The sequence below is a fragment of the Erigeron canadensis genome, chromosome 4 (assembly GCF_010389155.1).
Source record: "Erigeron canadensis isolate Cc75 chromosome 4, C_canadensis_v1, whole genome shotgun sequence".
Taxonomy (NCBI): Eukaryota; Viridiplantae; Streptophyta; class Magnoliopsida; order Asterales; family Asteraceae; genus Erigeron; species Erigeron canadensis.
In genome coordinates, this window is record NC_057764.1 from 33,520,258 (window position 1) to 33,634,693 (window position 114,436).

At 33.4% G+C, this 114,436-nt stretch overlaps 11 protein-coding genes and 2 pseudogenes across 17 annotated transcripts; 3 read left to right on the forward strand and 10 right to left on the reverse strand.

The window, feature by feature from the left end:
- The first annotated feature begins 9,948 nt into the window (after positions 1–9,948).
- LOC122598547 (chaperone protein dnaJ A7A, chloroplastic-like) lies at positions 9,949–17,653 on the forward strand. The gene is made up of 8 exons (XM_043771139.1): positions 9,949–10,193; positions 10,968–11,086; positions 13,880–14,021; positions 14,131–14,188; positions 14,830–14,872; positions 15,809–15,857; positions 15,932–16,012; positions 16,495–17,653. Exons 2-8 carry the CDS (start codon positions 10,980–10,982, stop codon positions 17,359–17,361), a joined length of 1,347 nt encoding a protein of 448 aa, XP_043627074.1. The 5' UTR covers positions 9,949–10,193; positions 10,968–10,979; the 3' UTR covers positions 17,362–17,653.
- Positions 17,654–17,692: 39 nt separating this feature from the next.
- On the reverse strand, positions 17,693–21,543 carry LOC122598548 ((3aS,4S,5R,7aS)-5-hydroxy-7a-methyl-1-oxo-octahydro-1H-indene-4-carboxyl-CoA dehydrogenase). The gene is made up of 6 exons (XM_043771141.1): positions 21,291–21,543; positions 20,241–20,453; positions 19,634–19,729; positions 19,354–19,499; positions 18,678–18,897; positions 17,693–18,106 (listed from the first exon to the last, which is right to left on the reverse strand). The coding sequence occupies exons 1-6, from the start codon at positions 21,423–21,425 to the stop codon at positions 17,921–17,923; spliced, it is 996 nt and encodes a 331-aa protein (XP_043627076.1). The 5' UTR covers positions 21,426–21,543; the 3' UTR covers positions 17,693–17,920.
- A 1,006-nt stretch (positions 21,544–22,549) lies between these two features.
- On the reverse strand, positions 22,550–26,494 carry LOC122596474 (phospho-2-dehydro-3-deoxyheptonate aldolase 2, chloroplastic-like). Its single transcript, XM_043769054.1, has 5 exons — positions 25,973–26,494; positions 24,727–25,004; positions 24,161–24,437; positions 23,586–23,831; positions 22,550–23,154 (listed from the first exon to the last, which is right to left on the reverse strand). The coding sequence occupies exons 1-5, from the start codon at positions 26,423–26,425 to the stop codon at positions 22,882–22,884; spliced, it is 1,527 nt and encodes a 508-aa protein (XP_043624989.1). The 5' UTR covers positions 26,426–26,494; the 3' UTR covers positions 22,550–22,881.
- Positions 26,495–29,507: 3,013 nt separating this feature from the next.
- Positions 29,508–34,903, reverse strand: LOC122596103 (polyadenylate-binding protein 2-like). Its single transcript, XM_043768623.1, has 6 exons — positions 34,779–34,903; positions 34,523–34,634; positions 34,165–34,235; positions 31,984–32,175; positions 29,860–29,987; positions 29,508–29,771 (listed from the first exon to the last, which is right to left on the reverse strand). Exons 1-6 carry the CDS (start codon positions 34,827–34,829, stop codon positions 29,723–29,725), a joined length of 603 nt encoding a protein of 200 aa, XP_043624558.1. The 5' UTR covers positions 34,830–34,903; the 3' UTR covers positions 29,508–29,722.
- Positions 34,904–37,424: 2,521 nt separating this feature from the next.
- On the reverse strand, positions 37,425–38,870 carry LOC122595487 (tropinone reductase homolog At5g06060-like). The gene is made up of 4 exons (XM_043767853.1): positions 38,510–38,870; positions 38,021–38,237; positions 37,832–37,938; positions 37,425–37,719 (listed from the first exon to the last, which is right to left on the reverse strand). Exons 1-4 carry the CDS (start codon positions 38,822–38,824, stop codon positions 37,543–37,545), a joined length of 816 nt encoding a protein of 271 aa, XP_043623788.1. The 5' UTR covers positions 38,825–38,870; the 3' UTR covers positions 37,425–37,542.
- Positions 38,871–39,650: 780 nt separating this feature from the next.
- On the reverse strand, positions 39,651–42,674 carry LOC122598506 (ABC transporter G family member 1-like). Its single transcript, XM_043771100.1, has 8 exons — positions 42,392–42,674; positions 41,928–42,007; positions 41,302–41,766; positions 41,126–41,212; positions 40,891–41,007; positions 40,610–40,807; positions 40,380–40,466; positions 39,651–40,283 (listed from the first exon to the last, which is right to left on the reverse strand). Exons 1-8 carry the CDS (start codon positions 42,672–42,674, stop codon positions 39,651–39,653), a joined length of 1,950 nt encoding a protein of 649 aa, XP_043627035.1.
- Positions 42,675–43,723: 1,049 nt separating this feature from the next.
- LOC122598268 (ABC transporter G family member 1-like) lies at positions 43,724–47,061 on the reverse strand. Its single transcript, XM_043770865.1, has 8 exons — positions 46,716–47,061; positions 46,411–46,490; positions 45,763–46,227; positions 45,574–45,660; positions 45,274–45,381; positions 44,909–45,106; positions 44,506–44,592; positions 43,724–44,413 (listed from the first exon to the last, which is right to left on the reverse strand). Exons 1-8 carry the CDS (start codon positions 47,005–47,007, stop codon positions 43,781–43,783), a joined length of 1,950 nt encoding a protein of 649 aa, XP_043626800.1. The 5' UTR covers positions 47,008–47,061; the 3' UTR covers positions 43,724–43,780.
- A 3,151-nt stretch (positions 47,062–50,212) lies between these two features.
- Positions 50,213–55,300, reverse strand: LOC122598377 (ABC transporter G family member 1-like). The gene is made up of 8 exons (XM_043770970.1): positions 55,015–55,300; positions 53,629–53,708; positions 52,813–53,277; positions 52,627–52,713; positions 52,375–52,482; positions 51,760–51,957; positions 51,170–51,256; positions 50,213–50,895 (listed from the first exon to the last, which is right to left on the reverse strand). The coding sequence occupies exons 1-8, from the start codon at positions 55,298–55,300 to the stop codon at positions 50,272–50,274; spliced, it is 1,935 nt and encodes a 644-aa protein (XP_043626905.1). The 3' UTR covers positions 50,213–50,271.
- A 10,673-nt stretch (positions 55,301–65,973) lies between these two features.
- On the forward strand, positions 65,974–68,147 carry LOC122597445 (annotated as a pseudogene).
- A 4,498-nt stretch (positions 68,148–72,645) lies between these two features.
- On the reverse strand, positions 72,646–81,856 carry LOC122598023 (annotated as a pseudogene).
- An 11,607-nt stretch (positions 81,857–93,463) lies between these two features.
- LOC122597447 lies at positions 93,464–95,377 on the reverse strand. The gene has a single exon (XM_043770039.1). The coding sequence runs from the start codon at positions 95,375–95,377 to the stop codon at positions 93,464–93,466; it is 1,914 nt and encodes a 637-aa protein (XP_043625974.1).
- Positions 95,378–105,430: 10,053 nt separating this feature from the next.
- LOC122597977 (2-carboxy-1,4-naphthoquinone phytyltransferase, chloroplastic) lies at positions 105,431–108,787 on the forward strand. Of its 4 annotated transcripts, XM_043770578.1 has the most exons (10): positions 105,456–105,555; positions 106,239–106,509; positions 106,587–106,690; positions 106,771–106,842; positions 107,287–107,425; positions 107,507–107,716; positions 108,052–108,090; positions 108,207–108,317; positions 108,409–108,474; positions 108,549–108,787. In XM_043770578.1, exons 1-10 carry the CDS (start codon positions 105,485–105,487, stop codon positions 108,681–108,683), a joined length of 1,218 nt encoding a protein of 405 aa, XP_043626513.1. In that variant the 5' UTR covers positions 105,456–105,484; the 3' UTR covers positions 108,684–108,787. The 4 variants fall into 4 exon arrangements, with proteins under 4 accessions (XP_043626514.1, XP_043626513.1, XP_043626512.1 ...); XM_043770577.1 differs by having other exon boundaries at positions 107,287–107,716; XM_043770580.1 differs by lacking the exon at positions 107,507–107,716.
- Positions 107,110–112,454, reverse strand: LOC122597976 (dicarboxylate transporter 2.1, chloroplastic-like). 4 transcript variants are annotated; one of them, XM_043770575.1, is made up of 7 exons: positions 111,607–112,454; positions 110,541–110,854; positions 109,769–110,217; positions 109,204–109,333; positions 107,936–108,506; positions 107,680–107,734; positions 107,110–107,593 (listed from the first exon to the last, which is right to left on the reverse strand). In XM_043770575.1, the coding sequence occupies exons 1-4, from the start codon at positions 112,348–112,350 to the stop codon at positions 109,218–109,220; spliced, it is 1,623 nt and encodes a 540-aa protein (XP_043626510.1). In that variant the 5' UTR covers positions 112,351–112,454; the 3' UTR covers positions 107,110–107,593; positions 107,680–107,734; positions 107,936–108,506; positions 109,204–109,217. The 4 variants fall into 4 exon arrangements, with proteins under 4 accessions (XP_043626510.1, XP_043626509.1, XP_043626508.1 ...); XM_043770574.1 differs by having other exon boundaries at positions 107,936–108,979; XM_043770573.1 differs by having other exon boundaries at positions 107,110–107,396; positions 107,498–107,593; positions 107,936–109,333; positions 111,607–112,453.
- Between the last annotated feature and the right edge of the window lie 1,982 nt (positions 112,455–114,436).

The following is a 114,436-nucleotide window of genomic DNA, read 5'->3' on the forward strand; positions in this document are numbered from 1 at the left end:
CCGACAAAGAAACAAAAAAAAAGAAACTACGAAGAGCAAGATCAAATTGATGGATCCATATTGATTAATTATTAGTTCTTTTTCTTTCCATCATAATAAACTCTCTAGTTCTACAATAATAATAATTTACCGTTAGCAGAATTTTCATACAATAATAATTATCATGTTAGCATTGAAATGCCACCTTATGAAATGTTATACGGTAGGAAGTGTCGTACTCCTATATGTTGGGGAGAAGTGGGACAAAGAGAACTAGGTGGAACTGACATTGTACTTAAGACCACCCAGAAGATTGATATGATTAGAGAAAGACTAAAGGCAGCTCAAGACAGACAAAAATCGTATGCTGACAAACGGAGAATACCTATTGAGTTTAATGTAGGTGATCACGTGTTGCTTAAGGTTTCTCCTTGGAAAGGGGTCATTCGTTTTCGTAAACGTGGAAAACTTGGCCCTCGTTTTATCGGCCCTTTTAAAAGTTTGGCAAAAGTGGGGAAAGTTGCATACCGTCTTGAATTGCCCGAAGAACTCGCAGGAATTCACAATACATTCCACGTCTCACATCTTCGAAAATGTTTGGCTGATAAAACTATGTTAGTACCGTTGGATGAGATTGAAATAGATAATAAACTTAACTATGCTGAAGAACCGGTTGGAATAGTTGATGAGCAGGTTAAGAACTTTCGTAGGAAAACATTAAAATTGTATAAAATCCAATGGAGGTATAAAAAGGGTTCAGAGTTCACCTGGGAACCCGAAGAAGTCGTGCTGAAGTATTTTCCATCGTGGCATATGGCGTGGATCACGAGGTCGTGATCTTGTGTAAGTGGGGAAGAGTTGTAACGCCCCAATTTTTAAACGGTAATATATGATATTATATTTTATAGTTAGTAAGGATAAATGAGTCATTTCCTTATAAAATATTAGTTCCTAAATGAAATATTAGATAAACAACAGGGGGTAAAATATAACTAATAGTACTAAATACCCTTAATTTAGTTAAAATTACAATTACATTGTAAACATCCTGGAACTTCTTATGTGTGTGTGGTCGAGAGTGTTCACCGACAAAGAAACAAAAAAAAAGAAACTACGAAGAGCAAGATCAAATTGATGGATCCATATTGATTAATTACTAGTTCTTTTTCTTTCCATCATAATAAACTCTCTAGTTCTACAATAATAATAATAATAATAATAATAATAATAATAATAATAATAATAATAATAATAATAATATATCCTTGAATGATGTAAGAGAAGCATGAAAGATTTTATTTAGGGTTCATCAAGAAAGAATTGGGGATTTCAAGTGTAGCTAGTATCTATAGTTAATTCAAGTAAAGGTAAAGTTATTAATAATTGTTAATATATATATGTTTAACACATGATGATAATAAAATTATTATCATCATTCTTTTAAGAATTTTTATGAAAACCCATATTATTATAATTGTTATTGTTGTTGTTTGGCTAACTAGAATTGGAATTGAAATTAAGATTTGAGATAACAAAGATATATTGTTAACTGATAATATGGTAAAGTTATATTATGTACTTGAGAATTTTATAAGAAAAGTGTATTATGTATTTAGCCAAACACAACAATATATGTATGTTATGGGTTAGTTGGGAAGTTAAATAAGCTATAATGTATTTTGCCATTGTAATAGGTTTTGAGTTCGAGTCATCTTAAGGATTAATTACAAATTGTCGTTAATAAGGTGAGTACAAAGTATCTTTATGTTAGTAGTTAGACTACAAGAGTTGGCGTTGTCCATTCTTGTAGGTAGTTAGACTACAAGAGTTGACTTTTGGTTTAACTCTTGTAGGTAGAGTTTAAGACTACAAGAATTTGATTAAATTCTTGTAGGTAGAGTTAATAGTAGCTATGGATCCATATGCTTGTTAGTTGGCTAGTACAAGTAGTTCAAGTAATATGATAAAGTGTTATGATTGTGCTAGCCTAAGATAATTGATATGATGATAACTTGCATAATTGTATTTTGTACTCAATAAGCAAAATTGCAAAATTGCTTATCTTTTAGCTGTTTATATTTTATAGGTTCAAGTGGATCAAAGGATAAAGCCAAGTTGGAGTAATTAGCTAGAGATTTTGAGGTGAAGGTAGTGTAATTTTGGTGATAGTTAATCCCTTTTGCGAACCAAGCTTTTGAACAAATGTTTGAAAGTGTTATTTTTTTTGTGTTGTGAAATGATCAAATATAGTTTGTAAAGATGTAGTATGTAATATGTTTTAGTTATGACCATTTGACTAGTTTATATGATTAGTCAAATGATAGTTGGCATGTAAAATTATGTTTTAGTTATGTTTGGTAAGTTGGAGGTAAATTTTAGTTTGAAAAAGCTTGAGTTGGTCTTGTACAAGGATTTTTGGAAAATTTTTACAGGTTGGGTTGTTGAATTTACCATAAGGTCATGGCGAAATTTTTTAAAATATAATAGAGTTTGTCGTTTTGTGTTTGAGTCGTTACAACGGGTCCGTTACACCCTCTATGACCATATGATTTTAGAGTGGAGCTCATTAGGCTTATATTGAGCCTGAAGACTTAGACCAGAATCGGAAACAAGTGGCATGAGAGAGAAGTTGGGTTAAGTGGTGATGTAGACGGTTCCCTAGTTAGAGCACTGGTATAAACTTATGTTCTAGTTCCTCCAATCTACCAATATATGGTTAGAGACTATAGAGTAAAACCCCGTTGGACTTATATGGGGCTTGATGAGTTAGGCCGAAAATAATCCCCACACTTTCATTGATTTTATCATTATTCTTTAATCACGAATCAATCTTCGTAGGCTATTCTTTATCTCATCTTACGTACATAGTTGGTTTGATATTGGTTGGCCACTTGTCACTATGCCCTGCATGATACAAGCGAAGATGGTCTCACCTAAATCAAGAACTATATATGCACATGCTTTTTGATCATATATTAAAATATAGATCCAGTCTTTCATGTAAAACTAAGAAAAACAAGTCAAAGAAGTCCATTTGAAAGATTGATATGAATTATTTAGATGCATCTGTTATGCTGGTATACAGTTCAAACATTTATACCATGTATAACTCCATAAGACCTAATGGCAAGTTGTCAACTAAAACTCAAGAAAATATTTAAAAAAAAGGCTCTGTAACTGTCCAGCAGAAGCAGCTTCCATTGATTACTTTGATCTGAAACTGCGAAAAATTGAAATTGATTAGAGTTACAAAACGCTTATGCAAGACGTATGGAATTGTGCTATAGCAATGATCTTAATAACCAAATTAATATTAAGTTAAAATCTAAAGATGGTAACATAAACTATCTTGAGTAAATGTCAACTTACCAAGACTTAGAAACGAGGTGGCACTGGCAGCAGTAGATGAATAACAGTATAACACATCACTTGTCAACAATATGAGTCAACTTCATCAAATCATTTGTGAACTTCAAATAGGCCTTCTCCTTGCAGTTTGGACATGTGAAATCGTATGAACGCGCAAGAGTTTCTCGATGAGTAGGCTCATGAAAAAAATCACGACACCACTTACATCTCATTTTCAACCTTCTCGTTGCATCGAAGTTGTTCTTCGACTTATTTGATGGCCCGGGTAAGCTTGATGACCCTTCCACCATAACGGGGATATATTTATACTCAGTATGTTTTTTAACCATGTCCTGAAGAGGGTTAAATAGTGCAACATACTATAATTAGTTCAATAACATAACGTACTTACTAAATTGAAGAAACAAAATGCTGGTTCGTGTTGTTACCTTATTTACAGCTGTTTTCTGATGGAGAGGATTCTTAATGATCGGAGGTGAATTATTGGTTTCTAGAAGGAGAAACAGACCATGGGGTACTAGTTCTTTGTGTTTTACCGGCGTCAAGAGTTCCACTTGGTTGTAATTTTCTATCTGCAACATTGCCCCTTCCTTGGGAGGATCAGTCTTTGCCACATATTGTGATTTTAAGAAGTATGCGACATCTTTGCACGAATAAAACAGCATGCCTCCCGGACTGATGGTACCAAGGAAGCATGAGATTGAATCACAATAATGACATATATACGTATGATAATCATGTAAAGTAACTGTATATGTCATACTGAATTAATTATTAAACAGAATCACATAATCGATCAGCTTATGAAAAAAAGAGGGGAATTGAATGTTATGGTCATTACCTCACGAATCTCCGGAAATAGAGAGTTGGCTGGCGAACACGAGGGCGTAAGGAAAGTTGAACTTTCCAGTGAACCGGAAGCACTTTCAAGAAAGTGGAAGCGCTCACAAATTTCCTCCGCTTTCTACTACTGCCCCACTGCCCATGTAACCCATCTAAAAAGCCTAGAAACTCTTCCTCTTCTGACATCCCCTGAGTCATTTTCTTTAATGTAGACTTGAATGTACTATCAGCAGTATGCACTAGAAAATTCAGATCGATCTCCTCGCCATCTACATTGATCACACCTAAACTCTCAACTTCTTCATCACTAGTGTCCGCCTCTCGGGTCCAAGTCACTGGGGAAGGGGTGACAGAGAAGGTGAGAGCCCTGTCATGCCCGGATCCTGTCACACAAAGACTATCCTCCTCCATTGATGACTCTTGTAAGCTTGATCCTTCTCCATTCATATGGATACTTTTATGATCAGTAATAATGTCCTGAAGAATTAGCATTAAGGGAAGTAACCGTTTGCTTTGTTCATACATATTATCAAAAATGAACATTATGAGGCACTTACCGCTTCAAGATCATCCACTTGGCACCCATTCTCTCTTTGTATCATTATGGCCTTTTCTTTCAGAGAATTAGCATCATTTGTCATGAATTGAGATCTCAAGTAGAATGCAACGTCTTTGCATGAGCGAAATTGGACATCTGATGATGGACTGAATTGAATCAGCAAGCATATATCAGCAAATTAGGTAAAATACTAAAACTTTAGACACAATGAAAGAAATACACATTGATAAGATCGAGATATACATAGTATAAAATAAGAACCGAGGCGTATACTGCTATTCTATATGGAGTTCTTTCCTTCAATTCCATTTTATTTCTACTCTATGCAGGTACTCTTGTGTTGCCAAGTTAAGGTAGCAAAATTAATTGGGGAGTGAGCATGCATGTTTGATATGTTAATTTGTATGAGCTAGCTAATATATGTTCATTCGATCCGCATCTTACAAAACTTATGCATCATCATGTATGAATACAAAAGTATGTTTTCACAATAATAATAAATAAGTAACTTATTACATGCATAAAATTGAATATGGCCTCTATCTCGACCGTATGTCACCAATCCATTTTGAGCTTGTCACCACAAGGATACCCATTCTTGTGGGTCCGTCACCGATTTGTGTCATGAAGGGGAAGAAGTGAAGACGAGATAGTAGGGCCTTTTTTTTTTAACGGCAAGTTTGAGCTCAGCGATATGCCTCCTCATATATTCAACTCCAATTTTAGAGGAAACTCATTATGAGAAAACCCCTGTCACTATTCCTGTGAGCATTTTGCTCACACCATGATTTGAACAAAATATTTTTTCGTTTCAGGCTCCACTATATACCAATCATCAATTGATTTTGTTTTTATCTTATGAATTTGTTTATATGTGTTTAATTTTGTTTAAAGTTTGTGGGGCCCTTTTGATTGGAAATACTATATGTAATAGTAAGAAGAAGAAGTAAGGAAAAAATAAAGAAAATTGTTTAGATGATATTAATGTGTTACCATTAACTATCCAACTAAATCTCAATAAGATACATTTAACTTTTTACTATTTTGAGGCTAATAACATTAACATTTGTCGTAAAGATATTATATTTTAAAAAATGTTTAATGCAACGTTTTTCTTATATCTTCCCTATTAAAAGTCGATCTACTTTAATACTAAATATATATAACTATTTAATGTCAAAACCGGCCTTTTGGCTTCCTTTAATAAAACATTTAAAATTAAGGGTTTTGTTAAACAAAGCCCTAAAGGCTTTCGTTAAGGTGTATCAATTAGTTTTATACTTACCATAAAATTCAATGGACCGACATATAATATGAAAATGTAAACCCTTTTATACACGTTAAGTATTACCAAGAAACTCTCAAGCGTTTTGCATCTCATCAACCATGATCAAGTTGAGATAGAACTCAACATCACCTGTTACATAACTTTCTGATTAAAAGCAAGTATCAAATATGTCCGAGTTGATATAACTATATTGTTTCAAATTATTCCTTTTAAATCCGATTTATTAAACTAAATAAATGCAACTACGTACACACGCTCATATATATATACACATCATGAAAAGAAGTAATTAAAGAACCATAATGTTATAAAACAATAAACAATCAATGATAATATATACCCACAAAATCATAATGCATATATAGCTAGCAAATTTCATACCATGAATTAGCCACTTATGCAAAACAGGAATGTGACAATATATATACTACTAGTACGTACGTACCTTACAAATTGTCGACAATAAAGCGATGGCTGACGAGCACGGGGCCTTAAAGATAGCTGAACTTTCCAATTTTCCGGCAACGCTTTTTTAACTAAAAGACCAGCATCCACATACTTCCTCCGCTTGCGTTTACTTCCCCACCGCCCGTCTAAACCCTTCAAAAACCCCAAAAGATCATCTTCCTTCATCATCCCCGTCGTCAACTTGTTTAATTCGTCTTCAAATGCATCATCCGCAACACATGCCAAATATTTCAAATCAATCTCTTCACCATCCACCTTGACCACACCAAGCCCGAATTCTTGAATCTTATTATCGTCGACGTCCACCTTTTGTGTTCTATATATCCTTTTTCTCTTTTGCTTAACTACACGTCGTTCGTCGTATACCACCAAGGCATTTTGTGATGTTTGTTGTCCCCGCTTACCCTCGTCATCAGTAATTAGTCTATTTAGAGAGTTTAATATCATCCGGTTTTCTGTCACGTGTTGGTTATTGTCTTTGTTGTTTTGGGATGAATTAATGGCAATGTGATGAGGACGACGATGAGCGAATGCATAAATTCTTCCGGTATAGCTACACAAAATCTCATTATTTGTAGTAGCATTATTAGCTGATGGTCGAGTAGTATAAGTGCTTATATTCTCCATTTGAAATGTGACACTGTGTGTGAATGTATGTGTGATTGTATGAAAAAGGATCCTTATTTTCTTATTTTCAATTTATAAGCGAATTGAAGAGAGACTAAAGAAACTAAAATATATATATACCAGGTGTTTTACCCGCACGATGTGTGGTTATTAAATTTATTTTTTGAAAATAATTTTGACACGAATAATAAAAAGAATTGGTTTAATGATAAAAAATTTATTTATAAATTACCGAGTATAATTTAATTATATGCGTGAGTAACAAACAAACTTACATGTTAATAATTTTATTGAACCTGGTTAAGTTGACTATACATGTAAAAATCTAAATAATTTTTTTTTTTGTCAAAATCAAACGATGACCATAACAAATTCCATAAACCCAAAATAGTTTATTATTATTTATATTTGATGAGAATTTATTAAAATATCTTTGCCATATATAAAATTTTTAGAATTCATTAAATATATTTAAATAAGATAATTATTATAAAAACGACACAATGGATAAAAGCTTATGTGTCAATTTTTAAAAATAGCTTTAAATTGAAAGAGATTTTAAAATATTAGGATAACTACTCTTTTAATAGATTATATAGATATATATGACGACACATGCATTACGTTTTCAATTCTTGCATGATATTTGAAGATTTATGTAATCGTATCACGAGTATTATTTTTCACTTTTATTTTATATACTTGCTAGCTATTATTATATATATATATATATATTTTAAGGGTTAAATGTTAATGATTCGAACCCCAGCTCATATGACATCCAAGGTATACTGGAAGTTGGACATGCGCACTCCTGCAGAACAGAAGTGATAGCATGTATGCCCACACGCTCAAGAGGTAAATGTTCGAAAACTATGAGGAATCAAGATTCGATCTCATATCTTTAAGACAATATCTCACCTGCCAGTTTCTTCAAAGAGGAGCCAACTGGTCACTTGATCTAAGACGGTAACAAGTTTTATTATTACTATTATTATTATTATTATTATTATTATTATTATTATTATTTGAAACAACCAATTAAGTAGACTTTATAACGCAGTTTTTTTTTTATTTAATAATTCGATGGTTAAAAGCTACATACTTAACCCCTTTATTAAGTAATAAATAGTTAAAATAAAGGTTAAGAATGAGTGATATTTCTAATCTAATTCCTGTTTTTAGCTTATTTACCTTTATGATAATGTAGAGCATTCAAAACCTATTATGGCAAAAACAAAAAAATAATATAAGAATAGAATTATACTAGTTCTAGCATTAAAGTCATTAGTATGTATTATATATATATATTCAGGAGTTATTTCTAACAATATTGTCACAATTTAATTTATTAAAGTACTATTAGCATAACTATATACCATAACTATATAATAAGTAATATGTTGAATAAAAAAAAAGTGATATTATATTATATGGTTTAAGGTAAAATAAAACAAGCATTAAAGTAAAACAAATAAAACAATATGTTTTTTTTACTGAAAATCACCATGCATCATGAAAATCATCGTGCATAATTATAATACTTGTGTTTCGTGAATCTTCGAGCATCAATTTTATCACAATCTAAGGGTCAAGATTTTGTCTTATTTGTTTTACTTTAATACTTGTTTTACAATAACCATTCTCTATATTATATTATATTATATTATAAGGGGAAGGGAATATGAGGCTCTTAGACACCTAAGTTGGGTGAAAAATCCCTCACATACCTTTTTTTAAACCATAAAAATCACGGGAGGCCAAACATTAATTCAAAATATTAAAATATTGGTATATGAGAAGTTTTTCACCTAAGTTGGTGCATAACAACCACATACTTACTTTTCTCTATATTATATTATATTATATCATATTATATCATATCATTTATATTGTTATATATTATTAGTCTTAAATCCATGCATTAAAAAAGTGATAGAGAGTTGATAAATAAGAAAATGATAAATATTCTTTACGATTAGAAAGATGAATGTAAAATTGGGAGAAAAAATTGTGAAAAATGGAAGATGAGATATTAAGACACCTTCCTCCTTAGTTAATAAGAAACATTTTATATATAAAAGTTCATTAACATACAATATTTGTATGTCGAAATACATCTAAATATCTTTTTAAGCTTATTTGGATTAGCTGGTTGTTAACTTGAATATTACTTTTACTTATATGTGTAATAAAATCATATATATGTTGTTACACTTTTATTGGCTATATGTATAATGCGATAAGTGGTGGTTGTTATGGTATGTGATGGTGACGATTGACGTTGATGATGGTGATAACTAATGTTATTGAAGAAGGAAATAGGAAAATGTGACTGTTAAATACCTAAACTTGAGTATTAAACCCCGATATTTTAATTCATAAAAAAATATGAGGCTCAATCATCTATATATTATATAATAAATACTATAAATTTAGTATGTGAGGAAATCTATATTTAAATTTAGGTGTCTCATTGCTATATATTTATTTTTCTCTATTGAAAAAGTATTGTATAATAAAAATAATATAATCATGAATTGAATGGACAATAAATAGATATATCTATTTTATTTGAAAAGATTAAAAACATTTGGGAATGATATATATTTTTGATAAAAACAGCTTAATAATCTTTCTATCAACTTTAAAACATAAATAATCTTACTCATTTTCTTTTTTAACTTCATTCTTTAATCTACCAGGTATCATAACTTTTTTTAGAGGTTAAGTTTGGAAGATTTAACATTTACCTAAACATTTTTTTAACTATTATAATTAGTCAATTAGAATGTGTAGAAGGTTGGAGGAGAGTACATGGGGGATTAGCTGCATCAAAAAACAGAGGAACACAAACACTCTTATCTCACAACACAACCATTTTCCCTCTCTACAAACCTCATCTGTATCTATACACACACATAATTATATATATAATACTATAATATTTTTTTTATTTATATACAACAAACAACTGAAACTACACACATTTATTCCTCTCTCACCCTCACCCTCACCCTCCGCCACCAACCACCGCATCTCCGCCGTAACTATACCTTTGTAAGCTTCTATTCCATGTATCTTTACATTTATTTCTTTATATATACCGTATTTCATAGTATTATTTTTTAATCATATTTTATTTATGTACTTATTAATGAAAGTGTTACTGAATTTCCCCAAAATGTGAAATTGGATGGACAAATTAGGCAGCAAATTATTCAGGACCTGTATAAGTGAGGCTCAGTTGAGAACTTTGAAAATTTATAAATAAAGTGTTATATCACATGTTTTTAAAGTCCATTTCAGATGTAAAAAATGAAGGAGGTTCATGAGTGAATGGTGCAGAATGCGAACGAATTCAATTACACGCGAATAAAGAGCTAATTATATACTTATTTATTGCTTGAACCTTTGTAACTTTTCACATGTGGTATAACGCGTAATTATAAGCAATACTTAATTTAAAATAAGCTAGAAATGAAGAGATGGTGCCACTCACGTGACAATTCGCGGGCATGTGTGCATCACTTTTGTAAAATAATTTGATGCCCGGCCCGGAAATATAGAATACAGCCCTCTTCTGATCCATTCGTTTCTGCAAAAAGAAAAAAAAGGAAAAAACTGCTATGTGTCAGCCTCTCATACATTTCAATTTATATTTACGATAACCAACATTAGTTTTATCATATATGCTTGTTAAGTTGTAAAGACTTAGTTTATTGGTTTATTTTAAGTTAATTGTGTGATTAGTGATAAGCTGTGTGCTTGTTCACAAGGTCATAAGTTCTTTTTTCTTGGATGTTTTGTGAAAGTTTTGATTTTTTTGGGTAGAGAATATATATAATGGCTATCGTGCCCGGAGGGAGTACATGGGTGGCTCGGTGGGGGCATCAACCTCAGATAATGTCTAGAACTTCATCAACAACCAATTTGTTTATGCATTTACCTCGGTGAGTAAACATTGTGTTTTCTAATTAATTAATTCCTTTAGAAATGGATATCTATTATTTTTGTTGCTGCTTTACTGTAAAAGTTGCTCTCATTTTTCGGCCAGAAATACATGATTTTGCGATTTGCAGTTCCTTTTTTTTGTTGCGACTGGGCCGCTGCCTCTTCTAGTTGTGGCAGACATGGTCTCTTTTCATAGGCATAAAAAAGGTCAACATACATACAAGTTTGACCTTCCAGATTGGTTTAAGTTGTAAGCCATTAAGTTTTGAAAATTTGAATAGTGTGTGTGCGTGTGTGGATCTTTGTTTCTCAAGACAGAAAAAAGGCGGTCAAATTAGTATAGATTGTAGACATATTGATCGATTCTTAAGCATGCATATTACACTTTAGCAGGAAGTTTAAGATTGGTGACCTTCGAATGTTGTTTCATACTTTGATTATAGAGATAATTTAAAGTTGAATCCTCCATGCATTTATGCGCTGTTTGATGATAGAGGGATGGTAGCCATGTGTCATTGAAAAGTATTATGGTGGCATTGGGTTGCTTCATTGCAGTTTTCTAATCTAAAAACTGGGTTGTGCACTTGCATATATGTATCTGTAAAATGTAAAATGGACTACCATATATGAAACTTGGTTCTGTTATAGTTCTATGTTTCTATATTGCGAGTGTTCACTTCTCACAAAAATGTAACACATTTGTTGAAACGATGCTAGATAGCTTGCTACATGTAAATGCTAGCCTACCTAGTAAACCACAAAGAAATGATTGTGATTTAATGATTAACAGAGATTACATGGACCTATAATTAATAATTGAATATATTCTCGGAGAACAAGCATCACTATCCTATTAGGAAATTGCTCAAAGGGATTCGTCTTGGTGTCATCATTCTCCCAACGGATAACTGTTGTGGACCCGGAAGGGGGACTTTTCTAGATTCAGGTCTCATGTTTGAAACTGGACCCCTTCTAGTGCAACTACACCAGCTGCTCATTGTCTTTACTTTGGTCCTTGGGGAAGGGATGTGTGGGCTCCAATGAAACTCTGGGTCAAGGGGTTTGTTTTCATTTTCCAGGGTAACCCATTTCACCAAAAAAAGAAAAAAACTTGTATCTTATCAGGAAAGTAAATCAAAAAAGTCTTACATAAATAAAATTATCCTTAAAGATTATCGTCTTACATCACTTGCTGGATGTCAGTCAGAAGTGAATATAAATTATGAAGTTCTTGTTTAGCTGGTAGCATAGCCGTAGATGTATCAAAGTCCAGAAGTTCAAGTGGTTTATGGGTTTATTGCTGAGGGTGGAATTGATGGATAGGTAGAATAACTATAGTTCTTACACCTTAAGAAGATGCTAGAACAACTATACAACAAAAAGGTATCTTAAGAGCCATCTTTATATAAAGATAACAGTTGGTTATAACGTCATAGTGTACTTCGGAGATGGACTGGTATCGTTTGTTACATGCTGTATCTCGGGGAAATGGGGGATGCACAGGTCTGATTACTTATGTGGAGTAATACTCACCTAGTTATGAAATTTATTGCTGAAGATATTTGTAGCGATTAATATTCATTTCAAAATTACAACAACTTAAATAATTGTTACTTTGAAGCTACTTATTTACTCGTATCAACTTCCTTGCTTATCCGTCTGATAGATAACCCTTAACGGGGGTTAGGTTCCAAGAAATATAGAACGAGAAAAACAGAGACTTTGTCAAATCTTCTTCTTCCTTCCATTTGAAAACCAACGTTGAACATATATAATAGAAAATGGTAACTGCTACTAAACTAACATTCTACCACTAGCCAAGAAATAGGAAGCTAAAAGTGCATGTAAAAACTATAGTAAGTTATTTAATTAATTCGATGTGGTAACTAAAAGTGAAAAACATAATAAACTTGCATATGGGCTTCGAGATCGTATCAGCGTCTATATCACTTCTTCAAGATATTACTGTAGGGCATACATACTGTCATACTGATGCCTTCGATTTGTTTGATTTGAACTTGGTTTGACTTGCAATTGCTTAATGAAAGCTTTGTATCTGTAGAGATATCATTTGAATTTCCTTAAGTTTATTTCAAGTGTCACTGCTTGTTTAAAGTTAATGGAAGAATTTTTTTTTTATTGTGGAATATAAGAGTTTAGCGTATATGTGTATCTGGCATCTATCACCTATATATTCAATAGTGGATTGAAAACATTGTTCATACTGGGTTTCGATCATCCATTGTACGGTGCACCTTCTTTGCAAAAATTTTCCGCTTACTTCCTTAGACTTTAAATGGTTTTTATTTTTAGTCCTCCGGATCAACTATTTTCAATCATCTATTGAAAGGTACACCTTTTTTACTTAAAATTTATGGTTAATACCTTGGCTTTAAATGGTTTTTATTTTGTTCCCTCAGGATCAACTAACGACTCTTTGATAGTGGGTTTCAATCCTTTATTGTAAGGTGCACCCTATTGTGATGCACCTTTTTTAATTAAACTTTCATCTATTGCCTTAGACGTTGAATGATTTTTATTTTTGATCCACCGGTTTTAACAAAAAACTCTTTCATAGTGAGCTTCAATCCTGTGTTATAAGCACTTTCTTTTATTAAAACTTTCATTTAGCACTCATACTTTAAATTTTTTTAATTTTTGTTGAATATAAATATCAGACTTTATTGACTAACTTACCTCGTCCAGTCTTTACAATATAGGTCGGCGTTATATATCTGATACAGTTACTTATCTTCTTTGTATCTCAGTCAAATATCTATTCTATTTTTCAGTGTCTCCGTCAATACAAGAGAGTTGGCATCACCATGTTCTGCCTTTTGCTCACAAGGTTCTTTGCATGAACTTTACAATCTAGGGTCATTTGGTAAATCTCATCACCGTAGAGGTGGCCGCCTTATTGTAAAGGCTGAAAGTGTAAGTTTGTTCTAGGCATCTTCTTTATTAAATGTTATTCATTTTTCTTTCTTCCTCTTTTGCTTATTGATTTGTTGATTATTTTAGCCTGTCTACCTTGAACACACAGGATTATTATTCAGTACTTGGTGTGTCAAAGAATTCTAGCAAAGCAGAAATAAAAAGTGGTTAGTAAAATTCTATTTCCTTGGAAGATTGATTCAAGTTTTTTGAAATTATTTTCTGTTTGTAACCTATGAAAGAATACTTGTTTACATTTACATATCATATCATTGACTTTTGATGCATGCTCTTTGTTGATCATGTTCATATTTTACTACAAAGCAAATGGCATTATCCCTGCAGTTTATTTCATCTTTTTTCTATTTTTAAACTTAGGAACTCTTACTGATTGCTTACATCCCAACATTATTTCTTTAAACTATATCTGGAGCTCCACATGAACTACTTCATGTCTTCATTTGTTTCTTGTTAGCAAAACTATCATGATTTCGTAACTCTTAAGTAGGAAAACTTTTCAAGTTTACGGCGTTTTCTTCTATAAGTTGAATAATAGTCATGATTGGCTTTTGTCGGTTGAACCGAACTTTTATTGTGATAAAACTTGGCTTGGTGTAAGCTATCTTTTCAACATGTTTCTTATACACTAATATACCTGTTTGCAACAACTTGCTGTCACTGCTTTTGCATTATATATCTGGAAGGTGATTGAGGAAACTTCTGGGTATGTCATCTGTTGTCATAAGTGCCTGGTATAAGAAAATGGCTTACTGTTGGATAAGTCTAAACTCTGTGAATCCCTTTTCAGCGTATAGGAAGCTTGCACGGAGTTATCATCCTGATGTAAACAAGTGAGTTTGTCTGCTGCTTCCAGTATTAATATGATTTTGTTTAACTGCAATATTTAATTATTTATCACTAGTATCCAATTGATACCAATTAAGCATAGCTTTAGTGGTACTATCGCTAAAGCCCGGGGCCCACATGTGTTTAGGCTGCATGTCTAGGATTTGAATCTGTTCCTGTGCATGTTGGTTATTTGTGGTTAGGTGATTTAAAGGTGTCTTTCCCTTGCGGGTGGGTATCAGAGGTACCAGGGATTAGGGGGTTCCCGCCAATTTACCCTTTTTTAGTGTCCGATTGATAACTGTGATCTGTATTGGTAATGCTTGTCAAGAGTTGATGACAATTCTTTTTCTTGTGACAATCTCTAAGATCTATTTAATTACACAATCATCAGCATACCTTCAATATGGGTCTTGGTGGTGGCCATGGGAGGGTTTGAAAACGACCATTCTATAGCAACGTATATTACCAATGAGGAACATTAAGATATATTTATCGTGTCTATCGCTATGGCATTAGCCCTTCAAAGTTTTGAAGCAACATTTATATGAACCCGTACATTCTATAGCAAAAGGTTCTTCTCCAGAACCGCCTGATCAATATTATGCTATAGAGGACTTACATTTTAAGTTAATGATATAAACAACAATGTACAAATATCTAGGATGATCAATTTCATCTTCTTTATTATAACTTGTTACATGGATCACTTACAATGTTTTAAAGTACCATCACATAGAAGCAGATTTGCCTATCTTGACCAGAGTACTTGTTATTTGCCTATTTGGGATGATTTTAGTGGTTTAATATGGTGCTGCACTGCTGTGATAATCATATTAGAGATATACCCTTTTACATTAAATTGTTTGTATAACTGTATTCAAAATTTACTTTTGTCATTCATATACTTGGATGAACCCAACATTTTTGTCACTTATCAGAGAACCAGGAGCTGAACAAAAATTCAAGGACATAAGCAATGCTTATGAGGTAAGCTTCTTACTGAATCCTTCTATATTTTGCCATGTCAAAGGCTAATACTGTGCCGTGAAATTTTTTTGCAGGTTCTGTCAGACGATGAAAAGCGATCCATATATGACAGGTATGGGGAGGCTGGCCTTAAAGGTGCAGGTGTTGGTTCAGGGGTGAGTTCTTTTTACCTTAAGTATAGTTGATTCTTAAGTTAACCGGCGTGCGTAGAAGTGGCAATCTCAACCTATTTACTTCATTGTGTTACTTTTAAGTTATATCTGAACTTGTACAGGTTACATGTAAAATAAAATAATGAGATAAAAAGGATGGGTTACATGGGTCAAAAGTCTCTGTGAATGTAGTATAAACACATACAACTCCTAAACCGTTTTCGTCAAAACATTAGCTTACTACTGAATTATGTATTTTCTGTAGCATCTTTTACATTAATATTAATTATTAAATGAAAATTTTGAGAACAATTGAGGAAGTAGTCGGTTCAACCCAACCTGACCTGTACCAAAATTAGACCTTTTGACCTGAACCAGTTTGACCACTTTCCTGACCTTTCCATTTTGCCTCCAGTAAAGATATCTACTTACTTTTAGATCTAAAGTCTGTTGCATTTTAGTTTAATGTTTCAATTGCTTCTCAGGATTTCAGCAACCCGTTTGATCTCTTTGAGTCATTGTTCGATGGCTTGGGAGGGATGGGTGGCATGGGAGGTATGGGTGGCATGGGAGGAAGAAATTCACGTAATAGAGCTACCCAAGGAGAAGACCAAGGTTACAATCTTGTCTTAAACTTTAAAGAAGCGATATTTGGTGTAGAAAAAGAGATTGAAGTAACTCGTCTAGAGAGCTGTGGAACTTGCAATGGGTCTGGTGCCAAACCTGGGACCAGTGCATCCAAATGCACAACATGCGGTGGTCAAGGACAAGTAGTCTCTTCAGCCCGAACTCCATTGGGTGTCTTTCAGCAAGTCATGACCTGCTCTTCTTGTAATGGAAGTGGTGAAATCTCAACCCCGTGTAATACATGCAATGGGGATGGACGAGTAAGAAAATCCAAACGTATCAGCCTTAAAGTCCCAGCCGGAGTTGATGCAGGCAGTCGTTTGCGGGTCCGTTCAGAGGGTAATGCTGGAAGAAAAGGTGGGCCGCCAGGAGACCTTTTTGTTATGATCGATGTTCTTCAGGATCCTGTTTTAAAACGGGATGATACAAATATTCTCTACACATGCAAAATTACATATATTGATGCTATTTTGGGGACAACTATGAAAATCCCAACTGTTGATGGGGAGGTGGATTTGAAAATTCCATCTGGGACCCAGCCTGGGACAACCCTCGTAATGGCAAAAAAGGGGGTCCCAATTTTGAACAAGAACAACATGAGGGGCGACCAATTGGTGAGAGTGCAAGTGGAAATACCAAAACGGTTAAGTGGGGAAGAAAGGAAGCTAATTGAAGAACTCTCGAGCCTAAAGAAGGGTAAAGTTCCCAACAGCAGTGGTATATAATAGGCAAAATTCGTAGTGAAAATTTTACTATGTTCACATATTTCATATTGGTTTCTGGAACAGCTTTGATACAACCCACAAAAATAGCGCCATTCTTTAGGGTGTAGATCTTGTAAGATGAATCAACTGTTGGTTATATACTGTTTTTGTAGTAGACATTTAGAGAGGGTTGTTTTAATTTATAGCTAATTGTTTTAATCAAGATTTTTGAATAATGCTCAAGAAATGTAAATCGGTGTAACCACTTTGACAATTTTGTTTGTAAATTTAGTCTCTGCATGTTGTGGGATCATTTTCCAATCTGTCACTGAGCCGTGGCCACCAGCTTGTCTGAAAAAAAAAACATTATTCATTTCTAACTTTCACCATACAAGATAGTTGCATGTTGCCATGTTGGTAAGAAACCAAAGGTTTCAGGGTAATCCAAATGGAACATTTCAGGATCATACAACATTTATTTCATCATTTTTCTAAATTACGTCAGAAACCACTCTGAGGCGACATAATTATATTGTTGTCTCAGCACCATCTGTAATAAAATTTGCTACAGTATACAAACTCAAGTTGAGAGCTGTTGTCGGATCAAAGTCTGAGCACCTTCAACAAGCATCTTAATTACTTGAGCAGCCGGTAAGATATCCTTGATAAGTCCAACGCCTTCACCTGCATACATGGCCATGCTTTCAATATCCCCAGTTGTCGTTTTATTTGGCACTGTACCAGCAAATCGACGAATGTCTTTCTCCTGTATACCCAAGGACATTAGTTAAGTCAATCATGTGACGTCACTTATGGAGTTTGTATTGTTGTGTTCAAACATAAGATTCTAACATAGAACAAAGTTGATACATATGGCAAGATGGCCGACGAGTCAGTATTTAAGATTGACAGATTAGGTTGAAAATGGCCATTTTTGTTAAGGGTTTTTACAATCAATTTCAATCAATCTATCAAAGGTTTTCCCTTGGTTAACGGTTACCCAGGATGGCGAGCCATTTTTGGCTCATTGTAGTGGTCTAACCCGGCTTCGTCAGTAGCCTGTTTCAGCCAATTCCCTGGCTACCCCAGGATCCGCACTTGAGACCTCTTGTGAGGAAACAAGACTCTTTGTTACTAAACCAACTTGGTGATGGTTTTTAGTACGGGTTAAAACATGCCACATAAATGGGCCAGCAAACACTAATTTTTATGAATGAAGTGATTTAAGAGGATGTATACATTGGAATGGGAAACCTTGAAACCACGTAAATGTTTTGTATGGAAATTAAAGTAAAATTGATGAAATGAACGTGATGCATGACGAATGAGTTGCTTACCATTCCATGAATCGTTGAATGGCCAATGACCGGTTGATTAGCCTCATTCTCGTGGCTTGGTAGATTTCTCCATTCCATAAAGAAAGCCGTTTTCAGGACACGTTGAGGTGCATCTGGCCACCTGGCACGTCCAAATACGTCTGTATACTCGGTTTTGCTCATTTCGACTAGCTTACTTTTGTATGTAGGGTGAGCATTACTTTCCTCAGTTGCAAGAAACCTAAATGTAAGCTATTTAACTTTAGTTTTTTATTATTATTATTATTATTTTTGATATAATTCAACTTTAGTTGCAGACCTCCTATATATCAGCAATATCGGGAATCAGATGTGGCAAAATGGAATCTAAGGATGGTAGATACCAAGGTAAAAATCAGTAATCCTTTGTACGGGCAAAATTCAGGTATGGTTGACCCAAAATACTTTTTGATAAAATTTCTTTTTATAGATCATTAGGTGATTACAAAAATAAGATTATTCCAACAATAGTCTAAACATTTGAGTAATAAACAATTTAAGAGGTTCCAAGCTATACACTTTGAGCCAATTCGGCCTTTTGAATTATCTCAATTTGGTCATCCTTTTATTTTACCCGTTCGAAATTACACACATATCGAATGAACCCAATCATAACTAATAGGGTCCATATTGCCACCTCAATTAATAATTAGGATACCTGGTGCCTAAGCAAACACCTTGAGCTCCAAGGGCCAATGCAGCCACATAGCCTCGTTCATCCACTATTCCACCAGCAGCAATTACCGGTATTCCTCTAGAGGCAACAAGATCAACTATACGTGGTACCAACGCAGTCAATGCTTCCTGAAAGAAATCCAAAGTAATTCTTGTTAAGAAAATGAAGATTTTTAATATCAGGCGTTTTATGTAACACATATGTTTGGTCTATATAGTTGACATTAGATCAGACCGTCAATAAAATAATCATATCTAGATACCTGACCAATAACATGTCCTCCTGCTTCGTATCCTTGAACAATTATAGCATCCACACCAGCATCAGCAACATGCTTTGCTTCTTCAAAGGTTCCAATCTGCAAGGAGAATTAAAGTTGCCATATTTTTCAATCACCAAAAGAAGAGCAGGACCTGCACCCTTGAGTCCAGAGAAGGTAAATGGAGAGGTAACTTTTTTTTTTTTAGCTATGAGTCAAAATGGGATGGGTCTTTTAAATGAATGATATAGGAAGTTATACATAAATAAGTACATTTTGATCAAGTTTTGATCTGTTTTACCAATTCGAATCTTTTCATCTATAACTACTTTTCTATTTTACTCTTTTGACTACTTAGAGTTAAAAGATGACCGGAATAACACATTCATAAGAGGTCAAAATGGTAAACTCTACCCATGGACTCTAATTAACAAAATGACAGATGTTCACGATTAATTGTGGATGAGGGCTAACCTGAGGAACAACCCATTTGACCCGTTCCAAAATTACCCATTTTTTTCTTGCTCAATCAGGTCCAAATGGCCACTCTATACCTCAATTTACAAAGGGATAATGACTATATAAGAGTATCTTGTAAGTGAGGGCTAACCTGTGGAACAACTTTGACCCCTGCTTGATGTGCTTCGAAGACTATATCTTTGGTAACTTCTCCCCAGTAAAGCTGCAAGATTGCAACTTTCTCTTGAAGGACACACTTCAGATTCTCTTTGTGAGGGAATGCCATAACAATGCCGACTCCAAAAGGTTTGTCGGTCAAAGACTTTGTCTTCTTGATGAGCTCCCTTAAGTAATCTGGGGATTCCTGTTATAGAATTTTGGTATTACTGAGCTACAGTTTATTGAATTAAAAATAGGTTAGAGATAAAGGGAATGTTTACTTAAATGTGTATTCATAATCTTATTGACACCAACATATGCTAATCATATATCACACATTAATCAGTTTTCAAATTTAAAAGAACAATTGGCAAATAAGTATTTATAATTGACCCAACCCTGTATGAAATCTTTTAACCAATTATCCAACCCGCCCATCTTGCCACCTTGCTTTCACTGCATATTGTGCAACTATTTTGTTCAGCATGTTGATATTGTTCAATCATGAGTAATTGACATTCTAAGAAAGTAAAGATGAAGTAAACTATTAGTGATTATGATATCTAGAATCTCATTTGACTTCATCATCATATTTTCTTTCGTACTTCCTATCTATGGAGCTACAAGAGAGTACACTTACAAGTTACTCACTGTGTACTACTATCTACTTACAAACTGATGTAATTGATTAAAGTGGACAGGAGGTAGAATGAATGGTATAATGGGCATGCCCCACCTCATATGTCACAGCAATTTACAAGTAGCCTTTACTAGTAGTAAATACTCGTTTGTAAAAGAAACTTTCTCATTCAGAGATAGATCCTCACAAAGAATATTATGATCTGCCAATCTGGGGAGGCAAGTTTTTATACTCAAAAATGTAGACTGCCTCACTGGGGTATAATCACATGGCAATATCTGTTTAATAAGCAAGTTTATTAAAACCACAGATATGCACTTAGATAAGCAATATTTAACACCCTCTAACAATTGCATAATACTAAAAGTTAAGTCCTAATGAAATTTATAGTGAGAAACTGACCCAATCAGGAGCACGGAGGATACCGATGCCACCAGCATTAGCTACGGCTGCAACAAGCTCAGGACCAGAAATATCAGGTCCTAAAGGTGCCTGCACTATTCCATACTCAAAACCAAGTATCCCTTTCCATCCCATTTCTTGTATATTATTATTATTATGGTTTCTTGTTTTTGCTTGAAACAGAAGTGAAGCTAGCTATTGATTTTTTGTATCAGTATTAGATAGACAGATGTTGTTTTAAAAGACAAAAACTAGTTTGGTTATGTAAAACTCTTTAAAACCAAAATATTTTTCTTTATAACTAGTCAAAATGAATTTCTCTTTCTGTCTAACATAATACAACCACTTTACTTTTCTAACCTTGTCTTTATAAGAATAATATTCATAATAATGAACAGATGTAAGGAAAATGGTAAGTCCTCCTAATAATAAATAGCACATGTCATAATTTTATGGTGTATATAAGAATTTTTAAGTTAATATTTTATGAAAGAAAAATGATAAAATTTCCTAACCAATTCTCTTAAAAATCCTCTTAGTATATTTACTTGTTAACACATAAAATCCACTAATTTTCTTTTCTAATCTCACCCCTGATCTTTCATATGTCATAATCCTATTAATTAAAAGGATTTTTAGACTAATAATTTAGGAGGATTGATCATTAACCTAAATAAAAATATTTACTTGTATTAATTAATCATTTCAATGGAGGGGAATAAGACTACTTTTGACGTATGCACACATGTAATATCTGTTTGTTTGTTTCTGTATGCCTTTTCTTGTTTTGTGCAGTATTTGTCTTTTACCCCCCTTTCTTAGATTATACTGTATGATGGCATCATAAAGGATTTGTGCCAAAAATAAGTCATCAGTTCGAATCCATTCTCAACTCCACAAAAAAGAATTGGTGGTATTGTCGGGAGTACTCGAAGAAGGGTCAGCTGGGTCCTAACGAACCACGAATTCAGATTTTTCCCCAATCTAAACCTTTACTAAGGTGGACAAATATCTATTTAGGAAAATGCTAACACTAGTTCAATTCACATATGGCATATATAGTTTTCAATCTAGATAAATAAAAACCGACATTATCCATGAAAAAGAAACTATAATAATATAAGAACATAGAACCAACGATAGACAACTTTATAGGAGATATAACTTGATTGCTATAAATTGCCTTCAAGAATATACCAATTAATATGAATAACTTTTATACCAAACAAATATATATATATATATATAACAGATGGAAATTCTAATTGTAATCATACAACTTTCTAAACATACTTTATAGTTTAATCGTCAACAAAATTATAAAAATAAATAAACAATCGGACAAATGTTAATAGATCAACCCAACTCGACTCGTGTTGACATTTAATTGTCCTAGATAGTATATAATAACACACAAAACCTTTCTATAACTCAAAAGATATAGTAATATTAATAACTATACGAGTATAACTCAAGGAAAAACACCAAAACATACTTTCTTCTTGTCGTGCATATCCTTCATTACCTGTTATTCTTATACTTAATTGAAACCAAGGACATCCTTTTATAACTATCCAGGGAGGAACCTCGTCTAACGTATAAAACCAGCAGTAGCTGTGCTAATACCACGTCTGAGCCTTCCTTTCCTGAGACGCTCTGCGATGATGAAGGCAAGTTCCAAGGACTGAGAAGCATTTAGCCGTGGGTCACAATGGGTGTGGTAGCGTGAGCTCAGATCATTGTAAGTGATTGTCCGTGAACCCCCAACACACTCGGTCACATTCTGGCCAGTCATTTCCAGATGAACACCACCTGGGTAGCTTCCTTCTTGATCATGGACGTCAAAAAATGCTGTCACCTCAGCCTAAAATAACAATTGACAATCTTCTATGATATCCCATTTCCATAAATAACCAAAACCCAAATCACAATACATGTCATGATTAAAACCGTAGAGGTGGCAATATTGACCAGCATTATTTATAAATGAGCCTACTTGAGTTCGGATATATCTGTAAGCATCCTAAATTATGCAAAATACATGGAAAGGGAAAAAAAAGGAACTTAAAAGAAAATGGGTCAAAAATCACCCAAAATGTTGTTAAAGCATAATACCTCCTACATCGTTTTATTGAAAAAGAACAAACTGTCCGACAGGAAGTGTTTACATCTACTAAACCTGAATAGTACATAAAGTTGCCCATTTTGACCCGTTACCCAACCCACCTAACCAAACCATTTTGCCAGCTATAATCAAAGGAGTCTGAAAAAGAATATCAAAATAAATGAGCATACCCTGATGGCATCAAAAGAACGAGTTTTAAGCCCAACCGGAGCTTTGATGGTGTTTCCGTGCATTGGGTCACTAACCCAAGTGACAATTTGACCGGCACCACGGACAGCTCTGATCAAATGAGGAAGCTTCACTCTTGTGTTATCAGCTCCCATCCTCGAAATGATGGTGATTCTTCCAGGTTTGTTATGTGGATTTAAGATTTCAATGAGCTTTACGAGTTGGCTTGGATCCATTTTATCACTCACCTGTATCACAAAAAAACCACCAATCTTGACTTCCCTCATTTTTCACACAACCAGCAACTTAATAACCATTTTATAAAAGGAGAAACATTCCTTCTTGATGAGTACCAATCATTTGTAAATTGGAGAAATACAACACTGTCATTCAGTATGCACTAACAACATCATCATACTGACATATTTTTTCACAAAATTATATTAGCTAAGTCAAAATGCGATTCAATCCAACAATATATATATAAAAATCAATATTATATGAGTGACTTATGATCAAAGTAATAACAAAATATGATTAATAGAATGTGAAAAGAAGAAATCTGTAGTATATCTACCTTGATGCCAAGAGGATTTGCAACTCCTCTTAAAAATTCAACATGTGCACCATCAAGTTGGCGTGTACGTTCACCGACCCAAACCATGTGAGCTGAGCAATCATAATAAAGGCCTGATGTAGAGTCTTCCCTAGTAAGTGCTTGTTCATAAGGCAAAAGCAAGCATTCATGAGACGTCCAAAACTGGGTAGTTGTCATGATAGGGTGATCGATTGTGAGTCCAGCAGCAGCCATAAATCCCATCGCCTCATCAACCCGGTGAGCCAATTCCCGGTACCTATCAGTTCAGACATTTACTGTTCAGCTGGTCAAAATCTTTTGAGAAACTTCGACCATAACCCATACGTGGTTCTAACCTAAACTGTACCACTTTTTAGAAGTTAACAAATGATACTCTTGGTGAAAAGAACAAAATGAATAAAGAAGTAACTAACATTTAGGGGGTGTCAGGGTTTTAACCCACAACAATCGAGTTAACTTAGAGCTAATATTATTAATGTTATATAACGTCAGCCGTGATAGAAAAAAGCCAGCAGTGATATGGTGGTGTCAAAAGGAAAAGATACCTGTCTCCCTGTTCACTATGCTCAGTGAAATCAAGATTCCACTGATTAACTCTCTGCATAGCCGCATAGCCTCCAGTGGCAAAAGCCCTTAATATGTTAAGGGTAGAAACTGATTGAGTGTAAGCTTGAATCATTCTATTAGGGTCTGGAATTCTTGATTTTTCGTCAAATGAATCACCATTTATGTTGTCACCTCTGTAACTTGGTAACTTAACTCCATCTTTCTCCTCAAATGAGTCTGATCTAGGTTTCGCAAATTGGCCAGCCATTCTCCCAACCTAGATATGCAACCAATAAGACTGTCAATGATACTTCAACGGTTAAAGGAAAACTCATTCATAAGGAAGCAAGGGACCAAAACAACGAAAAAGGAAAATGAACCAACAAGTAAGTGTCACCTTCATTTCATTTAATGGACAGTTTAAACCTGGAAACTAGGGTATCTAAGCAAGCCTTTATCATCTAAGGAAATCCGACTGGGAAATAGGCCAGATGTCACTTAAATAATATGCATTTGCCTGGCCTAATGAATAGATTGTGACTGTGTATTCGCAATCTTGTATGGCTTGGGGAATTGCTACTGCAACGAAAATTATATCACTATGGACGACTAATTAGTAATTCAAATCACGGTTAATAATGAAGGTTTATTTTGGTCCATTAAGAACAAAATTTCCTGACAACACCTGTAAGCTCAATCTACCATTACTGAACTACTGAGACCAGCCAAACATACCCATAAAACAAACACACTTAACTTTAGAAGGGGGGCATCATATACTATGAACATGCTAGTTTTTGAGATTTCATTTCTTGTATAGAAATCGACCCAATTGCAGCTAAAGTAACGATTATACATAACATCGTGAGGGTTCCATGAATGTAACCTAACGCCCTTCCTGCAAGTGCATTAAGCCGATCATATCACACCAACAGGCCTAACCAAGTAAACTATATGTTGCAGTGGTTTTTTGTTGTAATTATTATGTGACAAGGGAAAAAAGAGATAATCTACAATAGAAAAGTAACTATTAATTTCAACCCTATATGCCTTGGTTACACAAATATCACTTTCAAATAGGAGTAATTTACAGAGTTATGTACATCGTTTTAGTCACAAAATTGGCGCAAATAATTGACAATATTATGCATATTGGCATATAAATCAATCTCCTCTTATGCTTATATATATATAAATAAACCAATAAAGAAAGATATATAAATAAATACATACATATATGTATACCTTAATAACAGGCATCTGACCACCAAACATAAGAACAACACCCATTTGCAACAACAACCTAAAAGTATCTCTCAAATTATCAGTTTTAAACTCTTTGAAACTTTCAGCACAATCTCCACCTTGAAGCAAAAAAGCATCCCCACGTGCAGCCTCTCCTAACCTCTCTTCAAGCTTTCTACACTCCCCTGCAAACACAATTGGCGGGTACGATTCCAATGTTTTCAACACATTTTCAAGCTCATTAGCATCTGGGTATTCTGGGATTTGTAATGCTGGTTTTGTTGTCCAGCTGTCTGGTGACCATTTGTTTTGTGTTGATGATGTTGCATGGATGGCAGAGATTATTTTTATTGGTTTTTGTTTGGAGGGAAATTGGGTTTGGGAATTGTGGTGGTGGTGGTGATGTGGTGGTTTGTGGAGGAGGAAAGTGGTGGCGATGGTGGTTGTTGTCATGGCCGGCGGTTGATGATATATGATTGGAATGTTTTTGTTTTAGATTATGGTGGCAGGGGAAAAGATAGTTTTATGAGGAAAGTGAGGGTCCACAATATGTGTGTTTGTGAGTTTGATTTTTGGACACGTATCAATCAATATAATGGGCCATTTGATTGTTTGATATTTATCATATCTTATAGAAATTTTTTTTTAAATTAATTGGTATTTTGGCGTATGACCCTACTCGTTCAAACAAAACTAGATCTATACCCGGTCGTTGACCGGGATAAAAATAATAAAATATATTGATAAGCATACAAAACATGATCAACTTTATCTTATAAACTTAAACAAAATAATCTTACATTAAAATTGTCATTGGTATAAGATGGTATTGTGAAATCTACAAAGAGATTTAAATTTAATTGTCCTAACCAAATCCTCCTTCGAGAGTTACCCGAATTTAATCAGTTTGATATATATTAAAATTTTCAATGCTTGATCTTACCCCAATTTTGACTTGAAACCGACTTGAAAGATTGGGTTAGGGTGGTGAAATCTTGACCTGGTAACCCGCCAACTTGATTTTTTTGGTTTGGGATCAGGTTGACTTTTGGGGTTGATAAGTCAACCTGCCAACAAACTCATTTTATCCCACAACCAATTTGACTTAGAATCAACCTCTCAAGTGTCAACCCACCAACATACATGACACGGGATTAAACCGCCAACTCATTTAACTTGCCTACCTACCTTTACTAACCCATGTGACCTGAAATCAACCTACCAACCCACCTGAAATCAAACATATTAATTAGATCGCTTCGGTAGAACTGACTCAGGTTCGAGTTGAAGTTACTGTCTTAAAAAATTTATAAGGTTAAGTTGGGGTAATAAAATTTCAATCCGTCAACCGTATGCAGATCCGAAATAGGCTTACTGCAAAGTATATGATTGGTCTTAGTTTTGAATAATAAGTACCGATATACCATATTAAGTCTCTACCTTATAGCTCTAATATTTATATTATTTATATATAATTATTCAACCTAACCTTTTTTTTTTAAACATTCCACCATTAAATTACAATCAAAATTTAAAATAGATGATCGACAAAGCTGGTCACCATTACCCCAGTTACCGCATATAGTACCGAACTAATATGTTTGTTTTGATATAAACATATGACATAAAGTGGGAAAAATATAAATTTATCTTGTATAGAAAGCTTTAAAATGTAAACTCAGATAACTATTATTTCTTATGACTTTGAACTTAGATTCAACAAACTAACATTTTTATAACATTTTTACTTGACATATGAACTCTTAATTAAACGTTTATATTATAGTTTATCACAGTAGGATTCAAACAATCTTATAGATTTACTTGATATGCGATCTCACAATTAAATGGTAATTTATTTTATTTTTTAATTATTTAGAAAATCTGTAAGCCAAACTTCTTATATATTTGTTTAATTCATATTTTAAATATTGTTTAGTCTATAGATGTGTTACTTGGTAATTATAACACAACATTATTATTATTATTTATTATTATTATTATTATTATTATTATTATTATTATTATTGTATAGATACATATATATAATTAAAAGCTAACAAAATAAGGAATAACAACACAATTAAAGAAACAAAATTAAATATTTAATATGATTAAAAGACAAAGGACCGATCAGTATACATATTGTTAAAAGGAAAAAGAAAAATTGATCTCCAACAAAAAATAGTATAATGATATTAAATTGCTATATGATAAAGAATTTAGAAATCTAAAAAATATATATATATAAATTAAATGATGATATATAGGTATACTAATTTTCAAACAGTTGAAGAATAATAAATTATGAGATTGCAAAAGTTTTCAAAAATTAAAGCTAATAATTAAAATGATTATGTACGTCTGGTTTTGAGTAAGCTTTTCCACAACAACCATAAATAGTTTCCACCTCACACCTCATCGGTCCTTTTATATAATCACTATCTCCTTCCATTTTTAATCTTTTCTTATATTATATTACATTGCATCATATTAATAAATTAATAATAGTGTTGATTTTTATCAGTTGTTAAAACATAAAAACTATTATACGGTAAAGTTTTTCTCATGTCGTATCACTGAGTTGTCGCAAAAAAAAACATGCAAGGGGGTTTTGGAGGCTTTTAGGAGTTTAAAAGCCCCAAGCTTTCACCGTTAAAAATGATAGTGCTGTTTGGATATTTTGGATATTCATTTGAGATCAAAAGTCTCAACCCGAAAAAGGGTTTTTAAAATAAAAGTTTTGTGTAAAAAGGTTGAAATAAAAGTTTCAGCTCCTAACTACATCTCGAAGCTCCTAGACACAACCCTAGCTTGAAAGTTTTATACCAAACATACCCTAAAACTTAGTTAAAGTTTTAAAGTTTATGTTTTCTATCTACACTAAAAAACATCATAAATACTAATGGAATCCTGTACAATATCTATCTTAATTAAAATGTTTTGTATTTGTTAAAGCATCTAGATGCTACAACGTTTTTGTCATAAGCTTTTGCTACCTTTACCTATGTATCATTAACTAAGTTAACGTAAAAAAGAATTATTATCAAAAGTTGGTATATATTACTATATATATGTAAATGTCCATAAGCAACTTACACGAAATGCACAGCTTCATCACTTACAATATTTGTTAAACTCTAAAAAACAAGTTTATTAATGTGATGTATAAAAATAGTTACATTAAATATCATAAAAGATTTACCATAGTTAGATAACATAGTTGACTTTCAATTTAAATGATAGAGATTAATTTGTGGGTTTATTTTCAATGGTTTAGATCAAAAGATAACTTATTTTTTTCTCTTTGTAGTGGTAGCCATATATATATACGGTATAATGTTGGTTCTTAATTTGAGTAATTTTCTTTAAAAAAAATTGAGATTTTTTTTTTTTACATATTCAACCTGGAAATCATGATATTCCGTGCAAAGTGATTATTCATTTACTTAAGATGTACTCCGTACTGTATATTTCAATCATCAATGTGAATTTAAAAACACATTGTTTTTATGTAGCAATATACGGAGTAATATATTTTCTGATAATCTTCACATGAATTCATTTGTCTTATCCATCATATTCATAAAGCAACGAGTTTATCAAACATCACCAATGTTTACTAGTCAGATCAACTGAAAGCCCAAACGTTCATAGCAAATATCGCTACACATTACTGATAAACCTAGAGATATCATATGACCTTCATATGCCAATACTTGTGCTTTTCTCGACCAAAATCTGCAACTCTTAATAATATGGGCTATAGCGCATAGACGTTCTGAACCTTGGAACTTTCCTGCATTTCACAAAAATACATAAGAACACGGTTATATTGATTTTAGTGGGATTTAGGAACGAGTGTCATGACATAGAATGAATTATACCCATATCCATAAGCAGAAAAGTAGGGGGCAGCCATGTATGGAACCCTGGAAGGAAAGCTCATATATGGGCTTGATCGCCGACCCCGAAATATCTTCATTCCAGGAACGTTGGTCCTTTTGGCCGATACCTGCACGTTGAGTAACTCGTCAAAATGGTAAGACTTGTAGGAGTTGTCATATTGGGTCAAGTTGATATCATCAACTTTTATTATATAGTTTAAAACTAACATTAATTTAAATACATGATTATAAGCAATTCATTTGGTCGGTGAACTGGTGATAGGGATACTTTCAAACCTGGTTTAACCAGTTTCGCTTCTAGTTATTAATATAAATCTATTCATTTGACCTGCCAGGACTAACAAAACACAAATCAATGCGTTCACACATTAACTGGAAATTGTAACCCATCAAAGTCTCCCTTGATTCTGCATCTTCAATGAATCATCTTTATGATATGAATAGAATCCATAAAACTACAACGGAGAGCAAAAAACAGAAAAAGCCTATATAAGTCTAGTTACCAAGCTGCAATGATACATATCCTAAATAATATCTGATGTATCTCCATACCAAGAAGCAGAGGCGGATATCTACCATGAGGCCCTAAGAATTGTACAAAGCCTATATGGAACTGTCTGGTGCCTTATTAAACTATCTTAATTCTAATCCTCCCAATGTTCCTATCAGATATCATGTCCTCCGACAGAAAAGCTCTTTCAGGTCAAGCTTAACTCTATCCACCCACCTAAGTTTCTGTCTACCCCTTCTCCTCAAAACGTCGTAACTTGACATTAATATGACGTTATAGTTATTTGCAAGTGTTGGGGAAAAACTATACCAAAACTGACTGAAATAGCAGGAAAACAAAGAACAATGAAACCACTGGACTGATCTAAACCAGTTCAGTTTATAACTACTACCAAACTTCACTGTATTCCAATAAAAGAATTGCAAAATACAAATATATAACATGTTGATACGTGGGAGATACTAGATAGGTGAAGATGATATAAGGGTTTAGAAAGATGAAAACAGTAGATATGACTTGGATAAAGTTGACACCACCAAGCCTAACAATCTGATTGAATCTAGGATAAAGTACTTAAACACCACTAAGATTAATCAAATTGGCGAAAGAAGATGTTGTTAGTGATAAAGCAGCAGCACCACACTAGAACAATAACTATCGACTCCTTTATTGAGTATGAACACTCTAGAATAGCCACAAAAGCTGATGTTTATTTCAAAACTGAAGATGATCTTCTAATACAACTTAGGAGCCTATTTATAGGGTGGAATAACTAACCAAAGCAAACATTTAATTCTTGCTTTGGAAAAGACAATAAACTTTGAAAAACAGATTAGTAGCTGAAGCATTAAAAGCTACAGTAAACTAGGTGACTAATAAATAAAAACCAGCTCTCCATGTTGAAAATGCAGATCTCAAAAAGGACTGATGACTGATGTGTTCTTTATGGGATCACGGGCTTGACTCAGGGCTGGGACTAGTGGGCTGCCATGATAGTGCATTCATTCCTCTAAGAGTTTTGACCCTAAGAAATCTTGTGTTCCATAATCTGGCCCGAGGGGAGAATTATACACAAAATGGGTTTGTTTAGTGCAAATCTGATTGACTGGGTTAGTGAGCCTTAGTGCAACCGCATCACATGTACTTTAGGGAATGCCAGACAGGAGCAGACTGAACCATAAATTGGCTATTTATAAACTCTAAAGCTTAACCATATACGTATAGCTGGTACCAGTTTGTCCAGATTCAGTCACAGTTTGGTTCTTCCATTAGTCAGCCCTGACCGATTTTGCACACCCCTACTTGGCAATTTTATGTAACGCGATCATTATATATAAATATAAATAAAAGCCAACAGTTTTGAACATGACATCTTTTGGATCAAATCAGCCTGACCCGATCCAATTCAACCAGAGCACAAAAATTACCCTTTTTCATCCATTACCCAAGCCGCTCATCCCGGCCATTTCATCAACTCTGGGATTAATGCAGACTTGTTTGCATACCAGGTGCAGAGATCTATGCATTCCAGCAGGCTTTTAAACCTAGTAACTTGCTAAAATCCAAAATATGGCAAACAATTGAGATTTCACCTTCAATTGACGGCCATGAAGCTCAGACTCGTTAAGAAGAATGGCCTCCTGAACAGCCTCCGGTTCAACAAACTCCACATAAGCATATCCCTTTGGTTGCCCAAACTTGTTACTACGGATAGTGACCCTATTCACTGTCCCACAAGATTGAAAATGTTGCTGAACTTCCTCAGGAGTACAAGAATAGTCCACCTGTTTAAAAAGAGTCCACATTAGCAGTCCAATTGTAATTGAAAGAAGAGCAATAATAACTTGATAAAACTCTACAGGAAAGGGTAGACAAAAGTTTCCTACCGTAGATGTTGCATATCAAAGATGGATTGCTGATATGGGCCTGAGAATAACAATCTCTGATAGCTCTAATTCAGCAAACCTCGACACAGAAATGCATATTTTTTCATTCGACTTATCAAGCAGTTGATTTTTTTTTCCATTTTGCTTTTTTTTTCACTCTATTTTTTTTTCTTTCTAATTCTAGTAGTGCCTTCTCTTTTTTTTTTTCTTTTTTTTTCTACGATTGAAAATTTCTGTTTTTTCTGTTTTTTCTGCTATTCTTTTTTTCCCCACAAATGGGCACTTCTCATTATACTTTTTTAAACAATCATCTCTCTTTTTCCACTTTTTTTTTTTAAACTATCTTCATTTTTTTGTTTCCTATAAAGGGTCTTTAGAGATATGTCAAAATGACTTCCACAAAGACCCTAGCTAATCAGAGCACTTGAAGCATAACCCTGTTAATAGAAAATGAAGTGAATGTCATTTATAAGTTTGGGAAATGGGAACCAAAATATATCAATTTCAAATAAGATGGTGTTATGCGATCAGTAACCCCTCAACCAGGTTTATAAAAAGAGAGATTTCAAACATTGACGTACTTAAAGAGAAGCCAGCAATCGCATCTTGCATGTCAAACATGCATAAAGATTGACAAACAATTGCTTAGGTACACAAATTGGTTACACTTCTATATTACTGCTTGACAACTAACTCAAAAATGACTGTCAATGAGCCAGGTCTTAAATAAAATCTGATCTGCCTAATATGTGTATTGAACCAACAAATCAAACAATGTGATTTGTCGAACCATCTCTCCATGGTCCGTCTAAACGACTGGTTATCTTCTGCAGATCACTTTGGCAACGACCCTCGTATGTTTTTAATCTATATAATCTCCAATTGTGTTGCACAAGTTTTTAGAGTACAATACTATGCAAGTAGATATTGTTTTAAATTATAGGATACATTTTGAGCTATTAAAATTATGTCACACCATATAAATTTATGTATCGTCATTTAATAACTTCCACCGACATAACAGAAATGTGGCTTTAGTAGTATGAAATATATTTTATATACTAATAACACGGTATACACTAGACTTACATATAATACACACTAAAGACCTATGCAAATGAAGATGTATCTTTAAGACTTTAACTGTATGGTTAAAGTTGTGTGCTAAACTTGTATTCTCTCGTCTGTTAAAAAGAACAAGTAGGTCAGCAATCAGGGTGACAAATCATTAACTTTATAAGATATCTAAATAGAGGGGAAAGTAACCCTGCTTCCTAGTAGGTGTCCATTGGTTCAGTTAGTGGGTTCCCTGAGTTGTGTTCTTCAACAAAAAGACTTTTTCAACCTAGAGCAAAACTAAACCAAATTCAAAGTGATTAAACTAAATTCAAATTCCACCAGCCAGAATTCAATCTCGACCAAATCGAATAAAGCAACCCGAATTTTCTTAATATCAGAAATTATTATGATCAGATATTCATTTTGGTATAAAATAACCCAAACCACGATACAATAAACCATCAAAAAGTCCTAATCAGACAACTGATGTGAAACACATGGGTCGCAATTTGGCTGTTTAAAATAATCCAAACCACAATACAAGCCTTAATTTGGACATCATCCAAGTGTAGTCACAACTTGTATAAACCATCAAAAATTGTTTCTTTTTACCACAAGAGGAAGTTCCGAAGTTTTCGACTTTCCAAAGTGGTTATGAATTCAGAACTTCAAATCATAAGAGTCCTAATCAGACAACTGATGTGAAACACATGGGTCACAATAATTTGATGATAACATGTTTGATCAAGAAGGAGAATCCGGATTTAAGTATCATGCTAATGCAAATCATAATGTATACATAAAACATGTGCATATAAGAAGCCTTACATTGCCAACAAAAACTGACCGAGCATCCACTTCCTCCTTATTTGCCTGGTTTGCATTAGCAGCACCAAGATCTGGCGGCACATCCAAAACATACAAGTTCAAATTTAATTAATTTATATAAGCATAAATCGTATTTCTATATAAGTTGACATTGCTAATGCCTCCTAGTACTACTAATTACTTAAAAAGATTGGCGATGAAGTTCGGAATATACGTTTGGATACAAGTGGTTAAAAAAAGAGCTAGCAAGGGCAAATATTTAATGCTAAACTTCCATACACATACAGTAATACATATATAGATATATACAATACATATAGATATAGATATACATACATCAACAGAAAAAAAAAAAGACCTTGATTGTTAGTAGTAAGGCCCATTTCTTTCTCAACTTTGGCCTGCATCTCACGCAAGGCGGCAGCTTCATCTTCCATCTCTTTTAATCTCTTTTTCATTTCATCTAATTCCTGTTCCCATCATCAACAAAATTAGGGTTTCAACAAAACTTATAAAAATTGAATTTTGTTTTATTAATAATCAAAGAAGAAAATACAAACTAATAACTAATTAAATAATTAGATAATTAATAAATAGAATAAAGAAGATCGTACAGGTACGCCGCTGCTGTCTGCCGCCACCATATCTACGTCGACTTCCACCATATCTTTTTTTTTTTTTTTTTTTACCTCGCAAAAAAATTGGAAGGAACTCTGACTAGGATTTATTTACGATTTAGTTTGGGAAATACTGGTTTAGTTAATGCATGTCATGGCTTAATTGTGTTACTAAAATAGATGGAGGGTCAATAATATAAATTTGAGTAATGAGAAATCAACTTTAAGAAAAAATAAAAATAAATCTAAAACTAAATTTAAATTTAAATTTGTCAATTTCCTATGATTTTATTTTATAAACTAGATTAAACCCGAACGTTGTGCAGGGCTCACTAAAAACGTAATTTAAAGGTAACAGATAAATACATTTTTATTTATGATTTATGATAATATAAATAATTAGTTAGATCACAACTGATGCAAATAATAAAATTATAATTTATGATTATATGATATATATCAAATATGTTAAAACATGACTAATGAAACGTAAATATTTATAAATCATATGCAAAGATGACATCTAAAAATACATAACTTTTTTAGTTATATATAAAGAATTAAATTTAAATAATTACTAAAATTTAATATATCTTTATGACAGATTTAAGAGAACTTATATGATAGGATTAATTTGATTCAAGATGATATAGGTTTGCAACCGACTTATTATACACTAATTTACTGATTCATTATTTGTGCAACTTATTATATACAATTTTGTAGATTTATGATACGATGCAGCCGACTTCACGTGAATAACAAATGACGGAAGAAGTTATTTTTAAGAATTATAATGATGATTGGGATTAATGATTATGAATAATTTAAATGACATGAATAAACATATGACACCTTAAAATTATGAAATTAATGAAAAAATGACAACTCATAAAAAATCCTACATGACATGTTCTTATAAATACCAACTAAGCAAAAACATATCCCTCTTAGTTATATAGAGAGATTTGTTTACTATCTAAAAATACAGGGTACCCGCATCGTAATGGTAGTGGCAAAGGCGACTCTTGATAGGGTTAATAACGACAAATAATGTAGGTAATCACTGTAAATGTTATAATGTTAAGGTGGTAGTATTATAGATTTTAAGGAGTTAAATATATAAATGATTTAAACTTTTAAAGGTAATTAATGTTAAGAGGATAGAGTAAACTTGATAAGAGTATTTGAGCAATATAGACATTTCCGATCTACAAAAAGTATAACTTGGAATTTTTATTATGTAGTATTAATTATTTTTTTTCATACTTTCATCTTTGGATAAAATGTTAATAAACAGTAAACACAAATTAAATATGTTAGTGTGTTAGACAATCCAAAACTGACAATCGGTAAAACAGGTCGTTAGTACAATGAATTTTTATTTTCATGTTTATGTGAACTTTTTGAGTGTAAATATATAAGATTTATGTATATTATATAATGTTTTTAGTTTAATATACCCTTAAATTTTCAAGGCAAAAACTTTTTTGCCCCGATAATGTAAATACCGAATTCGTCTTTGCTCCCAACATGAAGATAGAGGTTTTTCTCATAATAAGTTTTTTCGGAAATTTGAGTTGGATATATGAAAAGGCAAGCTTTCGAATCAAAATTTATAGTTCATAAAAGGTAAGTAATAGTCAAGAGATATATATTGACCCGATAAGTATGATTATATTTTATAGTTATAAATAAACTAGCTAGGCAACCCGGGCTCAACCCGGACATTGTAATCAAAATTTTAAAACCAAAAAAATGTAAAAGAATGTATGTAATTTTTCTTATCAATATATTATAACTTGATATGAAGATAGTGAATCGACTAACACAAAGATATGTAAAATAAGAGTACATGTTGCGTTAACAAAGTATAAAATGACATTTCATAATATTTTATAGAAAAAATTAAGATTTATTTGTTTCAAATAAAAGATTAAGAATTTTAAATAAGCATTAAGTGAGATTAATTTTTTTTTTCAAATATGACATCATAAATGAAAGAAAATACTTTTTAAAAAATGTGTGATCATGACACATCATGATCTTTCTAAAAATATTCGTCATGATTACACATTTTTAAAAGTATTTTTAAAAATGATCAATAGTAAAGTCATAATCATATGTAAAAATATTGGTTTTGATCACACTTGGTTTTGATCCCTGTCATAATCGTAGTTTCAGTACCAACTCAATTGGATTTTCTAGAATCTCAAAGTCATGTCATAAACTAATTGTATCAATAAAATTGGAATAAAATTTTATAATTTTCCTAAATTTTAACCCAAGTATCAAACCCATTTTTCTACTCGACCCACCCGTTTTGCTACTAGCCCAGACTTATCGCAGAAAGAAAGTCTTTGCTTACAAGCTAGATTTAAGATGAAGGGATAATAATCTCCCAGTGAAAAAGAGTCCAAATTCAACAAAGAACGATGTCTATCTCATATGAATGCATGAACTGAGAGGACAATTCCATGTAGATGCATTGTTTGAGGAAAACAACATAATACCTCACAAGGCGAGATGATTGAACCCTTAACTATGTTGCTTTGTAGTATACTAATAGATAGATATTTCTAATAATACGGGGTCACAAAGCGAATAATGATCTAAACATAGAATTAGTTCGAGAAAGCAAAATAAGCTTAATCAACTATATTTCCCATTCAACACCTTTAATCTGGATATAGTAAGAGAGGTGAAAAGTAATTCATAGAATGAAGTTCTTAAGCATTAGGCAAGACAGTATGTTTTGTTTTCAAGGGAAACCGTTGACTGTAAATCCTCCATCGACAGCAATTACTTGACCAGTAATGTAAGAAGCAGCAGGCAGGCAAAGGAATGCCACTAGAGACGAAACTTCATTTGCTTCTGCAAGTCGCTGCAGAGGAGTTCTCGATTCTATTCGATCCATAAACTCCTTATTATCAAGTACCTGCAAATGATACACATTTCCCACCAAGCCCAAATTAGAAAAAAATGGTGAGGGATTTCAATATATATTTCATCACTATGAGTAAGAAAAAGTGTAAACGAAGGTATATTACCTCTTCAATAAGTGAGGTTTTAGTGAACCATGGTGCTACACAATTGGTCCGGATATTGTCTTTTGCCCATTCACAGGCTAAATTCTTTGTAAGTTGATTCATTGCACCTATGGATGTTAAAAGATATCACGAAACCTATAATTCCCGATACGCTATATATTACGAGTATATATTTCAAATAGACCATACCTTTGGTTGCGCCGTAAATAGACCCAACACAAACATGAACCAGACCTGCAACAGAGGAAATGAACACAATATTTCCAACTCCAGAAGCCTTTAAAAGAGGATGTGCAAGTTGACACATATGGTAAGAGGACTCTAAATTTGTAGCCATGAGCATGGAATATTCCTCCGCGGTATACTCAGTAGTAGGTTTACCAAGTCCTGTCCCAACATTATTTATCTACGTACACAGAAGAGTTTGAAAAAAAATTGTAGGATTTCGTAAAAACCTTGTAATAATCAACCAGTCATGGGTTATCATTTTTGCCTTAATTTTGTCATTTGATTTCTGTTGTGCAACATTAGAGCAGAAGTAACCTAGTTAAAAAGTTAGTTCACAAACTTTGTCAAAAGTTGTAAGAATACAGTAACAAACTTATAACTATTGAGCCCATATACTGAAACAACAAAAGAAAAAGTGTAATCTATGGCAACATAACGAAAACAACTTACTAAGATGTTAAGCTTGCCACTGTATAGTAACGAAACTTTTTCGACAAACTGTTGTCGTTGGGGATGAGAAGTTAAGTCGCAAACGGATCCAGTGACACTAAATCCTTTAGCTGACCATTCTTGTAAATGTTTGTTAAGTTCGGCTTCATTGCGAGAACATGTATGCACCGTAGCTCCGAACCCAGCAAGTTCCTCCACTACAGCGTGTCCGATTCCACGTGTACCTCCAGTGACTAGAGCAGTCATTCCAGATAATGACCATCTGGGATTTTTAGACACAACATTAATGTTACTCATTTGTTCAGTGGTCATCATGTTATGTTCTTTTGTTTATATGTACAGTACTTCTATTATGTATAGTTGATCTATCTAACATATGTTTATGTAACATTTGACTAGAGATATCTAAATTGGTCAAAAGTCAACTGAGAGATTTTAATCTTTGTGGTCCATGTTGGACGTGTGAAATGTGATCGAAGATGTCAGCATTCAATGCATTTAGATTTTAAGATAATGATGCATGCAATTATAAATACTTTATCCACTTTCCTTGACTCTTGAAAAATCAAAACACCCTCCCCTGTTTTGTCTTCTCCAATATTAAAATATGTGGATTTTCTATATTTTATGTTCATGTTATAGTTTAGCTCTTCAGGAAATTCTGATAATATATAGTTCAAATATATCGATCAATAGAACTTCAAAATTTAACAATAATCTTTAGAACTTTTAGTTAAAAAGAAAATCTTCAAAACTCAATTATATACCTAAAAACCATAATTCAACCATTTTAAAATTAGAAAAATAAATTTATTTTATCTAATATTCTATTAACAATCGAAAAATGATAAATAGTGACTAATTTGGTAGGCTTAAAAATTTAGTGCTAACACATGGCATGAGTGGAATCCATGTGTTAACACCAAACATATTTATAAGTCTACCGAATTAGTCACACATGTTATTACTCTTAATAATACATTCAAATAAGTTTATAAATTGATGACATCATGCAAGATTCTTAAAATTATGGAAAAACAACACAAAAATAAATTATGTGTTAGTTTGGGGGATCTATGAATCTATTTGATAGAATACAAACACAGAAATGTACTGATTCATTACAAGCAATCTATATATGCTAGCTTCCAAAAGTAGAACTCAACAAGAAAGCTCTAATTACAGGCTTTAGTTTCTCTGTCATCTTTATAGTATAGAAGAGTATTACCCTATATACAAACACCATACCAAACAAGATTCCGAGATCGACCCATTTAGAGTATCCCATCTCGATCTGCAGTACACCCTTCAATATTGTCTCTCCATCAATGGTAGGAGGACCTCCTGAGTACTTGGGGAACTTAAGCCCGGCAAACTCATTTTTATACAATCCCTGTAATGCATACCTGTGAAATGAAATGTAGTACATGGGATATCTCCAAAAAACTTTAGGTAGATCGTTTGGCAACCGGAAAAATCCTGCACTTAAAATCATCAAGCCTTGGACTCCAGCACCAGATATGATGCCCATTAGTAAATTTGGCACGACGGTTGCTACGATCATCATCAAGCATTCAACTAGTAACATTGATGCAAGGAGGACTAGTGCAAAAAAGACAAATCGTGCATATTCTTTCTGAAGTCCTGAAAGTGAGTAAGCTATTACTCCTGGAATTAGTGAGATGACTAGTAGGTAGGGCGTTGACGATATGGCGTGGCTGATAACAAATGATCCAACGCCATAATGGCCATTTAATCTTTCCCATTGAAAGACCTGCATATGTGTAGTAGCCGCAACATTTCAGAAAAGGGATTTGGCTCAATCACATATTATTGCTTCTACTAGACCACATAAAATGCGTCAACAAACCTTCAATTCCTCCACGAACGATGGGAAACCACCGATGGCCAAGATGGTAAGGAATGAAGCCACAAACATGAGCATTGAAATCCTAGCCTGTGTCGGTATGAACCATAAAAAAACGGTTCTCAGTATTCACTTTACCAATATAAATAAAAAGCCTTTTCTTTTTAGAAGCAGTTTCTTCTTTAGTAGATACAGAGTATTGTTTCGTAAAAGAGGATATTTGTAGTGCTTACATTTAAGGACCCGAACCCAGAGCCAATATCATAAAAGACTGTTCCCACTGCAAACCCCAAAGCAATATATATACCAAGCCGTAACCAGTAGTATCCTATATCGCGATACATATTTAAGAATGATCTTTCTGCTAGCACCCGACACTGTGTAATTGAACAAGCTTGCAGGCTTCTGTTTTTCTCAATAGGGCTTCCTTCCTTCCAATGTCACAAATTTTATTATCTTTTACTGTACTTGATGCAGACATAGTGATATAAAAAATAAAAGTAAGATCATGTACCTGTCCACATATAGCAGCTATTTCACTTTGGGCTTCCATATATATTACATGTGACTTGTAGGATTCAGCAAGTACATCAATTAGTTTCTCAACAGCGGTATCTCCATTAATGCTGTCCTAACATTGCAAAAAAGAAAGCGGTCAGCTCAATGAACATTGAACAGGATTTTTTGTGGTGCAAAACTCAGAAATTTTGACAAAATAAGGGGGAATAGGTTGAAAAGTTATCATGTACATCATCAAAATCTGTGTTGATAGTTAAGAGGTAATGATCTGCTGGACTCTGTACATCTGGACAAGGAAAACCGTTCACTTCAAAAAACTGAAAACAAAAATGACAGTATAAGTTACATTCTTCTTTCTATGATTTTAACAGATAGAAGATAATCAGAAACATATGATGGATATTACCTGACTTGCTGCTAAGGTAGGACCAAAATATATTGTTTTTCCCAAAGAGAGAAGACATAGATTGTTAAAGAGCCCAAAAACATAACTACTAGGTTGATGGATGGCTGCTAAGACCGTCATCCCATATTCTTGAGTGAGCATAACAATCTGATTCATTACATAATATGACGCTGCGCTGTCAAGACCACTCGTAGGCTCATCAAGCAAGAGAAGCTTGGGGCGTGTCAAGAGTTCTAGGCAGATGCTTAACCGCCTTCTTTGACCACCACTAAGTCCTTTGATCCCCCACCCTCCAATTCTTGTATTCATTGCTTTTTGCAGCCCCATCTCCCTTATAGTTCTATCAGCTCTGTCCATCTTCATAGATCTACTCATCGACTTTGGCAGTTGCAGCTCAGCAGAGTAGTAGACTGTTTCTTTGACCGTAAGAGTCCATGTTAAAACTTGTTCTTGAGTCATATATGCCTACACTAATATAAAGAGAAGTAAGTATGATCATTTCTCATGTATGTATGAGAAATTAAAATTCACCCTCTAAACATCCTAACAATGGTTTGAAACTTGAAGAAAAACTTGAAAACTATTTTCTCCCTAAAATGAATGGGTGAAAGTGGTTCATTACATACCATTGTGCCATAGGTATGTTTAAGTTTCCTTCCATTCACTAGAACTCGTCCAGTGTGCCTAGCGTTTGATGCCAATCGCCCTGCATTATTAGACAGATCAATCTAAAAACTATTCTTGTATGTAAAGTAGTTCTTACACTTGTCCCTTTGAATTCAGTGTATATATAGACTAATGGGCTACTTCCTCTGTGTAGTGGACTCCTGTTCAGCTTACTAGGGTTGGGCAACGTGTTGGACTAAATATCGGTCCTAACATCTAATGTCCCCCAAGACTAGTATTGAACCTTATACACTTTGCTACTGAGCCACTGTAAAGTGTTTCTCGTTTTGGGCACAGTGTTTTAGATTCACATATTCCTAGTAGCTATACAACTTCAAATTCAAGTATTATTAAGAATGGCAGACAAATAAGTTATAAGGTTAGAAATTGTTCAATTCAAGCGCGAACATAGCAAATTACGTACCTGCCAAAGCGTCAAGGAGAGTAGATTTGCCACAACCAGAAGGACCCATAATGGCAACAATCTCTCCCGGTTTAGCGTAGCCAGTGGCACCAAAAAGTATTGATTTACATCCATCTTTTCTTGCACTGCTTCCATTAGATCTTGAAACATATACTCCCACCTCTTCCCATGTCAAGTAAGCTCCAGTACTCCTTTTCATCACGAGTGACTCGGAATCAACCATTTCCATGTCCTGTTTTTTGTAGTCGCGACTTATTTCATTTTTATGTACCACACTACCCATGCAAGATATATCAGAGATCAAAATATTTACAAAACAAAACACGCGGAATCAGATACTTGTTCTGAAATTGGGAAAAGAGTGAGTTGCTACTTGCTACGTATATAACAAGAGTTTACAATAAGAGTTATTTGTTTGTGGAATAAAATTAGTATTTGTTTATTTTATCTCTTCTTGTTTTACGGTCCCGTGACTCGTCGATGTGTAATAAGTTTATAAAATAAAAATAGCGCCAAAAAAGAATCACGCGACTATTTGAGCATATAATACACTTTCTAACTAATTAAAACAAATTTCGTCGTTATATCTAATTTCTACAGAGTTATTTTTTTTTGATATAATCCCAGTAATGTGGAGAATCTAGTTAGTTTTGATTAAAAATATTTTATGTTGGAACATGGGCATATACCTTTCAATTTGGGCTCTGTCTTAATTCTCTTATTCTTTATTTACGTAAAAGTACAAAAATCCAATATGAGCAATGCTTTTTAAATAACTGTTCACCTCATTGTCAAATTGGACATGTTCTTTTCTCCTAAAAGACATTCTGTCGCCCTCTTCTTCTCACTCATAGATTTGGTGGCGTAGAGTAGCTTTCGTTCTACTACCGCAAAAAGAATCGCTAACAAATCTCCAATCCATTCGTTATCGATCCCCCACTTAACATCAATATCACGTATTATGTACAATCAGCTGGTGTTTTTGGTTTTGAGGATTAAGAATAAAGAATGGTAATCTTCGTCCCAAGTTAAATGTCAAACTTTGACATTTTGGGTCTCTCTTGTTTAACTTAGACCGTCTAGATTTTTGTTTATGTTATAAAATATTTGATGTAAAATATATTAATGAATTCAGTTTTAAATATAATTTATATTGATATAACTTTAATCAAGTACTATAAAACACCAACAAAAATAATTACAGTCAAAGTTGCGAAAGAAAGACCCGGGAAGTCAAACTGTTACAATTAAATTGGGACAGAGAAAGCATTATACACACATAAGACCAGAAGATTAAATTATCTAAAGCTTCAAGGTACGCTTATAGTTTAGGGTTCATGTGGTTACAAGAATCAGAAACAACCCACATATGTCATTCAGTACGCCTTTCTAAACACGGAAAGTTGAACTCGATATTAAAGCTCTAATCGCAGGTCCAACCCTTTCTACGGTCTTAATGGTACACAAAAGTAGTATCCTGTAAACAACCACCATACCAAACAAGATTCCAAGGTCAATCCACTTAGAGTAACCCATTGCGACGTGCAATACATCCTTCAGTATCATCTCGCCATCAACGATAGGAGGACCTCCTAAATACTCTGGGAATTTAAGCCCTTCAATCTCATTTTTGTACAATCCTTGTAATACATATTTGTGAAAGGAAATATAATACAAGGGGTATTTCCATAATACATGAGGTAGATCGTTTGGCAACCGAAAGAACCCTGCACTTAGTATCATCAAGCCTTGGATTCCAGCACCAGATATGATTCCCATGAGTAAATTTGGCACAATGCATGCTACGATCATCATGAGACATTCGACCAACAACATTGACACAAAGAGGACTAGTATGAAATAAGTGTATCGTGAAGTTTCTCTTTGAAATCCCATAAGCAAGTAAGCTATGGTTCCTGGGATGAAGGAGATGACGAGTAGGTATGGCATTGAAGAGATGGCATGACTGGTAACAAACGATCCAACTCCATAGTGCCCGTTTAACCTTTCCCATTGGAACACCTACATATAGATAAACAATATGGTTTTTGAATAAGTAAATTAGTTCAAGTGTCTATTGTTTATCTAAAACCACATAAAATAGATAAACAAACCTTTATTTCTTCTATGAATGAAGGGAACCCACCAATGGCTAAGATGGTTAGGAATGACGCGACAAACATGATCATTGAAGCCCTAGTCTGTGCCATTGAGAAGCAAGTCAGACTATAGCAATAATACTTTACCAACAGTTCGATGTTTAGAAAACACTATGAGAAAATATTAAATTTTAACGCCACCAGCGTAATACATTAACCATCCCATTCTTTAACATGTTTCTGGATTGAGCTTGGTGATCAGACTTTGCTATAACAACCTAAAATTATATCAAAATGTGTACATCCACCTAAGGGGCACCAAACTAACATTTTCCTAAAAATTTGTTCCGAGCATTTGTGCTTTAAGTACATTAGACTCTTCTAATGTACTTAATTCCCATTCTATAGAAGAACTTACATTTATGGAGTCAAATTCGTCACCAATATGGTAGGAGACAGATCCTATTGAAAATGCCAGCATGATATATATACCAAGCCTCAACCAGTAGTATCCTGGATCGCGGTACATGTTAATGAATGATCTTTTCGATAGCACCAAGTACTGTGTAATGAAACTGGCTTGAAGGTTTCCTTTTCTCTTGATCAAATCTCCTTCCTTCAAAAGGCAAAATACTTTTCTCGTTATATGGTTATTATGGGCAGAACCTAGATTAAAAATAGAGGTAGCGCAGACAAAAAGTATTAATATTCTGTTGCATTGCAGGGGCATCCATAATTTAATAACATATATAATACACAGTCACTACTATCATGTACTTGTACCTCTCCATTTATATTTGATATTTCACGTTGGACATCCAAATATGTCTGAGATGACTTGTAGGATGAAGAAAGTGTGTTGATTACTTGCTCAACTGGTACCACAGTGTCCTATTAGTCGAAACAAACAAACAGTCAAATCCACATCTAACAGAAGCGTTACGGTCCATGTAAAGAAGAAAATCCGAAAAATAACAAGGTATGACGTTGAACTCTATTACTACGAACTACTATCTCATTAAGCTAATTAAAAAAAGTGGGTGCATATATAACAATTAACAAATATTGACTAATTATAACCACCTCAGCGAACTCTGTGTTGATAGTTATGAGGTAGTGATCTGCAGGATTTTGTAAAGCTGGACAAGGAAAGCCATTTACTGCAAAAAACTGATATGAAGGCCGGAAAAAGTTAGTTAAGTGTTCATGTTTTCAAGTTATCAAAATGTTAAAGTAAATTCCATGATCAGAAAATGAAAACGAAGATAACACCTGATTTGCAGCAAAATTTGGACCGAAATAGATTGTTTTCCCCAAAGAAAGAAGACAAAGGTTATTAAAAAGTCCAAAAACTTGACTACTTGGTTGATGGATTGCTGCTAAAACTGTCATCTTGTATTGCTGAGTAAGCTTGGCAATCTGGTTCATGACATAGTATGATGCTGCACTGTCGAGACCACTTGTAGGCTCATCAAGTAATAGAAGCTTGGGGTGTGTCAACAGCTCTAGACAGATGGCTAGACGCCTTTTTTGGCCACCGCTTAGTCCTTTGACCCCCCAACCTCCTATTCTTGTGTTCACGGTATCTTGGAGCCCCATCTCTCTTATAGTTGTATCTGCTCTCGCCCTCTTCTCAGATCTTGGCATCCTCTTAGGCAGTTGGAGTTCAGCTGAGTAGTAGACCGTTTCTTTAACTGATAGAGTCCATGTTAAAACTGGTTCTTGAGTCATATACGCCTACATATAGCCGTTTAAAGACTTGGCAGGGTCAACATGTGAATGTGGTTATATCCAAATTAAAAGTCTAATAAAACAATCTTTGTTTAAACATCATCCCCAAAATGCTAAGGTTCCAATATTGAAATAAAAATATATGATTTATTTTGTATGTAATTAAGTAAAGAATATGGTTGACCATACCAAAGTACCATATGTAAGCCTTTGTTTACGTCCATTAACAAGAACTCTTCCAGTGTATCTTGTATTTGAAGGCAACCGCCCTGTAATTGTACCAAAAGATCTAGACTAAGTAATACTTATACAATCAAGCATTGGCCGAACGTGGCAAGTTCAATTAATATGTAAAATGTGATTGTTTGTATCTATACAAACATTCATGTGCTATGGGTTACAGTGACAAAAAGGCTTGCTGCAAGCTTATGAAAAAGAAAAATATGGAGAGTTAATATATAGAGTAATATGTGTATGTATGTATATGTACGTACCAGCCAGATAATCTAGCAGAGTGGACTTGCCACAACCAGAAGGACCCATAATGGCAAGAATCTCTCCTGGCTTTGCATAACCAGTGACACCCTTAAGTAAGGATTTGTCTCCATCTTTTCCTGCAACCCACTTTGAGCTCGGAACAACAACGCCAAGTTCCTCCCACGTCAAATAGGCCCCACTCCCCCTTTTATCCACCACACGAGACTCGGACTTGACAAGTTCGATGCCCCATCCTTCTTCTTCATCTGGTTCTGGACGTATTCCGTTATTATGAGCCAAACCACCCATATATATATGCAAGAGCAAACAACTGAAAAGTAGTACTTGAGAGAGAATAGAGAGGGTGATGAGATTAGAATAGTTTGAAATGGTGGAAGAGTAGCTAGGGCCTCTATATATAAGAGCATTTTCGACCGAAACTCAGTTTTGAAGTCAGTTTTACAGATCATTCTAAAGATTTTACTTTCACACAGAAAACTGAGTTTTAAACTATCATGTCATCATGAATAACTATTGAAAGAACAATACATTTTTTATCAAATAAAAAACATATATTTCATCAATATATATAAAAATATGTTACATTTATTTAAAGAGTACTTAAATTTTTTTTATTTTTAATTTTTTTAAAACCGCATAGAAGAGGATTATATATTTATGTAGTAAATAAATGGTGAATAGCAAAACTGCAAATACATAAATGATAAAATTCATACATAGGGGTCAATAGTCCGATCCAATACATTGTACATAAAATTCCATCCAAGCAAAAAGATAAACTTATATACGTACGATTTACCTATATCTACATTTCGCTCACACTCCAATCCATCAATGGCGCGTATGTATGTATTTCACTGGCCATCCAAACCGTTAATCTCGTCTCTTAATTGGCTCTTTGCCGTAGAATTTCGCCTCATATAATCGAATTCTAATCGCATTAGGCGACTACAAATTATTGGTGTCGCTATATCCTCGATCTCCATTCTTATTTCAAATCAGATTCAGTTTTCTTAAAATTTTTTTTTATAATTTTCAGTTTGAACTTTGATGTTTTTTTCCCCTACGTATAGCCATTACTACGGGAAAAATATAAAGAAAAACCTTTCACCCCGGTCCCGGACAAGTCTCGCTCATTGATAAGTTTAAAGCTAATTTACTCTTAGGGCACCTTAATTATTTAGCATGGTTTGGATCGGTAGTAAATATTTTGACATCCGAAGGCAGAAGTGAAGGGTTCAATCCTCATTCTACCATTTAGGTAAAACCTACAAATGACCTATCTACCTAGGTCGAGGTAAGGTCTGCCTACATTACATCTTAACCTTCGTATTACACCGTCGAGATATTGGGTTCAAAACTCACGGAAGGCAACAATAAGCAGTTTTAACGACCGTAAGTAGTTTCTTTCTTTTTTTTCTACATAATGCAAATTAAGCTTCAAGGTAATCACTTTTTAAGGTGTCATATTAGTCTTTCTTAGCATCTTTTGGGTATACATCATCCTGCAGTAAGATTAAGGGCTAATTGATTGAAAGTGATCTAACTTGTCAAAAAAAATAAAATTGATTACCAACTAAAACAATAAGGGTATGTTTGTCAAAAGTAGTTGTAGCTTTTAGTTGGAGTTGTAAGTTGTAATGGTAGTTGTAGATCCAACTTAAAGACGAATTAATTTTATGTAGATTTTAAAGACTAAAAGCTTCATCGAAAAGCTACCGTTTCATTTTGAAGTTTTTTCTTTAAAAAAAAAAAAAAACTAAAGCTTCCGAAAAGTTATTAAAAAGCTTGTGCGAAACATAATATAGCCTAAGTCGTCTAACGTGATGTATAGTATCTGTTTTTATTAAAACAAATTTCGTATAATAAATTCTATATTTCAGCTTCCACCTCAACCTGCAGCTCCGCAACAGCTTCCGACCAAACTTCATCTCTTCAGGCTTAAACGCCATCTTTTCTAGACTTCCATATTTTCCAATAAACTCAACTTTTCCAATGAAACCTTTACTCCTGCGTTAAAACCCATTTTGGCACAAGAATATTACTCGTACTATATATACTAAACTGGTGTAAAATTCATTTTTCTGCTTTGAAATTCAAAACAAATTAAAGCCCACAAACATAACCAACTACTACGAGCATGGTACCCGTGCAATGCGGCGGCGAGTCGGCGATGACGGTGGTGGCGGCATCTATGGTGTAGGTAAGTATTTGATTTAAAGGGGTTAGTAGAGATATTTTCTAATATAATTGACTAATGGTTTAATTTAATATTAAGGGTTGATGGTGATTTAATTCATTAAGGGTATTTAGGTCAATTCGCATGTCCCATTTATGTAAACTTTTAACATAGGGGTTATAATTTTTATATAGTAGTATAGATAATGATTTAGGTGTCCATACCCTATCAGCATATTCAATGCGTATCTAATTTTCTACCTCCTCAGCCACCTTTGCTCATCTAACCACGAAGTACGTACCCCCATCCTCAACATTAATCAAAAGATATTATTTTATATATCAGGCAATCAAATTCACGTAATCTCTTCAAATGTGCATTCATACCCAGTTAGATGAAGTCCTCATGAGAAGAATATATAATTGTGCTCGATCTCCAATAGATCTGCTGAATAACACCTCAAAGTAGTCGTTAAAAAAATTATATCCTTATTATTACATTGTGCACAAACCATATTGTTTTATATAAATATAATTTTTTTGTAAAAAAAGGCACATAAAAAAAATTATGTCATAACAGCTTTAATTAAAGTCAAAATAAACATTGTTTAAAAGGTTTAAGTTCACATTAGAGTTATCTTTAGTTGGGTATTTAAAAAAAGTTTCTAGGACAAGTTAAATCACTTTGTAATCAGCTATACTTAGGATTAAAGGTGAAAACAACATAAAAGGTATGATAATTTATTCATCAAACATTTTATATATATCACTTGGACATATATATTTTCACTCTTATATTCTATATACGAAAATGCAATATCATTTTTTTAAACAAAATAAAATATCGATTATTGAACTTATGAGCACTTGTCTATCCATTTATTTGTTACTTGTACCCACACCAAAGAAAGTGTTTTTCTTATTTGGTTTTGGTGGTGAAAAAATGACCACGCGATCCCTTTATATCTTTATCTTTGTGGCACCTCTAACTTATTATTGTCATCTTCATAGTTGTTACTTGTCAGACTCTTAGGACTCACGCCTTGACACTTACAAGTCTGAGTTAGACCAAAAAAGTGAAGACTCTTTAGGTGACTGTTATTTACTCCTGACTGTTTTATGTCCATTTTAAGATGATACAGTACATGGCAGTCCATCACCCGATGGTGCTAGTTCTCTCCTTTCTTCCCTTTTGGGGTAAGCGTCTGCTGGAGGCTCATAAATATGTTTGTGGTTCTTTTAGATGATTGAAAATTATATCAATAAAAAGTATATTTAAAACACAATTAATTCATATATTTTATTACAAGCGTTATATAACACAACTTAACGGAATCATAAGCAACCCATATATGTGATTTGGTACAAGCTTATCTAGATATGAAAATTAGAACTCGATCTTAACGTTGGCCCAACCCTTTCTAATGTCTTAATGGTATAAAAAAGTAGTATCCTATATACAACCACCATACCAAACAAGATTCCGAGATCAATCCACTTAGAGTAACCTATTTCGAGCTGCAATGCATCCCTTAGTATCATCTTACCGTCAATGGTAGGAGGACCTCCTAGATACTCAGGAAATTTAAGTCCTTCAAATTCATTTTTGTACAATCCTTGTAAGGCATATCTATTAAAGGAAATATAATACATTGGGTATTTCCAGAAGACATGAGGTAGATCGTTTGGCAACCGAAAAAACCCTGCACCTAGTATCATCAACCCTTGGATTCCAGCACCGGATATGATGCCCATGAGTAAATTTGGAACAATGCATGCGACGATCATCATGAGACATTCAACCAATAACATTGACACAAAGAGGACTAGTGTGAAATAGGTGTATTTTGAAGGTTCCGTTTGAAATCCCATGAGTAAGTAGGCTATGGCTCCTGGGATCATGGAGATGACAAGTAGATATGGCGTTGAAGAGATGGCATGACTTGTAACATACGATCCAACTCCATAGTGCCCGTTTAATCTTTCCCATTGGAAAACCTTCATAGATGTGGTTATAGTAATATATATGGATTTAGAACATTAGTTCAAGTGTATATTGTTGATCTAAAACCACATAAAATAGAATAGGACAGTGATTAATCTTCCTAAACATCCTTCTAATATCATAAAAATTTGACATGCGTAATTAATTTATTATCTGTCTTTCTTGATTTTTCCATGTGGCATAATCTTGTGATTAGTTAAATTTGTTTAGGCTTTTCCCTTTCTAGGATGAATAAATAATCATCTCTCAAAAAAAAAAAAAACGAACCTTTATTTCCTCCACGAATGAAGGAAACCCACCAATGGCTAACATGGTCAGGAATGACGTGACAAACATGATCATTGAAGCTCTAGTCTGTGCCATGCATTGAGAAGCATTTTAGTCAAACTATAGCAATAATACTTTACCAACATATATATATAGATGATGATTAGAAACACTATGAGAAAAGACTTAATTATAATTATTCAGCCACCAATGTAATACATTAACCACCCCAATTTGGTATTCTTTAACAAGCTTCGAAATTAAAGGTGTATGTATAACATTATTATGTTGTTCTCTAATTGACAAATTCTTTATGGTGAGGAATATAAGTTTTCAAGATGTATTGTATGTTATTAAGTATATAATTATGATCAGTACGTAGTGCTTAATGCAGCTACACATAACATTCTGTTTTTCATAATATTTATGTGTTCAATAAATTTCCTTAGCATATTGGTTTTTGTTGTTTTTTTTTTTAAGTTCCTACCACACAACATTCTTCCGGTCATAGGGGTTATTTTGTTCATATTTATGCAAAAAAAGTTTACTCTTTAAAAGTACGTAATTTCTCATTCTAGAGAAAAACTTACATTTACAGAGTCAAATCCGTCACCAATTTGGTAGGAGACCGATCCTAAAGAAAAACCCAAGATGATATATATACCAAGCCTCAACCAATAGTATCCTGGATCCCGATACATGTTCATAAATGATCTTTGCGATAGTGCCAAACACTGTGTAACAAAACTGCCTTGAATGCTTCCTTTTCTCTCAATCAATTCTTCTTCCTTCAAAAGGCAAATTAGTTTTCTCATTATGTGGTACTTATGGGCAGAATTGCATTAAAGGTAGAAGCAGGCGGCCTACTATATATACGAGTCTGCTCAACCTATGTAGTGTAAATTTAATTATATAGGTTATGTTCTTTACTGGTATTACGAGGCAAAAAAGTATGGAGATTCCGGTTAATGTTGCTAACCCTAAACTTTGAAAGGTTTTCCTAACAATGAAATTTATGAAGGCTTATTATGCAAGTGAATGGGCAATAGAAATTGCCAAAAAATAAAAATAAAAATAAAACTTTTGACAACCACTAAAATTAGTCGAAAAAAAAAAATATATATATATATATGTATAGTACAAAGTATGATCCAGAGGCGAACCCCGTCATCAAATAATTAATACTAGGTGAGTATCATGTGTACCTCTCCATTTATATTGGCAATTTCACTTTGGACATCCGAATATATCTGAGATGACTTGTAGGATGAAGAAAGTGTGTTGATTACTTGCTCAACTGGTATCATGGTATCCTAAATTAGTCATGTGAAAAAACGAACAGTTGAATCAACATCTAATAGAATCGTTATGGTCCATAAGAAAGAATTAAATCCAAATAATAACAAAGGTATGATGTTGAACGCATATACAACAAACATTGACTAGTTATAACCAACCTCAGTGAACTCTGTGTTGATAGTTATGAGGTAGTGATCTGCAGGATTTTGTAGAGCGGGACAAGGAAAGCCATTTACGGTAAAAAACTGATATGAAAGGGAAAATTTATTAGGTGTCCATCTTTTCCATATATATATCGAAATGTTTTAGTAAATTCCATGATCAGAAATGAAAACGAAGATAACCTGATTTGCAGCAAAATTTGGACCGAAATAGATTGTTTTGCCCAAAGAAAGAAGACAAAGATTATTAAAAAGTCCAAAAACTTGACTACTTGGTTGATGGATCGCTGCTAAAACTGTCATCCTGTATTGCTGCGTAAGCTTGGCAATCTGGTTCATGACATAGTATGATGCTGCACTGTCAAGACCACTTGTAGGCTCGTCAATTAATAGAAGCTTGGGGTGTGTCAACAGTTCTAGACAGATGGCTAGACGCCTTTTTTGGCCACCGCTTAGTCCTTTGACCCCCCAACCTCCTATTCTTGTGTTCACGGTATCTTGGAGCCCCATCTCTCTTATAGTTGTATCTGCTCTCGCCCTCTTCTCAGATCTTGGCATCCTCTTAGGCAGTTGGAGTTCAGCTGAGTAGTAGACCGTTTCTTTAACTGATAGAGTCCATGTTAAAACTGGTTCTTGAGTCATATACGCCTACATATAGCCGTTTAAAGACTAGGTGTAATTAGAAAGATCAGGAATGTGAATGCGGCTATTAGATCCTAAAGTCTAATAAAACGATCTTTGTCTAAACATCCCCAAAAGGAAAATGATATGTTCTCCTAAAAAATCATTCTAACAATAGCTTGATTAGATGAAAGTTGTAATCCACTAATTATTCTCTTCTAATTTCATTGTTTGTGTTAACCAAGTGTCATGATCAAGTTGTTAAGAAGATTATTAGGCTGATTTTTTAGGATGACATATCATTTTATTTCCTCCCAAAAGCTTCCAATTTTGATATAAAGAATACAATTAAAGAATGAAATGAATGGTTCACCATACCAAAGTACCATATGTAAGCCTTTGTTTACGTCCATTAATTAGAACTCTTCCAGTGTGCCTTGTATTCGAAGGCAATCGCCCTACAATTGTACATAAAACAGATCTAGACTAAGTAATACTTATACGATCATATACATAATTTATATAGAGCACAAAAATTAAACAAACATCCTAAATCTTCACAAATCATGGGAATGGTGAAAAATAGTAAATGTCTGTCGCATATAAAAGTAGGTACAAAAAACATTCCAGATACTAAGCATTAGGAAATAATATGTGACACTCATAAATTGTGGAGATTTAACCAAACACTCATAAATTATGGAGATTTAGTTAATTTATCAATGGTTTTGAGTACTATTGAGTTTTTTAACCATAGTTAATTTTAGTGTGAAAATTTTTGTTGAATATACATGTGTCAAAGATCAATGGTAAAGATAACAAAGAAAAATCCATAGTTCATGGGTCAAATGATTTATGGACCGGTAATCATATTTTTAAATTCATAATGTGTTTAGTTATGTTTATCATAGGAAGGGATGACTACACCACAAAACTTAATTGTTCTATGGTGCATGTTGTAGTTATGACTATAATGTATAATAAATCTATATATCTTCCATTAAACATTAGGCTAACCACATCAAAGATGTTTGTGGGAAAGATGGGATGATATGGAGGTTGTTTGTGAAGAAGGAATTGATGTAGGTAATGACATGGAGGATGTTCATCCTTAGTTGTGTGTGGGGAAGAATAGAGAAGGATTAGGAGGGATAAAGCTAGATTGCAGAAATTGGTTTGATGAGATAATTTATTGGTGATTTGAAAATTATTTAGATGTTTGTAAGAAGGATGAGGAAGGATAAAAGTGTTTCTGAGAATGATGTTTGGAAAGCTGACGTGACATGCTGATTAGGAGGTTTGTTGGAAGAACAACCTCGCGCTAATGTGGATGGTTTAAGACTACGTACAAACGTCAATGGGTCTATGGAAGATTTTTGGTGACTTGGAGAATACGTCAATGGGTCTATGGAAGATTTTTGGTGACTTGGAGAATGTTTGTGGGATAGACATTGTTGGGTGTTTGTGGGGAAGGATAAGGATGATGGTGTTTGTGTGCATGCATATTGAATTGAATGTATGTACGGAGTACATATTAATTATGTGTTTGTGGAAAAGATGTTTGGAAAGCTGATCTGATTAGGCTGCTTATACTTTATAGAAAAGACAATTTGAACTGCTGCAGGGAGTCTTAATTAGTCTCGTGGATATGCTAGAAAATAAGGTGTAGAATTGAGTAATGTGTTGTAGTAACAATAGGCTGGTTACAAGCTTATGAAACATGCAAGCTAGAATAATATGGAGATCGAGTTATATATAGTATACCAGCTAAAGAATCTAGAAGAGTGGACTTGCCACAACCAGAAGGACCCATAATGGCAAGAATCTCTCCTGGCTTAGCATAACCAGTGACATCATTAAGCAAAGATTTGTCTCCATCTTTTCCTGCAACCCACTTTGAGCTTGGAACTACAACGCCAAGTTCCTCCCACGTCAGATAGGCTCCACTCCCCCTTTTATCCACCACTCGAGGCTCAGACTCGACAAGTTCGACGCCCCATCCTTCTTCTGCATCTGGTTCTGGACGTATTCCGTTAGCCAAACCACCCATATAAGATCAAACAACTACTTGAGAGAGAATAGAGAGGGTGAGTTCAGAGTAGTTTGAAATGGTGGAAGAGTGGGGGCTATATATATATATATATAGATATATATAGATATATAATATATAATACGTGATCCATCTGTAAGAGATTCGCTTAGGAAGTGTCGTGATCAAGCAATAACTTAATTTCAATATATATTATGTGGATGCAAATTCTTACTAGCACTACAAACAATATTGCATTTATTCACACTTTTAAGTGAGTGTGAACAAACTAAAAATTTTGTCACGTTTTTTAGTGTGTAGAAATATATATTGAATTAAAAGTGTATGAAAATTTCTAAACACTAAAAAGTGTGTAGAATAAAAGTTCACACTTTTTAGTGTGAACTTTCATAATTATTTTGTTACACCTCATTTATTCACGATAATTTTTTTAGTTAGTATGGATAAATGAGGTGTGAGAAAATAATTACGAAAGTTCACACTAAAAAGTGTGAACTTTTATTTCAAACACTTTTTAGTGTGGAGAAATTTCCACACACTTTTATTTCAATATATTTTTACACACTAAAAAGTATGACAAATTTTTAATTTGTTCACACTCACCTAAAAATGTATACAAATACAATATGATTTGTAGTGTAGCTAATTCAATTCCTCGTTTTTTGGGCACCGTACCTTAAATACTCGTTGAGAAACATAGGTTTAAAGTTAATGTCTATATAGTCAAAACTACATAAAAATCAATCAATACACATATCAAGATTTAAGGTAATCAATACCCTTTGGTAGCCTGAGATAGCCTACAAACACCACCTCTAGCTAGGTGGTTATCTCAATTAATTACCAGGATCCAGCCACTTGTTCCCACCTAAGTAATTAGCCTCACTAGTCACTCCCACCTAAGTAATCTTTCAAATAACATCACTTCAAAGTTTTATAATTCACATTATAACAATATATATCATACGAGTATTTATGCTTAGCAAGGAATAGAAACAAAATCTATAAAAAAGCAAAACAAAAACAAATTAAAAGTAAAGGTGAATGAAAACGAGATATAAAAGATATATAGCTAACTTTGTTAGGCAGCATGATTAGAGATTAATTAAGATAACAAACAATTTAAAAACCATACGGCTCAATTACATACATGTATAGATAATGTATAAATGATCCATAATGATATACACAAATAATTGAAGTGAGAATTGACCCAGAACAGAGGTTTAACCCTAATTAAAAATAAAGATAAAAACGTAACAGTATAAAAGGAAAAATATAATTCATGCATCAAACATTATATTAAAGTCTTCTAGTGGAGCAAGTTTGAGTCCTATAGAGGGCAAAGTTTTATTCCCGATTTCGACCCCCTCTTTCCTTCGGTGAACTACCACCGGCAGCGGTGTTACCGCACGGCGCCGGATTAGTGAACTTGTTTGCCGAGACCTACTCCCTCCCCCTTATTTATTTATACACTTCATTTTATTTAATTACTTGGCATTAAAATGTAAATGGATTCTAAAGATGGGAAAATAAAGGATGTGCTATACCTAGTTATACCACTTGGCCAAATGCCGGATGGTTATTGGTCTCCATTTGAATTTCTGTTTCCCTACTCTTGACGGTATCTTTGGCCATTTCTTTCTTCAAGTTTGCATCGTTATTCATCAACTGCCAATTATCGGCCCACTCTCATTAGCATAGGCTAGTTCCACAATTGAACTCTAGCTTCTATTAACCGTCATGCATGTTGTAATAGATCCTTAACTTCTAGTAAGGAAAAAGAAAAAAGAAAAAAAAAGTTGATAATCACGTACATGGCCTACTTATATAACATCCAAACATTTTTTTTTTTCAACATTTATACTAACATATTAAGAAACATCTTGAATCCCCTACTATAAAATATTAAAGTGTCAATATCCTTAATCAATATATTAAATGGGGACTTGTCATTGGAGATGATAGTCCTAAACCATTTTTAGGTTTTAAATTAGTAGTATGTTTTAACAATACCGACTTCTCACACTTGATTATTTTTATTGCAAATCTCTTAGGTGTTTAAATTTATAGTTTATATAGAGTTAAATGTAAGAATGGTCCTCGTGGTTTGTCACTTTTTGCAATAGCAGTCCCTCTATTGATTTTTTAGCAACTGTGGTCCCTGAGGATATGTTTCAGTTGCAATGGTGGTCCCTCACTAACGGAACCGTTAGTTAGTGTCGTTAAGTTTTTCATGTGAGTAGCACATGAGAGGTATTAATGTCCTTCCTCCTACATAAACAGAGAGATGTTTAAAAGTATCCGTATTTGAACCATGATTTGAAAATTCGATCATATTTTATATGAAAAGCTGGATACAATAAATTTTGAATTCAAATTCGAATAGTGATTTTTGAAAAGTTTCAAATATTTTGGATATCTAAAAATATCTAGAATTTTTTTTTTTTTGGTTAGATTTCAATATCATTTTTTTTAAATTCGAAAATATATGAAAATATCAAAAGATATCGAAAAATCCTAGTTTCAATATCCGAAAGTATCCAAAACGTTAGTCTCAATATCTAATAATACGACAATATCTATGATATTTATTTTTTTCTAAAATTCAGATATTTGAGATATTTTTTTTTACGATACTTATTTTTTTTCCTAAAATTTGGCTATCCGAATTACGGATATTCAAAATTTCGGATAGTGGATTTTTATATCCGAACACATATCCAAAGGTTTTGGATATCCGAAATATCTAAAACTTTCAAGATAAGATAAGCATAATATCTCTTTTGGATATCCGAAATTTGATTTAGAAATTTAGGATATCCAAAAGTCGAATATCCGACTTTTGGATATTCGAATATCCGAAGTTTTCAAAAATCTTTACCTAAATCTAAATCCAAATCCGAATCCGAATCGAAATTTGAATATCCGACGTTTCAAATAATATCGGATTAGATTTTTTTAATAACGTGTTTGGAATTTGGATACAAATACTTTTGAACACCTCTATGTTTGTGAGGTGGAAGGACATTAATACCCTTCATGTGTTACTAACATGGGAAACTTAATGACACTAATTAACGGTTCTGTTAGTGAGGGACCGCCGTTGCAACTGAAACATATCTTCAGCGACCACGATTGCTAAAAAATCAAGAGAGAGACTGCCGTTACAAAAAATGACTAACCACGGGGACCATTCTTATATTTAACTCATTTATATAATCATGTTAGCATATCAATTTTAAACTAAAAACACTTTTTAGAAAATCCAAAGAAACGCATTTTTATTAATAAAAAATGCAAATACATTAGTTAAATAAGTTTTAGTTGTAATACAGATTCACAAATCAAATAAGTTTCTAATCATTAAAAATTAAATAATACCTCATCCGGCTCAACTTAAATGTTGTACTTTGACTTAACAGCAATTAATAATTACCAACAAAATCCTACCTTAATTTATTGAAATGTTTCCATCCATATATCAAAGGTTTGCAACTATGCATTCAATAGTTGACAAACTGCTTCTACTTAATTAAAGTCGAACCTTCAGGTTTGCAACTATGCACTCAATAGTTGACAAAATGCTTCTAGCTACTTAATTAAAGTCGAACCTTTTAGTTTAAAGTTTAAGGTTTTGCTAAATAAGTTAATTAAAGGAAAAAGCAATATTTTTACACAAAATTCTTAATAAATGGAACCTATTTAATTTTCGTCTATTAAAAAGATTCCATTTTTAAAATTTTCATAATAAAAAGAATGTCGTAAAGTTTTAATGTTATTTCTCTATTAAATGTTATGTTACCACTTATACGTCATTAATTATGCTTACGTGTACCTCACAATTCCTTAAATAATTCTTTAAATAATGCTGCAAGCGTGTCACTATTCCAAAATGATCCCACCAATTGATGAAGTGATTCAATAGGTCCAGACTCCAGAATGACAAAGAAAAAGTCAACATTAAAGGTCCTGCTACAAATACGTGAGAAACCAACTTCCAAACTGCAAAACAAATTAACAGAGCATACCACCATATCCCAACGCAGCAATAAACTTTATACTAAAGTACAAAACAGATCCCAGTAGAATCATCCATTATAGGCTATATAGTTATATAGCCTTCCTTCTTGATCCTCTAAAGTGGATTGTTGATTAAAAATGTTTATAACCGTAATTAACTTCTTACATTCATGATATTTCACTTCTCTCATAGTAACCAACAGACTTTCATATCACAATGATTTTACAAAAACCCATCACAATAATGAACAACTACAATACCTAACTTATCTATTATGGAAAATAAAAAATGAAGCAAAATTTAACACTTACATGTGCGAACGGTTCTTTTAAACACCGGTTAAATCATTGTTGTCCAACTTATTCCTTCAATTTTAGGGTTTTATTGATTGATTTGGATAATTGAAAAATTACGGTTCATAGGTTTTTGGGGGAAGAAAAATGAAACTAAATGTATTAAAATGATATGAACTGTTGCCTCAACACCCCCCCCCCCCCCCACCCCCCTTTGAATTTTCCCATGTAATGAAACAAATAATAAACTCCCCCTTGATTGTGAGGGATGCAGTTCGGATTTTGCGAACAGCTGCAATGCATATGATTTCCCCGTATATTTATCAGTGAAAGTTCACCTAAGCAAAATTTAATGACGTAGCAGTGGTGGCATAACACTTAACAGAGGGTTGACGTTAATAACTAACAACATTTCCCTTATTGCGAAACTTTTAGAAACATGATTCTTTTAATAGACCAAAACTAAATAAGTTCTCCTTATCAGAAATTTTGTGTAAGAAGGTTATATCTTTTTATGGATCTTTCCTTTAATTAAAATTTGTAAAATAGTTGTACACTTGTCTATCATATTTTATACACATTAACTAAATCCCTTGTACTCAACATTTTTAAACAAATGTTGTTAGTTAAAATTTGTATATCTAATTTGTTGCATAACGGACTCATTGAACACGGAACCAATTCTTGATAGTTGATTCTTTGTAGTTGGAAGAAGAAAAAATGAGCCTCCAAAAGTCCTGATATGGTTGTAACCAAACAAGGCAATGCTATTTACCACAATAATAGTCTATCCAAAAGTGCACATTGTTCTACTAATCTACCATTTTCATTGATAGACTTGGTGTTAATTCTAATTTTAGACTAGGAAAATGTGAAATACTGTTCTAAAAACTGTATTTAACATGTATAAAGAATTTATACTTTCATATCAAAAGTTTAACTTTTAAATTTTATGATAAATGTATAATGAGATATATTTAACATATGGTAAGAGTACAATGAGTTGTATTTAAAAAAACCTTTTAAACTATGCGGTTGAACGTTACATAAATGTATTGAGGCACAATTGTGACTTACATATTGGTTTAGATTTAGATTTATAGATTCTATGATTCTGGTTTACACGAAATGTGTATCTGTTTATGTTTGCTACCACAAAAATTTAGCTTTATCTTAAAATCAAAGATAGGCCAACAATGCTCATAATCGAAAAGCGACTTGATCGGAATATCGGATCCATAATTTATGCCGCTCACAACCAAGCGTGAAGTCGCAGCCCAACCAAATTTATTAATATGTATTATGATTATCTTAAAAGCCGGCGATATAAACATCTTTATCTAAATAACTTTATTACAAAGTATCAATAAAAGTTATAATAAAAGGTTTCATAACTATGCCATAAGACTCCTTCCGGTGGCATTTCCAACACTGTTGGCACGCAAGTTTTTTACGCATTTTCTAGAGTGTGTCATGTGGAGAAAATCTATATACTACTTATATATATATAAAAAAAACAATTTCATCATTGAAAGTTACATGAGACAAATATCTAAAATGTCATCTTTTATCTACGATCATGGTACCTGCGCAATATGGCAGTAATGACAGTGAAAGTGACGTGGTGACATCGACAGATGGTGACGGCGGAGGTGACCGTTGGTGTCGGCAGATGCGTCAAGTGGTGTAGGTATTTGATATAAAGATATTTGATTTAAATTAGTAGTGTATATCTTTTAGAAGATAATGAAATGATTGTGTAAATTAATTCATTAATAGTAAAATGGTAATTTCGCATGTCCTAAAAATCTTAACTTTTCAACATGAGAGTATAATTTTAACTTAGTAGTATAGATGGGTAAATGATTAATGTGTCTAAAATGTAGGACTAAGATATCTACCTAATAAGAAAGGAAGGGGATTCCCTCAAGTTCCAAGTGACACATCACAAGATCAATGATAAAGGTTTAGAAAGAGAAAAAGTGGAATTTATGTGTCAAAAAATAAATGAATTAGACATACTTTTAGGCATATCTATCATTATCCTTGTTTATACTACAGTATGTAATATTTTTCATCTAGCATTTGTTAAAATATTTTCATAAACACTATCCTCTTAACATTAATAATTAAACTACACTATCAATCATTTACTGCATCTTTTAAAATATTTCCATTAATCTTCTATATCAATTTCTTTTACATCAATTATCTACACCACTCAATGTCGTCTCCATCACCAACAATTGCCTCCACCACCACACCGTCGCCCCCACCATCACCACCGCATTGCACGGATACGGTGCTAGTGGAAAAAAAAGATGAGTGGGGTTGTATTGGGACATGTGATGGTTTAAACAGATAGACAAAAAATGTTTTTTAAAAATATAACAAAATATTTGTCAATCTTTTAGTAGTTAATTTTTTTGGTTACCATTTATTAGTTATATCTAATATAAATAGATATATAATACCAAAAGATATTAGTTAAGTTTGAGTGTTTTCCTTGTACCTCGCATACACTAGTTCGATTCTCAGCTAAGTATCCCAATTTTGGGTATTTGTTTGGGATGAACCATCTTATCGGTTCATGGTTGAATCCATCAAACCAGCCGGTTCGACCCGGTTTTCAACACCATGAAGATGAAGGGTGTGACTATCATTTTTTATAATGTAACCAACAATGATTATATTTCCTTTTAAACTTTATATGTTTAGATACAGACATGAGACATTTAAACTGACATACAAAAGTGTTACATATTTGTATTACAACCTCAACCATATTGTCTTAAAAACAGTGTTGTAAAACTTGGTCGACTCGGTCGGGAACTTGGGATCAGAATCAGAAATGGGGGTTAAACGGGTCGAGTTGGCTGGAATCGGGTCAAAACTCGGTCAACGACTTGGTCGCTTGTAAAACTCGGTCAACGACTTGGTCGCTTGTAAAACTCGGTCAAACTCACCTGGATCGGTCAAAAATCGGGTGGATTGGTCAAGAATCGGCCGGATCGGGTCAAAACTCGGGTCAACTTTGGTCAAAGTTTTTTTTTTTTTTTTTAAAAAAAGAAAATGCTAAATTGGTTTAAGTTTATGATTCTAATGAATGGAGCTTGAACTTTGAGGAATTATATTAAAGTTTTTAAACAATTATGTTTTAAATTTGAAGTCTATTCCATATAATTTTAAAAAATATAAATTTTCTATATAAAAACCTGATCCGAGTTCTCCCCGATTCCGATCCGAGTTTTTAAAAACTCGTGACTCCCCCACTCGCCGATCCGATCCCAAGTCATGAGTTTCCCAACCTTACCTAAAAGGCATTTTATACATCTTTCGCCTGAACTTGATATATTATATCGCTATATAAATCATCAAACACTTTTCTCTTTTAAATTATAGGTTTGATTTACTTAAAATGTCCATTACCATTATCACATCTACCACCTATCTGGCTATCTGTATCTATACTACTATATTAGCACGGTACCCGCGTAATGCAGTGGTGTTCGTGCCGGCGAAAATATGGTGGTGAGGACGACTGTTGGTGGTAAAAATGGTGTCGAGTGGTGTAAACATTTGATGTAAAAATAATTGATGTAAATGGTTAATGGAGATATTTTAAAAGATAAAGGACTGATAGTATAATATAATTATTAAGTGTATTTTAGACAATTTTTCCCCAAACAACTTTCAACTTAGGGGCTAATCTTTTTAGGCGAAAACACATTTAGTACCCTGAATTTTGTTAACCGGGTCTTCTACTACCTCAAACTACAAAAAGTATAGAATGATACGATAACCTTGTAAACTCGATAAATTTATAGCCTTGACAGCAGGAGATATGACTATATTCTGTAAAAACCTTAACAAAGATATCTAAAGTGTAAATTTAAATCCTCAAGCCAAAAATAAAATTACAAACAAACACACTGAAGCCTCATAAAATCATCATCCAGGTTTATAAGCATTCATGTAATCACGCCTCTTCAGTCTTCCCCGCGGGAATTCTAGATGCATCCATAATCCATTCAATAAGAAGTGTAGTTACTGAACAAACACCCTAGGTTTGTTTAGGATGCAGGGTATTGGATAAACAGATCGGACAATTTGTTCAAGTAACATAATCCACCTCGTGATGGTTCATTAAATACAAGGTGACTTTTATATAATTGCGGTTAACAAAGATTTTTTATTGCTCACAAATCGCAATATAAAGATGACTCCTTATTAATTGTAACTAATGATGATTTTTTTTTTGTTGAACAAACTAATTTATAATCAGTTATGGTGGATTTGGAATAGTTAGGTGATAGTGATACAAGCGCTTCTAGTACGTATATATAAAAGAAAGATTAAATTTGGACTACCAGATGTGTGTATATTGATTTGTTTGCTCCCGTCAAATGACGAGTCACGTGTTTTGCATGTGACCCAGTCAATAGAGTCAAGGTAAAAAATTTATCAGAATTACAAGTTGAGGGTACCATTTTATACCTTTAGTAGTTTAGGGCAGTAGAAGACCCAATTAATCAAATTCATGGTACTAATACTCTCTTCGTCCATTTTAAATGTCCTGGTTTGACATTTTAAATCTTTTTCCTTAAACTTTGACCGTAAATATATTTGTTTGTGTTATATATTAGTTGATGAAATTTATATAAATGAAAAGTATGTTTAAAACTCAATACGTTCATATATAATATATCAAGCGTTATAATATATAAACAAAAATATTTATGGTCAAAATTGAAGGCGGAAGACTTGACAAGTAAAATTTGGATAATTAATATGAGACGGAGGATGTTTTCACTTTAGTACAGATAAACATCAACCCCTCCTCCTTTTCTCTATATTATAGGTTTTATCTATTTTAAATTACCCTTCACCATTCAACATACCTACAATCTAAGATATTTGGACTACCAAAAATACGAAATTTTTTCCAAAATTGATCTTTCAATTTCAGAAATAACTAAACTATCCTCAATTACCTTTACATATAGTAAAAAAAGTGAATATGTGTTGTCATGTATTAAGCTTAGGTATAAAATTTCTCACATACTAATTTTTATTTTTTATTATATAATGAACGGAGAATTACATATATCCCCAAATCTAGTATCAAAATTACAAATTTCCCCACTCAAAACTTTAAACTACAAATATACCCAATTTTATTACTTCAAAATACAAATATGCCAAAAGGAATGAATCGTCTTTCGACGACCCCCCCCCCCCCCCAATTTCTTTCTCTCTTTGTTTTTTATCATCATATGTTAAGTTTCTGGTTAACCATAACTTTTGTTACCATTTAACACCAACACCGGCCACACCTGACACCACCAACCGGAAAACCCCCGCTCGCCTGCCGGCCTCCACCAACACCACCACGTCGAGTGCATCCATTCATTCACCCCACCCCAACAGCTCCCGCAAACTCCCCCTCCATTTCACCACCTCCCCACTTCCCATCGGAAAAATCACCGGAAAATGCAACCCCCATTGACAGCCTCCACTCACCACCATCTTCAACTTGTCCTTTGTCGACACATACAATCTACCCATCTGATTCTTTCTTTTACGTTTAATCTCATACTTTGAGTTTGACTATTGGATTCAAAGAGAACATAACTCTATTAAAGAAAATGAAAAGTTTGGAAACAATGACAGTGATATCGTAAGAGTCAATGATCTTTTTGGTGTACCATTTTGTAATTTTAAATTTTGGTTGGGGAAATATGTAATTTTGATACTAGATTTGGGGATATTTGTAATTCTTCCTATAATGAATAAATGATTGATCCTTTATGTTTTTTATGGACTTAAAATTAGCACGTGATAAGTTCAATACCTAAATTTAGGTACATGACAGTCACATATTCTCATTCATCATTCATCACTGTGCGTCATGTATATATTTGTGTTTCATTAAGTTTTGTGCATCAATTTTATCACATAAACTATCAAAATTAGCATGTGATACTTTCAATACCTAAGTTTATGTGCTAGTTTGAATTCCACTGGGTAAACGGATAAGATTATTCTACTGTTTGATAAGCTATATAGAAATCCCATTTCTTATTTGTTTAAACTTAGCCAAAAACTTGGTAAAGGTTGAAAATATTTTTGTGACATTTGATGTACGAAATCTTGCACTACATGACTACAATGTTCATTTGTCTGTTAAAAACTAATGAAACTTATGGACCGTGTTCTAATATATGTTTCAATAGGTATCACCCTCTAGTTTCATTATCTGGCAACTTAAAATCATCATCTATGTGCTGCTTTGCCACACGATTAAACCTCAACGAGACTCATGTAAGACGACTAGAGGTCCATAGACAAAGAAGATGCAACTAGTTCCCACAAAAAGTCAAACAAGTGATCATATTACAAGTTCTACTCATGAAGATATTAATGAAGATGATATCTCTAAAGCAACATTAGACTATGAGGAGTGAAGAGTTAAGGGAATGTCTCTTCTCCACTCCTTGCTTGACATGTGTCCACTCCTAATCATGAGGGGCATTCCCCCTATTCCATTAGGGTGGAGGAATGCCCCTAGGGGCATTACCTTTTTTTTATTTTTTTAAAAAAATTTTAAAAATAATTTATAAATAAACCAAATAAACTAAATAAAACATATTACTTTTTATTAAATAAAAAACACTTCACACTAAAAAAAAACATAAAACAAAAAATAAAACTTATATTATTTAGATTATATATGATAAACTTAATACTTTTTTTAAAATAAATATAAACTTAATACATTTTTTAAATTAAATATAAACTTAATACAATTTAAATAAATATTAAAAATAAAAATACAAAAGAAGTAGCATTTATAATAAAACTTTTCAAAACTTGAATATTTATTTTGTATATAAATGAAAGTCAAGGGACTAAATTGAAAAAGGATATAAATATACATTGAAAACTGCTTTGTTGCCTTTTTCGTGATTTCAAGTCCCACCTGCAACTCCATAACAAACCTGCAACTCCAAAAAAAAAAAAAATTGAACAAACCTTTTTATTAAAATCATTGTGATATATATATATATATATATCCATCTCAAATTAACCACCCAAACAGTCAAGCCCCACAGAAAACCGCCCCATCTAACGCGTTCGAAATCGGACGGGGCACGCGAATTAATGGAGCGGAACGCCCCCCGGGACCAAGAGAGAGCGTTTCGGGGGCGTTCCAGGGCGTTACACACGAAAAAAGAGAGATGGAACGGGCTATTCCTCACGGTCTTAGTATGGAGGGCAATCAAGTTACCAATCTATTCCGTTGCACTAGTTCACGGAATGAATCGAGGAACTAAGGACGTTTCCAATATCGATAGCAGCTTAAGTTTTTTCCAAAAAAAATCAGGCATTTCTGTGGTTTATTTCAGCCTCTAGATCTAACTACATTCATTGTTTACAGGTAGGAACCGTGGCAGCTTATCTACAAATAGGCGTGTATCCAGCCAAGCAATATGTTCTGCTTTTGGCTTCATCGGTTCTTATAATCACTTGGCTCAATTTAAGGTAATATTACACCATGTTCATGAAAAATTCCGTTTATATGCTATAGAAAGTGTGTTCATCTGACATTAGCAACGATGTCTATGATTTTGATACAGGAACAGATATAAACAAGAAAGAGTCTGTTGTTAACATGATCGAAAGGTACATTACTACATGTCCTTTTGAATTTGTGTTATAAAGTTGACTGCCAGGATATCTAAGTTGCTATAATCTGTTTATAGTGTTTGCATTGTGATACCAACTATATATCTTATTCAAGGTTCAAATAATCAATTCCATATCGGCTGCAACAAAACCGATTTAAGGGTATAGGAAATTTACTCTCATTTCACAATATGTGTCCTAATTTTTACATTAATCTCACCTTAACTATTTTATGTATTATTTTCTTTCCAAAAGTTCATATATGACAATCAAGCATTTTAATATTAAAATTTCAAACAACAAAAGCACACCTAAACATTATCTCTTACCACTAATTATCTGATTCTGATTATTCAATATCGTATAATCACTTGCAAAGCAGACAAACAAATACTTACAAGATTCAACTCTTTGTTTTTCAATTCTTAACACACATGTGATACTGTGATGTGCCTATGTAGCCGGTCAGGAGCTCTTATGGCTTCATTATTAATGCTTGCTTTAGGGTCGATGCATGGGGATTGTTTGGGTAGCCATGGAGGCTGGAAACATGAGGTCAATGTTGCTACTTGCTTCTGCAATTACTTGTGGTTACATATATCAGGTACTAATACATCCAAAACAGAAAATTCCCCCTATGCATATGCTTACTTGTACTATACACTAACCTGTCACAGTGCCCACCTTTCCGGTTGAGTTACCGGGGTCTGGGAGAAACATTGTGCTTTGCAGCATTTGGACCTTTTGTAACCACCTGTTGCAGGGTAGTAGTAGCACAAGGGTGGAGAATCTACCAATAAGTAGAACTATTTTATCACATCTCTTATTTATTCGGTTCTAACATATTACACATATATTAGTTTCCATTTATCATGTTTCCATATTAGGCTACTCTATAAATATAGCCTCTTGTAATCCTTATGAATCATAATCAAATACAATAACCTATAAGGTTTAATATGGTATCAGAGCCATAATTCCGGACTCAATTTCCGGCCACCAAATTCTGACCAAGAAAAAGAAAAAAAAACTAAATCTGTTCGACTACAATTAACCCTTTATATCTCCGAATTAAACTACACCTCCGCAACCATTAGCTTCGGAATTCAAATCCGAAAAACCCCAACAAAATTCGTTGCCGCCGGAAACTTCACGCACCCCCACGCGCCTCCTCTATACTCGCCGGAAAATTTGAAAATCCGGCAATAAATCCCTTTTTCCGACACGTTAGGTCTCACCGCTACCACCGTTGCTTTCCTTGTTAAATTCCGAACAAAACCCTATTTTCAATTTTAATCTTCACCGCTGTTCGCCGCCATCCGCCGGCCACCATCAGAACCCTAATTTTCGATTTTTCCCCTTTTTTTTAAGAATTCATTTTAAAAAAAGGGGGTTTCAATCAGCTACTGTTCCAAGCCTTTTTATTCCTTTTTATTTTCAATTAGTTCCATCCGATTGATCAAACTTATTAATTTGAAAAAATATAGAGAGATATATGGAGACCTTACAACAACTACAACAATTGGTTGCCCAACTTGGTCTACAAATAGGGTCGGTATCTACCCCCTCACAGGGGTATTACACAAGTCACTCGAAAAATAATGAGAATTTTCACAGAAGATATAACAACCGTAACCAAGGAGGTAATCGAAACTCTGTTATGTTTAGTTTTCGAAATAAAATTTATGGGACGTGTAACAATTGTGGAATTATTTATATTCCATCACAATGCCCAAGTCGTGACCCATCCACTTTTCGGACGAGGGAACCACCTGTCAATTATGCCAACCATCGTTCACAGGCATATAGTTCATGGCTTTGCGACACTGGATTAAACAACCACGTTGCAAAAGATTTGTCACTTTTTGATATTACTCAACCCTATTATGGTAGCGATAATCTACATGTTAGTGACGATAAGGGCTTACCCATTTTGCATATTGGTTCATCTCGTTATTATTCACCTAGCAAAACTTATCCCATAAAGGATATTCTTCATGTTCCTGAAATCAAACAAAATCTCCTTTCTGTTCAAAAATTGTGTCGTGACAACGATGTTTACTTTAGCTTTTATCCCACCTTCTTTGTCGTAAAAGACATACATACACACAGTACACTCCTCATGGGTCCTAGTGATGAAGGACTCTATAGACTCAACTTCCCAGCCAATCAACCAATTCCAAAAATTGCATTCTCAACCGCCAGAGCCTCTACAACTACTTGGCATCAACGTCTGGGACATCCACATTCCCAGTTGTTTCAAATTATGCTTTCGAAGTATCATTTACCTATCTCCACCAACGATTTTGATTTCCATTGTACTTCTTGTTCTGTTGGAAAATCTTCCAAACTTCACTTGTCCTCTTCCGAACATAAAAGCACTCATATTTTAGATCTTCTGTTCTGCGATATTTGAGGGCCCGCACCAGTAACTTCATATGATGGACATCACTACTTCCTCTTATATGTTGATCACTTCTCCAAATTTATGTGGTTCTTTCCTTTAAAACAAAAGTCTGATGTGTTTGAGGTTTTTAAACGTTTTGTCGTCATGGTTGAACGACAATTTTCTACGAAACTTAAAAGAGTGCAAACTGATTGGGGAGGAGAACTCAGAAAACTCTCTCCTTTTTTCGCCTCACTTGGTATCATACATCGTCTTTCTTGTCCACACACCAGTAAACAAAATGGTATTGTTGAGAGACGTCACCATCATGTGGTGGAAACCGGTCTCACATTAACGGCACAATCTCATGTTCCACAACGCTTCTGGCATTATGCCTTTGAAACTGCTGTCTATCTTATAAACCGCATGCCTACTCGTACTAGCTCTAACACATCTCCATTTGAATACATTTTCAAAACCAAACCTGATCTATCTTTTCTTCGTGTCTTCGGTTGTCAATGCTTTCCTCACATTTGTCCTTACAACCCAAACAAAATGGATTTCCGCTCTACACCTTGTGTTTTTCTAGGGTATAGCATTCAACATCATGGCTATCGCTGTCTTGATCCGTCATCTGATCGCATTTACATTGCACGTCACGTAAGGTTTAATGAACACCACTTTCCCTTTATTTCACAGCCAAACAAAACTTCCACACCTATCCAAACTGAACCATATTTTTCATCATATCCCGATCCAGTTTTATATCCGAACCTATAACTACTCAAACACCACCTCCAAACACGACCACCGAACAAACTCCTACCCCGACAACAATTCCTACTTTACTCGACAATCTAGCTACAAACACACATGCAGAACCTACTCCTACCCCCACACCCGTTTCTACTTCGCCCGAAACTCTACCTACAAACAACCTTGTACTGGGTCCCTCTCTTCTCACTTACCAACGCAATTATAAGCGCGCTACTTCTGCCTTTGATAGTTACCAGCAATCGTTCGCGGCTGACACTGTTTCGTCTCCGCCGCCCACGAATGTCACTTTACCTCCATCGCAACCTTCAAACACATATGTTCCACCATCCTCTCATCGTACTCGCCCTACAAACTTAAGGCAAAATCCAAAACCTAACACGAAATACAATGCCGAATCCTTTACAGCCCATGTTTCCAATCTTTATACTGATACTGAACCTCCTACCTTTACCGCAGCTAACGTTTCTCCTCAATGGCGCCAAGCCATGGCTGATGAATACTCGGCGTTTATCAAGAACAAGACATGGTCTTTAGTTCCGCGTCCTCCAAACACTATTGTGGTAGACTATAAGTGGGTCTATAAGTTGAAGAGAGATCAAACTGGGGCTGTAAAATGTTACAAAGCCCTCTTGGTTGCCAAAGGTTTTTGACAACAACCCGGCATCAATTATAAGGAGACTTTCAGCCCTGTTGTTAAGGCTGCCACTATCCGTCTTGTTCTTTCTCTAGCTATTGCACAAAAATGGTCATTACGACAACTTGATGTCCAAAATGCCTTTTTACATGGTGACCTCGAAGAAATAGTTTATTTAGAACAACCTGAAGGTTTTGTTGATCCACACAAACTAGATCATGTATGTCGCTTACACAAGTATCTATATGGCCTCAAACAGGGCCCCCGAGCGTGGTTCCAACGATTATCAAGCACTCTTCAACACCTTGGATTCACATGCTCAAAAACAGATCCATCTCTATTCATTAATTCCATGCGCAGCACACTAATGTACATGCTTGTCTACGTTGATGACATTGTGTTAACTGGGAACAACCCCAGTGCCATTGACCATGTGGTGCGCTCCTTAGGCCACTACTTTGCAATTCAAGACATGGGAAAACTCTCTTATTTTTTGGGTGTTGAGATTACTCCACGTGGAGATGATATCTATCTATCACAACAGAAGTACATTCTTGAGATTCTTGATCGTGCAAACCTTTCTAAAGCCAATCTGATGCCAACGCCGATTGCTCCTAATGCCAATCTCTCTCTAGGTGACAGTCCTATTTTTGATGATCCTTTCAAGTACCGTCAAATTGTTGGCACTTCAATATGTGACTTTATCTCGTCCTGATATTACTTATGCGGTCAACAAAGTTTGCCAGTTCATGCATTCTCCCACGGTGAACCACTACTCTACGGTTAAACGCATACTTCGATACTTGAAAGGGACAGTTAAGTATGGCCTACTAATACAACAACATTCGACAACCAGCTTACATATGTACACTGATGCCCATCACAATACCCTCGGTGCCTTTTCTGATGCTGACTGGGTTGGTTGCCCTGACGACCGTCGATCCACTGGGGGATATGCTATATACATTGGATCAAACCTCATCTCCTGGTCTGCACGGAAGCAGAAAACTGTCTCTAGGTCGTCAATAGAGTCTGAATACAAAGCCTTGGCAGATACGGTTGCCGAACTTACATGGATACAAGCCCTCTTACATGAACTCCGAGTTCCAATGAAGAACATTCCCACGTTGTGGTGTGATAATCTAGGTGCGACATATCTTTTGGCAAATCCAGTTTTTCATACACGTACGAAGCATGTCGAAGTAGATTTTCACTTTGTTCGAGAAAAAGTTACAGAAAGAAAATTATCGATACAATTTATTTCTACAGATGACCAGATTGTAGATGTCTTCACAAAGCCACTTTCAGCTGCTCGATTCCTTGACATAAGATCCAAGCTAAAGGTTGCTCCCCGTCCTTAGCTTGCGGGGGATATTAGACATATTAGTTTCCATTTATCATGTTTCCATAGTATTAGTTTCCTTCCTTTGATTTAGGCTACTCTATAAATATAGCCTCTTGTAATCCTTATGAATCATAATCAAATACAATAACATATAAGGTTTAATATAACATTATTTTAACATCTAACAAGAACAGTAATTAATAAGGAAAATAGATATTATACACACATAATATCAGAAAATTATATTTCTAAGTTTCAAGGTACATTTATGGTTTAGGGTTTATGCGGTTAACAGAATCATAAACAACCCACATTTGTGATTCAGTACAAGCCTTTCTACATACGGAAACTAGAACTCCATCTTAAAGCTCTAATCACGGGCCCAACCCTTTCTACTGTCTTAATGGTACACAAAAGTAGTAGCCTATATACAACCACCATACCAATCAAGATTCCAAGGTCAATCCACTTAGAGTATCCCATTTGGGTTTGCAATACATCCCTCAATATCATCTTACCGTCAACGGTAGGAGGACCTCCTTTATACTCAGGGAACTTAAGCCCTTCAAATTCATTTTTGTACAATCCTTGTAATACATATTTGTGAAAGGAAATATAATACATGGGATATTTCCAGAAGACATGAGGTAGATCGTTTGGCAACCGAAAGAAGCCTGCACCTAGTATCATCAAGCCTTGGATTCCAGCACCAGATATGATACCCATGAGTAAATTTGGAACAATGCATGCTACGATCATCATGAGACATTCAACCAACAACATTGACACAAAGAGGACTAATATGAAATAGGTGTATTTCGAAGGTTCTGTTTGAAATCCCATGAGTAAGTAGGCTATGGTTCCAGGGATTACGGAGATGACAAGTAGGTATGGGATTGAAGAGATGACATGACTGGTAACAAATGATCCAACTCCATAGTGCCCGTTTAATCTTTCCCATTGGAAAACCTTCATAGATGTAGTTACAGTTTGGTTTACGAATAAGTTCATCATTTCAAGTGTCTATTGTTTATCTAAAACCACAAAAAAAAAAAAAAAGGATAAACAAACCTTTATTTCCTCCACGAATGAAGGGAACCCACCAATGGCTAAGATAGTCAGGAATGACGCGACAAACATGATCATTGAAGACCTGGTCTGTGCCATTGAGAAGCAAGTCAGACTATAGCAAAACTTTAGTACCAGTTAACAGATCGATGATTAGCAACACTATGAGAAAATATTTATAACTTGGCCACCAACCTAATACATTAATTAACCACCCCAGTTTGGTATCCTTTAAGATGTTTCAGAACTGATCTTCGTGATAAGAATTGGCGATAACCCCCCACTATTATATCAAAGGGTGTATGTACATCATTATTACGTTTCTCTTTAATTGACAAATTCTCTATGGTAAGTAATATAAGTTTTGAAAGTACTACTGTATGGTAAGTAGATATGAGTAGGGTTATTAATTCCCATTCTAGAGAAAAACTTACATTTTCGGAGTTAAATCCATCACCAATTTGGTAGGAGACTGATCCTAATGAAAAAGCCAACATGATATATATAAAAAGCCTCAACCAGTAGTATCCTGGATCCCGATACATGTTTTTGAACGATCTTTGCGATAGCGCCAAACACTGTGTAACGTAACTGGCTTCAAGGTTTCCATTTCTCTCAATCAAATCTTCTTCCTTCAAAAGGCATATTAATTTTGCCATTATCTGGTACTTAGGGGCAGAACTGCATTAAATGTAGATATAGTTGGGGCTACGAGCCGCTCAACCTATGTAGAGTAAGTTTTGATAAACAGGTTATGTTCTTTACTGGTATTACGGGTTAAGAAAAAAATATCAAGATGGCCGTTAATGTTGCAAACCTGGCACTCTGAAAGATTTTTCCCAACAATGGAATTTATATTTATAAACTCGTGTTATGCAAGTGAATAGAAAATAGAAATTGCTAAGAGTGCCAAAAACAACTAACAAATGCTAAAATTAGTCAAAAGTACCTAAAAATCGCTATCAATCGTAGCAACCTATTAGTTGCAGTTACTTTGCGCAGACACAGGATCAGTGTTAAAATGTATATATCGTTACTCTTTATTCATTTTCTCAAGTTTTAATTTCACAATCATATGTCCCTTCCACAAATCATATGTTTACGGTTTCACTGGTTCTTTTGTATGTGTATTGGGGAATGGTTGTAACTATATGTGAAGTAAATTTAAGATTGAAAATACTGGATTCCTATTCTTGTATTTGAATCAAGTAGGAATCAAGGTAATACAATGACAAATAGCTAATTTTCGTGTTTGATACAAATTAGGTTAATTAAGTTGCAATAAAGCTAATGTTGGGCACTGCCTTTTAATTTCTAGACTAATGGAATAGTTAATTATTCTTATTTTACAAATCATTGAATTATTTGATTCATTATCTCCATATCAAATTATATATATTTAATTTGGTTTCAAGAATTTTGATTTAAAGATCCGGGTTGAACCCAGATTTGATTAGATAGTAAATAATAATACTAGGTGAGTATGGTGCGTACCTTTTCATTTATATTGGCTATTTCACGTTTCACATCCAAATATATCTGAGATGACTTTTAGGATGAAGAAAGTGTGTTTATTACTTGCTCAACTGGTATCACGGTGTCCTAAATTAGTCATGTGAAAAAACGAACAGTTGAATCTACATCTAACAGAAGCATTATGATCTATAAGGTGAGAAAATCCAAATAATAACAAAGGTGTCATGTTAAACTCATATATAACAGATATTGACTAATTATAACCAACCTCAGCAAACTCCGTGTTGATAGTTATGAGGTAATGATCTGCAGGATTTTGTAGAGCAGGACAAGGAAAGCCATTTACTGTAAAAAACTGATATGAAAGGAAATGTTAGTTACTTGTTCATGTTTTTCAAGATATCAAAATGTTAAAGTAAATTCCATGCATGATTAGAAAATGAACATAACCTGATTTGCAGCAAAATTTGGACCGAAATAGATTGTTTTCCCCAAAGAAAGAAGACAGAGATTATTAAAAAGTCCAAAAACTTGACTGCTTGGCTGATGGATCGCTGTTAAAACCGTCATCCTGTATTGCTGAGTAAGCTTGGCAATCTGGTTCATGACATAGTATGATGCTGCACTGTCAAGTCCACTTGTAGGCTCATCAAGGAATAGAAGCTTGGGGCGTGTCAATAGTTCTAGACAGATGCCTAGGCGCCTTTTTTGGCCACCGCTAAGTCCTTTGATCCCCCAGCCTCCTATTCTTGTGTTCATGGTATCTTGGAGCCCCATCTCTCTTATAGTTCTATCTGCTCTCTTCCTCTTCTCGGATCTTGGCATCGTCTTTGGCAGTTGGAGTTCAGATGAGTAGTAGACCGTTTCTTTAACTGATAGAGTCCATGTTAAAACTGGTTCTTGAGTCACATACGCCTGTAGCAATGAAAGACTAAGTTTAATTAGGAGGATCATGCGTGTGAATGCGGCTATATCCAAAAGTCTAATAAAATGATCTTTGTCTAAACATCCTAAAAAGAAAAAAATGATATATTCTCCTAAAAAATCAGCTTAATAATCGTTCTGACAGTTTGATTACATGACAATAGTAATCCATTAAATTCTCTGCTAATTTCATTGTTTGATTTATCCAAGTGTCATCATGATTAAGTTGTTAGGAAGATTATACTTAGGTTGCTTTTTAGAAGGATATATCATATTCCTCCCAAAATAAAGATATACAATTAAAGAATGAAGTTCGCCATACCAAAGTGCCATATGTAAGCCTTCGTTTACGTCCATTAGTTAGAACTCTTCCAGTGTGCCTTGTATTTGAAGGCAACCGCCCTACAATTGTACACACAAATGATCTACACTAAGTAATATTTATGCAATCATGTTATCATTTTTAGCGCTAAATGTACGTACAACACACAAAAAAATAATGAAAAAAAAGCACATCCTAAATCTTCACAAATCATGCTAATGGTTAGGAATAACGTCTGTATGCATTTAAAATTGGGTACAAAATATTTCCAGGTAGTAAGTATTGGGAAATAGTAAAATGTGACATTCACAATTTGTGGAGATTTAGCCAATTTTTCCATGGTCGTTTTAAGTACTATTAGTTTTTCTTAAGAATTATTACCAATGAACGTAATTAACTATGACCAATTGTATATATTATGTAAAGAAATATCGTAAAATCTATATTATGTAATTAACAAAATTTGTCCAAAGAATGTAAGCTACCAAGCGTCCTATTTAAAATGTTTATGTGGCACTGATGACTGTATTTAACCATACATGGTTGCTAACTTGGTTGCTTACATGGCAATGTTTTAATAGTTATATTTATATTTTTATTATATATTTATAAATTTAAATCATATCTCTATTGCTGTTTAAAACTCTACATAAACCAACTAGGTTGGATGCCCTTATTTTGGAGACAGAGTTCAAAGGTTTCGAAGAAGGCATTAGGAGATACTTCTCCACAATTTGTTTTCAACATCAACGTTTGACCGTCTCATTCTCCCCTTTTCGAACACCATAACAAAATCATATAATCAACTAATAATGAATCATACATGAAACCCCAACACAAAATCTTAGTTTTAAGAACTTGCTTTTGTCAATTTAGCGTTGGTCAAAGGTTATTGCTCCGCCATCTCCACCGCCAACGTTGACAACCGAAAATGGGTTTTGGGTTTTAAACTCAGACAAAGTTGTCGTGGGTGGTTTTGGATGGTGATGCTTGACGGTTACATGTGTAATTACCTCTTATTGTATAGATCGAGACCGTGACATGAAAGTTTGATTTCCGACTGCTCCATCACCGATCTGTCGGCCCTCCCCATCTCATCCGTCACCATCTAGATTTAGATCTATGAACGTACGCACCTCAGTTTCTTGCCCCATCATCTATATAGATATATGTAGGTCAATATATATATATATATATATATATATTTGTGAACACTTGTCTGTGTTTGTTCCCGTGTGTGTGACAAGGAGAGAGAGATGGGTTTATGAAATAATATGTTGTATTTTTGTTAGTAGGTGAAGAAGAGAAAAATTGGACAAATGTGTGTTTTGATCTCGTAACTTATTGATGGGACAAAAATGGGACAAATGCACAAAAAGTTAATTTTTTTTGCCAAGTCGGCAACCATGTAGAGTTTTTTTTAAAAATAAGCTAATTTACAATATGCTTTATAAAACTAGGTTAGGGGGAGGTAGTGGAGCGCGAGATGAGGAGGGAGATGGAGCGAGTTGGGCGAGATTCGGTTGCCTTCGTCGCGAGCGCGGAGGGAGATGGAGCGAGCGAGCTTAAAGTTCGCAAGGAGATGGGTGTTTGGTGAAGAGCCAGGGACTGAAAGTGACATATTTGGAAAGTCCCTTGTGACCGTTAGAGGAACCATAAGTGGCAGGTTTGAGGCGCCAGGGACCAATTGTTTTTTTAGCAAAATGATGTTTTAGCTTTCTTTTTTTTTTTTACGAAGATGAAATTGTTTATGTTTTCTTATTAGCTCTTTGTAAGTTTTTTTTTTCTAACCTTTTTCTTTTCATAATATAAACTTTTTTTTTAATTATGTAATGTTTTACTTTTAATATGTAATGTGTTTCAAGTATTATGTAATGTGTTTTAAGTGTTATGTAATGTGTTTTGTTATTAATAAAAGATATAAATTAAAAATGGGATTATGGCATACGAACTTAACCACCTATGACAAAATGATTATGTAACGTAGTCACCTATTCGGATAGCTATGTGATGTAAGATTCTTCATTTTTCAGGTTATGTGATGTACCTTGTTACCTGTTGTAAAGGTTGTAGGTCACCACACTTGTTGACCCGCGTTGACTTGGTCAGGAAAGTTTTTGGTCGCTGGAAAAAGCCACCGCCTCCTTATTAATTTGTATGTTTCACATCTATTCCTTTTCTTCTTCATTTTAATTCGAAGATATTCACTCTGATAGAAAATTCTTTATATTAATTCGAACCTAGTCCTCCTTTTCCTCTTTGAAGATGTAGATCTATGGAAATCTGGAAAAACACATTCATAAAATCCTCCCGACCTTGAAGATGTAGATTGATCCTGATCTATATATATCTACATCTATCGAGATCTATATATATACATATCATATGTATATATTTATCCCGTTGAAGAAACTATCGCCGTTAACACAACCTGAATCGGCGATGGCGGAGGTCGATGGAGGAACTCAACGGCGGTGTTGAGATCAGATTTGGAAAAAGAAAAGCAATTTGATTTGGTGAAGATCTTCAATCTTGATTAATACAGAGTATATTTTACAAGTGATTCGATTGATTGAAACTAAGCTAAAAGGAAAAAGAAAAAGAGAACCAAGTTTCAAACTTTGGTCAGATGAGAATCTTGTAAGCTGGCAAGTGAGATTTGGAAGTTAATATTTTTGTTTTTCTTTTTTTCTAATTTGGCAAGTTGGGAATCTATGGCGATGGCATGTGGCCATCGAACAGCCATCACAGGAGGTTGTTTAATTAGTTGGTGGCCGGAAAACTCATCGAAGAAGATGATTAGAGTATAAATTTGACAGATGCATGTAAATTACCTGTTACAACTTAGAGTATCTGGTAACATTCATCACATAGCTCAAAAAATATAAATGCATGCATTACATAGTCACTTGTCACTACATCACATAATCATTTAGTTATAGGTGGTTACATTCGTATGTCATTATCCCATTAAAAAAGGTTAGTTATGTAAAGTTTATAAATGTTAAGAATGAATTATTAAAATGTGAAGAAAAAGTTAGAAGTGAGGGTTGCCACTAAAAAAAAATTGAAAAACGGTTGGAGGATTGAAATGAAGTGGAGTAATTTGATTGGATAATTGAAGGGGGATGAGAGAGTAAACCTTCCGGTCCCTCCCTTTTAGTTTCTTTTTACTTCGTATATATAGTTTGCGGTTGGTCCCCACCATTACATTCTATATAGTTTCAAAACTTTGACTTTAAACCTTTGACCAACAAATATTTATACTTTCGGTATTTATTTATTAGTTTATTACTATTTCGAATCGAGCAAAAAGCATAGTCTTGAAATGCATTGTTAATGATAAATTGATAAACATATTATTTTTAATGTTCTAATTCTAGATCAGCCCAAAGACATGGTGAATCATAACATTTATCATGATTAAGCATAATATATCTAAGTCATAAGATATAAATAGTATCATTAGAAGTCTACAACTAAGGCTCGTAGTTTACATCTTACTTTTCACAAGTTAACAATTTGTTCATGGAGGGATACGATAAAAATAAACAATTTAGCCGCTTATGCAAGTACTAACAATGATTCAGCAACGGCAAAACACTAAGACGATGGCTGAACATTAGGATTTGCGTTATATACCAAAAAGCAAAATACAAAACTAGCTAGCGACAACCTCTTTTCTCTAGGATATACAAAACTAATTAATTGTACAAAACCCATCTAAATTACTTGTGAGTTACAAAAATACTACCATAAGATAATAAAAACTAAATTAGAGGACACCATTTTTTACATCTTTATTAATTTATAATATATCTAAAATTTATGAAAAGAAAACATCATAACAATATCATGCAGAGTACTTGAGTACAGGCCATGTGTTGTCCCAAATACACTATTTGTCCAATACCCTGATATCCAAACAATCCATGTACGAGTAATTTGCTTAGAAAAAAAAAGTCTGTTGGTAATCTATTAAAAGAATACTTTTATACTCTACAATCGTATGTTCCGTATAAACCTTTTCAAATGTACTGGTTGGTAAAATTATTTGAAAGAATAAAAGTTGTTGGTGAAGTATCTAGCAAATAAAACTTAAATATATGGAACGACTGTAATTATAATAACCTTAAATTAAATTGAACAATAAATTAATATATATCAAAAATGTAGATAATTTGTTAATGGTTTCAAGTGAAAATCCTGAAAGTATATTGGTGGGACCAACTACAAAACAACCCCATATTTACAAAGTAAAAAAAAACTAACCTATTTTTACAAAGCATATTATAAAGTAGCTTAATTTTATATAAAAAAAAAAAACTCCAACCATGTATATTTAAATAAGTGATATAAGCATTTTCGACTGGTCACCGATAGCTTGCAATTTTTTGGACGGGTTTTATTCTTGGTTACATGGACATATACATTTTACGAGATTTTTAGTTTAACGTGAAAATTTTTGTTAAAATTTCTCAATGACATTTGGTAACTCATGTTAGCAACTTTTACAAAAATGAGCCTAAAAATACGAGTATTTTAAATGTACATGTGACAAGATCAATGGTAAAGATAATGAATAAAAATCCATAATTTATGTGTCAAATGCTTTATGGACTATTAGTCATATTTTAAGGTTCATAATGTGTTTAGTTATGTTTTTATTATATAGCTAGGAAGGGATGACTACGTACACCACAATCCTTAATTGATCGATTTTAAATGTTGAACAGCGTGGTGCATGCTAGTTGTACGTAGTTTTTGTGGTGTATAAATCTATCTTCCATTCAACATTAGACTACCAACGTCAAATTTGTCTATGGAAGATTTTTGATGACTTAGAGGATGTTATTGTTGTGGTGATCGATGAGGTAGAGGTAATCAGTCATTGGGTATTTGTGAAAAAGGATACAAATGGACGGTATTCGTAACTGTATGTATATTAATTGTATGTATATATGGTCGTATTAATTAGGTTTTTGTGGGAAAGATGTATGAAAACATGATGTGTACGTGATATGATGATTAGGCTGTTTGTAAAATGGACAACCTGAACTGATGCATTCTTAGCCGTGTGGATTGGATATACTACAAAATAATGTGTAGAATTGAGTAACGTGTTGTAGTAGTGACAATTGCAAGCTTATGAAACATGAAAGAATAATATGGAGATCGAGTTATATATAGTATACCAGCCAGATAATCTAGCAGAGTGGACTTGCCACAACCAGAAGGACCCATAATGGCAAGAATCTCTCCTGGCTTAGCATAACCAGTGACCCCCTTAAGCAAGGATTTGTCTCCATCTTTTCCTGCAACCCACTTTGAGCTTGGAACGACAACGCCAAGTTCCTCCCACGTCAGATAGGCTCCGCTCTCCCTTTTTTCCGCCACTCGAGACCCAGACTCGACAAGTTCGACGCCGCTTCCTGCTTCTTCATCTGGTTGTGGAGGTATTCCGTTAGCTTGATGAGCCAAAACACCCATGCATATATGTATTTGCAAGATCTATCAATCAACAGATTAAGTATTGGCTGAGAGAGAATAGATCGAGAGGCCGGTTGAGTTCAGATCGAATAGTTTGAAATGGTGGAAGATCGAGTGGATGTGAATTCTTTTACATGCAACATAGAATATATAATACGTACGTGATACGATCTATATAAGAGATTCGCTTAGGAAGTGTCGCGATCAAGCAATTAATCTCAATATTATTCTGTGGACGTAAATTCTTTTACGTACTACTACAACTACCTAATTCAATTCCTCGTTTTTTGGGCACCTCAATTACCTTTACCTCGTTGAGGGAAGATAAGTTTAAAATTACTGTAATAATAATAATGTCTCTATATAGTCAAAACTACATATATAAAAATCAATACACATATTACTCGTAAGATTTAAGGAAAAAATTTTCAAAACGGGCGTATTTCAAGGGTGTTTTGTCAAATAAGTTTTGGAAAAAAAAAATTTATAGAACCAGTGAAACCGGTATTTGAAATACCGGATTCAAAATTTCTAGTCAAATCTGGTATGGACTCACCCTTTGATGTGACAGTGAACAGTGGATGGTGCAGGTGGTACAGTGGGGGTGCAGCAGGAGTCTTTGACCATGCTCAATGATAGCATAAAGATCTGAAGCACACCACCAAAAGGGTACTTCTTACATATGAAAGCATCATATAAGGGGAAAAACAAAAATGAAAGACAAGTTTAAGTTTGACATAAATACAGCCATTACTTCCATCTTACTCCTGTGATAGATGAAAACTACAGAACACAGCCAAACATATAGCCATTGAAAGCATGCTTCAACAGAGCATATCATATATCAGGGGTGTTGGTCCGTTTCAGTTGACCTTTTTCGTTGCTAAAAGCATTCGAGTTCTATAGCTCATACAAACATGTATTTCTTATTTTTCATAGATAACATAGGTCACAAGATAGCTAAAAACGATGCATATACCTATACATCATGTGTATCAGACTAATAATTAATTATACCCACTGTACCACCTGCACCCCCACTGTACCACCTGCACTATCCACTGTTCACTGTCACATCAAAGGGTGACTCCGGTATTTGAAATACCGGATTCAAAGTATCTGAAACCGGTATTTCAAATACCGGATTTGACTAGAAATTTTGAATCCGGTATTTCAAATACCGGTTTCACTGGTTCTATAAAAAAATTTTTTCCAAAACTTGTTTGACAAAACACTCTTAAAATACGTCCGTTTCGAAAAAAATTTCTTACAAAAGATCTAGGACATGAATTTTTAAGAATACCAGAAAAAGGTTCAAAAATGATTATGAATATATCTTATTAAATCGTATACATCAGATTAAAGACTTGTATCTACTATAAATAAATACTTCATCATTCTTTTTCATATTATAACAACTTAATTATATATAACAAATTAAACTCGGTGACTTATAATGGGTCTGCATGCATGCAGGTCTGTGACGCTTAGCGCTGTCACAATGCTCCGTCCCCGTTGTATCTTCCGAAGGGCGAGTACCGTTGTGGGTGTTCCGTCCCTCCAAAGACCGAGCTAGCGGCGGCATAAACAACACCCAAGTAATGGAAGAAGCTCGGAAAGCTAGCTAGCTACTTTCTTGAAATGAATACTCGTTTAATATGTATGATTGTTGGTTGCTTTTCAAAGATAAACTGCATATATGCTTATTCTCACGCCTTCCACTGTTGACATCTTGGGCCAAAACAAAAGGAAATTGGTGTCGGTCCGATTGTTGAAGTACTCAAAAGTGATGACGATGTTGCCGAGTACGTATCAGCCCGTCGGCCTTGCCAACGAAAACGAGATATCTGGCACAGACCCATATCGGTGGCCCGCAAAAACTAAAACGCCGAGGACCTCGGCGTCGTCCAATGCGCGGCGCCGTCTCGTTCTTCGACTTCCGACCTAGCCGCCCGACTCGAGATACTTTTTACAAGACATTTTCCTTTATGGGAACAACCAAGTTGGATGCATGAGGAAGGAAAGAAGTTCTTCAAAGATGCAAATAAGAAATTGATGGTCAAATACAAGCATTTCGTTCAAGGTTCCAATGACGGGAACTAGTTTTTTTTTTTTTTTATATATTTTTGAAGTCTTTCAAACTTTAAGTTTTATTTGTATTGTCGTTTAATTTCAAGTTTTTTTTTTTATAACTTTTAGGAATGTGCATTTTTTTAACTTACGAAAAATTCTCTTAGGAATGTATTGTTTTTCATTTCAATTTAATGAAGTGCTTTCTATATATTAAAATGTTACTCGATCATTAGTATTTGTATTTGTCTTTTTAATTTAAAATAAAATGATATATAGGTTCTATACTAGTCTTGAACATTGAGTATGTTTCGAAAAATCAAGCTTTGACATGTCTTTATATAATGTGAAGCTAATGCATGTAATTTTGAAAAAAAAAAATTGTACTTGAAGGATATGTGAGAGCTCATGGGATTGCGCTGGAATGTAGACTCCGATTGGCATTGATCTTAATTCTTAACTAACTGAATTAATTAGGCTCGCAAAAGTCCAATGGACAAAAGAAAATCGAGCTAAAAAACTGTACGACCAAATTATAATGAGAAAAGCTTAATTAAACTCAAACTATAATACTAAGTTTTATATCAAAATTTTAAGTACTCTAATTTTTTCCGAACATTCAGTCGGTATACGACATCAGGGAAACCTCACCGTATAATAAGTAAAGTCTTGCATGTACCCTAGACAACGAGATGTTGACCATGGGCCGTTACACATATTCGGAGGAAAAAACCCCAAGACTTGTCATCCCTTAGGATCGAACTTAAGACTTTGGGTAAAACCTGGGATGCCTCTGACTAGTTGGACTAGTCATCATTGGCAAGTACTCTAATAATCACTACAAATAATGTTGAATTTGTTCACACTTTTAGTTAGTATGAACAAATTAAAAATTTTGTCACGCTTTTATGTGTGTAAATATATGTAAAACTGAAGGTGTGTAGAAATTTCTTCACACTAAAAAGCGTGTAGAATTAAAAGTTCATACTTTTTAGTATGAACTTTTATAATTATTTTGTAACACCTCATTTGTCCATGCTAATAAAAAAGGTAGCATGAACAAATGCGGTGTTAAATAATTATGAAATTCCACGCTAAAAAGTGTGAACTTTTAATTCTACACACGTTTTAGTGTAGAGAAATTTCCACACACTTTTAGTCCTATATATTTTTACACACATAAAAGCATGATAAAACTTTTAACTTGTTCACACTAGCTAAAAGTGTGAACAAATACAACATTATTTGTAGTGAATAAAAGCTTAAAATAGCTCAAAATATTTAAATGCATTTAAATATGCAAGAAAGAGAATATGAAAACTTGAAATTTTCCTAGTCATTGCAAAAAAAAAAAAAAAAGTTTTTACTACCAATAGTGAAAAGTCTCTAACTTCTTTTTACAAAAGTATCACTCGATGTACTTTTATATACTGCGTATTGCGACGACAGTGACGACGATGGGTGGTGGTGGTGACAGCGGTGATGACGGCGACGTTCTGATGGCGATAGTAGTGTGGTTATTAATGTAAAAATCATTGATGTAAAAATATAATGTTGTTACTTTGAAAGTTGAGATATGTATGTTATAAATATTTTCATTAAGAATATTATAGATATATATTATGTGGAAATATTTAAATTAATGAATCAAAAAAGAGGGTAGTGATATATCTACAACAGTTTTTGGCTATTTACAACAAATGCACATGTAATACTGTACAATATACAACTGCATAAAACATACATTGTTGTTGATAACTAAAAATTGTTGTAGATATATCACTTTCCTAAAAAAGATGGTTAGTTTGAGTAAATAAGTGAAAAATATTTTGAGATATTTTGGGTAGATGTAGATTAGGGATGGCAACGAGGCGGGTATTGTCGGAGATCTTGATTCTCATCCCTGGTTTCCACTTGTAATTCACATCCCCGTCCACATCCCCGTCGGGGATATAAACTACATCTCCATACCAGTCTCCATCGGGTATCGGGAATCCCCCTCGGGTAGAACGTAGTAGAACGTATAGTTCGACCTTTTCGGGAATCGGGAATCCCCGTCGGGACATCCCTTTTTTTTGAATAAACATAAATTTGTCGTAGCATAGGATAAGTAGTAGAACGTATAGTTCGACCTTTTCTTTTTATATGTAAACTAATATTTATGTTAAATAAATGATAAATAAAATATAACATATAAAAAGTATTGAACAAAAAACTCTAAACCTAAAATAATTCTAATAAATATATATATATAGTAATATCGGGTTCGGATATGGGGATCGGAAATTTACGGTTTCTCATCCCCGTCCCCATCTCCATCGGGGAATAGAATAACATCCTCATACCCGTCCCCATCCTCGGTTAATTCGGGGATTTCTCCGTTAAATCAGGTTCGGATATCGGATTTCTCATCGGGTACGGGTATTTTTGTCATCCTTGATGTAGTATACTAGTGTGTGGGTTAAGAAAGTATTGAAATTTAAGGATATTTTGGTTTTTTTTAAAGATAGAATTTTTAAAAGGTATAAAAGGTAGTTTGTTTAATAAGAATAAGGGAAGTGATAATTGTACCACGGCAAGTTATTAATTTACCACGCATAAGCAACAATGACTTGTACAGTATGTTGAAAAACTTGTAATGCTAAATTATTATTTCCCTAAGATTAAAGATAAAAGTATTATAACGCACATTACAAAAATAATATATTTGTATATATCGTAAAACTATACGAGTCTTATACTATGATTAACATAGGAATAGAAATAAAATCTATGAATAACCAACTTTTATAAATAAAAAAAAAGTTTTAGAAAAACTAGTAATAAGATGATTAAGATTTTGTTATGTATATAATTTAATAATCATTTGTTATCATTTATAAGAAAAAATATTTATATATATTTGTGTTTGTTAGAAATTAAAGGTATAAATTAAATTTACTTCGTAACTGATATTTGAATTTTTAGGGACGTCGTTGGTTGGTGGTGCTGAAGTTGAGAGGTGTGGATTGAAAAATTGTCGACATAAATCTTAATTAAGCCACGTGAAAAACAAATGGATTCTAAGATGGAAAAATAAAGGTTGTGAATGCCCACCATTTGGCCAGATGCTGGATGGTTAGTGGTCTCCATTTAAATACCCATTTCCCTACTCTTGACGGTATTTCTAGTACACGTATAAGCCATTCTGGCCTAATATAAACTTATCTTATCGTACAATAAAATTCAATAGAGTTTTTTTTAGTTATTATACAAATATTGTTGCTTATTAAGTCATCTTAGACCTCCATCTTCAACGACAATATCAATATCGATCTTTTATCATATCGGTCACTGCAACAATACGTCAATGTATTCTTTCGTGACTCAAACTTGACTCGGCAAAAAAAGTTATGAGTTTTCAAAAATCGATCTCGACTCGAGGAGTACATAGATTGAGATTTTGTATGTAAACATAATAGTTTTTAAAATTATGTGTAATAGAATTTTAAAAATGTATTAAACACTTCAAACTTAAATAAATATTTTTAGAAATACTGACATAATACTTCAAAGCTCAAAGATTAAGTATAATATAAGTTGATAGATTCAAACTCCTTCATGATTTTGTTTATATAAAAGTTAGAAAACTCGTGATCAAATCTCTGATTTAACTCGGTGAGAGAGAGTCAAAAGCTTATTTCGGAAGAGTTTTACAACCTTGACTAAAACCCAATATACTCATGCATAATGGCTTGATTATACAGAGAATAATTAATATACTCACTCGATGTTTAGTGTGGAAAAATGTCACACCCTCAATGTTTAGTATGAAAAAATGTCACACTGTAGCTGTTTATATATATATATATATATGGGAAAAGAGAATATAAGGTTGTTCAATACTTAACCTTAGGTGTGGAACCCCTCATGTATTAATATTTTATTATTTATTGTTTAATGAATAAATGTCTAGACCCTCATGATTTTTATGGTTTAAAAAATTAATATGTGAGTGTCCGGCATCTAAGTTTAGGTAAATTAAAATAAGTATTAAAGTAAAACAAATAAAACAATAGGTTTTTTTTCACTGAAAACCATCGTGCATCATGAAAGTCATAGAGCATCAATTGCTTCGTGAATCTTCGTGCATCAATTTAACCATAATCTAAGGGTTAAGATCTTGTCTAATTTGTTTTAATTTAATAGTTGTTTTACAATACTCAATCTCTCTCTCTCTCTCTATGTATATATATATACACGTCCTTTTTTTTAGAACTGCTATGATTTTATTAAAAATGTGCTTAGGGAAGACGCCTAAGCAAACACGAGTACAAAAATACTTACAGCACAAAGGAAGGACTCATTGTCCAAACCGGCCATGAAAAACTAAATTTCCTATCACGACTTGAAATCCAACAATAAGAAATAGATACACTAGACTGAAAGACATCCTTTTTAAAAATAAAAACAAATAAGAACATTTTTGTGTCTTATGATATTATGATCTATGGTTGAGATTAATTGAATAATATTTTAATTAAAAAAAAAAAGGCAAAAAAGGCATTATTGTAAAAAAAAATGTTTACACGTAAAAAAAGGGGGAAAAAAAAATAAAACTGTGTAACCGCCACCCATGTTGTTTCCTATCTATAATTTAGCATTTAGTTAATTATCAATTTGGCTTTTACTTGATGATTTGATCCGTTGTATTTCATGTCTATTCAAAATTTGATGCATCCATTTTTTACATATATAAAAATTTGTGCATCCATAATTTATTACAAAAAATATTGTATTTATAAAATTGTTAGTTTTAAAAGTTTTATGTATATATATAATTTGGTGCATCCATTATTGTGTATGTGTATGTAAAACTTTATGTATTCATTATTATATAATTATAATTTTGTGCAACCATAACTTTATAATTTGTAATTTTGTGCATCCATAAATTTGATGCATCCTCCATTGTGTGTGTATGTAAAACCTTATGTCCATAATTTATAGTTTATAATTTTGTGCATCCATTATTTATAATTTATATAATTTTGTACATTCATAAATTTAATTTATAAAATTAAAAAGGATGAAACAACTAATTATATCAATTTTGTTATTTAAAAAATTGATGTGGTTAATTTAATTGCAATCTATTTAGATTGAGATGGAAGTTTTTTTCCTTATGTACAAAGAACTAACAATAATAGTGGTTACATTTTCAAATTAATAGAAAAATAAAAGTTTTAATAAAAAATTTATCCCATGTTAAAATTCCTCTTTTACCTCCTATTCTCACCGTTCGTATTTTAAACATGTTCTCACTGGAAAATTATATATATATATATATATATATAAGTTTTTAGGTAAATAAAACAAGTATTAAAGTAAAACAAATAAAACAATAGGATTATCTTCATTGAAAATCACCATGTATCAATTGTTTCGTGAATCTTCGTGCATCAATTTAACCATGATATAATGGTCAAGATCTTATTCTATTTGTTTTAGTTTATTACTTGTTTTACAATACCCAACCTATATATATATATATATATATATATTGTAACGTCCAAAATTATAGGACCAAAAATATCACAAAAATTACCTTTAAAATCGAACATTTCAAATCAACCTTATACTTAGAAAAATATTGCAAATTTTCGTCAAAAATAAAAGTTATCAAATTTGAAAAATAACAATTTGAGCTTTCCTAATATGTTAATATAAACATATCTTAGAAGTACCGGACCTTGGAAACGTCAAACGAAGTTCGGATCAATTTTGCCCGAGAATAGAAGAATTGCGGCCTCGAGCACGATCAACCGTGCTCTGCGTCCATGCTCCTAGAAAACTGAACATCAAGACAAAATACTGCAAACGCTGAGCACGGTCAGTCGTGCCTGCGTCTGTACTATTACTGCACACACTTAAAATACCAATTCACTATCATTTGAACTCAAACACTTATACCATTCCAAAATGTAATCATCTTCAAACCAAGAATCACCAAAATACTTACATTTTAACCATAAATCTATGTAGAACAAAATGACCATAACAAATGTTTAGTATTACCCATGTTACATCAAAATGACATATGACCCTTTTGACTAATTATCATACCATACTACCCACTTGAGTTTCAAAAATCAAACAACCCAATTACAATACATTTGAACAACAAATGTTTATGACAACAAGCGACATGTTTAAGGATTAATTTGGGCACTTGAGAGCACATGGGTCATCGGGTCAACTAAACACCAAAGATAACTACATAGCAACATATCATACCCAAAAGTTTTGCAACTTCTACTTGGCCGCTTCCTTTCCTCGAGAACTACGTTCACCTATAAATGTTAAACCACTAAAATATAAGCAAAACGCTTAGTGAATGTATATACATATGATCATAATCTAGTTATATAATTTTAAGTGCATACAAGTAACTTTGAGTCATTCTTTTAATGTCAAAACAACAACAAAACAAATCATGATCATGCTAATTCTACTTGGCCAAGGATGTTTGCTAGTAGGTATCTCATCATCTACTAGTCTTACTCATAATATATGCTAGTGGGTATCTCATCATCTACTAGTCTTACACACACCATATATGCTAGTAGGTATCTCATCATCTACTAGTCCTACACATAATATATGCTAATAGGTATCTCATCATCTACTAGTCTTACACAAAATCAACATACAATTGGGTCATAGGAATTTACCCACCTATGACCTCTATATACCATAACTATGATCATATACATATACACTCACCTTGGTTCTTGACAAAAAGGCACACTTGACTATTTGGCTCACTAGAACAATCTTCTCTACCTATACTTTAATAAGTCACTATGAGTTCTATAAACTCAACTCTTTCACACTCAACTAATTTCATTCACCATGAACTCATTCATTATGGTGTTTGGCTACACTAAACATTTTAACACCATTTTCATAGTAAAATTCCATATCACATTTACTAGCCAAACACCAAAATTACGAGATTATCAATATGGGGGTTTTTCTATCATCAAAATACTTACTCATATCAACTATCAATTTTCCATTTAAAAATTACTAGGGCTTAACTTGAAAATTCTCAAATAATAAAAAACCCCAAATTTCAAGATTTAGAACCCTAATTCAATTAACATAATTTTTAGGTTTAATTCTTACCTTCAAGAAAAGAAAATAACAAGAAGCAATTGAAACTTCAAATTTTTCATTTTCTTCTTATAGAATTCAACCCACTCTAAAGCACCACCAAAGTCCTTGATTTGATTTTTAGTTAGATAGATTATTTGGTTGAAATTTAGGAGGGAATAATCACACAACAATCACTAGAAGAAATTAGAAGATTTGAGTAGTAAGGAATTGACACTTGGAATGAGTTTGTGTTAGTGGATTTTATGAATCATCAATAACTCACATGGTTGGCTTCTTCCCAGCTTGCCACGTTTTTCTTCCAAAATAAAAGGTTATTATACCCGCTAGCCACTAAAGTTTCAACCAAATTAACCCCTTATCTCAAAATTAAATACTAAGAAAGTATTTTAAGGGCTAAAATACATAAAATATTGATTTATTTATCTTTTATATTTTTGGGGTGTTACATATACATACATATATATATATATATATATATATATATATATATATAGGGGAGTCATCCAATAAGAGCAAGATAAAAATAAGAACATGTAAGAACGAATAGGAGACTTCCAAATCACCAACCATTAAAAAGGGTATATTAGACAATATAAAAATGTATTTAATTTCTATTTTAAATCAAACAGATATAGATTAATTCAGTTAATTACATATTCAAATTCACTTTGTTATTGAACGGCTTCTTAAAAATTCAATATTCATTCTATATATCAATCTCATATTTTATGACATCCAAATATTCATCAACAATTTTATCAGGCTATATTATATAATATATATTATATATATTGTCTTCACTTGCATACATTATTTTTTAGAAATTAATAGAATACACAAATACCGTGTATTGGTTGAAAAACAATTCTTATATGGATGCACATAACTTATATGGATGCAAATTTTATGAGAGAGATGCAAATTTTATAGTCAAACTATGAGAGGGATGCAAATTTTAGATCTCGTTGTCAAACTGAATTATATGGATGCACTAACTTTTTCATAATTTGGATGCACAAACTTTTTTTTTAATTATGGATGCACAACTCGAGAATGTTAGTATAAGAAAGTAAAATTGAGAGAAACACATTTGGGGATTTTTGTGATATTTTCATATTAATTCAAAATTATACAGAGATATACACTTTATATACAAGATTTCTAAATTAACCGCCTCTAACTAACTTTCTTTACAATTTAACAATTTTGGTCCCTTAAGTTACAGAAGTTTCATCTGGGAGTCCTTGTACTTCTTCTTTCTTTACATCAGTCCACACTTTATAAGACAATCTTGTAGGAGTCTTTGAGTCTTATGCAAGAATCTTGTTGGTTTTGGATTGCTGAGTATGTTGTGAATTTGATGTTGCTTAGTTTTATCATCTTGTATGCCTTTATGCCCCCCGCAAGTTGGCAGAGAGTATGGATCACATATTGCCAACTTGGATAAGCAGTTAAAATGAAGGTGTCTTGGGAGTGCTTTGGTGAGGATGTCTGCAGCTTGGGCATAGGAAGGGACATATCTGGGTAGCAAGTCACCTCTTTTGATTTTGTCCCTTACAAAATGGCAATCAATCTCGATGTGTTTAGTTCTTGCATGTTGGACTGGATTGGATGCCAAGGAGATAGTAGAAGAGTTGTCACACATGATGATTGTGGGAGTGGAAATGTGGACATGAAGGTCCAGAAAAAGACATTTTAACCATGATATTTCACAGGCTGTGTCTGCCATAGCTCTATACTCAGCTTCTGTGGATGATCTAGAAACCACATTCTGTTTCTTTGAGATCCAGGAAATAGGACTGGTTCCAAGAAAGATTATATATCCAGTGACTGATCGTCTGGATGAGAGGCAATTGAAGGGGGGGTCGATTGAGAAATTGTTTTGTTTGAGAATGGGAATATTGTTTCATTGAAAAGGACATGCCTGCTGGTATGTATTTTCTGTGTGGCAGGGTCATATAATAGGTAACCTTTTTGGTTGTGTGGGTAACCTAGAAAGATTGTAGGAATGGCTCTTGGGGCAAACTTGTCTGAGGATTTTGTGTAAAGAAAAGCTTGGCAACCAATTACTTTGAGATGTTCTAGAAAAGGAGGTGCGTTATACAATATTTCAAAAGGACTTTTATTTTGTAGAATGGGTGTGGGGAGTCTATTTATCAAATAGGTTGCTGCCAGAATGCAGTATCCCCACAAATGTGGTGGAAAATGGGCTTGGAAGTGAATTGATCTGGCCATTTCAAGAAGGTGTTTGTGTTTCCTTTCTACCCTCCCATTTTGTTGAGGGGTATAGGGGCATGAAGTTTGGTGGATGATTCCTTTGGAATTAAAGAAGGATTTAAGGGTCTCATTGACAAACTCTGTGCCATTATCAGTTCTAAGTGTTTTGATTGTGGTTTGGAAGTGATTCTGAATGTAAGTACAGAAGTCTTTGATGGTGGAAATGGCATGGTGTTTGCTTGGTAAGAAATAAGTCCATGTGGCTCTGGATTTATCATCAACAATTGTTAAGAAGTATTTGCATTTGTTAATGGTGGGGTGTTTGTATGGCCCCAAACATCAGCATGAACCAGTTCAAACAGAGATTTAGCATGAGATGAGCTACTTGGAAAAGGTAACAAATGGTGTTTTGATAGAGGACAAGTAGAACACACAGTTTTAGGAGTACAAGTAGTAACAGAAACAGGCAGAGATGTTATTTGTTTAAGTACAGGAAAGGAACAATGCCCTAATCTAGCATGCCAAAGATGAACATTGCTCTGGGCATTCAAGATGGTTGCCTGTGAATGTACTTTTGAGGAAGAATCATCAGTAGAGAGGAGATAGAGACCATTACAAAGGATGCCTTGAGCAATCTGTTTGTCATGGTCCTGAAAGATACAAGAATTATAAGTAAAGGTGATAGAAGTGTGAGGTTTGAGGAATTTACTAATGGACATGAGATTATAGGTGAAAGAAGGAACATAGAATACATCATGAAGAGTTATATTGTCATTAATGGTGACAGAGCCAATGATGGTGACAAGAGTTGTTTGTCCATTTGGTAAGAAAATCTCAATTGAAGTGTCTAAGGTACGTATATTATGCATATTTGAGAGAGTTTTACTGATGTGGTCAGTGGCACCACTGTCAGTAATCCAGGTGTCTTTGGACTTAGATAGGCAACAGGCAATGAATCTGAACTTAGGCTTAGAATTAGTAGTAAAGGAAAATATACCTGCAGTACCAATGTTGGAGTTCTGGAGGTCTGGACTGTCAGGATTCTGTTGTGTTTGTTGCATGAACAACATGACTTGGTTGATTTGGTTCTGCAACTGATCAAGCTTAGCAGCCATGAATGCATCTTGTTGGGGTGTAGTTGGCAGGGTGTAAGGAGTCTCTTTGGAGGTGGAGAGTATGTCTTCTGGAGCAATGACCATGTTGATAGTTTTGCCTTTGTTTGAGTTGTTGTAAGTGTTTGGAGTTCTTGTTGGTGGTGGTTGATATTTGTTGTGTAGGGGATGTCCAGAAGGATAACCAACCAATTTGTAGCATTCATCTCTTGTATGCCCTTCTCTATGACAGTAAGCACATGTAATACCTTTCTTATAAACACTCCTCCTCTCAATTTGCAGATTTGTCCTTGGTATATAAGTTTTTGAGAGTTGAGTTGTTGCATATGGTTTAGGTAAAGAGGTGAAAGTATTCAGTGCAATTGGTGTAACAAGAGTGGATTTGGGACCTTCTCTCTGCTTTTCTTCTTGCCTAAGCATACCATATGCTTTGGAAACAGTTGGTAGTGGTTGCATGAGTAGGATTTGTCCCCTAATGTTGGTGTAGCTTTCATCCAACCCCATTAGAAATTGAACCAGTTTCTTTCTTTGTTCCCTTTTTCCATGTTCTTTTCCATTTTCACAAGTACATTTGCAGGTGCACAGATATGGTGCCTCCAAAGCATCAAGTTCATCCCAAAGACCTTTCATCTTGTGATAATAGGTTTCAATTGAGGTATTGTGTTGGGTGAGATCAACAAGTTCATGTGTGACTTGAAAAATTCTATGGCCATCTAGTTGAGAATAGTGTTCATTTAATTCTTTCCAAAGAGCACAAGCATTACTAACAAAATTCAGATTGTTGCTGATTTCATCAGAAACAGTGTTGAGTATCCAGGATATGACCATATCATTAGCACGTTCCCATAGTGCCCTAAGATCAGAATCTGGAGATGGTTCCTCATATTCACCATTCACTAATTTCAGTTTGTTCTTAGCACTAAGAGCAATTGTCATAGAACGTTTCCAAGAATTATAGTTTTCAGATCCTACAAGTTTCTTTGTAATGAGAATAATACCAGGATGATCATTTTGGTGAAGGTAGAGAGGATGATTGCTTGAGTCAGTGGATAGTGGCGCTGTTTGTTCTTGAGTTCCAGTAGGAGCCATTGATGACGTCACTTCAAAGAATTTAGGGATTTGATATACAGGACAAAAAATGATTCTGAAAAATCACAAGAAACTCAATCGGACTATGATTGGAACCGAATAAGATCAATTTGACACAGAATTGAAGCAATTTCGAGCTTCAATTGAATTTCTATGGTTTCTAGGGTTTTATTTACACAGAAAATTGATCGGAAAAATATACACCGGAAAGTGTAATCAGGCCGTCAATGGGTCGTTTTGATACCAAATTGAAGCAGTTTCAAGCTTCAATTATAGCTCTGATACCATATAAGAAAGTAAAATTGAGAGAAACACATTTGGGGATTTTTGTGATATTTTCATATTAATTCAAAATTATACAGAGATATACACTTTATATACAAGATTTCTAAATTAACCGCTTCTAACTAACTTTCTTTACAATTTGACAACTTTGGTCCCTTAAGTTACAGAAGTTTCATCTGGGAGTCCTTGTACTTCTTCTTTCTTTACATCAGTCCACACTTTATAAGACAATCTTGTAGGAGTCTTTGAGTCTTATGCAAGAATCTTGTTGGTTTTGGATTGCTGAGTATGTTGTGAATTTGATGTTGCTCAGTTTTATCATCTTGTATGCCTTTAGTTAGAATAAAACTTACTCCAGTAATATTACTTGTTTTTTTATATAGAAGAAGTACATCCATTTTTTAAATTGCATCCACATTTATAACAGAGGAATGCATCCAATCATTCACTTAATTCTTTTTTTTTTTAATATTTCGAAATTCATCCAACTTTATGAAACCAACTATTTTGATAACTGCTTCTTTCTTTTTTTTCTTAACTTCCATCAACGTGTTATGCATTTCTTTTTTTTCTTTTTTTTTATACATATATTATTCATTACTTTATTTGATTACCCATTTATCCTTTAATACACATGTAAAAATCCATATTTGCCACTAACTAAATGAATAATTTCAAATATGCCATTAATCATCATGACCTTTAATTATTTTCATCCAAAGGCTAGAAACTGTTCTTACTGTTCTTATTCTAAACCTGTTCTCACTGGATAATTACCCTATATATATATATATATATATATATGTGGGAAAGATAATTATAGTACATGCATTAAAAAAGTACAAAAAGTACATGTGTAAGTTAACTTACTTCTTTCTTTCATCTCTGACCACCACCATGATCATCTTTGACCACCACCATGATCCTCCGGCGACGGTGACCATCTCCGGCGAGACTTACACATGTGTAAGTTATATACAACTTACACATGTGTATATGACTTACACATGTGTAAGTCTCGCCGGAGATGGTTTTCGTCGCCGAAGGATCATGGTGGTGGTCGGAGATGATCATGGTGGTGTTGACGGCGGCAGTCTCGCCGAAGAAGAAGGAAGTAAGTTAACTTACACATGTACTTTTTGTACTTTTTTTTTAATGTTTGTGCTATAAATAACTCACCCTGAGGTAGGTTATTTTGAGTACAAGGGGAAAAAATACAAAAAGTACAACCTTTTTCCTTCTTCTCCGGCCATTTTCTTCACCGGCAACCGCCACACCTCTTCCTTCTTCCGTCTTCTCCGGCGAGACAACAACCACCACCAACTCCGGCGACTTTCCGGGGAGATTCATGTTCTTTTTCGGGTGGATATGGTATTGGCATTGCCCTTATCCGTTCTAAACTGGTTGTCAAGGAACACATATGGGAATCGTATGGATTTGATGGGAAGCGATCCAAGAGATGGTGACGGTTAGCTACGGTACGGGCGAAACCCTTGCTGTTGGCGTCGTGGTTGGGGTGGTCAGAGATGATGGTTGCAGTGGTGGTTGTCTCGTCGGAGAAGAATGAGGTGGTGGCTGGCGGCAGCAGAGAAGAAGAAGGTGTCGCAGCAGCCGGAGAATGAGAAAGAAGGAAGAGGAAGGCTTGATCTGATCCGTCCAAACCTTTGATCGGACGACGGGTGGCTCTTCCTTGGTACTTTTTTTTTCTCCTTGTACTCAAACTAACTTTATATATTATACTAGGTATTTTACCCGTACGATGTACGGTTATTTAAAAATGTTGTTTTAGTTATATGAATATTTATAATAACTTTTAACAACTATACATTATTTAGGCATGTACATATAAATCTATATTATCATTAAATGGAAATTTTTACATTTATTGAAATAGATAAATTCAAAATATAACTGTTATTATTTATGAAAATCTTTGCATTTATATAAAAACATACATTATCAAATATTCATATTAACTATCACATATTATACTTCATGCAATACTAATGAACATAAAATGAAGTTAAAATGTAAATGTAATGTAAAATCATAACGATTTTTTATTTTTTGCAAAGTAATATGTGACTTATTAGAATTTTATCACACTCTTTCAAAGAAAATAGTTTCATAAAACTTACTTCATCAAATAATAAATTCGTAAAAGTTGAAAAGCTTTAATTAGATATAGTTAGAAACCAAATTCAAATTATAATTAGATTACAAAAAACAAACCTATGATTCAAATTACGTTGAATTCACCTACTAATTGATAATAGGTTTTTATAAAACGTAAAATCACCACCACGAAAAGGATAAAAAACTATATTACAATGTGATATATAATATTGGTTATATTGGATAGTAAAATTAAGAAATAAATAATTTGAAAACCAAATATTTTCTAATTTTAAAAATAGATTTTAAATTCATACGGTTTCTATTATGATATAGAATGTGATTTTTTATTTTTATTTTTGTAAGATTTTGTTTATATATAAATTTTATTTTTATTTAATTTAATATAATTTTGTAGATTTATATATTGTAAAAAAATATAGAGATGCTACATAGGATAAAGACCTATGTGGCAATTTTTAAAAATAACTTTAAATTGTAGAAGACTTTAAAATGCTAGGATAACTATTGTTTTAATATATATATACATATATAGTGAAAAGATATTTTGAGAAAAAAAAAATAAGGAACCTTTTTAAATTAATCAAACGCTCAAATCTTTTGATTAATGGACTAAATTAAATGTGGTATTTTGGTAGTTAATTAAAGACGTTAAATTTAATTTAATAATAAAAAAAGGTAACATAGTTACATCATTAAACAAAAAACTTTCCCTAAATTGTATCCACCGTTACTTGATTTAGATATACAATTGTAGATCTAAAAGGATGTGGGCGTTTGACTACAGCAGCAATATGAATCCAAAATTTTCCATTAATTAATTCTTCCAATCACATTACATTATCAATTTACAATGTATTATTGGGCTAATTAGTTCTAAAGTTAACATACATGAAAGAATTTACAATTATAAGTAAAAACCAAAATCTCTTCCTATTATAATAGCCAACAGTGTAAATTTATCTTAAACAAGTGATTAAAAATACCACCCGCTACCTATACTTGTTTTGTCCTACCTGGCAAAAAATGGACTGAAATTCACCATTTTATCATATGATATCAAATACCCAGTTAGTATCAAGATTCACAGTATGAACATATGATAACCAAATTCATCTTTCATCTATATATTCGTACTATATCAGATTCACCATTATTCCTATCCAGATTCACAAAACTTGACCAAACAATTACTCTATCATAATCAACATCACCATTTGAAAGTAAAAAAAGAAAGACCTAAATACCCAAATCATCATCAGCATCATTATACCCAAATTTGGATGTATATTTCCAGGTGGTATATCAATCAACCACATTTATACACAGTACTAAAACATCATACAATCTAGAGGTGGCAATCCATACCCAATTCTTTCAAATTGGGCGGTTATGGGTAAATATTTTTATGTATTGGGTATAAATGGGCCTTAGGAAAAAAAGAAGAGCGGGTCTTTATGATAACACCTAAACTTGGCAGGTTACTTCAGCGGGTTCATCCACTAATATAACTGAGCGATTAATCATTGTGCGATTACTCTAAATCTAATTCATTCTGTAATTGAAGAGTGAAGAAGAAGAGCAATTACTTTTTCATCTAACAATAGGAAAATCTTTTCTTCTAATCACAAATTCACAAAATCAAGGTAATTTAATTTTGTACTTTTTCTTCATAATTTTTGTAACAGTAATTTTTGAGTTATATTGGGGTTTTTTTTTATAGTGATTTAGAGTCATTTATAGGTTTTTATTCTTATTTTTTCAAGTGAGTTTCATATTTATTTATGCTTAGATTAATAGAGTGTGATTATAGTGTTTTTTATACTTGATTTTTAATAGTGATTTAGGGTTTATTATATTATTTTGTGTCGACTGTAGGAGATATTGTTAAGTCGTCGTTTTGAGTTTTTGACTTTTGGTGCAGATGCTTTGATATACATTAACTCAAATGCAATGTACAAATATGTCCTTTCGTTTAACTTTAGAGTTTGAAACTTTGATGGATAAACATATTGATTACCATTCTATTAGTATAATGGTCAAGTGATGTTTTCATAAAATTATATAAATAGGTTTCCCGATTTTAACATTCAATCGGTATAAATAGACTAATTACCATTTACTTGTAAAAACATTAGTTATTATCATTCAATTAGGACAAGAGATGAGACAAGCAAATAAGCAAAAAAAATGCGGGTTGACCAGCACCCGTTTGACCCGCAACTCTGAAATTACCCGTTTGGACCCGCACCCGTTTTGACCCGTTACCCAAACCCGCCTGACCCGCTCATTTTGCCAGACCTAATACAATCAATCAAATATATAAAACAATATATCGTTGGAATCTGGAGGTGATGGGCGGCGGTGCCGGATATCAACAGGAATTTGGAGGTTATAATGTGGCGGTGCCGGATAACGCATAGATCTGTTAAATAATTTATAATACAAAAAAATATATTACTCAGCTCTGCCACCATTGCTGCTTCTTCCGCCGCCGTTGCTATCGTTGTCGCCGGAATCTTGATGGTGGCGGGGATGAGATGGCCGGATCTCTAAGGTGGCGGTGGTCATATCACAACTTAAAGGTTACATTTTTTATTAAAGATGTGAGATTTGAGGATTAAGGTTTGTCACCAAAATCCATAAATCATCAGTATCATCATCAATGTCTTCCAATCTAATATTATAACTATAACTGCCGAATAATAATGCAATACGAGATGATGATTCAAAAGAGCATGTGGTTGTGGTGGTAGTGATTTATGGATTGTGTTGGTGGGTGCTTTAGATAATTAGGGGGTGTTTGGTAAGAGGGAATCACTGAGAATGAAAATGTAATAAAGAATGAAAATAGTAGGAAAGAGAATAAGTATTTGGTAAGAGAATAATTACATTGTTTGGTAACAACATAGAATCATAATAAGATAAATATAAAAAATAAACAAATTAATATGAATTTTTTTTTAACAAAAACTAATTATAATATCATAATATAAATAATTAATAATTAAATACATGAGAAAAAAAAAGTAATTTGATTCCATTCTCACCATTCTTCATCATTTTGGGAGGAATCATGAGAATGGAAATGATTCCCCTTTCTACCTCTTCATTTTCATTCTCTTGTGTAACCAAACAAGGGAAGTGATTCTCATTTCATTTCTACCATTTCCATTTCACCCTACCAAACACCCCCTTAAATCCGTGGAAGACTGCTTGTGGTCGTTGTGGTGATTTTTGTAGATATAATACATACATGCATAATAAAATAATAACACGTAAAAGTATTTGTTATTATGTACCAGGTGTTGTAAAAATAAGTAAAAGTGCAAAATATAGGATATAAAAGGTAGAAATATAAATGACATCTGAAATTAAGGAATCAATTATTATTAGGGGTGAGCAAAAACCGAACCGGAAAACCAAAACCGAAAAAGCCGACAAAACCGAACCGAAAAAACCGAAAACCGAACGAAATCCATTGGTTTGGTTTTTTGTTTTCTAAAAACTGAATGGATCGGTTCGGGTTTCGGTTTCATATGCCAAAAAATCGATCAAAAACCGAACCGAATCAATTATATATTAATTATTTAATATTTATATCATATTACATTTATATTTATTACTTATAATTTGTAAATATGTTAATATATTTAAACTTTTTGTCTTTTTAGTATACAAATCTATATAAATTGTATGTTTTAGATGAAAACGTATAAGAAAATCAATTCATTTTATAAAAGTTATATCAATTTTAACACCTAAAAAATATAATTAGTCGATAAAAAACATCTTTATATTTTAATTTCTATATCATATTTTTTTTTAACAACTGAAAATTAAATTTATAACATAATAAACAAAAAAGTTAAAAAAAAATTATAATAAAAACCGAACAAAAACCGAAACCGAACTGAACAAAAACCAAATCCAATGGATTGGGTTTTCTAAAAACTGAATGGATCGGTTATGGTTTCGGTTTTAGCCAAAAACCAAACCAAACCAAACCGATCCATACTCACCCCTAATTATTACCAAGTAAATAATGATATGTGAACAAGGAATCAGTTAAGTTGCCAAGTAAACAGGCCCATTGGGCCACAAACACTGCCATGGGACTTTACTCGACCCATTCCCCAGTAATATATAAACGTGAATTATAAATTTGGTGCAAAATCCATGATTTGATAATAAAAACACTTTAATGAAAATACTAGATTTTAGACCCGTATAAAAAAATTAAAGGTATACAAAAATTAAAAGAGTTCATGACAAAAATTGTAATATTAATATTAGATTAAAATTTCATTAAATCTATCGTATTGACATTGAATTATATTTATATTTAGTTAATCAACTTTGCATTTATAAGATAAAACATGTTATTATAATATAATATATATATATATATATATATATGTGTGTGTGTGGATGAGAATATAAGGTTGTCGGGTATCTAAGTTTAGGTGTGGAACACTCACATATTGTTTTTTTAATCCATAAAAATCATGGGAGCCCATGCATTTATTTATTAAACAAGAAATAAAAAAATGTTAGTATGTGAAGGGTTCCACACCTAAGCTTAGGTGCCGGACATCCTTATATTCCCTTTTCCCTATATATATATATATAATATCTATATATAATATATCTATATATAAGCTATTATTTTATTCTATTGGATATATTAACTTATTTTGTTAAAGTTATTAGTTAAAAAGTGTAAATTAGTGATGAAAAACCAAAAAATGAAATTAAAACCAAAATTAAAAGTAAAAGTCAATTTATTAAAATTGAGACTTGCGATTGGTCGATAAGTAAGAAGATAGTAAAAGTCAAAATTGAAAGCATAAGTCAATTTGAGAAAACCGAAAGTTGTATTTAGTCGATAATTTATTAAAAGGACTGTCTTTTTGTATATAAAAAGACTTTAGAGGAATTAAGAATTGTTATTAGTCAATAATTCGCTAGGTCACGAGTAAATGCATTAGAAAAACAAATCGTGTATAACATACAATCAGTTAACATAAAGAGTTCATATGAGTTTTAGTTTCTTTAAAGATATTTAGTCATTTAGAATAAGGGTTTAAATTAAAAAAGTTAAGATATATAAAGAAGACATCGATCATTAGTGTTTATTTTGAATGAATAAAGAGTTATGATTGGTTAATAAGTGGTTAGGTCAGTTTTCTTTTAGTATATATAAATACAAATATACTAAAATAGGATTTAAGTATTTTTAATACATGTGTCATATTACCTGACACATGTCAATTCTGATTTATTAAATATGTTTCCTACTTTTAGTTACGTTGTAATTCTTATCAATTTCTATATTACCTATTAAATACTAATTAAACATTTATTATACCATATAATATATAATATAATATTACATATATCATTAAATAAACAATATATTATTGCGGAAGTTAATTTATAATAAGAAAATTTTAATAGAAATAAGAATATATAAATCTAGTCCCACCCCAATTCCAACTTTAATTTTACTAATACTTTGGATGTTCTTATTTTATATAAGTAGTAATAGTCCTAATACTCGTACGATGTACGGTAATATAAATTATATTATAAAGAAATTTAAATATGTCTCATACATGATACTCTATTAAATTATGATTCAAATAAATCGATAATCGAAACTAAATTACAATAAACAGTAAAGATAAATATAATATATGTTTAGTTAGAGTTTTGAAATTACCTTAAATTTTTAGAATCACATCAAAATCGAAACTTGTAAGCATAGTGGATGACGGCAAATAACCTTGTGATTTTAATTGTAAACTCAATATTTTGAAGTCTTCATGTTAATAACTTATTATAATTAATATATGTAATAGGAGTTGGAGAATTGAGAAAGAAAAAGAGACAGTTTATTAATGAGATAACAATCAATCAAATAAGGGTATAATGTCTTTTGTATTAATAAGTCAATAGTCCGAGTTTAATTCGATATCTAAAATAGGAAAATTGAATCTATATACAATTATAAAAACTAATTTAATAAAATAAATATAATAAGTTAGAGTTTAATTTTAAATCTAATAAAGAAAATTGAATCTATATACAATTAAAAAAAATTAAATGACATGTGTCGATCAAGGATATGCCACATGTCATTTTAAAAATATCTTAATCCTGTTTGAGTTTATTGGTAGATAATTCGACCATTGATGCATGTATTTGCTTTTCTTATCTTTATTGTTTTTTCTTGCTAGCCTGGTTGTTTTTGTTTCTAATATGACTATTATGCATACATATTATTTTATTTATCTTCAATCGTAATGAAAACCGTATGAATTGATATAATTAAATCATTAACTCATAGACATAGTACATAAATTATATTTTGAATTATACAACCAGTCCGTACATTGTAAAGGTATTAGTACTAGTATACTTCTTTATAAAAAGATTAACACTCTCTTCTAAATGTTGAAAGTTACACATGACGAAATCACACTTATACCCTCCTTATTCCCCAACCCTTGAACACAAACAACTCACCGGCCCCTTGTTAGTATATGTATAACATTGCGATTTAAACATGTTCCGTTCGGGGAAATAGGTGTACATCAGATGATTTTGTGATGTCAATTGTATCAGCCGCAATGCGCGGGTACCATTTTAATATATATAAAGATAAAGATAATATACTCGTAATAATAAAGACATGACATTCGGTAGTCACGTTTTTAAAAAAATTCAAATAAGTAATCAAATAAGAAGTTAACATACAATGCAGGGAGGATAATTATGAATTCGGCTTGATTCGAAACTGGGCTTACAACATGGGCGGTAGAGAGAGCGTGAGAAGACAGACGGGGGACAACGAAAAAAAAAAATGGACATCATCCTTACTGCAATATTACACAATCTTAGGTATGCCATTCTCCTATACAAAGGATTAAATGTATACATTTAGTAAACTTTTTCAGGAGATAAAATAGAAATTTTTTTCTTGACAAATATGCAGATCATTTCTCCTTTAAAATAAATAAATATATATATATATAAAGATTAAGTATAAAAGTAATGATTATGATGGGTAACATTCCGGTAAGAATACTCTTAAAATAAAAACAATGAGAACACTTAAAAACATCATTTGATGCATTAAAAATCCATAGAACTAACATAGTGCATAATAAATTATCATTATTTAAGTGTTTAACAACACATTGATCCGTCAAAATTGAAAAAATCACGTTTTTTGTTGGATGCATCATTTTGATGAATGTGCATCCAAAATGGATGCGTAAAACAAAAAACATAATTTTCTTGATTTTGAGAGACCAATATGTTGTTAAACACTTAAATAATGATAATTAGCTATACATTATATTAGTTTTATAGACTTTTAATGCATCAAAATGAAGTTTTTAAGTGTTTTCATCTTCTTATTTTAAGAGAGTTCTTATTTGATTTGCTCCAGATTATAATAAAGATAAAAAAATATATATGTAATTCTCTCCTGTCCAAAATATCTTTATTAGAAATCTGAAAATAAAGATATCTTTGTAGATATTTTGATAAAATGGAAACCATATGGGCATATCCGAACATAGTCAAAAGTACAAGGAGTACAAGTAAAAAACATCCTTATCCTTTCCCTCCATCTTGAGTGTAGTATGTGGTGGGAGTAGCAGCAAGTAAAAAAAGATGTCCAAATTTTGCAACCAAAGTTCATGGATGTTTGGTTTTCATCTCCAAAACACAAACAATGTAACCAGGCATGTTTCCTCATTTTAGTACTATTTATATTTTCAAATAACCATACAATCCTTTGTTTTTCCATTGAAAGCTTTGTTCTGATATATCATATATGTACTATATATTGTACAGTATCTCATTTTGGTTTTGTATTAGTTATTTGCATGAATTCTTTGTATAATAAGTTTGTATATGAATTTAGTTTTTTTGGGCGTAGATACTCTTGGTTTTGGAATGCTGTTTGTTCCTTTGACTAATACAAGTAATATTTTCTTTGGGTTTTCCTGTTAGAGCTTGACAGTTTATGTGCTAGTTTGAATCCCAATGGGTAAACGGATAAGGTTTTTCTTGTCCAGGCTACCTGAGAGGGTGGGTCTTTTGACTTAGATATATACGTGGCCTAACCTAACCGGGATATTCAGGTGGTCATTTTGAACCCATTTCTTTTCTTGCTTTGAATGCAACATATTTTGGGGGGTTAAGCGTGGGATTTCGTTGGTGTATCTTTTTTTGTTTGTAAAGGCTATTGTTATATAAGCCATACAGAAGTTCATTTCTTGTTTCTTTTAAATTCATCAAAACTTTGGTAAAGATTGAAAGTATTTTTGTGACATTTGATGTACGAAATCTGGCACCACAATGTTCGTTTGTATGTTAAAAACTAATGAAACTTATGGACTGTGTTCTAATATATGTTCAATAGGTATCACCCTTTAGTTTCATTATCTGGTATCTTAAAATCATCATCTGTGTGCTGCTTCGCCACTCGATTAAACTTCAACGAGACTCATGTAAGACGACTAGAGGTCCATAGACAAAGAAGATGCCAACTAGTACCCACAAAAAGTCAAACAAATGATCATATTACAAGTTCTACTCATGAAGATATTAATGAAGATGGTATCTCTAAAGCAACATTAGTATGGAGGGCAATCAAGTTACCAATCTATTCCGTTGCACTAGTTCCCTTAACTGTAAGTTTTTTCAAGAAAATCGGGCATTTCTGTCTTCTCCTTCAACTTCTAGATCAAATTACATTATTTGTTTACAGGTGGGAAGCGCAGCAGCTTATCTACAAACAGGTGTGTATTCAGCCAAGCAATATGCTCTGCTTTTGGCTTCATCGATCCTTATAATCACTTGGCTCAATTTAAGGTAATAATACAACATGTTCATGAAAAAGTTCGGTCTATATGCTATAGAAAGTGTGGTCATCTGGCATTTAATCGGGGCAGCAACGATGTTTATGATTTTGATACAGGAGCAGATATAAACAAGAAAGAGTCTGTTGTTAACATGATCGGAAGGTACATTACTACATATCCTTTTGGATTTGTGTTTTAATACTGACTGTCAGATTATCTAAAGTTGAATAATCTGTTTATAATGTTGGCATTGTGCTACCAATTCAAGGGTCAAATAATCAATTCCATATTGACTGCAACAAAATCGATATAAGGGTAAAAGAAAACTACTCTCATTTCACAATATGTCGCCCAATTTTTACATTAATCTCACTATAACTATTTTATGTATTATTTTCTTTTTATAAATTCATATATGACAGTCGAGCATTTAATTATTAAAACTTCAATCAACAAAAGCACATCCAAACAGTATCTTTTGTGACTTATCATCTGATCATGACAATTCAGTATCGTATAATCACTTGCAAAGCAGACAAAACAAATACTTCTAGATTCAGTTTCTTGTTTGTCAATTCTAAACACGAGAGTAATGTGCCTATGCAGCCGGTCAGGGACTCTTATGGCTGCATTATTATTGCTTGCTTTAGGGTCCACGGGGCTTGTTTGGGCAGCCATGGAGGCTGCAAATATGAGGTCAATGTTGCTCCTGGCTTCTGCAATTACTTGTGGTTACATATATCAGGTACTAATACACCATTACACCCAAAACAGAAATACCCCCCTATGCATTTGCTTACTTGTACTGTACACTAACCTGTCACAGTGCCCACCTTTCCGGTTGAGTTACCTGGGTCTGGGAGAACCATTGTGCTTTGCAGCTTTTGGACCTTTTGCAACCACAGCCTTTTACCTGTTACAAGGTAGTAGTAGCACAATGGTGAAAAGTCTACCAATAACTGGCACTATTTTATCGGCTTCAGTATTAGTTGGCATTACCACATCGCTTATTCTTTTCTGCAGTCACTTTCACCAGGTATTGTGATGTTTCAATCTATAACAAGTCAAACGGATAACAAATAAAGTGAGTGGCAGGCCACCCAAAATGTAGTTTTAATGCATAAAATCTCCAAATTCGTTTGTCTAGGAAACTAGAATACTTGTGAAGTAAAATAAGTTTTGCAATTACTTTTCATGCCATAAGAACTAAAAAGTTTTGGACGAAGACTATATCAGGTAACGCATCCCAATTTACCTGTATGCAAATATTCACTGCTTGGCTGAGCCTCCCATTCTGCCGACTGTGTATTTTTTCTATCTTTTTCTCCATCTTTCTTAGTTACCAGAGGTTTATTTGACTTTCAATCTCAGATTACAGGCGATAAAGCGGTAGGGAAACTCTCTCCTCTGGTAAGTAGTCATTCAAACCACAATTTTCCATGTGGTTTGACGTGAAAATCCAAACCTCCATTTCAGACCATCCAAGTGACTCTAAAATTGAAACAGCTCTGCTTAATCGTCTACAGGTGAGGATCGGCGCAAAAACAGGTTCAAATGTGGTGAAAACGGCAGTGATTTCCCTCTATGCACTTCTGTTTCTTCTTGGCATTTGCAGAGCTCTCCCAGTCACTTCCATAGTAAGCATTTAGAGTCCCTTTTCCAGAACAAGTGTATATTTTCATGCAGGTAAAACGTATGAAGAAACTAAATCGACTTTTGTGTATTTAGTTTCTGTGTGCACTTACACTACCCATGGGCAGGCTTGTAGTCAGCTTTGTTTCCGATAACCACCAGGTGAGTTGCAGAATCACTTAAAAGTACTGCTACTGTAAAACATCAACGTTGTGAATAGAACTTTTTTCTTTCAGGATAATATGAAAATATTTATGGCGAAATATTTCTGTGTTCGGTTGCATGCGTTATTTGGAGCTGCTTTGGCTGCTGGGATGGTAGTAGCCAGAATTATCACAAGAATCAGTCTACCACAATCACTTATTAATTGATTAAAATACCAAATTCTTCCTACAGTTGTATGTGTACAAGATGAGAGATTCTAGCACGGCTTTAGTCTTAATAAACAAAAGGTGTTTGACCATTTATAGAACCAGTGAAACGACTTTGGCATCAATATTCTTCAAAATAAGATCACGAACGTTATTTTACAACAAAGACAATTATGGTAAGATGTTTGCGATTCCTGGAACATGCGACTCACAGACCTTGTGGACTAGTCAGCTAAATGTTACATGCTGTTGAAGTACTAAAGATCAATGTTAGGAAATGTACTAACAACAGTCACCTGACCAAAACGATATACATTCATATAAGACTGATACATAGACACGGTTCAGTCACTAATAAACTTCACTAAATCAACAATGAAGAACGTACTTCATTTTCTATTACGTTATCTGAATTGCTTTGTTACATATAAACGATTCCACGTCTTAAAAAAAGGAATCTTGATTACTACTGTGAAAGAAGGGAGTTATAATTATATAAATAATAAATATATGTACTTACTTAAAACTTGTGGATCAATAGAGCCCCAAAAATTTCCACCAGAGACTACCAACAATTGTCCAGATCAAGACATTAACACAGGCCATAACAAACCCAATTTTGAAGACATCTGGGAGGTCTACATAACCGGCTGTTAAGGGAAAACAGAAAACAAATGAAAATAGTAACATATCAGTCTTGATCCTGTTATAATTACATTCATTCGAAATAAACAAGTCTGCAATGTTGATATATGGATGGTAACATCAAAATGTTTACTTATGAATGGGTCGATTCATTATATGTTTGTTCTCTAATGGGTCCAACTGGTAAAATCAAGATGTTATCTTGAACGGAAAGGGTCGCCCAAAGTGTATTTGCAATACATAAAACCTATCATTTTACATGATCCATTGAATTAGTTATTTGAAAAAATTACTTGTTTCTGATCATGGTAGACACTATCTATCAATAAACATATCTATAATTTTGGACCAAAAGGTATCCATACTGACATGGACCCCAGTTCTACCTTTTACCCAACCTGGTTGACCTGCCCAGTTTGCCAACTCAACAATAAACTCACCTCCAAAGAAAACGGCAGCCTGGCCGCTACTATAATGCGTTAGAGCACCAAATAAGTTCGTATTATAAGCTAAGGCGAGTGCTGCCAATACCCCAGGCACACCGGCTACCAAGTGCATAGCAAGAAATGCAGAGTACAAGGCTCCCACATGACCTGTTTGACTAGCAAACATGTAGTGGATCAAGAAATAAGCCGCCTGGAGAACACCAAAAGCAAGAGGCCAGCTCAATGAGAAGGATTGCAGGAAAAATGCAACATAATTTGACATCCATATAATGATTCCAAGGTTAGTCAGCTGGCTCGCCATGCCCACAAGTACTGCAAACCAAGCTAAAGTGTCCCATGCTGATTTTTCACTTAAGCAGTCTTCCCATTCAAGTACTCCCATCAACAAAAGTATTGATAATGCTATCATTGCAGTAAGAACACTTGATATACCGATAATATCCCTTTATAGAGAAAGAACGACATTAGTACTTTGATATAAATTACAGCTGTTTGGATGTGCGTTTTGAAGGAGATCATATAATTTTGCATAATATGAATGAGATGATCAGTTGTTTGGGCGTCTTTTGACATTTAAGGTCTAAAATAAATCATAAAGGTGTGATTGTACTTCATATCCAAAAATTTTTTTCGTTGTTGCAAAGTTTAGTGTTTGTTTTTGCATTTTCATAAGAACAATGGTTAACCCTTCCTTCAGTAATTTGATTCAAAAGTTAATGTCAATGTACCGAGAAGTTAGAGTGATCAAATGAAAAATGTTTCATACCCAAATACCCATAGAGAGACGGCAAGAATCATGGTGCCAATCATCACCCACTCGTTAGTCGTAACTGGACCCATAAGGTCAAGTTTCTTTGCAGCCATAGCAGGGGCTCCGGGTGTATCTTTTATTTCAGGAGGGTAAATTTTGTACAAGATATACGGAGTTAGTAATAGTGAAGCAAAAGCAGGTAAGCTAGCCGCCTTGAACCATATGACCCATGGGTCTGCAACCACCACCCCAAGCTCCTCGGCTAATTGCACACATAAGAGATTTTGTGCTGCAGCAGTTAGAAAAAGAGCACTAGAGTTACCAGCACACTGCCATAGATCATGAATACAGTATAAGGTAGATAAATGAAGTTACAAACAACTAAATAAAACAGATAAAAATGTTGTTCTTTCTGACCTAAAGTAATTCCAAGGCTTGGTTTCACAACAAGTTTACAAAACGGGTTGAAACAAGTTAATGGGCAGTTTGGATATGAGTTTAACAAGTGAAAATCTTATTAGAAAAAGATGAGTTTACTAAAACCAGATAACAGTAATTAATGCATTAACCCAGATTAACCATCAATGACCTTATAAATACTAATCAAGCATCTTAACTTCTTAAGGTATTCACTCATTAACTACACTATACTAGTATACTTCATCGCCATTACTCTTTCAGCTATCGATTACTAATTCTGACCACGAAGACTGATCAAAGGGTTGACCCCCCACCCCCCTTTGGTTTGGCTAATGGTGTATTGTCCTTAGTGCAGGTCTGAACCAAGTTTGCTAAAAAGAGACTTGTAAAGGCAATTCATTTCATTAATACAAAATGACCATTGTAGATGCTAAAAAGAGACTTGTAAAGTCCATTCCTTTAACACAAAATGACCCAACTTAATGTTGAATACTAAAGACCAACTAAAACAAGCAAGTCTTTAAATCTTCCATTGTAGATGCACTCTAGGGCCATATATATCAATTCAAATCACATAATCAACATCAAAATCCCAAATTAACTCTATCTGACAATCCAATAAAATGTAAAATTTGATCAAATGTATTCAAGATTTCAGTACCTGAAACTGTGACTGAATAAGATAAGCCCCAAGCTTCTTGGCAGAGGGATCATTAGGCAAACTCCCAGCTGAAACAGACAACGACTTAATAATCGGCAAAAATACACCACCAGCCCTTGCAGTAGTACTAGGCATTGCCGGCGCAATCAAAGTCTCACTCAAAGTCAACCCATAAGACAACCCCAATGTACTCTTCCCTAACCATTTCACAAAATACGTCGCAACTCTATCGCCTAATCCAGTCTTAACAAACCCACGTGCGAAAAAGAAAGATATCACAATCAACCAAATCACTTCATTCTCAAACGCGCTAAACGCTTCAGCGAAAGTCAAAGTTTTCGTTAAAATCGTTGCAGTAAGGCCAAGAAAAGCCCAAGCGCCTACAGGCAAGGGAGACAGAACAAGGCCAGCAATCGTGGATACGAATATCGAAAGAAGCTGCCATGCTTGATCAGTAACTTCATCGGGTTTTGATATAACAAAACGTAGGATTAAACCGGCTGATAGTGAGAGTACTAAAGGTACAATCTTTGTGCCTTGCAGTGCAAGTTTAGGCGGGGGTTTTGTGACCGAATTTTCTTCATTTGACAAACAAGCTAGAAAGCGTCTGCTCGGTTTTTTGAGACGAATAGACACGGACAGACGGGTGGGACTCGAGGTGACCCGGGTTGGACGAAATGAGAGATGTGAATAGGTTGTTGAGTACGGGGAGAATGCAGTGCAGAAAACTGCAGAGCTCAGCATTATATTATTAAAAATTAGTTGGAGAAAATTTGCATATATATATTTGAGTGTGTTTAACTGTGTGGTGTGGATCAATAGCAAAAGTAACCACCACTCACTGGAATTGAGAATTGATTATGAAAAATGGGTAAGGGGCCAGGAGGAGTGTGTGGCTGTTCTACATGGTCGTGTAATTTGACTAATTTCCATTCTTTCAAAAGATGCTAATAAAAACGTGTTAAAATAGTGTAAATATATGTTGACATTTTTTGCTAGTTTTAATTTTTTTTTTTTATAGGTGAACTTCGAATTAAAACATATTCAATACTCATCGTCAAATGTTGAGTTGCTAACTAGTGCATTATACTTGTCATGTATTTATAACATTAGAAAGATTTATCAGGAGGAGATGATAGAAAATTTATCATTTTCTTTTTAAATATATTCCAGTTTTACTCTTATATTATTACTCTAATCAAATTTTATGCATCACAAAAGAAAATGAAAATTTCATATATTATTATAAATTTAAAAAGTGAACATACAATAAATGATAACGTAAAAAAATTATAAATAAAAAATTAACTATGTAACATAATACCTTATATCGTCCAATTCTATGTTACACAACTATCACGATGGCGAACACCGCCAGCTTTGTCCCTTTGGTCATGTGTCATTGCTAAAAAAATGTAATACACATTCAGCTAGTGTTAAACAAAAAGGAACACAATCCTTATGCAAAAAAAGTTAAGATATTATAAAAACTTAATACACTTTAAACACTATAAACATACCATAAAACGATTTCTTTTCTTCACATCAAAGGAAGATTGTTACGTTAATTTCGTACTAGAGACATACAATTAGTTAGAAACTTTTGGATTTTCTATATTTTGTTGGACTGTGTGGCTGACTGGTTTTCCGTACTAGAGAGTCTAGAGACATACGATTATTTTTTGTAGGAGGCCATTTTTCACCTTTTGTACATCTTTCCACCCTAGTTTGGGTTGGATTTTTTTACAAGTAGCTTTTTAAAAAAAAAATTGATTTTAGATTTGGGCTTAAAAATGGGCCAAAATCTAGGTGTACTATACGGTTTTTTTTATTAAATATATATCATACATTACTGCGCTCAGTTATACATATATACAATATGTATTATGTATATTTAATTGAAATAGTTCAAGTTGTCAGTTGTATCATGTGTTCTTTTCAACTACTCGTATAATTGATTACAGGGTAAACTTTTTTATTTTTTATTTTTGTTAGAATGCCATTTTATATATACTACTACTACTCATAAGTTAGATGCATGTCCGATTTAATATATATTTTATATTTTCTTCCAAAAAATTAAAAAAAACTTTATTAATGATATAATTTGTTTGACATCCCTATTTAATAAAATTAATCACGCTCGAAACCCAGAAGGAATTAACCTGTGCAATACGTTAAAATAAATGAAAGAGAAAACTAAAAAAGAAAAGGAAAAGATTCTGACCAACTTTTGAATAAAAGGAAAGGTAAAAAGAATAAGAAAAAAAAGGGAAGAATTTGATCAACTTTTGAATAAAAGGAAAGGTCAAAGTCAGAGCCTACCATAATAGAAGTCAAAGCCATATTGGTATTTACATTCCATTTTTTATGATTAATTTTTTTTAATAATTGATCGATTATCCACATCCATAGTATTCAGCAGCCACTTGTTCCAACTTGGGGCCTTTTTTGCTTGTTGAGGCTAGCTACAGTTTTGCTCGGTCCGTAAAAGTCAAACTAAAGACAAACCGGTTTGATAATTTACTAACAAGACCATCTTCATCGCAGCTGTGCTAGCGGGGCCATGGCGGTTTTGCTCCCAACATGGCGACTCTCAGTGATTTGGCGTCTAAAAATGTCGGCGTGTTGACCAATGTTTTTCTTTAATATTATTGAAATATTTGACGTGTATATGAGGTGTGTTAAACAATTTTCAATAATCAGTTACTGACAACTAGCATTTAAGTATGTTGTGTTGAAAGTAAAACATAATTATATATGCCGAGTCAGTATGTTTCTTAAATTCACTCAATAAAATCTTTTTATACGGAAAAGTTTGACATTGGAT

Coding starts and splice junctions, on each gene's coding strand:
- LOC122598547 (XM_043771139.1), top strand. CDS start 10,980: ATGGCTATCGTGCCCGGAGGGAGTACATGGGTGGCTCGGTGGGGGCAT. Junction 14,873..15,808: donor TATCATCCTGATGTAAACAA/GTGAGTTTGTCT, acceptor GTCACTTATCAG/AGAACCAGGAGCTGAACAAA. Junction 16,013..16,494: donor GTGCAGGTGTTGGTTCAGGG/GTGAGTTCTTTT, acceptor ATTGCTTCTCAG/GATTTCAGCAACCCGTTTGA.
- LOC122597977 (XM_043770577.1), top strand. CDS start 105,485: ATGTCCAAATTTTGCAACCAAAGTTCATGGATGTTTGGTTTTCATCTC. Junction 106,510..106,586: donor TTGCACTAGTTCCCTTAACT/GTAAGTTTTTTC, acceptor ATTTGTTTACAG/GTGGGAAGCGCAGCAGCTTA. Junction 106,843..107,286: donor GTTGTTAACATGATCGGAAG/GTACATTACTAC, acceptor GTGCCTATGCAG/CCGGTCAGGGACTCTTATGG.
- LOC122596474 (XM_043769054.1), bottom strand. CDS start 26,425: ATGACAACAACCACCATCGCCACCACTTTCCTCCTCCACAAACCACCA. Junction 25,005..25,972: donor GTCAGATGCCTGTTATTAAG/GTATACATATAT, acceptor TTGCATATCTAG/GTTGGGAGAATGGCTGGCCA. Junction 23,832..24,160: donor CAAATCCTCTTGGCATCAAG/GTAGATATACTA, acceptor TTTGTGATACAG/GTGAGTGATAAAATGGATCC.
- LOC122598548 (XM_043771141.1), bottom strand. CDS start 21,425: ATGGGATGGAAAGGGATACTTGGTTTTGAGTATGGAATAGTGCAGGCA. Junction 20,454..21,290: donor TCCTCCGTGCTCCTGATTGG/GTCAGTTTCTCA, acceptor ATTCTATAACAG/GAATCCCCAGATTACTTAAG. Junction 18,107..18,677: donor ATTCAACGATTCATGGAATG/GTAAGCAACTCA, acceptor TTGGGTATACAG/GAGAAAGACATTCGTCGATT.
- LOC122596103 (XM_043768623.1), bottom strand. CDS start 34,829: ATGGTGGAAGTCGACGTAGATATGGTGGCGGCAGACAGCAGCGGCGTA. Junction 34,635..34,778: donor CAGACAGCAGCGGCGTACCT/GTACGATCTTCT, acceptor TGATGGGAACAG/GAATTAGATGAAATGAAAAA. Junction 34,236..34,522: donor CCTTACTACTAACAATCAAG/GTCTTTTTTTTT, acceptor ATGTGCCGCCAG/ATCTTGGTGCTGCTAATGCA.
- LOC122597976 (XM_043770575.1), bottom strand. CDS start 112,350: ATGCTGAGCTCTGCAGTTTTCTGCACTGCATTCTCCCCGTACTCAACA. Junction 110,855..111,606: donor TTATTCAGTCACAGTTTCAG/GTACTGAAATCT, acceptor GATCTATGGCAG/TGTGCTGGTAACTCTAGTGC. Junction 110,218..110,540: donor GTCTCTCTATGGGTATTTGG/GTATGAAACATT, acceptor TTCTCTATAAAG/GGATATTATCGGTATATCAA.
- LOC122598377 (XM_043770970.1), bottom strand. CDS start 55,300: ATGGGTGGTTTGGCTAACGGAATACGTCCAGAACCAGATGCAGAAGAA. Junction 53,709..55,014: donor TCTTCTAGATTCTTTAGCTG/GTATACTATATA, acceptor GTACAATTGTAG/GGCGATTGCCTTCGAATACA. Junction 51,257..51,759: donor ACGGATTTGACTCTGTAAAT/GTAAGTTTTTCT, acceptor TGCATGGCACAG/ACTAGAGCTTCAATGATCAT.
- LOC122598506 (XM_043771100.1), bottom strand. CDS start 42,674: ATGGGTAGTGTGGTACATAAAAATGAAATAAGTCGCGACTACAAAAAA. Junction 40,808..40,890: donor TAGCTGCTATATGTGGACAG/GTACATGATCTT, acceptor TGACATTGGAAG/GAAGGAAGCCCTATTGAGAA. Junction 40,284..40,379: donor CGTTCGTGGAGGAATTGAAG/GTTTGTTGACGC, acceptor ACACATATGCAG/GTCTTTCAATGGGAAAGATT.
- LOC122595487 (XM_043767853.1), bottom strand. CDS start 38,824: ATGATGACCACTGAACAAATGAGTAACATTAATGTTGTGTCTAAAAAT. Junction 38,238..38,509: donor GTGGCAAGCTTAACATCTTA/GTAAGTTGTTTT, acceptor CTGTGTACGTAG/ATAAATAATGTTGGGACAGG. Junction 37,939..38,020: donor TATTTACGGCGCAACCAAAG/GTATGGTCTATT, acceptor TAACATCCATAG/GTGCAATGAATCAACTTACA.
- LOC122597447 (XM_043770039.1), bottom strand. CDS start 95,377: ATGGCTCCTACTGGAACTCAAGAACAAACAGCGCCACTATCCACTGAC.
- LOC122598268 (XM_043770865.1), bottom strand. CDS start 47,007: ATGGGTGGTTTGGCTCATAATAACGGAATACGTCCAGAACCAGATGAA. Junction 45,107..45,273: donor TATCAAATATAAATGGAGAG/GTACAAGTACAT, acceptor TGCCTTTTGAAG/GAAGGAGATTTGATCAAGAG. Junction 44,414..44,505: donor CATTCATAGAAGAAATAAAG/GTTTGTTTATCT, acceptor ATCTATATGTAG/GTGTTCCAATGGGAAAGGTT.